General features: G+C 39.7%; 7 protein-coding genes across 17 annotated transcripts in view; 1 reads left to right on the top strand and 6 right to left on the bottom strand.

Annotated features, from left to right (window-relative positions):
- The window catches only part of atp8b2 (ATPase phospholipid transporting 8B2), an 85,236-nt gene extending 62,134 nt beyond the window's left edge, over positions 1–23,102 (bottom strand). For 3 of the 4 annotated variants that reach the window (XM_053680397.1, XM_053680385.1, XM_017468906.3), the window contains exons 1-6: positions 9,430–9,962; positions 3,296–3,354; positions 3,013–3,126; positions 1,649–1,747; positions 672–733; positions 493–565 (exon numbers count right to left, since the gene is read on the bottom strand). In XM_053680397.1, coding sequence (XP_053536372.1) covers positions 493–565; positions 672–733; positions 1,649–1,747; positions 3,013–3,126; positions 3,296–3,354; positions 9,430–9,514 — 492 coding nt within the window. In that variant the 5' untranslated portion in view covers positions 9,515–9,962. Of the gene's footprint in view, positions 1–492; positions 566–671; positions 734–1,648; positions 1,748–3,012; positions 3,127–3,295; positions 3,355–9,429; positions 9,963–15,041; positions 15,110–22,914 lie in introns of those variants that run through there. The other variant, XM_017468913.3, reaches the window with a different exon arrangement.
- Positions 23,103–24,690: 1,588 nt separating this feature from the next.
- On the bottom strand, positions 24,691–34,643 carry aqp10a (aquaporin 10a). Its single transcript, XM_017468894.3, has 6 exons — positions 34,428–34,643; positions 27,563–27,689; positions 27,250–27,387; positions 26,658–26,776; positions 25,874–26,091; positions 24,691–25,747 (listed from the first exon to the last, which is right to left on the bottom strand). The coding sequence occupies exons 1-6, from the start codon at positions 34,593–34,595 to the stop codon at positions 25,576–25,578; spliced, it is 942 nt and encodes a 313-aa protein (XP_017324383.1). The 5' UTR covers positions 34,596–34,643; the 3' UTR covers positions 24,691–25,575.
- Positions 34,644–37,317: 2,674 nt separating this feature from the next.
- si:dkey-92i15.4 (uncharacterized) lies at positions 37,318–56,612 on the bottom strand. 2 transcript variants are annotated; one of them, XM_017468873.3, is made up of 8 exons: positions 51,319–51,446; positions 49,646–50,076; positions 46,786–49,517; positions 46,097–46,271; positions 44,352–44,450; positions 43,892–44,126; positions 41,883–41,999; positions 37,318–41,261 (listed from the first exon to the last, which is right to left on the bottom strand). In XM_017468873.3, the coding sequence occupies exons 3-8, from the start codon at positions 49,512–49,514 to the stop codon at positions 41,104–41,106; spliced, it is 3,513 nt and encodes a 1,170-aa protein (XP_017324362.1). In that variant the 5' UTR covers positions 49,515–49,517; positions 49,646–50,076; positions 51,319–51,446; the 3' UTR covers positions 37,318–41,103. The 2 variants fall into 2 exon arrangements, with proteins under 2 accessions (XP_017324362.1, XP_017324339.1); XM_017468850.3 differs by lacking the exon at positions 51,319–51,446 and adding an exon at positions 56,367–56,612 and having other exon boundaries at positions 46,786–50,076.
- A 3,712-nt stretch (positions 56,613–60,324) lies between these two features.
- Positions 60,325–71,285, top strand: c1h1orf43 (chromosome 1 C1orf43 homolog). 2 transcript variants are annotated; one of them, NM_001201187.1, is given in 8 exon segments: positions 60,463–60,547; positions 60,821–60,922; positions 61,033–61,141; positions 61,312–61,575; positions 63,737–63,790; positions 66,268–66,434; positions 68,353–68,411; positions 70,287–70,911. In NM_001201187.1, coding segments are annotated over 8 exon segments (1,026 nt in total). In that variant the 5' UTR covers positions 60,463–60,484; the 3' UTR covers positions 70,495–70,911.
- Positions 71,286–73,283: 1,998 nt separating this feature from the next.
- Positions 73,284–88,516, bottom strand: tuft1a (tuftelin 1a). Of its 4 annotated transcripts, none has more exons than XM_017468829.3 (12): positions 88,351–88,516; positions 81,502–81,567; positions 80,069–80,167; positions 79,759–79,845; positions 79,563–79,631; positions 79,378–79,458; positions 76,974–77,084; positions 75,951–76,174; positions 75,377–75,482; positions 75,197–75,280; positions 75,004–75,098; positions 73,284–74,811 (listed from the first exon to the last, which is right to left on the bottom strand). In XM_017468829.3, the coding sequence occupies exons 1-12, from the start codon at positions 88,405–88,407 to the stop codon at positions 74,739–74,741; spliced, it is 1,152 nt and encodes a 383-aa protein (XP_017324318.1). In that variant the 5' UTR covers positions 88,408–88,516; the 3' UTR covers positions 73,284–74,738. The 4 variants fall into 4 exon arrangements, with proteins under 4 accessions (XP_017324318.1, XP_017324309.1, XP_047010865.1 ...); XM_017468820.3 differs by lacking the exon at positions 88,351–88,516 and adding an exon at positions 82,920–83,169; XM_047154909.2 differs by lacking the exon at positions 88,351–88,516 and adding an exon at positions 81,889–82,051.
- Positions 88,517–96,560: 8,044 nt separating this feature from the next.
- LOC108265930 (cingulin) lies at positions 96,561–138,208 on the bottom strand. 3 transcript variants are annotated; one of them, XM_017468807.3, is made up of 21 exons: positions 138,160–138,208; positions 120,233–120,493; positions 118,865–119,471; positions 114,996–115,099; positions 114,647–114,716; positions 109,685–109,800; positions 109,425–109,557; positions 108,428–108,640; positions 106,815–106,963; positions 106,439–106,559; positions 105,936–106,148; positions 105,628–105,849; positions 105,189–105,437; positions 103,341–103,511; positions 102,218–102,379; positions 101,351–101,440; positions 101,178–101,261; positions 100,848–100,966; positions 100,177–100,285; positions 99,847–100,010; positions 96,561–99,020 (listed from the first exon to the last, which is right to left on the bottom strand). In XM_017468807.3, exons 2-21 carry the CDS (start codon positions 120,490–120,492, stop codon positions 98,882–98,884), a joined length of 3,495 nt encoding a protein of 1,164 aa, XP_017324296.1. In that variant the 5' UTR covers position 120,493; positions 138,160–138,208; the 3' UTR covers positions 96,561–98,881. The 3 variants fall into 3 exon arrangements, with proteins under 3 accessions (XP_017324296.1, XP_017324277.1, XP_017324287.1); XM_017468788.3 differs by lacking the exon at positions 138,160–138,208 and adding an exon at positions 134,609–134,767; XM_017468798.3 differs by lacking the exon at positions 138,160–138,208 and adding an exon at positions 134,617–134,765.
- Positions 138,209–139,990: 1,782 nt separating this feature from the next.
- Positions 139,991–141,362, bottom strand: LOC128632944 (P-selectin glycoprotein ligand 1-like). Its single transcript, XM_053681180.1, has 2 exons — positions 141,359–141,362; positions 139,991–141,020 (listed from the first exon to the last, which is right to left on the bottom strand). Exons 1-2 carry the CDS (start codon positions 141,360–141,362, stop codon positions 140,215–140,217), a joined length of 810 nt encoding a protein of 269 aa, XP_053537155.1. The 3' UTR covers positions 139,991–140,214.
- Positions 141,363–144,179: the final 2,817 nt, after the last annotated feature.

The raw sequence follows: 144,179 nt of genomic DNA, 5'->3' as shown, positions 1-144,179 counted from the left end.
GATCCAAAGCATAGGAGTAAGTCCTAGAAGTAAGTGAACGACTGATCTCCAGTTATCGGAAGTGTTTGGTTGCAGTTATTGCTGCTAAAAGGTGGCACAGCCAGATTTTAAGTTTAAGGGGGCAATTACTTTTCCACATTGGTGATAGTTGTTGGACAACATTTTTTGATTCAATAAATTGTTGTTTTTTTTAAAATAACGGTATTGTGTGTTTACTCAGGTTGCCTTTGTTTTAGATTGTATTTTGTTTAAAGATCTAAAACTATTATACTATATTTAGTATGAGATGTACACAAAAACAGAAGAAACTTTTCACAGCACTGTATCACATCTGTTCTTTCTCAAGACCTATCCAGTATTCCACTCTATCAAATGTCAATTGCTGATACTACCCATTACTGTGTGCACATTACCGTATAAATAAAGGTTATGGTTTAAATCAAATTGAGAACAAGGTCATAGCATTAGACAGAGGCATGGAGGATGTCTTACTGCAACAAACTGGTTGTTCTCTAGTTTGATGATGTCCCCCACTGTCACATTCATCCACTTCTCCTTCTGAAGACTACAACATGAAACCATACGACATGTTACCATCTAATAATACATATTTACATGAAAATATGAATATGTTATTAAATGCTCATTTATCTCAGGGAGTTCAGACTCACATGCCATTGATGAGCACCTGAGACTGGCGGTTATTCACCTGGTTATCGCTCTTGTGACGAAACTACAGTAGAGGAGAAGCAGGTCTAAGTGTTTCATCTTGGTCAGTGTTACAGGATTTTTATGGGACTTACACAAATTGTCATTGTGCATTATTTCATATGTAGTGCAAGAGTGCAGGAGGCTGCCAGAGGATCCAAAATAACACACTTATAAAAGGGAGAAAAGGGACTGAAGGCTGATTCATAATTCTGTGAAGAGGTACGTTAATATACTCTTGCTATGATACACAGAGAAGGTCACTTTCAGTGCTGTACAAAGTGAAAGCACAAATATTTGAAGCAGCTTAAGAAGTATATTCAGTATCACTCGAGTTGGGATTAGACCCATAGTGTAACTAGCAAAATAGAGCAGGTCGACGACCAGCAGGAAGAAAAAACTTGTGACATTATCATCAAGTCATCTTCAAAACAATGGTGTGTGTATATATATATATATATATATATATATATATATATATATATATATATAGTAGAATATAATATATACAGGTGCAAAATTTTAATATCGTGGAAAAGATCATTGTTTCCGTAATTGAATTCAAAAAGTGGAACTTTCATATATTCTAGATTCATTACACATATTTCTGTCGACATTTCTGTATTATAAATTCTTTATCCTAATATTTTAAGATACTGGATTTTTGATTTCCATGAGCTGTAAGCCGTAATCATCAAGATTAAAACAAACAAAAAAAAGGCTGGTAATATTTCACTTTATGTGTAATGAATCGAGAATATATGAAAGTTCCACTTCTTAAATTAAATTACCAAAAAAAAAAATTATTTTCCACGATACTGTAATTTTTTTTTTTAGATGCACCTGTATATGGTGCATATATATACACACAGTATATATAGTATAGTGTCTGTCAGAGAGAGAGAGAGAGAGAGAGAGAGAGAGAGAGAGAGAGACTCACATAATCATCGGTGGCATCTTTAACTGCAGTGATGCTCAGCACCAGTACTAAAGGCACTATTGTGGTGAACCAGGACAAAGAGGAGATCTGAGGAATCAACTGAAAGAGAAAGAGAGAGAAAGAGAGCAAGAGAGTGAGAGAGAGGGCCTTCTCTTTCATTATGGACATGAAATGACACAGTGTCTTTTTCTGTGTAAGATGACACCATCATTAACACTGACTATGTTTACATCAATATTCCGTTTAAGGCCTATATACGGGTTGCAACTATATTCCAAACACAATGTTTATCCGCATACAGGCATCAGAATATTCCTGTATACATGGTTGTTGTAAGTATGCCCGAGTTGTCTACAGCTAAGCACCTGTTAGCACCCACAATTCCTTGCAGACTGAGCATTCGCATATACATCTCCTTTCAGTGGATTTTCTGAATAAGGTGTATACATGCAACAAAATTCAAACCAGGGGTGGGAATCAGATTTTGGGGAATCAGAATATTGCCTTAATCTAAATCAGGCAATCGGATTGTGGTGTTTACATGACTCGATACTAATTAAAATATTGCCAAATTTTGATTCATATCAGAATATCGATGTGCATGTAAACGTAGGTTTTACTCACATACCTAACCCCATATGTTGAGTAATGTCTATCTCTAGGCATAAAGTCTGAGCCCAACCCATCCAGTTCAATTCAATAACATTGACCTTGTGCAGATGATAAACTTAATCTTAGAAAATATTGCGTCAAATATGTTATACCACAGAGCAGTTGAATTCTCAAATCTTGGTCAGAAGATGTGGATTATTTGTATATACAAATAATGGTATTGGTGTGGTGAAGTTTTTTGTTAGAAGACATTTATGCAATATTTGTGAAAGGAGTCTTGAGTGTCTGTGCTTTGAAATAGTCATAGTGCCTTGCAAAGTTTCCCAGCATGGAAGAGACGCTTTGCTTACGCTTTGCAGTTTCTCGGTAAAAAAAAAAATCACAAGCTGCGTTCATTTGTCTCATCGACTACAAGAGACAGAACAGGACCAAAGGCAAGAGAGGGAACGACTGATTATCACTATTTTAATGAAACAAAACCAGGAACTAACTTGTCTCATGGATGTTCTACAAATTCAAAATATAACCATTAAAAAGGGTGACAGGTTTTCGTATTGTATATTTACAAGGTTTAAATATTGTAATCGTCTACAAATTGTTGTGGAATAAGCAGAATAACAACCTGTTCATGCTGTTGTATGAAAATAATACACTTCTGGGTGGAAATACTTCCTGACGGACCATATCGCATCTTACTTAATAATAATAATAATAATAATAATAATAATAATAATAAATCATCCTTATGGTACCTGGAGAATGAGAAGAAACAGGAAGTAGGTGTTGGCAACTTCCTGGAACTGCTCAAAGAGGTTGACTGCCAGGAAGGTAATGATGTTGTATTTTGAGGTCATGATGCAGTTTTTCTGGGCAGACCATGAGGGGGGGGGAAGACATAATGGGTGGCATTATCAAATGAACCATTATTAAATACTGTGGCAGAGTACACAGACAGAACGTTATAATTAGAAAATTTGATGATGAAGCTGATAAATGTCGGTGCAAAGCTTGTGTATATGGTGTGGTCTTTCTTACTGCGTACTGAAACTTCTCGTTGTACTCCCTGTCGTTGGCTCGGACCCTCCTTTCCTCTTCTACAAGAGAAAGCATATGTACTTGAAAATAAGAACAGAAAAGAAGTAGTTTTTTAATTATTATTTATTTTAAAAGCAATGAAAACATTGACCATGAAATGGAGAACAAAAGATTTCTTTCTATATTGACTGAATGATTAAATATTGCATGTTCTAGTTTTAATAAGTGATCTTTGAAATATGATGATTATAGGTCTAGAAGCACTTAAAGTGCACAACCTGCACCTTTAAAGCCCCTGCAACCGCAGTTGAATTATAATTAGCTTCTTACTTTTATCTATAGTTTCTGTGGTAAACGTTGTTGTTTGTTCCAGTTAAGAGTACTTTATTATTTTTTGATTGCTGTTTTTGATGAGTAGTAAATGCAGATAATCCTGATCAACACTTAGTACTATAAAAAGCTAGACAAGCTGTATTTTTATCTCCTTAATACATTTTACAAGTGTCATTACTTACACATGTGCACACTGCATAGCCAATGTTACAGTTTCTGACAATGTTTTTGGTTTGTGGTTGTATAATAAAATCTAATGAACGAACAATGAAAACGACTAATCTGATCTTGCCAAGCTTCGCCAGCAAAACTTACGACCCCAAAGTGTTAATGTTAAGCCACCTACCATGCAATGATAGTAATCAGGTAGATGAAAGAACAGTAACGTTCATTTTAATCTGTAAATCAGATGCAATATGTACACTGCATTTGCACATTGCAGTACAATGCTGTGCCAGTCGCTTTAGCTTTTTTAACTAAGCAGCAATGAATTGCATACGCATAAACCACAGTATTACCTCAGGTTTAGCCACTATGTGTGAGTGCGAGAAGTATGTCCGTGATTTGAATATTTCTCGCAAGTACTGTGGAAACTCCACTCGAACTTCGATGCAGTTTCTAGCTCTAGCGCAACACGAGTTGTTTACGTTGCGTTACGGGGTATCGTCATGCCGTTGTCGATCACTTGTGATCTAACGCACCCACACAGTTCTGATTAGGCAGAAGGAGGTGCTTTTTGTAGCTTTTAATTATACTTAAACTGTATTTAGTGATGTACATGTCTTGAATCTCACACTGGCAAATGCTTATTTAATGACAAATCATTTGAAATCCGGTTGCCAGGGAATTTAAATGATTTCAAGACAATAAAACATTAAACATCAATGGACTGTCTTATTTCACCAATAACGCTGTCTGGCAGTGCCATAATCAATGGGCTGGTTTGGAATTAGTCGGTCACATTAGTTTTCCAGCAAGCCCAACACGGGCGACTGTATGAATCTGTGGCTGTTCGTCTCTGGGCCTGAATCACTGATACACACTGGCACACAGTCCAGTGCCCAGTTAATTCACTTTGATATGAAGAATATACCCATGTAAGAAACTGTTATAAATTATGTGCAGTGGGGGATAGTGTAATGTGTCAGCCAGAACATATGACTCATGGCTGTACAGATGTAGGACACATTTACAGTTACAAGTACAGATTCTGCTGAAATAGAAACTCAAAACTTTCCTCAATGAACCAGCTGCATCGTGTGGTCAGTTTTACATGTGGACGGTTATAACTGCTACACGCACCTGTGAATGGGAAATAGCTCAGTGTGGTTGGTAAAGGATGATATTACTTAATACTAGCGTGTTGAAGTGACTGCTATTTGGAGAACAGAACACGACACCTGTGAATTTCACTTCTGTTACTGTGAGAACTTTTAGATTCCCTTTTCCTGTTTTTTTTTTTCTATCGTTTTCACTGCTTCAAACAAACTCACCACACTCATACAAACTGACTCATATCTACTCTAGTACACATCTATTTTAGGTTTTAGAGTTAACGCTTCAGTATACCAGTATCAAAAGTTAGGAACATTTTAGTACTGAATATCAATTTAAACATAAAAGCTCCGAATGGATAAGAAAGAAAAGAAAAAAAAAAAAAAAGAGCAAACAGATCAGACTGGTCTTAAACTTCAGCTTAAAGCCAACAAGTTCACCTGCACAAGTAAACATCTTACTGTGCAGAAGTGAAGTCAAACAACTGACCAAAGGCAAAACGTGCACCAAATGAGTGCATCTAAAAAAAAAAGGCCAAACACATGCATGCACGACCTTTAGCTACCTCCGCTTTCCTCACACCTCGTCTGGTCCCTCTCTCTCTAAATTACTCACACCCTCTGTGGTTTCCTGTTAAAAGGCCACTCTGATCTCCTTTACACTGACAAAACACTCACGCAGATTACAGTGCTTATTTGTCTTGCACTAAATGCTACAGTACTAAGTAATTCCAGTACAAATCTTCTGCACCTTTCTCCGTGGCCACAAAACAGAAACACAACAGAAGAATGTGGTGCCTATTGGCTGGAGATGACACAGGGCCACGTTCCAAGTGAAGCACACTCAGTGAGGATTTAATACCCAAAATTACATTTGCACATCAGTATTCAGACTTGAGATGCAACTATGGATTTAACACCCTGCTTGGATATTGCGTGGAGGTTGCTGAAAACCTCGACCTTGAACTCGGTGAAAAGCAGCATCAGATCCGGTGCCACTGTCGAACAGCTTGATCTAATCACAATATGGCAGGCTGAAGTGTATGTTTCGGGTTGTACATACACTCGTAAAACCTATGCCATTCAAGACTAATATTGAATGCACAAATGCGACACTATTAATTAATGAACTGAAATTCATTAAAAAACAAACAAACAAACAAACAAAAAACTTTTTTCCCCCCATACAATAGACATCTGAGGACCAAATGTGTTATGGATAAAATTATTACCTACAACAATCAGCTGATGAGTGCTTGGATAGCTTATTAAAATAACCAAAACATTGATTTTAATAAACAGCCAATTAAATTAGGTTACGATAAGAGTTGTCGGAATTTAGACCGACACAGCGCTGCTGTAAGCGCTCGTCATACGGTCCATCTCGCTCTTCTGATTATCAGTACGTTTACATGGACAACAATAATCCGATATTAATCCGATTAAGACGATACTCTGATTAAGAAACTAGCATGTAAACAGCGATTATTGATGACCTTAATCCGACTAAACTCATACTCTGAGTAAACACAAATCGAATTAAGACATGTGGAGTTTTCCTGTTTTAGTCGCATTACATACATGTACACATCTTAATCGCATTATTAACATCGTGTGGGAGTTTTCACCGCATTTTGCGACAGGACACATATACACACACGGCAGTGCTCAAGAGAGCACGGCTGCGTCCCAAACCGCGTACTTACCTACTATATAGTAGGCGAAATACATGTGTTTCGGCTACTATATAGTAGGCGAGTACGCGGTTTCAAGCAGTCGTCTATTAGCATGTATAGCACGACAAATAATTAACTGCATTTGAAGCTTTTGTAAAATTAAAAATAAAAGCATCCAAAACTGTATACGGTTCCATAACAAAGACTAACTGTATGTCGATACGTGAAATCCTGGAGGGAACGTCGGACGGCGTGGCGCGGTGACGTAATGACGTGTGCCGTTAATCAACCTATGTTCTATAACATGTAAAACAGGATTTCTAAAAGCAACTCATGTAAACACCTTAATCACAATATTATCTTATTCGGTTAAGGTTTAGGTCAATAATTAGATTATTGCTGTCCATGTAAATGTAGTCTGTGTGTCTATGTGTCACTGCCCTGACTCATCCACTTCCAGACGATCCTCTCCTCTCTGCATCCTTCTCTCCACAGTCACTGTGTCTCATCTCAGCTGGAATGACTTGTACAAATCATAAAAGCTGACTTAGCTCAGAACTGCATCGCTGGAGTTACTCAATACAGTCTTGTAATGACAGAAACAGATAAGAGAAGCAACGATGCCATTCATTGTGAAAGTAACGGCATTAGTAAGCTCACTCTGGGGGTTTTTTTTTTTCTACGTTACTGTTGTACTGTAAAGAGACAAACTTGAGAAGAGCAGTGGATTTGACATGTATGTATGTATGTATGTATGTATGTATGTATGTATGTATGTATACTAAGAAAGAAAGTAATGCTTAAGCCACAAAAAAAGGCAACTGATTATAAGAGAAGGACCAAGAACTACCCTGCCTTACTCTGTAAACGAAACAAAAAGGTATGTACTGGTAAAAAAAAGAATAAAACCATCAGATGTCACAACTGCAGTATGTTGAACACGTAGTGGTGTAGTAGATTTATAAATTGTGGCAGCAACTTGATTAAGGATTAAAATGGTCAGGAATGTGTTTCACGGATACCATGTGATAATCTAAACTGTGTGTAATTACAATATTACTCAGGGCGTGTTTGGTATCATTTTTATCCATATTTCATGGTGACCGATGTGGTGATGTAAATATCATACAGATTTAAGAAACAACATTTACAATACATACATAAACACACACACACACACGCTGGCACCCCCTGGTTTGCATGGGAGACATTTTGCCTTTTCTTCCCACCGACTCATTCCCAGTAATTTAATTAGCATACAGTTCCTTAGGGTGAGCTAATTAGCTGGGGGTCCACCATGCCATAATACACATTGTTTCATTCTCATTTGGTATCCTGGCCACTATAATAATATTTCAAAGAGGCTCAAGGGTATAAGAGTGTATGCTTGGTAGAACTCATGGATGGCTGCCAACATTAATGGCTGCCTTTTGGCCATCAATCCTTTTTCCATCACGCACATGTACGTGATCGACATTTTCGAAGATACATTTGTTTCTATTTCAAGTAAAACTTCATTTGTGATTCTGTGTAATAAATTCAGTTGTTATTCCTATCGCTAAATACTCAGTGGCTCTTCGGAAAATGTATGACGCACTAAGCGTGCGTGATCTACAGTATATGTTTTGTACACTTACTAGAAATAGTTTCTTAAGCTAAAATTGTAGTACGTTAGACATGTTTAAAGTCAACCTGTGACAAGCTAAAAGAAAAGGCTAATACGTGCAAGTTTAAACAGAACCTCTGACAAGTAAAATAGTTAAGGCCTTGCTTTGCACGTTGATAGAAACCTCGGAGCTAACAACATGAGGGTTTAATAAAGAGGCTATATAAAAGTCTCTGACGTAGAAACGTCGTTTTAATGAAAGCTTTGCTTGAAGCTGCTTTAGAGTAAATTATTTTAGAACATTCAGATTTTACAGCTACTTCAAGCATTAATGGGTTCAGATAAATAAGTTAACAGATCATTAATTAAATGGAGTCAGATATTTAAAGAGTTAACTAAAACATGCATTTAACCTTTATGTTTTTGTTAACAGGAGAGCAGTGGGCTAAGTAATAAACCCTTTATATTTAAGCCCTACAGTGGACAATCTATTATAATACATCTGGAAATTTAAACCTCCTTTATATTAATATTACAATTAGACTAATGCTGAAACTATAACATACAGTATGCGTAGCCCTGCTGTCCAAGCTGCATCACCTGCTAGAAGCCAAAGGAATATGTGCCTTTGACAATTCGCTCATCTTGAACGGTCACGCAATGACGTGATCACTTTTACTAACCAAGTATCAGTCTATATGCATCAGATATACTGTACTTGTATCCTACTGAGTCAGCGATGTTTACGTTTCTGCGACTCATCCAGACAGAGGTACGTTCTCAGCAAATGCATGCGTGATATGTAGGAAAAGCTCAGTCATCAACGTGAAGTAGTCAGAGGTGAAGTGACATCATGACTACACAGTTCAAGAGACTGGATAATACTGACAAAAATGAATTGATGATGTAATGCTGGAAGAAGCAGGTCACATAATATTGTGTCATCACATACAAGGTCAGGAGAGGAAAAAGCAAAAGTGTGTGTGTGTGTGAGAGAGAGAGAGAGAGAGAGAGAGAGAGAGAGAGAGAGAGAGAGAGAGAGAGAGAGAGAGAGAGAGAGAGAGAGAGGAAGAGAGTGATTTTGGTGTAACGACGACAACAATGCAGTATAAAATGATGGAAAGAATAACATTATAACGAACAAAATCTCATTTTGTGACCATTTTACATACAATATATGGAGACAGGAAACACTCTTTTAAACAATATGAAAAGCAGAAAAGAATACAAAAAGCAACTTTTTACCTGTCTGTCTTATCTTTGCTGATGTCCATTTCAGTGGAGGAACGGTAAGAAACAATTTCCCTGGTAAGTCTTTAAGAACAGTCATTTTGAGCTGAGAATGCTCCTTCGAGGTTTTGTTACATTTTTCTTACTGACATAAATCAGCCACCTGACACCTGATACATACAGGATAAACCGAGTAAGCCCTCAGTAGCAGAGCACGACAGTAGGTAAACTGCAGCACGGTTTGAATGACAGCATCAAGGTCTTCACTGCTGTTTGTTTTGCCGCATCAGTGAAGGTCATTCAGCTTGACGATACAGTCTGGGTTAACAGCATATCCTAAATAAGGTTAATGCAGTCAACTGAACATAACATCTAAAAATTTCCTAAATCAAATGATGTGTCTTAAGTATCATTTGATCTTGCATGTATTCTCTTATTGTAAAGAAGGTCTTAACTCTCCCTTTACACAGCACATATTGATTTGTACAGGGAAAAAAAACCCGATTTTAAGTCCACTGGCGGCTCAAATGACACTCACACTCATCTCTCTCGAGTCACAGAATGGCGCTCTCAGACTGTTTTTAATGCACCATGCTGTTTTTATATGACATAATCAACTCGCATTCTGATTCGTTGTGGGGCAAACCAATAAGAATTAGCTGATGACGTTGCCAGGGCAACTAACACTGTACACATGTGAGGGCTTTACTTGATCCAGAGGCAATGCAGTATGCACATACAGTAAGGCTTCAGGATTCAGAGCTACGACACAGATGTAGGATATTTTGCCTGTTTTGTGTGTGTGTGTGTGTGTGTGTGTGTGTGTGTGTGTGTGTGTGTGTGTGTGTGTATGCTAAATATCATTAACTGTTTCAGCTTCCTCACACAGATGAAAATGCAGGCCTGCTAGGCTTACCTTTCATCCTTCGCTTGCACTTGCACAGTGCAAGCAAACACTCATTCACACACACACACACACACACACACACGGAGCAGGGCCAAATGGCCTTTGAACACAGTTTTAGACACTTAAGGACTGCTGAACTAAGCTGTTTTGCATCCATTTTTAGGCGTAGGCAGGATGCATTTGAGGTAGGATTGTGCAAAAGGTAGAAGAATAAAGAACAAGGGTGATTCCATGTCAAATCAAACAGTAGCAAAAGACTTTCCTACCACTCCATCTCTGATTTTGCTAATTTTTTCAACATTTGTTAGTACATGCATGAGAACGATTTTGTTACAAAATGGACCAAAATTTCAATATTTGGCCCACATCACTTACTTCTAGGACTAAAATTTGCTCCAATGCTTTGGATCACTACATTCTGCATAATGCAGTTGCGCTTGAGTTTCAATTTACGGACTGAAGACCGGTCATTCTCCTGTAGGATTTTCTGGTAGAGAGCAGAATTCATGTTTCCCTCAGTTATTGCAAGTTACCCAGGCCCTGAAGCAGCAAAGCCTCCCCACACCATCACTGCCACCACCAGGCTTGACCGTAGGTATGATGTTCTTTTTGTGCAACTCTGTGTTTGGTTTACTCCAGATGTAACGGGACCCCTGTATTACAAACAGTTCAACTTTCGACTCATCAATCCACAGAACATTCTCCTAAAAAAGGTTTGAGGATCATCAAGGTGTGTTTTGGCCAAATTCAGACAAGCCTTAATGTTCTTCTGGGTTAGCAGTGGTTTTCACCTCACCACTCTTCCATGATGCTATTTTTGCCCAGTGTCTTTCTGATAGTGGAGTCATGAACAGTGACCTTTACTGATGCAAGAGAGTCCTGTAGGTTCTGTGATGTTCTCCTTGGCTCTTTTGTGACTTGCTGGATGAGTCGTTGCTGTGCTCTTGGAGGAATTTTGGAAGGTCGGTCACTTCTGGGAAGGTTCACTACTGTGCCGAGTTTTTCCATTTGGTGATAATGGCTATCACTGTGGTTCTTTGGAGTCCCAGAACCTTTGAAATAACTTTGTAACCCTTCCCAGACTGATATATTTCGATCACCTTCGCCCTCATGATTTCTGGAATTTCTTTCAACTTTGGCATAGTGTGTTACTGGGTTAAAGACCTTTTAAACAACTTCATGCTGTTGAAGTTCTATTTAAGTGTTGATTTGATTGAACAGGGTTTGCAGTAATCAGGTCTGGTTGTGTCTAGTCCAGCTGAACCCCATTATGAATGCAGTTTCATAGATTTGGGGAATTAGTAACTATGGGGGCAAATACATTTTCACACAGGCCAGTCGGTATTGGATAACTTTTTTTCCTTCAATAAATAACATTATCATTTAAAAATTATATTTTTTGTTTTAAAACTGTATTTTGTGTTCGCCAGGTAGCCTTTATCTTTATCTTAGTTTTTGCTTATAGATATACACAAAAACAGAAGAAATGAGGATGGGCGATTAGCGACCGACGCTTAGTAGTACCTACTCAGCGTGGCTCAAGGTCCCTTTCAAGAACATTCAAACTTCCAACCTTAATCCGGACCACAGAATCTCTCACCATCTTCAAAAAACAGCTAAAGACCCACCTCTTCCGTGAACACCTAACCAACATATAAAAAACAAACAAACAAACAAAAAAAAAAAACATAAATTTGCACTTACACCTCTACTCTGCACACTTTGCTTCTTCTGGAACTCAATTAATGGATCTTGTATGGTAGCACTACTGTTTAGTTCTCTTCTTGATACATCGCTTTGCTTGTATTTTCTCATTTGTAAGTCGCTTTGGATAAAAGCGTCTGCTAAATGAATAAATGTAAACATAAATGTAGAACACCATACCCCTGGTGAAGCATGATGGTGGCAGCATCGTGCTATGGGGTTGCTTCTCTTTAGCTGTGACTGGAGCTCTAGTCAAGAGGGAGTGAATCATGGATGGCTCCAAATATCTATCTATTTTTGCACAAAACCTGCAGGCTCTGTTAGACAGCTGAAGATGATGGGGGGGGAAGAAAAAAAAAAAAAAAAAAAAAAAAAAGAAATTCACCTTTCAGCACAATAAGGACCCAAAGCACAAATCCAAGACAACAAAGGAATGGCTTCAAAAGAAGATGATCAGCATTTTGGAATGGGCCAGTCTGAGCCCACACCTAAATCTTATCGAGATTGTAGAATGGTTGAAAGGGTGCTGTGAACAGTAGATCCACTTGCAATTTTATAGATCTTGAGCATTTTTGCATTGAAGAGTGGAATAAACTGTATAAAAAAAATTAAATAAATAAAGTTTGTAAAAATAAAGCCAAAAGTTGGACTGATTGGGTAATGGCTACCAGCCCTAGGGGTTTAAGGGGTTAAATGCTGCCTCCTGAAATTGAATTATATCTTATAGTGTTATTAGAAATATGACAATATGTATTTTATCATCAGACAGCTGTGCCACAATCAAAGATGCAGCATAATGAACGAACACACGGGTCATCAGTTGATCAGAGAAACAGTTGATCAATTTGTCCATGAATGACTTCTAAAACGTGATCCACTCCACTTTTGAGACAATTCATAATGAAATGATTTAGAGCTGCTTTAATGTGATATGATGTGGTGCAATAAGATCCAACAAGAAGGTCAGTTACTACAGTTTATAGAAAAAAAGAGGCATCGCGGCCTTGCCTCATCACCTGAACTGTATTACAGAGGACTCTTTCACCAAGATTGGGGGTCACAAAGGCCATGCTTCCTTTACTAAGACTAACAGATACAGAGACCACACTTCCTTTAGTGGGTCTGGGTGATAAAGAGACCACTCCTCCTTTAATTCAACTCAATTCAATTCAGTTTCATTTGTATAATGCTTTTCACGATGGACATTGTCACAAAGCAGTTTTAAGGGAATATAGTCTGGCAGATACAGAGACCACTCCTCCTTTAGTGGGTCTGGCAGATACAGAGACCTCTCCAGCTTTAGTGGGTCTGGGTAATAAAGAGACCACACCTCCTTTAGTGGGTCTGGGTAATAAAGAGACCACTCCTCCTTTAGTGGGTCTGGATAATAAAAAGAGACCACACCTCCTTTAGTGGGTCTGGGTAACAAAGAGACCACTCCTCCTTCAGTGCGTCTGGCAGATACAGAGACCACACTTCCTTTAGGTCGTCTGGGCAATAAAGAGACCATACCTCCTTTAGTGGGTCTGGGTAATAAAAGAGACCTCTCCTCCTTTAGTGGGTCTGGCAGATGCAGAGACCACACTTCCTTTAGTGGGTCTGGGCAATAAAGAGACCACACTTCCTTTAGTGGGTCTGGGCAATAAAGAGACCACACCTCCTTTAGTGGGTCTGGGTAACAAAGAGACCACACCTCCTTTAGTGGGTCTGGGTAACAAAGAGACCACTCCTCCTTTAGTGGGTTTGGGTAACAAAGAGACCACTCCTCCTTCAGTGGGTCTGGCAGATACAGAGGCTATTTCTTTTGCTAGAAACATGTTTTAAAAAACAACAATACACTACACACTGTACACTGAAAAGTGAAGCAGTTGAGAAGCAGTGTTGCTTCTGGTATAAAATAGACTTAATATGACTTGTGCTCACTGTGCAAATCTGTGGTCCTGTGTGTCAATCATAAGGTGATTGGCTGAACAGCGAAGTGTATTTACTAGTGTTCGGGCTCGGTCAAGAACCAAACAATACTCAACCCAAAACAGAATTAGTGCAAAAGCAAAACAGAGCAGTTTGAGAATTGGTTGGCAGAAGAAGTGTGACGTTATTAGCACTTATACTACCTGTCTGAAACATTACAAACCAGATGAACTCGATGCCAACTGCATCAATGGGGATTCCTCCGCCACCAAGAAGTCTAATCCTTCTTGTTAATAATTTGTATGCCAGAACTAACCTTAAAATACAGATGCATCTCAAAAAATTTGAATATCGTGGAAAAGAACAAAGAATCCAGATACTGGATTTTGGATTTCCATGAGCTGTAATCAAGCTGTAATTTATTTTTTAATAAAAGGCTTGAAATATTTCACTTTATGTGTAATGAATCTAGAATGTATGAAAGTTCCACTTTTTGAATTAAATTACGGAACAAAATGAACTTTTCCACGATCTAAATTTTTTTTTTTTTGAGATGCGCCTGTATACTTCAACCGTGAAGGAAACTATTAAAGAAAAACAATTTCAGACATTTGACCATGACTCTGTTTGAATCAATTACAAAAGCTGATCAGTTGGTTACAACGATACGTCCATATAAAATCCTACAAACTTTCCACCACTCGTTCTTGAGACGCCGTGCTAACGAGAATCTCAGACAGACGCCCAGACACACTGATGGATGGACAGACAGATGGAATGATGAAAAAAAAAAAAGGCATAAAAAGTAAAGTCAATTCAAAAGTCAAAAGTTGATATGCCAAAAACCCTTGGGGATGATATGGAGGTTTTTATTGAATAAATAAATAGAACAATAAAATTTAGCACTGTATTTGCCTTCGATGATTCTCAAGCATATAATGATATTATCATATCCAATATTTAACTTCTTTTATTATTTCTGTGTACCAAAGTGAAACACAAATTCTTTCTTTTTCATTTTTTTTGTACATTCTGCTTTGGTACTTGTAACATACTGTAAATAAACACAAATAAATCTCATTAAAACAAGTTTACATATAATTACCTGGGGGAGGCCTCTTTCTGAACACTGCCATGCCTCTGATGTTCTGCCGCTCCGTCCCATGGGAAAATCTTAACACACACACACACACACGAGAGAGAGAGAGAGAGAGAGAGAGAGAGAGAGAGAGAGAGAGAGAGAGAGAGAAAACAAAAAACACCGTCAACAGGATCTCAAGGATAAAACAGCGGACGAATGACTGCTCACTAAGGGAATATAGTGATATCTAATCCCCAGAGCTACAGCACAGTTTGGTCTGCTTAATGGGCTGACTGCCATTTCTTCAGACCATGACTTTATTTCAGAAAATGTATGGCTTTAAATGCAATAAAAAGAGAGACATTCATTTTAAAAAGGTGTTGCTTGACTCATTTATCTATGATGGCGCTTCATTATCGTTACAGTGTAGATCCATTAAAGCTTTTCTTGTGCTTATAAAAAAAAAATACCTCAAAAATACCATGCCATCAGATTAATGGAAACCGTGCGGATTCAAAAAATTGTGTCATGTTTACAATTGACACGTTTACAGTGTACAAGCATTTAACACAATAGCAAAAGGTAAATATTTTATAGCATCTGTCGTTTGTCATTTGATCTTAGTGCTTCTAGGTGTCTGTAGGCTGTCCTCTGAAGATGACCCTGAGAAACGCAATGCTTTCAACCGATCTCCCTTTTTATCAAAAGAGCTTGTAAGAGGTGCTGAACTGCGTTCTGCCCACACATACAGCGAGCAAGACACCAAAATAAATAACAAATGAATGTCTTACCTGTTCAGCAAAAAAAACAAAAACAACAACAACAACAACAACAACAACAACAACAAAAAACAGCATAAGCCCAAAATCCTTTTCCCTTGTATCCTTCTACTTTCCACTCGCTCACTTTTGTATGCTTTGTTTACACTCTTACACTCTTTATGATTGGCTACTGCTCCTGCCAATCACTTGGTAGCTGGACCTCTTTTGTGTCTGAAATTGCAGAGTGTGATCGCATCTAACTCTCTGAGCGTGCATATGATGAATGCAGATGACAATTCTATGGTCACAAGGACTTTCCATGGCCAGATATCCGTAGAGAGACCACCACATTCATTACAAGGCAAAATAGCTACCAAAAACAAAGTGTTGGGCAGGACAGTTGTCTTTCTGGGCTGCCTGGAGGAAAACATTTGTTCTTTGACCAATCCACTTCCCACAATCCATCAAGGGAGGGTAAGCGTTTGACTAGGTCAATAAGAAAGCCAGTAGAACCCCTCGTGGCATTCCCAACCCAGAAGTCTCTTCTCTCATGACTGAAAGCCTCAACCAGTTTGGCTCTATGGTATGAAGTGTGCATGGATGCACTGCTCAAGCATCCAGGAGAGCTGATGAGAGCTTGATGGCTCATCCTGACAAGCATTTCCAACAAAGAATAGATAGGCCTGTTTTATCCAGGAATGGCAACCATGCAAAAGCGGTGTAAAGAAAAGGGATATCTCAGGGATATCTCCCCAGTAAGCAAACTTCACCTTCCAAGACACCAAAACAGATGTGGTCGGTACTTCATGATTTTTAGGCCGGTGAATGGCTCTAGCCATTCACCGGCCTAAAAATCATGAAGTACCGACCACAGTCCCAAGACACCACCCAGGGCCAAAGCAAACCTCCCGAGTCCTAAGGGAGGCTAAGAATCTTGCACTCCCAATGTGCCACAAGGAATCTAGCCTTGCCACCACACACCAAGGTGGAAATGAAGAGGAGATGCATAGACTAGCATACTGCACCTGGTGGGAGAGGGGAAGCTTGCAAGTCCCACCAGACACGAGCCATACAATGGCCACACACCAGCTAGACATCAGCCTCACCCTGTTCCAAAAAGGCTCCATTCCTGAGCAAGTTCCAAAAGCCATGTTTACAGGCTTAAAAATGGATTGTAGTGGTACTGCCAAAGATGCACCTTTTATTTATGGTTATTTTTCTACTTCCAGATATTCAGTGACTATAAAATATCTACATACCCCTGTTAAAACTTTTTGTGATGTATAAATAAATAAATAAATAAATAAAAATAATAATAAGAATAATTAAACCATGAAAAATCATAACAGATCTTTTTCCACTTTTAATGTGATATAGCAGCCAACAACATTCAAGTTAAAAACAAAAAGAAACATATTAGAAAAAACTAAAATTTTATACACACACACACACACACACACACACACACACACACACACACACAATTCCAAAAGTTGTAAATAAATGTAAAAAAAAAAAAAAAAAAATCTTTTGATGATATTATGTACAGTTGCTGATGAGATCAGCATAGTCATCATTCATAGTCTTCGCAATTTTACGTTGAGGAACATTATTCTGAAATTGTTCCATGAATTGTAGATGCAGTTTTCGCAGATTGGTGAACCTCTGTCCAAGTTTACTTCTGAAAGACTCTGCCTCTCTAAGATACTGTTTTATACCCAATCATGTTACTGACCTGTGGCTAATTAACTTCCAGCTGTTTCTTTTTAGTAACACTTACTTTCCAGCCTTTTGTTGCCCCCGTCCCAACTTTTTTGAGATGTGTTGCGGCCATCACATTCAAAACGACCTTATTTATTTCTTAAAATGGTACATTTACTCAGTTTAAACATTTGACATGTTTTCTATGTTCTACTGTGAATAACACATGGGTTTATGAGATTTGCAAATCACTGCATTCTGTTTTTATTTACATTTTACTGTGTCCCAACTTTTTTGGAATTGGGGTTGTAGATCTGGAGCATTTCTATAAGGATGAGTGGAACAAAATTGATGAGTCATGATTGGTAGTTGGTAGACTTTGGTACACTAAAGCCGGGTTCACACTGTACGAGTTTGGCCACGATTTGGTTGTCTGAGACAAGTTTTGAGAATCCTAAAAGATTCCTATAATCCTAGGCCAAAGTCTGTAGTCTCTGATGTCTAATTTGACGTGTTCCCCGACAGCCGATTAACAGCCGTTCTGATCAAATTTTTCCTCCGATTAAATTCTGGCAGTGTCAGAAGATTTGAGCCACAGTCCTGTAGCGTGGTTTCTCCTACACCGTACGAGTCTTCCTGCGTGCATCTGTATTTCACGTCTTGACCATCATACACTCAGACATTAATCACAACTGAAATCCTACAGTGTGACATGGATTACAGCGGGGATCGGGTTCGTACAGTCTGACAAGCAACAGTCACAAAGGACTATTTAAAAAAAAAGTCATCTCAAACTGGTTTCGTGAACATGACAATGAGTTCACGGTTCTCCAGTGGCCTTCCCAGTCACTTCATCTGAATCCAATAGAACACCTTTGGGATGTGGCAGAACAGGAGATTCGCAGCATGAAAGTGCGCCTGAAGATCTGCAGGAATTGTGTAATGTCAACATGGACCAGAATCTCAAATAAATCAGCCAGAAGATAAACCACCTGCCTAATATTGTGTTACCAAAACAGCTCCGACGCATCAAGGCATGGACTTAACAAAACCTCTGACATTAGCATAAGACGTTAGCAGCAGATTCTTTAAGTCCTGTCAGTTGCGAGGTGGGGCCTCCATGGATTGGACCTGTTTGTCCAGCAAATCCCACAGATGCGTGATCGGATTGAGATCTGGGGAATCTGTAGGCCAAATCAACACCTTGAACTCTTTGCCATATTCCTAAAACCATTCTTGAACAATCTTTGCAGTGTAGCAGGACGCATTATCCTGCTGAAAGAGGCACTGCCATTATGTAATACTGTTGCCATGAAGGGGTGTATTTGGTCTGCAACAATGTTTAGGTAGGTGGTACATGTCAAAATAACATCCACATGAATTCCAGTACCCAAGATTTATCACACTGCCTCTGCCTTCATCCCCTAGTGCATCCTGGTGCCATCTGCATCTTCTTTCCCTAGTGCATCCTGGTGCCATTCCCCAGGTAAGTGATTCACACGCGCCCAGCTGCCCACATGATGTAAAAGAAAATATGACCATCAGACCAGGCCACCTGCTTCCATTGCTCCATGGTCCAGTTCTGATGTTCGTGTGCCCATTGTAGGTGCTTTTGACAGTGGACAGGGGTCAGCATGGGCACTCTGACCAGAAAGCTGCGATGCACTGTCTTCTGATACCTTTCTATATTGCTATATATGTAACAATTTGTGCTACAGTAGCTCTTCTGTGGGATCCCACGTGCATCAATGAGCCTTGGGAGCCCATGACCCTTTTGCCGGTTTACTGGTTGTCCTTCCTTGGGCCACTTTTAGTAGGTACTAAACACTGTGTACAGGGAACACCACACAAGACCTGCTGTTTTGGAGATGCTCAGACCCAGTCGTCTAACCATCACAATTTGGCCCTTGTCAAAGTCGCTCAGATCCTTATGTTTTACCCATTTTTCCTGCTTCCAACACATCAACTTCGAGAGCTGACTGTTCACATGCAGCCTAATATATCCCTCTCCTTGACATGTGCCCGGTGATGAGATAATCAACATTATTCATGTCAAATGTCAGTGATTTTAATGTTATAGTTGATCTTTGTATATTACTTAACAAAAACAAAAGTGTCTGAATACATATTTCCTCTCATTGTATGTGCACATTAATCAAACACTTAAGAAAGTACCAGAAAGTTCCGGATTTCTATGGATGTACTCTAGCTAGCTTTGTGCATCAATGTGCTTGGTTCATGCTGATCAATTTGAACAATGCATACTATCTATCCCCCTCAAAGAAAATTTCTTTGTTTGCATTTCAAGGCCATTACATATGCCAGATAACACTCGAAGGTTCTACTGAGGCCAAGTGTTAATGTATTCAGCTTTCAGTAGTGTTATTTCAACTGCTTGCATCGGTAGAAACTTGCAAGGAAAATGGAAATGTGATCACCACATCACAGACAAGGACAAACTCGTGATTTTTAATACAATGCTCAAATTGCTATGCGAGCAGGATTCCAAGAAGATCTAACAGACATTTTAGAAACAGGCTTTTTTTTTTTTTTTTTTTAACTTGGAATAACTCCAAATCAATACAATGGTCAGGAAGTGACCGACTTTGTCATACGACAAAGAGAAATTAAATGAGGCCTAACAACAGATAAACATCAGACATCCAACCAGTAGTTTCACATGTATATCAGTGTTTAAGTCTAGGCTTAAAACGTATTTGTTTACTCAAGCCTACCATGACTAGACTTTCTATTACGCTAAGCACAGTCGAGCCACACACGATTTTATGGAGATACTAAAGATCCTGATCCTTTCTGCTTTCTGGACCTGCCTGATCCGTTTCGGATGTCCTACCTCTGGATGGAGCTCTCATCTACTCCAATTCCAGATTGCTGGGACTACGGTGGCTTCTAAGGCCAAACAGACTTCATTTGACACTATCTGTTGTTACCCAGATGAGGATGGGTTCCCTTCTGAGTCTGGTTCCTCTTAACATCTTAGGGAGTTTTTCCTTGCCACCATCACCACCAGCTTGCTGAATTGGGATAAATTCGCACACTTAAAATTTGTATACCATGATTACATGTTTCTGTAAAGCTGCTTTGAGACAATGTCCATTGCAAAAAGCGCTGTACAAATAAAATTGACAATTGAATTGAATTGAATAAAGCTATATACAGATGTGTGTTCAACTGGAGTCATTTAAACCCAAGCTACTTGTAATGTTTTATTTTAGAAAACAACAGTGGCTTGGTGGTGAACAGAGCTGAAAATGACTGACTATTTATGTGTGTACTGAATGTTTCTCTTTCGCAGTGACAGACACCGGTACCAGTGTCATTATTATCAACATCATAAATATTAGGGAAAGAAGTAAATTATCATCTAACTTGATTCTCTTTGTTTAAACTGTGTTTTATTTACTTGCATCACTTGCTACTTATCCATCTGATCATTCTAGCTGGTTAATAGCTCTCATTCTCTTCAAAAAGGTCAAAACGGGATGCAAAGCATCAGAATTATAAGGACAGGAATTTAAACAAAGCTCTTCTGTCTCCATTTCTTTTACTTTTTATTAATACTCCCATCATTTCACTCAGCCAATTGTTTCCTGATTTATACACGTGCTTGTTCTCTAAGCAACGGTGAACAAAGCACATGTTTTGGCTGAAAGTCAAAATTCTTTCCTTCTTGAAGGAATGTCAAAGTCCAGCTTAAGTCAAAAGTAAAATTATCACGGCCAATGACTTAAATACTCAAAAGTGTTGTAGTTTAAATGACACATACAGTACACTGACTGAAGACTTTAATAGGAACACATGTACGTCGGCTCATTCATGCAAGTCAGTGATTTTAACTGTGGCACGCTTGTTGGTGCCGGATAGGCTGATTTGAGTATTTCAGAAACTGATGATCTCCTGGGATTTTCCACACACAACAGTATGTACACAGAAAGCGAAAAGAAAAAAAAGAAAGAAAAAAAAGAAAGAAAAAAAACACCTTCCAGCGAGTGGTAGTTCTGTGCGCAGAAACGCCTTGTTGATTGCAAGGGCGTAACCATGGTATGGACATTGGGGGGTCCAAGTATGAATGCAACGTTAATGGTCAAAAACTGGAACTGACATTAGTCTAGCCTACTTCCCGGGTGTGCAAATATCAAAAGTTAATTGACGTTCTTAAGAACAAACCAAGCCATGGTATGACATCTTCTATACTAAGCTGAGGTCACCAACTATTTAGGTATCTAGTTACTTACTGTCTGAAAAAAGCTTGCATGTTCTGCTGCACTTTTCTACGCTTGTCTGCGGTCTCCATTTCTTACAGACTGAGCTGCTAAAATAGATCAACGAACTTGCATTGAGTATGGGCGCAACCAAGTGTACAATTGGAGGTACACCTATTTTCCTTAACAAACGGAAATATATTAAAAAGGAATAGACATAAATAAATAGAATAGATGAAGAAAAGACAGATCCGTTGGCAGGGCTCATTAAAGGGGGTCATATAGAAAACAGTTTGTACTGTATACTGGGGGGAACAGATTGGTATTTCCTCAACACTGGGGGGACACGACCCCCCCCCCCCCCCAAAGAATGCATAGTTACGCCCATGGTTGATTGGAACGATCAGTGGAGAATGACCAGTCTGCATGGCTCGAGCTGACAGGAAGGCAACGATAGCTCACAAATTAGACCATTTGCCATAGTCAAAGTCACCGAGACTCACTTTTTTCCCCTCCATATTCTGATATTTAATGTCAACGTGTTCGTAACTTGTATCTTCAGGATGTTATTATGCATTGAGCTGCTGCCATATGACTGGCTGTTTGGATGAATGAGCAGGGGTACAGGTGTTCCTATTAGTAAACACAGATAATAAAAGGTCCCTAGTAATATCAGGGGTGTTCCACTATAGTCCTGGAGGGTCACAGCAGGGAAGATTTGAGCAGTTTCACTCATATGAGTTAAATAACAAAGCCTTCACGGGAATGAATGAGGTGTTTTGGGGAAATAAATAAACAAATAAATAAATATACTGTTGGTGCCTGAATGGGCCACATTTCTCCTGCTGTTCAGTCGTCTTGGGTACGCATTAGAAAAATCCTGCCAAGTTGGATAAGCATTAGAGCCGCTTAGTAATAAGATTAGTAAAAGTACACGACGGAGTAAACAAACTAACTATATTAAATCAGCTACATTAAATGTGTTCCTTCTAACCAAATAAACACTATAGGCCTATCTAACATCTACCAGCTGTACTTGTAGGCTATATATATATATATATATATATATATATATATATATATATATATATATATATATATATATATATATATAAATAACAGAAGCGTGCTGCACAACACTACCGGAAGTTTTGACAGCTTCTCTAATGTTTAACGGTGTTTGTGTGAAAAGGTATGGGACGGATAGTTTACCTTGACAGGTCTTCTTTCTCTCTCTTTCTTTCTTTTCGTTTTCTAGGCACTCATGTGTCGGGACATCTTCATTTCCTCTTGTTATTTTAACGCCTTCCCTTTGAGTAGAAAACCCGAATATATTAGCAGTGACATGCTATTTCCCCTGCAGTCACTAAAGCACCGCGAGCCGCAGGTGAGAGACGCAGTGACGTTTAACTCGTTTAAAAGCAGACACTCGTACAGTGAGTGGAGGCTGAGGGAGAGGGCGTGGCTTCGGAGTCTAACGCCCCGCCCCCCACCTAACACTTGCGCCACTTATTTCCAGATCAAAATCAAAAGGCAAGAAATAAATCGTGTTTATTTATAACAGTACACATGAAACTGGTTTTAAATGACCAATGAATCAGTAATATAACGGTTTGTATCCTGACTATTAATGTCTAATTTTCCTGAAGCGCCTTTTTGTATTGCCTTTTATGTAGGATATATGCCTATTTTTTAACATCACCAATAAATTATTATTATTATTATTATTATTATTATTATTATTATTATTATTATTATCATGATGATGATGATGATGATGATGATGATGGTGATGATGATGATCATTATTAATGTTGTTGTTATTGTTGAATATATTGGCTAGGGGATATGGCTAGGGGATATAGTAATAATTAATAGTTTTACCTTATCTATGAAGATTTGATATATAGTAAAAACTATTTTACTGAACTAGATAATAATACTTAGAATGCGTCCTTTCAAGTCTTTAATTATTCCGTGACTAGTTTCTGTTCGCCCTCTATTGGCCAAAAATGTACACACGAACTAATAGCCTACTCAGTGCTTTTCTCTTTCTCAGAACACGCTCAACTAACTAACTAACTAACTCTCTCTCTCTCTCTCTCTCTCTCTCTCTCTCTCTCTCTCTCTCTCTCTCTCTCTCTCTCTCTCTCTCTCTCACGCAAGTGTAAGGATCTGAGAGACTTTGACAAGGGCCAAACTGTGATGGCTAGACGACCAGGTGAGAACTCTTTTGGGGTCCTACACAATATTAGGCAGATGGTTTAATGTTAGGGCTGGTTGGTGTGTACCACTATACTAAATGACCAATAACTAAATGATGGTGCTGTTACATCAAAGTGATTTTTTTAAATGATAATGAGTCTTTATTGGTCATGTATACATTACAGCACAGTGAAATTCTTTTCTTTGCATACCCCAGCATGCCAGGAGTTTGGGGTCAGAGTGCAGGGTCAGCCATAATACAGCACCCCTGGAGCAGAGAGGGTTAAGGGCCTTGCTCAAGGGCCCAAAAGTGGCTTGAACCCCTGACCATCCAATCAGTAACCCAGAGTCTGGCAGTGCTGGGGCTTGAACCTCTGACCTTCTGATTAGTAACCCAGAGCCTTAACTAAACTTCGCTGCCTAAGCATTGTGACTAGTTTGTGTAGTACTACTCTAGCACTTACTCCAACGCTCATGCTTTAAAGTTTAAACATAAGTTTTTCAGTATGTGTTTAACTGTAGATGTCTCTGTTCCTCCGACAGCTATCTTAAACTTTTTTCTTGTCAGTTGGTGGTAACCTCTAGGGCTTGTATCTTAATCAGCTACATTAACTACCAGATGAATACATATAAATGTATTTATAGCATTATATGGAATTTAAAATGTAATTACATAAATTATATCAAATGTAATTATAGCACTATACTGGCACAAATACAAAATATATCTCAATGTAATAAGCAGAAAGAGAGTGACAGAAAGAAGCAAACAAATATATTCTGATTTTGTGCTTTATTTTGTATAGTTCAACAACAGGTACCAAGTAAGCTGGTGGTACAGTACAGTGGCACAGCAGTTTGCATTGCTGCCTCACAGCTCCTTGATTTCCGATAGCTTTGATCTGGAACTTGGATTTCTGTCTATGAGTTTTCTCTAGATTCTCCAGCTTCCTCCCACCTCCCAAAAGACATACTGGTAGGTGAATTCTCCAGACTAAATTGCCCCTAGGTTTATGTGAATGTTGTGTGCATGGTCTCCTGCAATATACTGGTATTGTTGAACCTCAGCCCAAGTGTTCCCAGGATAGTCTCTGGATCCATCCTGACCAGGAGAAAGCTGTTACTGAAAATGTATATCAATGAATGGGACATCTTTAGTACTTGGAATGCAAAGTGAGTTTGTTATTCTGTTTCTGTAAAGTGGTGCATTTATTACCTTGTTAGTAAGGTATGACAAAAAATTCTTTACCAAGATAAATAAAGGTATAATTTAGCTCATGTAGAACAGTCTCAAAATTGAGACTAAAGAGGGATAAAGGAGGCTTCGATAAAACTGTGGAACTTCAGTAACTTCAGTAGCTTTCCAGTCTACTAACCAGAACTAACCAGATACATTATGATTCATTTAGCAGAAATAGCTCTCCTTGTTACATTTCCTGTCTTATGTTATTAACAAATCAGATAACATTATTTATTTATTTATTTAAATATCAAAAGAAGTTAAATATAACTCTAAATTGGCCATAGTTGTGAATACATGTGTGCATGTGTGTTTGTGCATGTGAGATGCCTTGCAATGGACTACTCCATAAACATCTGCTTCATAATGATGAAAGATAACAGGAAACTGGGACGTAAATGATAGATGTTTGCTCATTATGTTTTTCATTACAGGGCAACCACTTTTAAATTAATTTCAGTGTCCTGGGATTGGCTTTTGACTGTTTCTTGATCAGAGTCAGGAAGGTGCCACTGAATGAAGACTTGGTATAAAAAGCAGCCCAGCAACGCCCCAAACAGAGGAGCCACCAGCGGCACCCAGAAGAAGTAATCATAGCACCTAAGTGAGTTCCAGAGACAGAATAAATCTCAGTAAATCAAATACTATGTTCATGAAATGTTCGTCATTTATGGGTACTACCAAATAGAAAACAGAACGTGAGTGTTAAAACGATCTCAGACTTACGTAAAGACTTCAGTGCCCCAGCCTGCTGTGAGAGTGAAGAGCCGAGGCCCGAGATCCCTTGCTGGATTAATGGCTCCACCACAGTTAGATGACATGGCAATGGCTATTCCCAAAACAACAGCTGCTACAATTGGTGGGAGCAAGGCATCAGGAGCAGGTCTGTTCCTCTTATCACTTAGGGGCAGGATGCACAACAACAGTGTAGCAGTGCCGACCACCTGGCCATAGCATCATGAAGAGAGAAAATATTATAGCTCAGATCATGTCCAGGGTTCTATCGAGTCCTGTAGCCATAATACTACAGTGTTGAGTGTTTATGCAACTGATTCAACTCATCAGCTAATGTTAAGTGTATTAGAACAAGCATAATGTGTACTTTTCACTGACTAACAAGATGGTCATGTAGAAATGAAAAACAGTTGATGAGAAGTGAAGTGTATAGATTAGACAGGGCAGATTAGGCAGGTAAGAGTGTTTTTAAAAAGCAACAACAACAACAACAACAACAACAACAACAACTGATCAGCTAATTATCAAGCAGTTCGGTATAATACACGCTGTTCCTTGAGGTATAAAACATAATGGCATTAGCAAAGCAAAATATATAATATTTAAGAAAATTCTGCCCTGTTTTGTGCTTTTTTTTTCACAACACCCAGAATGAATATCCATTATGCTCTGCAATTATTGAAATATTTGATTTGTTAAATACTGATTGAGAACGTGTGACTATGTGGTCTATTGGTCTGTTTCCCTATACATAATTCAGCATTTTTGCATTGACCTGGTCAAAGATGTTGGTCTGTAGGGAAGTCCCCGGTGTGGGGTACGTGGCAAAGATGGATGCAGTTTCATTAGGACCATAAGCAGTCAGAATCCCACCACTGTAATTCATTATAGCATCTAGAGCAAAGGAAACACAAAAATAAATTATACTGCCCTTCCTAACGCTGCCTAATCATAGCAAATTTTAAAAAGAAACCAAGTGTGTAATCTGTGTAGTATTTTCAAAAATACAGTGCCCACCAGTAATATTGGCACCCTTGGTAAATATGAGCAAAGAAGGCTGTAAAATGATATTTTTTGACAAACCTGTGTTTTGTTTGCAATTGTTTGATATCCATGGGAGCAGAGTATTTTTGTGAATTCTTTTTAACAAAAGATCAAAAGGATAAACGATAATGACAATTTTTTTTTACAGCCTTCTTTGCTCAAATTTATCAAGGGTGCCAATATTAGTGGAGGTCACTATAAGTGTTAACCTAAGTATTATCTGTGTAGTACTGGCAAATCAGTCATGTGGGGGGTAATCTTCTAATGACACTTAATCTAATTTAAAAACTCAGGGTTGCTTTGAGTTGTGCCTGTGGCCTCACCGTAGTACATGGTGTAGACAACTGCAGAGGCAAGGTAGGCCCCTAGCAGCTGAGACAGAGAGTAAGGCAGAAGGCAGCGCCAGGGAAGATCACCCAGCACACAGAAGCTCAGAGACACCGCAGGGTTCAGATGAGCACCTGAAGGGTGAGGAAAGAGTAAAGGATATAAAGTTGAGGTGGTAACCAGCAATACAGAACAGTTCACAAAACCAGGAAATAATAATAATATTAATAATAATAAAACTATTGTGCTTAACTACTTAGTACTCAGTGTAACATCTTAGTGTAATTCTTCCAGTCTCTTTATTCTCACCTGACACCCCCATGCAGAGGTACATGGCGGACATGACCCCCACAGCAAAGCTCAGGTTGGCTGACAGATACTGCCCCTTCAACTGATCACCAGTCTTCACCTGAGCTGCTGCGGAACAGCCGAACAGCTTGAGCAGAAACCAAGAGGTGAAAGATTAACAAAAAAATCGAAGAGGAAAGAGAAGCCATCTCATTTAAACCACTGTGGGCAAGACTAGTGAGATGATTAAACGGCAACACGAGTGTAGTTGGATGTCTCATAATAAATGTATTTAAAAAAAAAAAAAAGAAGAAGAAGAAGAAAAAGAACAAAACCTTATCTTTTAAACTGATCATTCAGACCCAAAGCATATTTGATTGGGAAGCTGTACAAACACTCTATTTTACTTATCTGTGTGACACAGGCATCAACAAGTGACCTAGTGAGAGATGAACAAAACAACAACAACAACAAAAAATAATTTTGCAAATGTAATAAATGTTTTTTTGTTGTTGTTTTGTTTACAGGAAAAACAGGAATCCGGTAGAAATTGATTAACTCCAAGGGCCATTGATTGTCTATGTCTTAAAGCATAACTAGTTTGATTGACTGATTTGAGGTTGGTTTTTAATTCACTTATTTCATTTTCATCGTTTTCCACAGCAGGTTTTATACTAGAGTGCTGTAGAATTTTCAAATCTGATTGGTCAGAATCAGATTACTCATAACTATAACTTTCTGTTGTAATAATGCACTCTTTTTAATACGTTGGTGGATGCTACACGTGAACGGATTAAAAACCATGTATATTTATTGATATGATGAAGTTTTCTGTGAGGAGACGTTTATTTAGCGTTTGTGGAACGTGAACACTAGTGATGGATGAACTGCTTATACAGTAGCTATTATACAAGTAAGCGATAAGAAGAGCTTAATTGTTTCGAGGATGTTCCAAAACATTAAATGTAACGAGCAATGAGCTAAAGTTGTTTTTAGTAAAGAAAAAATTGTTTGTGTTGGCAAATGTCTGTGGAATAAGAGAAATAACTTCAGGCAGGTATTGACCCTGCTTTGTGTCACATCCCACCACTCTGTCGTTGATTATTTTCCTTCAGCGACATGCCCCCTCATGCTTTATTCTTTACTTAATGTGGGACGCAAAATTAACATGCCTTTGGCCTATAATGGCTGACATATAGTCCTCAAACACCTTTTATGTCCAGTATCAAACTACAAAATGTAAATGTTACGCAGTTTTTCAGTTCAGTTCACACTGCACACTACTTATTTTCCATCCTTTCTCACCGCAAATGCACAAATATAATATGCAGATTATTATTAACATGTGCTATCACTGTATACTGTCATATAAACTTTATTAGCCCAAAAAAACGAGCTTAGTTTAGACTAAGCTTTATGTCTTGTGTTAAAATGCTTCCTATGTTAATATTGATTAACACAGGAATGTAAGCAGTGCAATTACAGTTTCAATGGGACTTTAACTTTACTACCGAGTGCCATTACTTTCTATTTGAACACACTTTGACCTAACCAGACACCACAGCACAGAGTCAAAGACTGAATACCATTAAGCTTCATGACGACTGTGAACACAGTGGGGTGTATAAAGTCAGAATCAAGTCTTGGGAATTTTCTGTGTCAATACACATTTAGAAAAAAAATCATTCCAGTAGCCTTAAGAATAATTTGATTGTGTTTCGAATAGTGTAGGTAAGCTGTCAAAATGACATAAATGCAGATCTTTATCGTTCACCAGTATGCAATCACTGCCAAATAGCACACTGTTGACCTGCAATAGTCAAACTGCCTGAGATTACATTGTGGCTGGTGGTTGGTGATACAAGAGAGAGGAGGGTGGGGTGTGAGTGGTCGTGTGACAACAGGAATAAAGGTTGCTGGAGTTGTTCTTTAACACTGAACTTCTCAACAATGTGGATTCATATCACTTGCAGCCAGAGCTTGGATTACATAACTGTAATCGAATGACTTTTTCTGATAACGCAGTAATGTACCGTACTACATTTTAAATGTATATAATTTGATTACAGTTACTGATGTCAAAAAAAATACGTGACTTGCGTTACAAATTTACTGTGAAGAAAACAATATTAAGTCAAATGCATTTTTAAAATAAATCACGTTTTGCCCAGAAGATTTGTTCTTTAGCCCTGAATAATTCTCCACTTGGAGCGGTTTGTCACTACGTAAATGAACGTCAGTAAAAGAAGACGGCCTGTAATTTAATATCTTCAGTGAACGGAGGCGAGACCGATCAGAGAGGGTTTACAGGAAAATACGTGGAAACACTCGTGTGTTATTGGCTGACAGCCTTTCATTTCTGCCAAACACTAGTCAGTGTGAGGGAAAATGGATATACGCAGATTTGTTTTAAACCAGTAAATAGGTTGAAATTTAAACAGTAACATCCTCTGATGCTGAGCAGGAAAACAAGGAGTGTAAATGTCTATATGAGTTCCAGTTTACGTGAACATGATATGAGCAATGCATTAGGAAAGATCGTGTACTTTGCATGGCACTGTAGCAGCTAAACCCATACAGTGATAGCTTAGCTGTTCCTCGCCTTGGCTAGCAACACCAAACTAGCCTATTTAGAAAAGTTTTATATTTTATCCGTCTGGTAGTTCTACAAACAGTGACAACACCCGAGGCAAGTTTTATTATAAATCCAACTTTTTCTGATCATGTCATACATTGACACGTTAAAATTACCGAAAGAACTACGAGTTCCACTTTGTAGTGTGTTTTTGTAGGCTTGATAGGTTTTCAAAGTAACGTGAAAGTAAAGTAATTAGTAATCTGATTACTTTTTGCATGCAGTAATCAGTAATGTCATCAAATCACAATTTTAAAGTAGTAATTAGTAATCTGTAGTGGATTACATTTTTTGAGCAACTTACCCAAGATAAAAGTGTTAACCGTAAACTTATCAAAAGTGAAAGAAAAAAAAAAATCAGACCCAGTCTTGTAGACTGCATTTAAATTTAAAACAGAATATGTACAGTACAACATATACACTTACACCCTCACATTATATACATTCGCCGTCACTTTATTAGGAACACCCGTATACCTGCATATTCATGCAGTTATCTAATGAGCCAAATCATGTGACAGCAGCATAGTGCATAAAATCATGCAGGTACAGGTCAAGAGCTGCAGTTAATGTTTACATCAAACATCACAATGGGGGAAAAGTGTGATGTCTGTGGCTTTGATTGTTGCATGGTTGTTGGTGCCAGATGGGCTGGTTTGAGTATTTCAGAAATTGCTGATCTCCTGGGTTTTTCACACACAAAAAACTGAACAGGTTAGAAAAAAAAAAAACAGGTGATTTAAAAAACTTATATATTCGCCTGTCTAGTTTGGGCGAGTCTGTGCCCATCTGTAGTGGACTACTTTTAGTCTCAGATTCTTGGTTTTGGCTGACAGGAGTGGAACCCAATGTGGTCTTCTTCTGTTGTAGCTCATCCACCTCAGGGTTTGATGTTTTGTCCATGCTGAGATGCTTTTCTGCTCACCACGGTTGTAAAGAATATGCTTATATGAGTTACTGTATCCTTCCTGTCAGCTCGAACCAATCTGGCCAGTTTACTCTGACCTCTCTTATCAACAAAGCGTTTCCACCCACGGTGCTATTGCTCACTCACTGTTTTTTGTTTTTTCACACCATTCTGTGTACACTCTAGATCTAGAAACTGTTGTGTATGAACATCCCAGCAGATCAGTATTTTCTGAAATACTCAAACCAGCCCATCTGGTACCAATATCCATGGCAAGATCACATATGCCAAGTCACAGAGACAGCTCTTTTTCTTCATTCTGATGTGTGATGTGAACAGTAACTGAAGCGCTTGACCTGTATCTTCATGATTTTATACATTTACGCTGCTGCCACATGACTGGCTGATTAGATAACTGCATGAATGTGCAGGTGTACAGGTGTTCCTAATAAAGTGGATGGTGAATGTACATTTTCTTTTCTTAAAAATTGAAGTGATGCACAATTCTGTACTACAATAATATACTTAAAGGAGACCTATTTTAAGCCTTTTTACAAGACGTAATATAAGTCCCAGGTGTCCCCAGATACGTCTGTAAAGTTTCAGCTCAAAATACCCCACAGATCATTTATTATACCATGCTGAAAAGGCCCTTTTTTGGGTGGAAGCAAAAACACGCTGTTTTGGTGTGTGTCTCTTTAAATGCAATCGAGCTGCTGCTCCCCTATGGAAGTATAATAGTGCCAAATGTCCTTAAGGCAAAATGGCATGTTGAATTACATAAATTGAATAAAAACATATCGCAGTGACAGTACTTGAATTTTTCTGCCCAGCAATTTGACACAAATCGAAAAAAAAAAAAAAAAAAAGCACAGCAATAACAGTGCTTGAATTAGTTTCCTCTGCAATTCATTGGGATTTTATATTTTGATTGAAAACAAAATTCCAGCATTCAAAATTCAATGCACACATATTCACCTTCCTAAAATACGGTTCCAAAATATTCAGTTGTTAAAATACCATCTTCATTATTGGTCAGGTAGTACATTATTTTTCAACCTCACAAATTCAGGCTGCAAAAATTCAGGTCTTAAAATTCAAGGCTTCACATCCGGGTCTCACAGGACGAGCAATGGATTTCCAATACTATTGTAACATGTTACTCTGGGCCAGCCCCCTAGTGGTGGGATTGTGCAGTCAAGCCACAAGAGAAGATGAACCTAACGGACTGGTATAAAGTTGGCTTGACGTTGGACGTTCGGTATTCACAGATATGCGCAAATTAAGGGACCGTCTCTAAAGTTGCATATTGGTATACATGTTTCTAACTTCAACAGCATTTGAAGGGAATGACTTTTTCATAAAACCAACTATAAAGTGTTCATCTATCTGTCAGCCAAGTCACCTACATCACCACACGTTTGGAAAGGTTTCAAGAAAAAAGTATCTACTCTCATGCAAAAAAAAACAACCTCAAGTATCATCAGTTTGCCAGACTCTACTGGAACTTCAAATGGGATCGGTTTCTGTGGTCAGATGAAACCAAAATAGAGCTTTTTGGCAATAAACACCAGAGGTGGTTTTGGCACACACAGAGAGGTAATCTCATGCCCAAGGTTAAATATGGTGGTGGCTCTTTAATGTTTTGGGGCTGTTTTTCTGCCAGAGGACCTGGACATTTTGTTAGGATACATGGCATCATGGACTCTATCAAATATCAACAGATATTAAATGAAAACTTGACTGCCTCTGCCAGGAAGCTTAAAATGGGCTGTGGTTGGATCTTCCAGCAGGACAATGATCCAAAATATACTTCAAAACCAACACAAAAATGGTTTACTGACCACAAAATCAAGGTCTGCCATGACCATCCCAGTTCCTTGACTTGAAACCCATAGAAAACCTGTGAGGTGAACTGAAGAGGAGAGTCCACCAGCGTGGACCTCGAAATGTGAAGGATCTGGAGAGATTCTGTATGGAGGAACGGTCTCAGATCCCTTGCCATGTATTCTCCAACCTCATCAGGCATTATAGGAGAAGACTCAGAGCTGTTATCTTGGTAAAGCAAGGTAGCACAAAGTATTGACTAAAAGTGTTCAAATAATTGTTGCACACTTATATTCATCAAAGATATTTTTGATAAACCTGTGTTTTGTTTGCATTTGTTTGATCTCTATGAGAGCAGAGTATGTTTGTGATTTTTTTTTTAAAGATCAAAGGGTTGAACAATAAAGACATTTTTTCACAGCCTTCTTTTCTCATATTTACCAAGGGTGCCAATATTAGTAGAGAGCACTGTAGATAGATAGACTCTCACAGAGTGTAATAAACAGTAGATGACATCTCATTACCAGGTATCACTCACAGGTACAGAAGTGTTACCAAATAGTAAAACTAAACAAAATGTACTTTTTAATTGAAAGTTGATTCTTCATAGAGGACTCCCCTGTCTTTTTCTTTGAGTCTCTGAGGAAATTTGGTTTGCATAAGAGGAGTCCTTGGCATGCTGGCCTCTTTATCTAGCTTCCAAGTTGTTGTGTTCTCTTAATGAGCCATAATATGAGGTTAATGATTAGAATATATGCCATATCTTAATACGTGGGTAAAAAATAACAAGATAAGATTACTGCTAAAATGTAGAGTTTCTAAAGTCAACTAACTGTAGAAACAAATGCTGCAGAAACATTTGATAGTCTGAGAAAATCCATTTTTCATGAATTTACCAAGTTACTATTGCAAGTAGGAAGTAGACCTGGAGGTTATGAAAATGTAATATTGCTATCAATAAATTATGGCTTTTTTTTTTTTTTTTTTTAATAAGTACAAATGTACTTGATGTTAAAAGACTTTACTTTTTGCAGATTCTTAGAAAAACTACAATATATATATATATATATATATATATATATATATATATATATATATATATATATATATATATATATATATATTTGTAGACATTAAATAAAATAGCCAACAGTTGTTTTTTGATTTTTTTAAATCAACAATATTGTTTTGCTGGGAAATTGTTTGCAAACTTATAACTTATATAATGTGACATATTGTGTACTGTAAATGTCTTAAAGAATTTTGTATTTTTGTCTTGTATTTGTCTTATATAAGTTATGAAAACAGTAATAAAACAATATGAGACATCTACCTGAGATGATAGCTGATTGTGCATAATTTCTTTTCATACTGAGAAATAAATTTAACAGGAAAGTATATAATGTTTTTCACATATTTGTTAGTTTGGCTGATTCGAGGTACAAGTGTAATTGTACCTATTACTCAAAATGGTTTCTACTTTTATCACAAATAAACACTGTTAAGCTAAAACTCACCAAAAGTACAAAAGTGCCAATGATCTCTCCCAGACACTGTCTGACTAAGATGTTGTTTATCCTCATCCTCATCATCATTTTCCTCACGTGGCACAATTGGTGGTTCTGCATGTCTTCGGCTGTTCCGGCTGCCTCTCTGCTGCTCTCAGGTGCTATGAGGCTGCTCATATGTTTTTACTTGCTGTCCTTCATGTGAGCCAGTACACTTTGGACGATATTGCTCTGATAAATGTAACATCATTAATAACTTGGCGTAATAATGCTGAGTGAGAGAGATTAGATAATATGTACTTCCCCTTAACCCCAGTGGTGTAAAGCTTTCTCGAACTGTCCCTGCTGCCTCTCTGCTGCTCTCAGGTGCTGTGTGTTCTGTAGAGAGGCTGAGTTGGATGCAGTTGCAGGTAATTTGGCTTTAATGAGGAACAGATCAACAAATCCAAAACATTAGGCAGAATCAAGGTCACGCAACATGCAGGGGCCGGGCAATCGGCAAACGGTTAAATGGGCAAAGGCAACAAGTGTAAATCAAGAGTCGTAGTTCGGACAAACCTCAACAGCAAATATGGGAAACAGACTTGGTATTGTCAGGTGCACAAAGACAAAACTGAGCGTATACGTCACCTAGAACAAGAGGGTTGAAATGTGCAAACTAATTAAAGGGTGAAGTGAAAACAGGTCTGAGAATCAAGACACAACAAAAGATACAACCAGTGACGGTACATGGGTGGAGAAAGGACATGAACCAAAACAAAACACAAGTGGCAACGTAAACAAACATATGACAACACAGAAGAGGGCACTGCTCTGCTTAGCAATTCGCAGTGACAGATCCCGTCACTCCAAGGGCGCTGTGAGGGCAACACTCCGACACTCCCCCCACATCCCTCCCCAGTGTCTAAGCAATACCAAAAAAAAAAAAAAAAAAAAACGTCTGGTGCTTGGCAGGGGACTTCGCTTCCTAAGCCTAGGTTTCCTGTGGTGGCCAAGAAAATTTCAGCCACTGCTACTCCTTGAGCTTGGGGTCCAACAGCCTGTCAAAATAAAATTGGTTCTGTAGTGGGAATCCTTTCAAAGGGCCATCAGTGCGTCGGCATGAGCTGGGGTGTCTAACTGGGGTGTCTAACAGGGTTAACTGGCAAAGACAACAACCTTGAATGAAGAGACCTAGTTATGCAGCACTCAGTGTGAGGAGAGAATACATGACACATGAAGCTGCTCACAATTTTTTGACTTGCTGTCCTTTATGTGATCCAGTACACTTTGCACTCCATTGCTTCGATAAATGTATCTTGGCAATTTATCATTAATAACTTGGCATACTGAGGCTTAAAGAGAGATAAGATAAAATGTGCTTTCACTTAATTCCAGTGGCATCAAGTAGAGAAGGAGCAATAGTTTTTTGGGGAATATTTCTACTTTACACAAATGAACATGTTTCTGTATACTTTAACTTTTACTTAACCACATTCTCAAAAGCAAACGGCTATATTTACTCAGATATATATATTTACATTTCACCAGACACATTATATATTAGAATAAGCTATCGATCATTTTCATCCGGCTCATCCTATTTTCGAGAATAAATTCCAATCGCCCGCCCAGTCACCAAAATGGCTCATCAAGAACGCGAGTCAGCTCCCAAAGAACACTTGAAAGAGTCGTCTTAAAGTCAAAAATTCAATAGTGCAGTTTGATTCAGGAAATGCTTACTGCGGTTAACCTTAGTGAAAACATAGGTCATATAGCCACATGAAAAAATGTAGGGGAGCAGCTTTCAGTGCTAGTAGTGCTACATGCTGTGAAGACTTAAGAGATTTTAAAACTGTAAATAAGAGAAACTAAACTAACAGATGTCGGTTTCTGATACACTATATGGGCGAAGGTTTGTGGACACCTGACCATCAGACCTGTATGTGCTTGTTGAACATCCCATTCCAGATTTAATCCCTCTTTTACTGTTATTATAACCTCCACTCTTCTGGAAAGGCTTTCCACTAAATTTTGGAGTGTGGCTATGGGGATTTTTGCCATTCAGCTACAAGAGTATTAGTGAGGTTGGGCAATGATGTTGGGCAAAAAAGCCACAGTCGGAATTCCAGTTCATACCAAATGTGTTGGGTGGGGTTCAGGTCAGGGCTCTGTACAGGCCACTCAAATTTGGCTTCGCTCTCCCTCCCCTGTGGTGCATCAGCTGAGCATCCTACTAGCATGCTGTGGAACAGAGTTTGAATCCTGACCTGGACCACTCGATTTCAACTCACCTTTCTCACACACGCTCACTCCTTCACATCCTTTAATAAACCCCATTTCACTCGGGGTCCATAACAATATGCATATCATTTCAGAGTGTCACACTATGCTCCCAGTAAAAATATACATAGGCCTAATAATCTTACTGCTGAATTTGATAGCTTTTGAGAGCCAAAATAATCAGATCCATCAAGTAAACTGAACGAGGGCTCAAGTGCATGTTTATTCCTCTATAAAATTATCAGTGGTAGTGTCATGTAATGGAGGTTAGGACGGATGTATTTGCAATTAAGAGCTTTAATGAAGATTGTAATATCCAGAGGGCAAGGCAAAATACATAAACAAATACTGGCAGTAGTCAGGTGATCAAGCAAACAGGCTGGAGCAGGTATGGCAGAAATCATTCTGGGAAATGGAGTCGTGAGTTTGCCATGACATAGACAGGTAGTCTAGCAGACCTGGACGACTCAGTTTAGAGTCTGACAAACTATGGATAAAATGATTATTTATTACTGTAATGTTTTTGAGTCATTGGGAACCAACTTCAACTGAACTATATGGCTCAGGTTTATACATCTATAAAATAGTCATTTTAAAATTTGTAGTCCACCAAACTGACACATGACGTTGACACAAATACAGCGCATGTATTTTATTCCCCAGTAAAGTTCAATTTTTGACAAAAATGCTTTATTCCATCTCAGCAAATTGACTTTTAGGGTTTAGGGGACCATTAGCATATGTTGGTAACCTGTCTATATAAAGATATTCCGCCTTCAATGTCAGTCTCAAAGCATTTCCTTACATTTACCTTTGTATGTACAAAGCCCTGCCTTACTGCCAAAGCTACCCTGAAGTGGTTCAAAACAAAGAACCTGAATTAGAATGCCCCAGACCAGAGTTGCCAAGTCCGCTTATAATATGTGACTTTCGGCTACTTTTTTTTTTTTGACGTTGCTTGAAAAAAAAAAAAAAAAAAAAAACACTGGTCGTGGGTTTCATTTTTTGGGCTTGTTTTAAAAAATATGGTTGCTTGTTCGCAGGTGATCAGTTACAGTTTGATGATTTTTTGTTAAATAAATTGTTCTTGCTTTTCAAACTCAAAAAAGTGGTTTCAGTTTAATATGTTGCTGAGGCCATAACAGGCTAGAATTATATTGGGCTTGTTTTTGAAGTTGTAGTTGCTTATTTATAAGTGTTGGCAACACTGCCCCAGACCTCAATCCATATCCATCTAAGAATCTGTAGCAAGACTTCAAAATTGCTGTTCATAACGATCTCCCACCAATCTGGGAGAGACATATGCCAGAAGACTTGCAACTGCAATTGTAAAAGTAGGCTCTACCAAGTAATGCCCCATAGTCGTCAATACTTATGAAATCAACAAATGTCTGCTTTTTTGTTTAAGTAACCTTTGTGTCACAATAAAAAATATTTTGCACCTTTGAATGTTAGGTTAAAAAACCCCCAAAAAAACAATTAAGTCCTTTTGAATTCCAGGTTATAACAGAACAAAATGTAGAAACTTTTAAGGCGGCTTAATGGAAGTGAGGAATGGACGTATGGAAGCACCAGCAGCTTTAGAGAGATCTGGGGATGAACTAGAATCAAAGTATCTTTAATTTTAATACAATTTTAAACTATTGTATATTTTATGCAGCACTGCTGATATCCACTGAGACATACAGTCCTCTGTAAAAGCCTGGAAAAGCAATACAAAATAAAAAAGCAACAGTCTGGTGATGTCAGTGGATCACCGGTTTGATGCAGTTATTGCAAGCAAGGGATATGTGACCAAATATTAAGTGTTATTTACTTTAACTTACATTAAGACTATCTGTTCCTATACTTTTCCTCACCTAAAAATTGGGTGGTCTGCTACCAAACGTGCCATGTTTTAAGCTGTTTAGTTGTAGATCTTGATGTAAATATGAGGAAATGACAGCCAAAATTCTGATCAAAGGGGATTGTGTAGTAATCTGTATTAGCAATTGTCTGCTGTAAAATGTTTCCAAGAACATTGCAGTGCAATATAGTTATTTATTAATTCTCATTATGAGATCAAAACAGCCTGTCATATAATAGATATGATAGTCATTATATAAAGGACAATTTAAGTTTAATATTTAATAAGAATGTTAAATATAAGCATTTTATAAGCATAATATAAGACATAAGACCTAGGCCACACTGTAAACTAGGACTTACAGTGGATATAAAAAGTGTACACAACCCTGTTAAAATGTCAGATTTTTGTGATGAAAAAAAAAAAAGGAAACCAAAATAAATCATGTCAGAACCTTTTATACCTTTTTGTGAAATTTGAACCTATTAATTAAAGTGAAAAACAATAAGGCGGAAAAAATAAAAAATGTACAATAACCTGTGTGCACACCCAAAAACTAATACTTAGTCGAAGTACCTTTAGATTTTATCACAGCATTCAATCTTTTGGGGTAAGAGTCAATCAGTTTGGAACATCTTGAGTCCTTCCTTGTAAAAGCATTCTAATTCTGTCAGATTGGCTGGGTATCTCCTGTGCACAGACCTCTTCAAGTCACCACACAGATTTACATTAGATTTAGATCTGGACTCTAGCCAGGCCATTCCAAAAACTTGAACTTGTTTTAGTGAAGCCATTCGTTTGTCGATCTGGAGATTTCCTTTGGTTCCTTGTCATGCCGAAAAGTGAAATTCTTCTTCATCTTAAGTGCTGTAGCAGAAGTCTTAAATTTGTATTTGGAGCTATTCATTATTCCCTCCACCCTGATTAAAGCCCCAGTTTCAGCTGAAGAAAAACAGCTCTAAAGTATGATGCTGCCACCACCATGCTTCCCCGTGGGGATGGTGTTCTATTTTTGTTGTTGTTGTTGTTTTTTGTGCCAAACATATATTTTGGTATTGTGGCAAAAAGTAAAACTTTGGTCTCATTAGACCATAACACATTATTCCACATGATTTGGGGAGATTTGATGTATTTTTTATTTATTTTTTGGTTAAAAAAGTCCAGAGATATGAAGAATTCGGGAGATTGTTGTCACATGTACGGAGCAACCAGTACTTTCCAGAAACTGCTGCAATTCTTTTAATGTCTCTGTAGGTCTCTTGGCAGCCTCCATGACCAGTTTTCTCCTGATCTTCTCATCAATTTTAGAGGGACAGCCTGTTCTTAATAGTGTCACTGTCATGTCATGTTTTCTCCACTTGCTGATTATTGTCTTTACAGTGTTCCATAGTGTATCTAATGCCTTGGAAATTGTTTTCTAACCCTCTCCTGATTGATATTTTCCAACAATGAGATCCAGTACCTGCTTTGATCTCTTTGTGGCCCATGGCTTTCCCAGTTGGAAGTCACCAAGAAGATGTCAGGAAAATCTTACAGGAACAGCTATACTTTATTTGGGATTAATCAGTCACTTTAACTGATGGCAGGTGTATACTAATTAGTATTTAACATGAGTTTGAATAGGATTGGTTCATTCAGAACACTGCCACTTTCCCAATTATAAAAGGGTGTACACACTTATGCAAGCTGGGCATTGGAAGTTTTTTTTATTTTTTATTGTTTTCCCCCTAAAATGATTCATATTGTTTTAGGTTAAAATTTAGAATAGGTTCTAAATTTTAGGTAGAATAGGTTCTGAGAATGTTTCTCGTTTTACATCACACAAACCTGCCATTTTAACAGGGGTGTGTCGACTTTTTATACCCACTGTAGTTATTTTAAACATGATGTACTGTATGCTATATATATTGTAATCCTCTGGACGCATGCCATCATGCCATTGTATGTGTATATAGAAATATGATTACATTTTTAATATTCCAAAATGACTTAATCCTTTTAGGAACAGTGCATTCGATACACATAGGACTGAAAGATTAGTCAGAAACCAATCGGTAATTGTATAACAAGCTTAATACAAACTTGTTATAGAGCTAATATATTTTCTTCTCGTAGGGCTGTGTGTAGCGACTTCAGAAACTCGAAAGTTATGTCAATATTTACACAGAACATTATACATATTCACACTTCTGCTATGCAGGTGCTTACTGTTGAAACTGCCTGCAGTTCAGCATCGTTTTGTGTGTATTTACATTAGCTCAAACATTACTGTCAAAAATATAGTGGTTACATCAGACAGCACGCTATGGTGTGGGTTATAATAGAACTCTTCACTGGATATCTTGCAACAAAAATTCACTTACATTTAAGGTCAGAATCGTGAACAACTTTGACATGCCTTTGTTTTTGGCAACCATGCTCACTCACTGTCCGAGTAGCACTTAAGTCTGAAGGTAATTCTGAGGTCTGAATACTAGTGTGTGCAATTCTGTTATTAACTCATAACTCTGCACACTTAACTCAACTCTGAATACAGCACTTAAGTCTATATTTGAAGTGGTGACAAAGGAGATGCTGTCAGTATAACTGGTGAGGACGTTGCAGTAAGACCTCCACAGGGCCAGGGGGCAACCTCTTGATCAGGTGCCAGACCTCGAGCCGTCTCAAACCCTCCAAACGCTGACCTTCAATCTCCAAGAGTTCATCTCCCGGGAAAACCTTTCCGACTGGTCCACCTGAGTAACACCATGAGATGCTTTACTAGTGAATACATTACTATAAATATTTTAGAACTGCATATCTTAACATCTTTTCCCTGGTGATTACAAGCCAGTGTATATATCTACAGGTGAATATCATGTTATTTATTAAAATTAATTCAGAATCAGTGTGTTTAAATGATAGAGATTTTTTTTTTAATAATTCATGAAACTGTTTGAGTGGGATACGAGACGAAATGTCTTTGCAGTTATCACACAAATGCAGCCACTAAACATAAGCCATGAAATATGGAAAGTGGCATGCATAATTAAAAACCTTTACACATGTTCATGTTATTCAGTCTTCCTGGTACATATGTCTTCAGTTATTTTTGGTCTATGACTACTTTATGACTGTTATCTTAATCTGATTATACTATGAACTTATGAATTGCTTTATATTCAGTGCTTTGTGTACTGATCGGAAGGTTGTGAGTTCAAAGCCCAGTACTGCCAAGATGCCACTTTTGGGCTCTTGAGCGAGGCCCTTAATCCTCAACTGCTCAGATGTATAAATGAGATAAATGTAAGTCGCTCTGGATAAGGGCGACTGATCTGGACTTTTATGTCATAAAAGTGATAAAAGTGGGTTCTTACCCTGAAAGAGCCTCTGAACAGTGAGGGGTTTGTCTCCTAAGATGGAGCCCACTCCTCCCTCCAGACTGAAGCCCAGGTCAGAGCTGGACTTATTTAAAGTCACTCGCACTCTGCTACCTGTTGAAGAAACACATGTTTGTCTTATCCTTGTGAGGACCTTCCATTGACTTTCCCTTCATGCGTACACCAAAAAAGACAGCTAAATATCCCCACAAGGTCAAAACTATCATATATTTTTATCCTCCTATACACACACACACACACACACACACACACACACACACACACACACACACACACAAATAATAATAATTGTATACTAATAGTAAAATAATAATGGTAATAATAATAGTCACATTTGAAGACACAAATTACATGTGGTTTTCTTCATACAGAAGTATAATGAAACTAAATAAACCAGAAATTACAAGTTTAAAGTACAGTTCTGTGAAAAAGTATTTTTTCTGTTTTTGTATATATCTCATACTAAATTGTTTCAGATACTACAACGAAATACAACATAAAATAAAGGCAACCTAAGTAAACACACAAAACAAATTTTTTTTAATCGAATAAAAAAAAAAAGCTATCCAACACCTCTCATCAATGTGAAAAACTAATTGCCCGCTTACATTTAACATCTGGTCGTGCCACCTTTAGCAGCAATAACTGCAACCAAATGCTTCAGATAACTGGAGATCAGTCTTTCACTTACTTCTAGGACTAGGATTTATTCCTATGCATTGGATCATTGTCTTGCTGCATAATGCAGTTGCGTTTGAGTTTCAATTTACAGACTGAAGACTGAACATTCTCCTTTAGGATTTTCTGGTAGAGAGCAGAATTCATGTTTCCATCAATTATTGCAAGTCGCCCAGGCCCTGAAGCAGCAAAGCATCCCCACACCATCACACTTCCACCACCATGCTTGACTGTAGATATGATGTTCTTTTTGTGGGATTCAGTGTTTGGTTTGCGCCAAATGTAACGGGACCCCTGTCTTCCAAACAGTTCCACTTTTGACTCAACAATTCACAGAACATTCTCCCAAAAGGTTTCAGGAACATCAAGGTGTGTTTTGGCAAAATTCAGACAAGAATTAATGTTCTTCTGGGTTAGCAGTGGTTTTCAAAAACCACTGGCTCAGTGGTTTTATTGCTGCAAGAGAAGCCTGTAGGTCCTTTGATGTTCTCCTTGGCTCTTTTGTGACTTGCTGGATGAGTCGTTTCTGTGCTCTTGGAGGAATTTTGGAAGGTCGGCCACTTCTGGGAAAATTCAGTACTGTGCTGAGTTTTTCTATTTGGAGATAATGGTTCTCACTGTGGTTCGTTGGCATGTGGCATGAGAGCTTCATCCCATCATCCCATGGCTTCCCATCATTTCTAGAATTTCTTTCAACTTTGACATAATGTGTTAGTGGGTAAGAGCTTTTAACCAACTGCTGAAAAAGTTCTATTTAAGTGTTGATTTGATCGAACAGGGTTTGCAGTAATCAGGTCTGGTTGTGTCTAGTCCAGCTGAACCCCATTATGAATGCAGTTTCATAGATTTGGTGAATTAGTAACTATGGGAGCAAATACATTTTCACACAGGCCCAGTTGGTATTGGATAACCTTTTTATTTCAGTAAATAATATTATCATTTAAAAACTGTATTTTGTGTTTACTCAGATTACTCACGTAGATTTTGTTTTCATTTCTGAAACCATTTAGTATGACATATACCCCAAAACAGAAGATATCGGATAAATACTTTTTCACAGCACTATATAACACTGATCTTTGATCCTGTATTATATGTATATAATCAGAACTGGATTGCATTTTTGCAGTAATCTATCCAAAACTGTTAATCACGCATGTCCCAAAAGTAAGAATTGTTAAGTAATATTATCTGATGTGAACTGTTTTCATACTTTCACACTGGCTTATCAGAAGCTTCCTTGTCTCAAAGTGCAGGAGAACAATCCTATTATTATTTAAATATATACTGTATGTATTGCAACACACCTGGGTTCGCAGCTGCTTTCTGTGGACTGTCTTTGGTGCTATAGCATGTTTCAGTGACATCACCTCGTCTGATGACAACCACTGCCATGGGGCGCCCCCTTGCTTTTCTCATAGTGTTCAGCGCCTCCTTGTGGGTGGAGTTATGTAGAGCAGTGCCATTAATAGACAACACCTGGTCACCTACACGGATGGAGCCCTCCTGGGCTGCTATACCACTGCGTAGCACCTTGTGAACCTGACAAAGGCGAGAGAGTGCTTGTTTACAGTCACAGTGCAAAAAATAAACACATTTCCTATGTTTAATTATGAGACTTCTGGCAGGGGTGTGAAAATAGCTCAAATTCTATACCTCAATTATTTTCAGGATCAAATGAACTTTTATCAAAGTACAAAAATCATCTTGTTATTTTCTGACGTGTGTCTCAGGTTAAGATGTTTCTCACATGTAATAAACACTCACAGTCATAGGTTTATTTTGATCCACTCCTCCAGCCACAGTGAAGCCAAGTCCAATTCCTGCCTCCTTATGTAGGACAACCACATGCATATCCTCATAGTCCTGCAATAAATAAAGAATATACACTCACATACACATCTACACCTATTCATCCATGCAATTATCTAATCAGCCAATCATGTAGCAGCAGTGCAATGCATAAAATCACACAGATACAGGCCAGTAGCTCCGGGTAATGTTCACAGCAACTATCAGAATGGGGAACAAATGTGATCTCAGTGATTTTGACCGTTGTATGGTTGTTGGTGCCAGACGGGCTGGTTTAAGTATTTCAATAAATGCTGATCTCCTGAGACTTTCACACACAACAGTCTCTAGAGTTTACTCAGAATGGTGCGATAAAGAAAAAAAACATCCAATGAGCAGCAGTTCTTTGGACGAAACGCCTTGTCGATGAGAGAGGTGAACAGAAAATGGCCAGACAGGTTCAAGTAACAGATACAGTACAGTAACTTGTATAACCACTCTGTACAATTGTGGTGAGCAGAAAAGCATCTCAGAATGCACAACACGTCGAACCTCGAGGCGCACGGGCTACAACGGCAGACGACCATGTCGGGTTCCACTTCTGTCAGCCAAGAACAGAAAGCTGAGGCTGCAGTGGACACAGGCTCACCAAAACTGGACAGCTGAAGATTGGAAAAACGTAGCCTGGTCTGATGAATCTTGATTTCCGCTGAGGCACACACAGGTGATAGGGTCACAATTTGGCACCAACAACATGAATCGATGGACCCAACCTGCCTTGTGTCAACAGAGGAGGTGGTGTAATGGTGGCGGGACTGTTTTCTTGGCATACCTTGTGTTCGTATCAATTAGTACCAATCAGTCATCACTTCGATGCCACAGCCTATTTGAGTATTGCTGCTGACCATATGCATCCCTTCATGGCCACAATTTACCCATCTTCTAATGGGTTGTTGGCTGTTTTGAGAACAAAGTAAGGCACTCCCCAGTATTAGTATCGTGTTCCCAATAAAGTGTTCGGTGAGTGTATGTATATCGAAGTATATGAGTATACCAAAGATTCATCCTATAGAACCTATTATTAGCAAACTTATGCATAGCAAATACAGTTGGGTGACAAATTAAAGGAAAATCCAGCTTCTCTGTTATGCTTTGACTGATTACTTTCATCCTATAATGAAACATTAGTCTCTATAGTGGTCTTTTCCAGGATATCCATGTCCCTATCCATGTCCCTATCCATGTCCCTATACATATATATGTTTGATGAATATGAAAATAATGTAAATCATATGATATGGCTTTCATGATGACTAGATCTCAACCCAATTAAAGAACTGTGGGAGATTTCAGAGCGATATATTTGACAGCTTAACTACCACCATCATTCAAACCCCAACCGATGGAATATCTTTTGGAAGAAATGGTGTTCATTCTTCTATTACAGTTCCAGGGACTTGTAGAATCCATGCCAAGGCACATTCAAGCTGTTCTGACAACTCATGGTGAGCCAACAAATTACTATTTTATGTTTTCACTTTATGCTGTTATTTAACTTGTCACCCAGTTATATATTGTGGGGGTGGGGTTTAGTGGGAGTCTACAGCATGAGTATGATGGTAATTGGCCATTCCCTTATACTCCTACTACAGACACCCGCTAAACCCCACCCCCACCTGCCACATATAATATCTTTTGGAGCTTAAAAAGATTTGTAGTACCTCTAAGGCATCATCATCATCCAAACCCCTGACATCATTCAATAAGCACTCCAGCTCATCCATGTCTAACAGTGTCACAGAGGACAGGGCAGAAACGTCTGAGCTCATGGACAATGTACGCTTGGACATCCAGTTCTCGTCCTCCAGCCCACCGAGACTGCGCAGCTCAACAAGGCTGTTAAAGAGAGGTGGAGAAGAAAAGTAGAAGAAATTAACCATGAGGAATGGAAAAAGCAAGAAGAGGATCGTATGTGATTTTCACACAAAAAACAAAAAAACAAAAACAGAATGGATTATTTACTGCAGAAATTTTCGACAGAGTGTAAGTTATTAATAAATGGTAAGCTGAAAAGTTGTTTAGTTTAAGCTAATGGCCACATTTATCCTGTATAGGAAGGCAAGATGCATTGGCTAGCATACTATCATAGCACTTGACATTTAGTGTTGGCAGATATCTTACAGAAACCACAATTATAATAATTATTTGGCAGATACATTGCCATTGCTGTTTACCACAGGTTTAGTTATTGACATTTTACATCTCAATTAGATTAGATTAGTGATAAGTTTCTATAAATAGGTTTTTATCAAGCATTTTCGCAACACAAAGACTCTATATGAAAACTGTAAAGCTCTGATGCAAGCAAAAACACTATCTTGGTTATTGTCCTCAAATTGTAACATCATACCTCATAGAAAAACTTCTATTGCTCATGTTGCTTGTGATGGTTACTGATGATTCCCCTGAGTCAGAGTCATATCCTCTCTCTGTTCCCTCGTCGTCTTCATCGTCGTCGTCATCGTCTTCGCCATTCTCATCATCAACCCCTTTATGCATAATCCACCTAATAACTTTTGCAGCTACTTTTTCATCTTTTATTGTGTTGCTGAGATCACCTGATGCTGAAGAGAAGACTTGGATAGGAGGGATTACTACTGAGTCACTCGGGAGATTGGATGGTGATTTAGAATAAGCACTGTTGCCTGTTAACAGTGTTGACTTTACTGCGGTAGATGAATCTGAATGTGGTAACACAGGGGTGCTTTCTGACATTAGAAATGCTTTGTCTTTGGTAGATGAAGATTTGCTCTCTGATTTTGGAGAGAAGTCCTTAAGATCAGAGTGGGATACATTAGTGATCCCATTCGGCTTCTGGAAGTTGTGGGACATTGCAGAACTGACATAATTCCTAACTTTTTCTTCAGTTAAATGAATGTTTTTAAGCTTTTGAAAAGATTTAGGATTACTGCCTTTGGAGAAATCTGGCTCATCCGTGTCTTTATTCATCATAGTAAACTTAGCCTCATTCTTCTGGTCAGATGGAGATTCATCTGGTAGTTTCAAAGTCTGCACAACTCCAGGCTCCTGACTTTTAGTTCCTCTACTTTGGGTTTTCACTGCTGACCCTTCTTTATCTTGTGTTGTGATCTGGACAGGCCCACTTAGATCATGCATATTCAGTGGCTCATTGCTGACTTCGCTCGTACTGAAAAGATTCTCTCTCAAGCATTCTCTATTCCAGTTATCCAACCTTATACCTAATGACCTTTGTGAATATGTCTTAGTCACACTGGCCACCACTGTTGGCTTTTCTGTAACTGAAAAAGCCCTTCTGGGATGCTGAATCCGTGATGAACTCTGGCTTTGCAGAGCAAGCGCCTCAAATTTGTGAATTGTGTTTCGCACTGAAACCAAGGATGGTTCTTGGACATTCTCTAACAAGTCCTCACTCTTCTTGCTTGGATTTCCAGAGGAGCCGCACTCCAAACCAACCCCATGTTCTTGATGATGTTTTTCACTGTCTGCTGTCATAGTTTGGGATGATTGAGGTTTGGTCTGCAGAATTACTCCTTCCTGTGAGCTATGTGGTTGTTTTCCTGGAATTGTCTCCATTCCTTTTGTCTGTTTTGAATTACTAGTCATTGTTTCTACTTGACTCTCTATTTCTTTCACAGTGCTTTTTTGGATATTATTGCTATTGCTCAGCCCATAGGCTGAATATGAAATTGGAGCTGTAAAATGTCTGGTTCTTGATCTGTCTAAAGAATGAGTTCCTAGTCCTGTAGAGTGCCCAGTCAGTCTTCTCTCATTGCACATACTATTGTTAGAGACCAAAGATATCGAATCTTGGCTAAGGGGTTTCTCTTTAGACCGTGTTGACATTGTAACCAAGTTATCTTTTCCACTGGGTAAAACAAATGAAGTGTCTGGCAAGGTAGTAAAGTTCATTTGTTCCTTTTTGAAGGATGTTTTTGGAAAGGTACCACACTTTTCTGGTTTATATGAAACTCTCTTCATTTTACTGAAAGAAGAAACGGATGGGGGTTCATCCAATGACCTGTTAGTGGGATTATTGCGATTTAAATTTGAATCAGTGTCATGGACACTGGAAAAAGTGGCAGAGGTGATAACTCTTGAACTTGCTTCACTATTATCCTCTAATACATTATGACCATCTCTGCCCATTACACTGTGGTTCCCAGTGATCTCATTGACCTTTGATGCAGTGACTGGAGATCTGAGATGGTGCTCTGCCTGATCTGGCTTGGTACCACTATGTCCAGTATGCCAGGGACCTTTTCTTCCCTCTGTGCTGTCCTGGCTTTGACTTGCTTTTAGTCTGGATGGGAACGACTGGGCAAGAGCCACCGTTCTTACAGGTGAAGTTCCAGATACTGCTGAGGCAATAAGTCCATTGCTGTCCTGCTTTCTTTGACCAGTTCCTTTGAATGGTTGCATTTGTAATGATACTCTCTTTAATGGGCGGGCCATTTCATTAGAGTTTGGTCTATTGGCTGCTTCATTTGCCACTAAACTCTCAGAGCGTTGTATGGATCTCCCCTCAAGGTCCTTAGTATTTCTGATAACTTCCATCTGATTCTTCTGTCCTCCTTCATTTGTTGATCCTCTCCAGTCTAAGCTCTTACTTCTGTTTGCCACATATGCTTGTCTCCACTCTGTTCTTCCCGTCACATTAGTGCTGGGACTCTCAACACAATCTGGCTTCTTTTGAGAGGTACTGCTCGTTTCAGAGCTGATGGACATTTCTGCTTTTTTTGTGAAGCTGAGCTGATTCAGAAGTTTTGGTCTTCTTTTGTCAGTCATATCAGTATCTGGAGATGGAGGTGAAAGAGTGTGGTCTCTGGGCATCTCTTCTCTACACTCTTTGACGCTTCTGTTTGCTTTTTGTGTCTCACATGTAGACGTAAAACTACTAGCTTTGGTGAGCGACTGCTGTCTCTCCTTAGCAGAGCGGATTTTGAACTTAACAGCAGACTGTGCTGGGACTGCGTGTGACTGACTTTGGTTTTGCTCTTCAGAACATTTTGAAGATTCTCGAATTCCATCTCTCGGGGCAGATTCTGATTGATAGGCAGAGTATTCAGGCACATGAGTAGATCCAACAGAGATATCCATTTTCTACAGTGAGTAACAGCACATGCATTACAGTGTGATTGTGAGGAAATATTTGAAGTTCTTTTTAGTACTTGGTTTCATGCTCAAGTTCCATATTTTTATCACATAAATAGTTTTGTAAATGTCCATACCGAATGTGGGTAGCTCGTCAGCTATGTAATTCAATCCGCACAGTGTGATCAAGGGTTTCCAAGTGTCGACGTGGCATTCTTTTTAAGTAATCCATAAACAAAACAAAGATTTGTTTGTCAGGGTGCAGGTGTGGCTTTTTAGCACTGGCGTAATGTTCAGGTAAAAGTGATAAAATGTCCAGCAAAGTACAAACCGTAAACAGCAAATACAGACCATTAAAAAAAGCCAGCTTCCTTAGTACTCCCTTATTTATATCTCCATATGTTGGAAGTTAGCTGTCCAGGAAAATCTTCAGCCTGAGTATGTTTCTTTGCTCCTTTTTCTTCCACGGAATGTCGTGTTGTGTTCTCCAGGTTTCATTAGCTGTTCTTGTGGCTCTTTGCCTCTTTCTGCAACTGACTTTTTTCAGATTGTCCTACCATCCAAAGTCCTACAAAATAGATAGATATAATTATTACAATATTTTCTTATAGCACAAACTATAAGGTAATAAGGATAAATGTAATTATGAGAAATCCAATTATGAGATATCGTAAAGCATGGCAGTTTTAAAGCAAATGTAATCTAGAGTCTGTAGTGAGAAATGAAGGTGAAGATACAGAGAAAGCCAAAATTTTATGAACGACAGGGAGCAAATTGTATAATTCATGGAAGTGTCATAACAATCCTCAGCGCTTCACCTCACAGACCTACTCCAAATACGTATATATACATGATGCCCTGAAGTTCTCTGAATGACAGTATCAGTTTATGTTTACACTACCAACATGCTTTTAGCTCTTCGTCACTCTCTTGAGCTTAAACCAAACCAGATCGGCAGGCAGATAACAGGTCAAACACACCAGACCACAATCCGGACAGTTTACTGTAGCAGATTATAAAATACACTACAGATTTGTTGTAGAAATCAAGTAAACAGCTGCACAGGCTGGTCACGCACCTGTAATCATTCAAAGCAGTTAAAACCTCTGAACGAGACAAAAATCAGACAGCCTTACAGACACAGACTCTAATTTACATACATACTGGCGGAATCCATCCGTTGAGTGAGGCTGATAAACCACGCATGATAAAGAACTCACTTGAACACAATGTACATCATACTTCTAATGCTCCTAATTTGATCCTTTCAGTAATACTATAATGTGGTCACAAAGGAAATACCTATATGCTCGGCTAAGAAAATACAGGTCCAGAGTTTCGTATCGTTGAAGCAGAAATACAGTAGGAGCAGACAGGAAGGGAGGCAAGAATATAAAATGAGGTGTGTTTTGGTGCAGGCATTCAAAGGAGCCAACACCCCAGCAGGTAAAGATGACATGAACACGATTGACTGAAAAATAAAGTTAGCTGTGAAAAAAGCAAATGATGATTTGGAATGGCGTAGATGTGTGATTGATTGGTAGGTGATCAGAGCGAAGAGAAAGAGCGGTGAGATTACCTGTATGACTTTACCCAGGTAGTGTAGTGAGAGAAAAGGTGAGCGTTGGATTACAGATTCACTTGCTCTCATGGAGCATGGAAACACACATGCACACACACACACAAACACACACACACACACACACACACACACAAACACATACACTGGACACTGGACACATGAATGACACAACAACCCATCAACCAAGCACTTTAGTTAGACCTCAAGATACGTTGAAAACAGACATACCTTGAAAGGAAATCACAGCAGGTGTTCAGTATACTTCCTCTCCCCCTGTCTTGCACTCATTCTTTTTTTTATTTTAGTATTATTCATCTGCAACGTAAACTCGCCTGACAGGTTTTTCCTTTTCACCCTCACCCACCCCCTCTCATTGTTACACCTTCCCTTCCTTCTCTCGGTCTCTCTCTCTCTCTCTCTGCCAGTTTCTCTCTGCCTAACTCTATCTCTCTCTTGCTGAGTCATTTTCATATATGAAAGGAAAAGGAACTACAAGCATGCACATGCATTTTTGTGAGCACTCAGATTCCCAGGATGGTGTAAAAAATTTTGGTGATGTCTTATAATTTTCAGTTGGCATGAAATTGATTGTGTATTCATACACTGCCCCGTTTCCTTTTTTGTAAACCACATATGATGACAGTATGCTTGTCTTGTTTTCTTAATGAGTCATAACTGTGGTCACATCTTGTGATACTCATGAACAGAAATCCCAAGCATGTAGACACCTTTAGTGCAGTCAAAATGCACAAGACAAATAAAAACAACACAAAGTGCCTTAGTAAGGTGTTAGGTCACCTTGGCACAGATTCTAAAAGATTCTCTGGAACTGTACTAGAGCAATTAAAACCGTTCTTCCTAAAGATATTCTTATCAAAGCATTCGCTGAGCCCTCGTGCCATGTGGACGTCATCCTGGAAAAGCCCACTCGCATCAGGATAGAAAGGTTCATCATACGAAACAGATGATCAGTCTGAAGAACAAAATAAAGTAATTCCCCTATACCATAACAGAGGCATTGTTGTTGTTGTTGTTGTTTTTCTTTTTAATTTGTAACCTGTCTGTATATTAATGAATTTCATTGCAAGAGCGTTGGGGAGGTTTCTATAATCACTGCTCAACTTGGTTATGGGAATCATGCACAGGCTTTTGGCATTCTGAAACTAACAGGACTATAGCTTAGACCTCCAGAGGCTAGATTGATGTACTGTACTAAGGCAGTAGTCACCAACCCTCATCCTTGAGTTCTACCTTCCTGCAGGTTTCATCTCCAACCAAATTCTAACACACCTGTTTTAGTTGACCAAGAACTTCTTAAGGCAGTGATTAGATGGTCAGGTGGGCACAATTATGGTTGGAGCTAAAGTATTGAGGAAGGTAGCTCTCCAGGAACAGGGTTGGTGACCACAATTGCTGTAATAAGGTAATAAAGACAACATTTGGAATAAGATTTAAGACTGTCTAACTAAGTGCTAGTGATAAGAAGCATTACACACACTAGTCACAAAGCAGTCAATCACTACAAAAGATACAGTAGCTGTATCTGTGTCTGTTTTGTGCTCGAAATATTCATATCTGGATTTATACCCGAGGTGGGCATGCTTCAGAAGGAACCTGAAATGTTATTATTATTATTATTATTGTTATTATTATTATTATTATTATTATTATTATTATTATTATTATTAGCCATACTCTGTAATCCATATTTGGAAAAAAAAAAAGAAAGAAAAAACCTCAAAAAAAAAAAATTAGTAAATATAATGTATATTCATATACATTATAGTTTGTGGACACCTGACCGTCACACCCATATGTGCTTGTTGAACATCCCATTCCAGATTTAGTCCCCTTTTGTATCTGTAGGGATTTGCCCATTCAGCCACAAGAACATTTGTGAGGTCAGGTACTGATGTCAGGTGCAGAGGCTTGGGGTGTCGTCAGTGTGCCAGTTCATCCCAAAGGTACTCAGTAGGGTTGAGGGCAGGGCTCCGTGTACACCAATAAAATTCTTCCTCAGCAGCTTTGGCAAACCATGTCTACATGAAGAATACTTTGTGCATAGGGGCATAAACGTGCTGGGACAGGTTCGGGCCCCTTAATTCCAGTCAAGGGAAATTGTAATACTTGTTATCTGGTAAAATCCCTAGTAAGGACTGTTTAAAAAGCTGCTCTGCTTGATACACTTGTACCAGTGCCACACACACACTATCCTGTCAGTGTCACTGCTGTGTTGAGAATAGTTCACCACCTCCAGGTCAGTGGTGGCCCCATGGAGATCCCTTTCCATTCAGGGATGGGGTAGAGGGCAGTTGGAAAAACTATGCATATGGACATATGACCTACAGTCAGTAATTGTAGCCCTACAAAGTACACTGATATGGAAGGTATAATTGAAAAGTAAATATGACTAGAAGGTAGGAGTCTCTACTAAACTCGTAGCTCAGTGTAACTGCAACAAATCACTTGATCAGCACAAAAGGTAACAACATTAGAGCACACCCAAACCTAGACAAATGGACATCTCTGGATACTCAGGTTTCCACTCATAACTCTACAACATGCTGGTGGACGGATTGCCCCTAGGAGTGAATGAGTGTGCAAATGTGTGTGCATGGTGCCCTGCAATGTACCGGTGCCCCATCCAGTGTGTATCCCTGGCTTGCGCCCAATGATCCCGGGATAAGCTCCGGGTCCAGTGCTAACCTAACCCTGACCAGTATACAGTACTGAATGAATGAATGAATGAATGAATGTATGAATGAATTAAGTAAATATAAAATTGTGCTGTAAATTCAAGTATTAGATGTTGTTTTGATTTATGGAGACCATCATGTCCACATGAAGGCTCGTTGGCACATTTAATTACATATTTCTGCACAAACAGGGAATTGAACTCCCAACTTTGGAGGTGCGAGGCAAAGGGGGCTTAACCACTAAGCCACAGTGCCCCCCCCCACCTCTACTTAACATCATATCTAAGCCAAAACATAACAGACCAAGGAAATATATATAAAAAGAATTAAAATAGTTGTTGCGAATATTAATAATAAGAATTAATAATGTTTTATTTACATTCATGTGAAAAAAATAAGTATACTCTATGGAAATGATCGGCTTTTTTGACACATTTGGATAAGCAAATATTTAATCCTCTTTGAAACTGTGCCTATTAATAAAGTTGATACACTCTATCAAATGACACATAAAACTGACATTTTGTAGTAATTTTCACAATTTAAATTTAAATTTATCAGTCTCATGGGAAAAGTAAGTACACCCCTATATGAATCACACCTTCAAACCCATAAAATTAGAATCAGGTGTTCAAGATTAGGTGCCAGTGATTAGAACCTGCTTAGTGACAGTAGGTGGAACTTGTCTTATTTAAACCTCTCTCATATCTAGTGTCTGGTGTTCCCTTTGCTATTGAGGTGTGTGGTGTCATCATGCCAAGATCTAAGGAGTTCTGTAAGGCCTTCAGAAAAAAGGTTGTGGATGCCTATGAGTCTGGCAAGGCATTTAAAAAGATCTCCAAAGTATTTGAAATACATCATTCCACTGTAAGGAACATAATCTACAAGTGGCACAGATTTCAAACAACTGCCAATTTATCCGGGACTAGCCGTCCCAGCAAATTCAGCCCAAGATCATACCGTCTGATGCAAAAAGAAGTCTCCAAGAACCCCAAAATTTAATCACAGGATCTGTAAGTTAGTCTTGCAACTGTTGGTGTCAAAGTGCATGCTTCTATAATCAGAAAGAGATTGCACAAATGTGACCTGCATGTGCCAGAAAAAAGCCTTTGCAAGACTATAGTTTGCCGATAAGCATATAGGCAAAGACCAGACCTTTTAGAATAATGTGCTCTGGACAGACGAATCAAAGATAGAGATGTTTGGCCACAGATGTTTGGCCACATGTGTGGTGCAGACCAAAGACAGGTTGTCAGGAGAAGCACCTCATACCAAGTGTGAAGCACGGTGGTGGAAATCTTATGGTTTGGGGTTGCTTCACTGCCTCAGGGACTGGATAGCTTACATTAATTAATTCAACTATGAATTCTGCAACATATCAATGAGTGCTTGAAGATGTGCGGCCATCTGCCTGAGAGTTGAAGTTGAAAGTGGACCTTTCAGCAGGATAATGATCCTAAGCACACTAACAAATCCACCAAGCAATGACTCAAAAAGAAGAAACAGAGGGTTATGAAATGAATGGTCTAGTCAAAGCCCGGATTTGAATCCCATTTAAATGTTTCGGGGGATGTGAAACTAGCAGAACATGCAAGAAAACCCTCAAACATCTTACAACTGAAAGAAAATTGCATGGAAGAGTGCTCAAAAAATTCCAGCAGGCCTGGTGGACAATTCTGCAAAACGCCTACAAGAAGTTACTTCTGCTAAAGGGGCCAATACTAGCATCTGAGGCCAAGGGTGTACTTACTTTACCAGCAGAAGAATATCACATCTATTGACATTTCTGTTGAATAAATGATTCGAAATGCTAATTTTCCTTGTGGATTTGTTCATGTATTTCAATTTCATTAATAGGCACTGTTTCAAAGAGGATCAAATGTTTGCTTGTCCAAATATGCTTACTTACTTTTTCACATGAATGTACAGTGTAGCTCCTTTCTCAAACTCAAAGTCAATCATACCCTTGGCTAAAAGTCATTCATTCTACTATTATCTCTTTTAGGTTATTTGGTTATTATTATTTTATTATTATTATTATTTTGCTTTGGCTTTCCCTGCTTTATTCTGAAATTCTTCCTTCCTAAGAAAGATGACACCTTAAATATCTGCTGGTTAACTGGAATCTGATAAGTATTCTGACCCTTGACCACTTGTGACCCTTGTGCACTCACACTTTTCCAAACCACGATATTTCACGCAAAAATTCGTAACAAGCGGTCATATACACCCGAAGACCAAACTAGTCAGAACAATTTATGTTTGCTAACTCACCGACACTTTAGCTAAATAGTTAACTAACTTAAATAGCTACCTAACATGAACAGACACCTCACTTTTTTGTTACCAGTTAACTATCTTTACACAAAACATGACATGAGTACATTTACAAACTGCATGCTCTGTTAACCAAAGTGACAAATCACAAGCACAGCCTGCCATAAAATACTCTCAAAAATATTAATCACAGAATTATCCTCTATACAATGTTTCTCAATAGTAAAAAGTGAGCGTGAAAATCAATAAGAGAGAATAAAAGTGAGCATGTTAAATCGTTGTGTAATTATTAAGGAGAATTACCTCGGTTGTTTTCTCCATCTCGATGAGCAAAATGCAGATCTGAACTTCCTGCAGTTGCAAAGCATGCTACCACAAACCCAAGACAGTAGGCAGAGAAAGGAAGAGAGAGAAACAGAAACAGAAAACAATGAAGAAGAGAGTTATTACATATACCACTGTACATGCTAATCCATGGTGATCATTTATAGCATTGAATTATACACTTGTTCAGCTATGGTTGTTAGTTTAGTCCATGGAAGGCCAGCAAAGTTGCCTGAACATACAGTAGTATGGGCACGTGGGGCTTTGTGCTTGCATCACACACCATATTGTTTAATACAACTGCCATCTGGAGCAGCGGAAGCCACGTTACGGTTTTAGAGAAAAACGAAAGCTCTCTAAAAACACTCTGAGCAGCTTATGAGTGAAATTAAACTAACTGATTTTCAGTCGATGTAAGCTATATTCAATCGAATAAATTGTGAGGATTTATAGACATGACAGTGTCAAGAAGATAACTTACAATATATTTAGCTTTTTATAACCCAATTATCTTACTACTCAGCTCAAGTCAAGCAAGCAGCTAATAATCTCAGCACAATATTGGTTTTTGGGGGCAACTACCACTGTGGTTCTGCAGGCCAGAGATGATCATAATTTGCTTACTCTGCTTTAACGCACACAGTTAACCTTGTCAGCTCATTTCCAGTTTAGGTGTGCCTTGCACCCAATGCAGATGACCCACTTTCTTTAAATAATATAGTTTAGGGGTAACAGATAAGATTAGTTACTGCAGAATGAGATAGAAACCAGAACTTTGATCAGCCAAGAGTGTTCAGGCATTTCTCACACGAGTAGAAACAATGCATTGTCACTCGTTATTCTTTTGGAGCCGACCTTATGTACTATATAGTGGGAACCTGAGATTTGCTGATTCACCTCAAGGAGCACTTTTCTGAGCAAAGAAGCGAAGAGGTGAGAAGAACAAAGGGACAAATAGCTGTTGACAGTGGTATTTTATACCATCATTCAGCATGACTTTGCGGTAAAGGTCTTGATACAATATCTCACAAAAGTGAGTACACCCCTCACATTTTTGTAAATATTTGATTATATTTTTTCATGCAACAACACTGAAGAAATGACACTTTGCTACAGTGTAAAGTAGTGAGTGTACAGCTTGTGTAACAGTGTAAATTTGCTGTCCCCTCAAAATAACCCAACACACAGCCATTAATGTCTAAACCGCTGGCAACAAAAGTGAGTACACCCCTAAGTGAAAATGTACAAATTGTTCCCAATTAGCCATTTTCCCTCCCCGGTGTCATGTGACTTGTTAGTGTTACAAGGTCTCAGGTGTGAATGGTGAGCAGGTGTGTTAAATTTGGTGTCATCGCTCTCACACTCCCTCATACTGGTCACTGGAAGTTCAACATGGCACCTCATGGCAAAGAACTCTCTGAGGATCTCGAAAAAAGAATTGTTGCTCTATGTAAAGATGGCCTAGGGTATAAGAAGATTGCCATGTCAAAAGTTTACATACATATACATACATTTTTTTTTATAACTCCACACATTTCATGTTGCAATAAAACTCCTGTGGTATGTCAATTAGGGTATCTGCTTTATTTCCATAAGAGGTCATTAAAAAAACGCTAATAGCTTTTGCTGTATTTAATATATCAGATTTTCAGTGGGTCAGATGTTTACATACTGTTATAGTAGTATTTGGTGGCATAGCCTTTTAATTGGTTAACTTAAATCAAATGTTTGGGGTAGTCTTCCACAAGTTTCTCATAATACTTAACTGGAATTTTTGCCCATTCCTCCTGACAGAACTGGTGTAACTCAGGCAGGTTTGTGGGCCTCCTTTCTTTTTCAAAACATGATTTTTCAGTTCAGTCCACAAATGGTTTGTGGGATTCCGGTCATAGCTGTGTGACAGCTACTTCAATACTTTCACTTTTTTGTATTTAAGCTGTTTTGTTAGAATTTTGGAGACATGCTTAGGATCACTGTCCTCCACAAAGACCCGGTTTTGACCAAGTTTTAACTTACTGGTTGATGTTTTGAAGTGTTGTTTCAGTATTTCCAGATAATCCTCCTTCATCATTATGCGATCAGTCCCTTTTCCAGCAAGACATGCCCACAACATGATGCTGCCAATCCCATTCTTCACAGTTGGGATGGTGATAGTTTTTTCAGATTAAAAACCTCACCATTCTTCCTCCATACATAGCACTGATCATTATGGCCAAACAGTTTTTTTTTTTTATCTGACCAGAGAACACTCCTCAGTAAGGTTGGTGATCACCTGCAAATGTATATCTGGCTTTTTTAGTAGGGACTTCTTTGCTCAACAGCCTTTCAGGCCATTTCCATGTAGGACTGTCTTAATGGTGCCTATGGTTATGCATCTCAAATTTGTGAACTAGGCGATTCAATTCACACTGGTCTACAAATGTCAACCGTCAGAAAGTCCCATAACGGTACTATCTGAGCAACACTACATCTATTTAGCCATAAAAGCTGTGATTCATCTGTTACAATGCCAAAACACTAGGGTGCTAATCCGTATAAGCAGGGTTTGGCTCACTGTATGATAGATCATCATGGGCTAGAAGCCTAACCTAACCAAGTCATGCCATTCCACTCCACAAGGAATGTTGTGTCCTCATAGGCACTACTGAGAGGTCTGTCTGGACATCGCTGTGTATCTCTCCAAATCGTGCAGCAAGCTATCATTTCTTTGCTTTAGCCAATCTAAAACTTAATTAAGGTTCTTCCCATTTAATGAGTATGAAGAGGTATGTCAAGATGCAGCAAGATGTTTGCATGCACCTTTGTTAAACAAAAATCATCCATCTATCCATCTTCTATACCACTTATCCTACAAGGGAACCTGGAGCTTATCCCAGGGAGCATCGGGCACAAGGTGGGGTGCACTCTGGACAGGGTGCCAATCCATCGCAGGGCACAATCACATACACATTCACACACCCATTCATACACTACGAACACTTTAGACACGCCAATCAGCCTACCATGCATGTCTTTGGACTGGGGGAGGAAACCAGAGTTCCCCGAGGAATCCACCACAGTACGGCGAGGACATGCAAACTCTGCACACACAGGGCAGTGGCGGGAATCAAACCCCCAAACCTGGCAGTGTGAGGCGAACGTGCTAACCACTAAACTACTGCGTGCCCATTAAACAAAATTCAAGATTAGTACAAACAGTGTTCTTGGATATTAATTAGTATAACATCCCTACCTCTGGATGGAGCTCTCATCAACTGGAGGCTGCATTCTGCCACTGAGGACGACCCCAAGCAGTGCAGCCTGGAGACTGCTTAGGATGGTAACGCTTGAAGTACCATGAAAATGGTTTTGGACCTTGATTCCACATGGACATTGTCGCTGTGGTTGCTGGTACTATGGTTTCTGCTTATCATCCTCATATCATCTTAGGGAGTTTTCCCCCACCGCCGTCGCTACCGGCTTGCCCAATAGGGATAAATTCACACACATACAATCTGTATCCTGTATATGTTTCTATAAAGCTGCTTTGAGACACTGTCCATTGTTAAAAGCGCAATACAAATAAAAACTGAATTGAATTGAATAACACGCATAGCTGAATTCTTGCACTGTTTGCTGGAGTACTACATAAAGCCTTTTCGGCTTTTAATAGTTAGACCAGTGGCTGATGCATAATATGATTAATATGGTTAATAATATTATGGCTTTGGTTATAATTAATATGGTTAGTATGGTTTTGTGATTGACTTTCACTATGTGTTATGTGATGGCCTAACCATAACCCTATCGATAAAAGCTGTAACCCTACTTTTGACAAGATTTGCCTACTTGTCACGCCCCTGGCTGTAGTTTTAGCTCTCCAGCCCAATAGGTGGTGCTGTGAATAACTTTAATCGGTCGCGAAGAAGAAGAAGAAGAGGAAGAAGCGGACAAAGCACATCACGTGACCGGATCTTCGGCTGTTTGTCAACAATGTAGGAGCGTCCGCTCCGGAAAGCGGGCGCAGTTGTTGCGACGTTTCAAATCAGAAATAGATTATTTGGAAATTTGAACGCCGTAGTTTGTTTTGAATGAGGGTTGGGTAACTATTTGCGAAAATGAACGAAAACTCGCCGCTCTCGGGAGTAAATGTAGTGCTGGTTATGGCCTACGGGAGCTTGGTAAGGAACTAGCTAGCTAGGTGGCTAACAGGCCATGGGCTAATGTGTGTGTGTGTGTGTGTGTGTGTGTGTGTGTGTGTGCGCGTGTGTGCGTGCGCGCGCTATTTTAAGAGCAAACATTAAAAATGAAAAGCAAATACATAGGCATTTCTATTCTACTAAAGGGTAGTGTCCATAGAGAAATGGGATGAGTGTTGAGTTCTGAGCGGGTCAGTGAAGAGCAGCACGGCTAAGCTAGCATTTGAATGATGTCCTCTCTCGTGTGTGTTTCAGGTGTTTGTGTTGTTGTTTATCTTTGTGAAGAGGCAGATTATGCGGTTTGCTGTGAAGTCCCGCAGAGGACCGCACGTCCCGGTGGGACACAACGCCCCAAGGGTGAAGGAGCTGCCACACCTTACTGACTGCTCTGTTGGAGCATTAATGATAATAATAATATTAATAATAATAATAATAATAAATGAGCTGTTTTATTGCCCTGTTTCCAGGAACTCAAAGAGGAGATTGAGTCTCGGCTGTCTAAAGTGAATAACATCCGCTATGAGCCACGGCTGCTGTCACAGGATGATGACCGGCTGAAGCATCGTGGGCAGAATGGTGAGAAAGCATTTGCTCCGGCCTGAAACATATTACGTGTGTTTTGTTTGTTTTTTAATATTGAAACATTATTGTTATTTCTGTGAGAAGTCAGTGGCCGTTTGCCACGCTGAAGTCACATAGAAACATCCATCCATCCATCCATTTTTTGTACCGCTTATCCTACACAGGGTCGGGGGAAGTCTGGAGCCTGTCCCAGGGAACTCGGGGCACAAGGCGCAGGACACCCTGGACAGAGTGCCAACCCATCGCAGGGCACAATTGCACACACCCATTCACATTCACACACTATGGACTCCAATCAGCCTACAACACATGTCTTTGGACTGGGGGAGGAAACCGGAGTACCCGGAGGAAACCCCAGAAGCACGGGGGGGACATGCAGACTCCGCTCGCACAGGGCGGAGGCATGAATCGAACCCCCAACCACGGAGGTGTGAGGCAAATGTGATAACCACTAAGCCAGCGTAAACCCCCACATGGAAACATTATTAGTAGCGATGCACCGATACTAAATTTCTCTACCGATAACCGATTATTCCGAGTGATATCGGCCGATACTGATAGTTCTGTCTTTTATGCCTTCTTTTAAATTAATAATAATTAATTCCGCAATTCTGAAAGAAATAAAAATAAAAACTTTATTGAGTATAAAGTTGTTTCACTGTAACTGGTCTCAAAAACAGAAAACACATTACTCTAATTAACATTAACACATGAACTAAATTCTGAAGATTAAAGTAAGATTTCTTAACTTATTGAATGTTATTAATTCATATTAACATTGACTGAATTCTAAAAAACCTCCCGTTAGTCTCACATTCACTCCCCACAAACAACATTCTACTTCATCACTGACATCAAACTGGTAATATATCAACTGTTTTTTTTTTTATATATTAACATTAACTGAATATGAGATATACTACTGTACAAATATATTTTTCTGTGCAATATATTCTTTTTTTTTTTCCAACTCATCTTCATTTAAATCTTTCAACAGTGTACTGGCCCTTTAATTCAGGGCGAGCAGCTCGTCAAAATATAAATTTTAAATTAGACTCGACGTCGAAACTCCCGCTTCACTGCTGCAGCGTCCAGTGTAAAATTTTAGCAGTGCAGAGATTACAGACTGCAGTTTTGTCGTCATTCCACACAAAAGACATCATGTTTACACACAGCATGAAATCCATGTGTTTTCCCGCCCTCTTTTGATTGACAGGACATAATCGGCCCCGATCATCAGATACTTCTAAACTATCGGCCGATAGCAGGAAAAATAGCCCGATGTATCGGTCGATAAATCGGTGCATCTCTTATTATTAGTGCTATTACAGTAGTGCTTAACATGAGAGAAAAAAATTCAGTGATCTCAAACTTTATTTTTGACTTACTCGTCTAGTTGGACTGTTAATCATCCGGGGTTGAGCCCAGATTCTTCTCCATCTGAAAACGTTTAAAAATGTACATCTAAATACACTGTTTCCGTGCATTTTATTTTCTTGTATGTGAGGGCTAATTATGTAAAATAATAATAATAATATTTTTTTAATGAAAATTGGTGAAAGTTTGAAGCATGGTTTGAATTTGATTTAATTTTGATATAGTCCGCACGTGAATAATCCAGCCGCTCGAATGTCTCAAACCAGTGTCATATCAGACCTACTACCATTATTACTAGGCCTACGTGATGGAAAATTCTCTAAACCTGTTCTACACTGGCAGTTTCATGAATGAGAGTTGAAAACGGCTAACTATTCAAAGCGACTGAGTAAACTTTCTCAATCTGGTTGCAAAATCATTGCTGATGGACCTACCAGACCACTAAAATCAAAATTTTTTAGCTATCTAACATGAGACTGGGCTAGTTTGGTGTCGCTAGCCAAGGCGAGGCACAGCACGGCTAAGCTATCACTGTATGGGTTTAGCTGCTACAGTGCCATGCAGAGTACGTTATCTTTCCTTCTGCTCTGTTCATCTCATGTTCATGTAAACTGGAACTCATAGAGACATATACACTTCTTGTTTTCCTGCTCAGCATCAGAGGATGTTACTGTTTCAGTTTCAACCCCTTTACTGGTTTAAAACAAATATCTGCGTATATCCATTTTCCCTCACACTGACTGTGAGCTAGTGTTTGGCAGACTTGAGAGACTGTCAGCAAATCAGACACAAATAGTTCCACGCATTTTCCTGTAAAACCTGTCTGATTGGTCTCGCTCCCATTCAAAGAAAATATAAAATTACAACACTGCCGTCTTCTATTTACTATGACATTTAGTTACGTCGTGACAAACCGCTCCAAGTGGAGAATTATTCAGGGCTAAAGGAAAAAAATCTTAAGAGCTACAGCCCCTAATGCCCAGGCCAGATTACAACCCTGGTTCACACAGCTTGGAAAACAGTAAGATAATGGCTTCCAGCTGCAAATGATTATCCCTGCTTGATATTTATAACTCTCCTACTCTGAAACAGCTGAGCACCTGACTGAAACTGTGGAAAAACAAACATCGCAGTGATGGTGATCTATGAACGGATTTAGGCTATAAACCGCCTCTAATATGTTATACCCTGTGTGTGTGTGTGTGTTTGCAGGCTGTTATAACTACCTGTACAGAATGCAAGCACTGGATGCCATCAGAGACACTGGTAAGAGTCTATTTTATATCTCGGGCTTTGGTTTAAATTTTAAGTTCACCGAAATTGTTTGCTCCTGTGAGTGGTGTTTAGTCGGTCAGGAATTTGGCTGCATGTCCTTCATGTTAGCTCTCACTGCAGGTCCTTCAGGTGTATTTTTATTTAAGAAACGATATTAGTATTTCATAACTACGTTAAATAAGTTAATACTGTACCAATATGACAAATAGTTGTACTTGCACTCGTTTCTACATGCCTTTATTTAAAACCTAATTCTGTTGTTCAAGTTAGAACAGTGTTGAGTCAGTTTAAAGGAAAACAAGTGCATCTAGAAATAAATAACGTGTTCTGGGGGGGAGGGGGTCTTAACGTCTGTACGGCATGTTTGTTGGATAATTTTGTGTTCTTATGATCAAGACAAACATTTTGGATCCGAATTCATGGACAACTGGGTTCCTTGCCAGAGGGTTCACAAACTTTCATGAGCACTCCGGGGAAGTGCAAACTTCCAGTTTGAACCGAAAGAGCTTTTGCTTATTGTTCTGCTTTATTAGGTTACTCTTCATTAAATAGAGACATTAGATGCAGTTGAAAAAGCCTGCTAGGTTTAACGGGGACCCCGATGCATTGTGACAACATTTTAGTAACGCTAACTCGGAGCATTAGAAACATCCAGTGGTTCCCGAGCACATCGTTAAAACCAGGATGTGTTAGGGCTGCACGATTATGGCCAAAATGATAATCCCAATTATTTCGATCAATATTGAGATCACGATTATTTCATTGATTTTAGGGACAGCATATTTTTTATTGTACTTTCACATTTAGATAAACAGACCGCTGCTTTCACCTCTGTGTTGTGCTACATTCCTGCTAATGTACAAATCTTTGCATCAAATTACACTGGTCCTTAAAGTGCATCATCACGTAGAAGCAAAATATAAATAGAATTGTACCCAAAATATAGGATGAGTAAAAATAAAAATGCCGTCAACCAAATGAAAATATGTGATCAAATATAACAATACGCAACCAAATGAAAACGATTCAGGCGAATGCAGAAAAGGCAGTAACAGTGTTTACAGGAGGAGAGACGCAAGGCAGTTTCTTTGAGGAGCGCTTGTGAACCTAATTACAAAAATTTAGGAGCACAGTTGAAGTTTTTTTATTTTATTATTATTATTATTATTTTTAGAGATGGTTAACATTAATGTGCCACAATATAACACACAAGTAGGCATGAGAACATGAGCTGGTCAATTATGACAGAATTTAGGAACATAGTGTGAGCCATGACACATTAATTTACCTTCTGATAAACTAAATGTAATATTTTCAGTTCATTTTACAGACCGTATGCAAAAAAACAACCGTTAACCTGTTCCACCTTAGAAACAAATACAATAAACATCAATGTTGAGTGTTTGAAGTCTGCTCCTCTTAAATATATTTAAAGCTACACTATTAGACATTTTCCACTGTCATGGTTCTGGGCTGGAGTCAGTTCTCGAACCGCCCTGCGTATATTGTCTATATATCTGAATAATCTCATATAGGATGTGATTGGGTGAATTCATTTACCCGTCAGATGGGAAGTGCTTTAGTTTAATGTTCATTACAGATGCTCCGATCAGTATTTTTATACCAATAGATACCAGTCTCTTTTTTTTTTTTTTGTTTAAGCTTTAATCAGGAGGTCTGTCATAAACAGTTAAATGTAAGCTCTCTGCTCATGGTCACTGTTAATGGAGTTAAAATAATAGCAATGAGAAATACTGTTGGTTACTTGATAAATAAACAAGCATAAAATATTTCTTTTTAAATATCTTAAACAATAGAGCGTCCTAATTAAAAGTAGACTAACACAAAAATGATCCATATTAGGAAAAAGACTAATAGCTTTCTAAGGAAATAGCGAACTAAGCTTAATGTCAAATTGATATTAAATGCAACCCGTAGTAATTGAACATTATTTCATTTCTCATTTTATTTATATTTTTTGAAGTTATTGTCTTAAAGTTATTGAAGTTAGTTATTGAAGTTATGGTCGCACTGTAGGGCCCTCAGTTTATCTGCAAAGTTTTTTCCTGTTCGTTGTGATGATGTTTAATGTCCCCGACAACCTCTGTAGTGCCATTTAGCATCGTGATTTCCTCTCAGCGAAACTGGCCGCTCGAGCGCTAAAATGCTAACCCCATTTCCGGGTTTGGCATTACAATATGACGTCATCCCTGCGTCGCACTATGTGATTGGCTGTAAGTGTAGGAAGCGCTTGATTTGATCTGCAGCGGAGATTTCTATGAGCGGAGGACGAACTTTAAACGTCAATATCGCAGTCGATCATGTTCATTTAATCGTGAGCAGTCAAAATCGTAATGGCGATCGATATTCGATTAATTGTGCAGCCCTAAGATGTGTGCAGTGATGTGTGCAACTTCACTTCCGTTGTGTCCGATTTGCTTTGTCATCGTCATCTCTCACCCGCGCAGGTGTCATTTCTCCTGATCTGGCCCGCAGCCCCAGTGCTCTGACCGGCCCCTGCTACAGGAAGTGGCTGCTGGACCTGCGCAACACTCACTCGCTGATCAAAGCCAGCCACAGCAGCCTCATCGACCGCCTGCTGGAGGGCTACGAGAATGCTCGTCACGGCACTGCGGTGTGTGTGTGTGTGTGTGTGTGTGTGTGTGTGTGTGTGTGTGTGTGTGTGTGTGTGTGTGTGTGTGTGTGAGAGAGAGAGAAGCCTCATTATTAAATAAACTAGAAGGAACCCTATGAGGGGAAGGGGTACATATAGCAGCACTGGCTAATATCTTATGTGAGTGAGTACGCGTAGATAGATTGAATATATTGGCACAAGCGCATTGTTTCCTGTTCATATTCCATTTCATAAAAGATAGTAATATTCCACCATAACTCTTTGGGTTACAGTTATCAGGGCACTATTTTGCATTCTTTTCTAATTTTATATAACGCTTTCCATTACAAATTATATTATAACTCGAGGGAGAAGTTGAATCTCTGAAATGTTGACATGAATTTCTTCGTATTAGTAAGAATTTCGTGGTATTTGGTACGTCCCCTTTTTGCTGTAATGACCGCATGAACTCGAGCCGGCACGGACTCCACAAGTTTGCTCAAAACCATTGATCCGTTTTAGATCAAATCTATTGGCGTGCCGTCCGAACACGTGCTTCAGTAGAAGAGATTAGACATGAGGAACATGCGACTTTTTGTACAAAGCAGTTAACATGGGCAATATCACTAATTTGCTTATATTTAAATAAGGACCTAGAAATAGTGCAGAATCTTGAATAGTAAATATTCAAGAAACCGAACATTTGTTTTCTTTGTTTAAAAATTTTCAAAATTTTAGAATTTTTGTGTTTATTTCCAATTATAAATTAGGGGGGGGGATCCCAGGTTTTCAGTGTGCTCTCAGATTTTTGGTCCTCTCTGTATGTGCTGTTCACATAGAAGATGAGTCTGTTTCGCTATTTCTGTGCATGTGAAACAAAAGTAATCTGAAACCACCTTTGAAGTGATAATCTGGGAGAGGCTGTGTGGCACATGGTGATGATTTGACACCCGCATTAATACATCAACTTTGTTTTGGTCCTAGTATATTTAGCTCTTTTTGTTTGTTTGTTTGTTTCTCTGTGCTGTTGGAGTTCATCCATTTATTGATTAAAATTACTGCTCAGTTTTGGGCTTTTTTCATTTTAATGGTCACATTGAACAATTTCTTTGACGTATTGTTTGGAATACTGCTTGTAGTTGTGATATGCAAGAACTACAGGCTTTCCTGAGCTTAAAATATGTTTGTATTTGTATGCATCTCCAAACAAGTGTCTTTCACTAGCTAGCAGTGTTTCAGCACGCGTACATGACCGCACATCTGTCACGTGATTGTTCACATGCTCTCTTGCGGCTCTTCTGTATATCTGGAGATGAGCGCTGTGTCTCTCTTTAAAACCTGTAGTGGACGTGATTGTTGTCACTGAGCTGCTTCTCAAAACCAAATCTATGACCTTGCTTTTAAAAGTATTTGCTAATGTGGGAAATTCATACAGCTGGTAAACAAAACAGACCTTTGGGGAGGTTTATGAAGTTTCTAAAATCGTAACGCTTTCTGTAATAGAACAACCGTTAGTTTGTACTCAGTAATGGACTAGAATAGTACGTGAGTATGCAGTGTGAGACACGATGTTAGTTTGTGTTCAGTTGGGAACACGCACAAACGATGCACAAAATGACGGCAAGCTAGCCAAGGCAAGGCAGCTATACCACTTTAGTGAAATATATTGATGGTGTCTTAAAGTCATCGTATGTTACTGGCAAATAATCAACATTGGCCAAAACCTGATATTTTTTCATTGGCTGTTTGTCAGATTCAGCCTCAGTGAGATATGATGGGTTTCCAAGCTCGACATCTATATATGAATTAATTAGGGTTTTAATTATTACTAACCATCATTAATTATAGGCAGCTATTTACCTTCTGTCAGACTGTGTTATACTGTTTCTTATACTTAAGTAAGAAATCAGTGGGGTTTTTTTTTTTTTTTTCTCGGCAGGTCTTCGGCGAAGCTGAATTCCTCAAATACAAAGAAGACTTGGCCGAGCTGGCTGCCATGTAAGTGCGCTTCTCTTTGTCTGTTTCTCAGCTGCACACAGTATCGAGCTGCAATTGCATTGGCGAGTGCAGTAATAGAACGGCTGTAAGGCCGAACCGAATACTATTTCCAAAAAGGTCGGCCTGTAGTTATTTTCATTCCATCACCAAATGGTTGCGTGGTAGCGTGTGCAGGATCATCCTGAAAAAAAATGTAAGTCATTATGTGAACATTAGAGCTGCTGAGAGCTGCGCAGGGCTGTGAAGGTGACGAACATGGTGTACCAGTCGGAGAGAATGTCTTTTCAATATGCGTAACTGCTGAAACACATACGTGTAACACATTTTTGTAATACTTATAGGAGGTAAAGATCACTTATAGGACAGAAGAGACTTCTTTTTATATACAAGGCAGATTTTTTTTTTTTTTTTTACCGATACTGGGACTAAACGCTGCATTCAAGTAGGAAGTTGGAACTTGGATTTACATCATTTTCAACCTCCTTGCATCAAAAGGGAACTGTATAGTCAGCGTTATAGCTAACATGTTTGCATGATGATAGATCTAAGGCAAGTATTTGTGTATATACTAGAGGTCGGCCGAGAGTGGATTTTAAGTCAGGCAGCCTGCCGATAACCGATTAATCAACCGATAGTTTTTCAAATTGATATTGAATGAAACCGTAACACACAAAGTAAAATGTTGCTGAACTTTATTACAAAATTCAACAGCACTGACTGTACCGTGAAAGTGTATGGTTCTTTTTAAAAATATAAATATTAAGTAAATCAAATATATGTACATCCAAACTGAACCAAAAAGTTTTAACACTACAAATAACAATTAAAAATAGACATCCAAAAGAAATCAAAAAACACTTCAAATAACACAACAAATATTTTTTTTATTTTGCCTCTAGAGGCCGCTCTGGTACTGTATAATGACAGCGGACCCTTCTCAGCCAGGAAAAACTATCACTATAGCAATCGCTAATCGGTGCCGATTAATCGGCAGAACCGATCAATTGGTCGATCTCTATTATATAAAGCAACTTTTTTTAAAAAGAAAAATTTAAGAACCGTTCATGTTCTTGGTAGCCATGTTGATTTGATGTCACTTGCTGAACTCGTAATTTTGTAGAACCCCTTGAGTTTCCGAGAAGGAATTCTGAGTTGAGTGGGCATTTTCTGTAGTTTTTTCCAGTCAGCGGTCTTTAAATAGTCGAATGCAGCAAAAGACAGAATTTCAATTCAGCTCTCTTTAGTTTTATTTGTAGATAGATTTGAAAGATCTGGAGAGATTCTGTATGGAGGAACGGCCTCAGATCCCTTGCCATGTATTCTCCAACCTCATCAGGCATTATAGGAGAAGACTCAGAGCTGTTATCTTGGCAACGGGAGGTAGCAGAAAGTATTGACTGAAAGGGTGCCAATAATTGTTGCACACCTGTATTATTTATATATTAGTTTGCATTTGGTTGATATCCATGACAGCAGAGTATTTTTGTGAATTTTTTGAAGAAAAGATCAAAAGGTTAAACAATAACGACAAATTTTCACAGCCTTCTTTGCTCATATTTACCAAGGGTGCCAATATTAGTGGAGAGCACTGTATGTCTCTACTGAGCAAGCCAGAGGCAACAGTGGCCAGGAAAACTCCCTCAACATAAGGAAGAAAGCTTATAAAGAGCAAACTTGGGGGGAACCCGTCCTGTTCAGGGTGATATCGGATAGCAGCAGTACTTGGGTACGCATCTGCAGTATCCAGTTGAGATTAAGACTGAAGACAGGGTGTCCATGTGAGATCTTCCAAAACAGCAGAGTTCTTCCGTCTCTAATACACCCGCGCGCGCACACACGCACTGACCCATGATTGTCTTCTATTTGCTTTCACAGTGTAAAGGTGCACGGCAGCTCCAACAGCCTGAACCAGCAGCACCAGTCGGCAGCTAAAGACCTGACGAGCTCGCCTGGCCCGTCCTCCGCCTCCACCATCCAGGTGACGTACCTGCCCTCCTCAGGTCAGCGCAGCAAGAGACCCAAACACTTCCTAGAGCTCAAGAACTTCAAAGACAACTATAATACACTGGAGAGCACGTTATAGGAACCCGTGCACTTGTCCGGTCAGAGACACGCTAGGCCTGACATTGACGATGGACTGGCCTCGGTGTAGTGGAGAGGACTCGGCTGACTGCGGCATGGAGTGGAGGATGAGTGTCAAAGACTGAACCTGGGGCTCCTTCAAACCTCAGTGACTTACAGAATAGAGAGGAACAAACACAGACAGGCCAAAAGGAGACCGGTCTGTGCGACGGTGACGAGCCGAAAACCCGTCTTTGGGAGACAATTTTAGAAGATAGTGGGAGATAATAGTGTTAAGGTACGACTGAATTTATCGGTTAAAATGCTGTCAGTGTTACGTACTGTACTGAGGGAAAAGTCACTGCCGCTGTTTCTCAGCATTCCTTCATTCAGAGCTGCCTGTATAAACTAGAGAATAAACAAAGAGATTACAACACCTGAACAGAAAAATGCCTGACGTACTGTATACGATTTGATAAGTGATCAGGAGCTTTCAGATCCAAGCAACGGGATGAGAAAGAGCCGGATTAATGCCCTTTTAATGCTTAAGTTCATGCAATTCTTCCACAGTCAGTACGTTAATGTAGCATCTGGTAACAACTCGGAATAATACGATAGAAAGGGCAACCTAGGAGATGTGACATGCTTGTACATATGTGAAGTCCTTTTAAGTGCACTTTATTAGCAGCGTGTGTGTGTACAGGAGGAATGTAAGCATTCTGTGCTACTATGCATTTAGGCTTAGGGTCTGTGCGTATGTGACTTCACTCATGAATCGTCTCAATCAAAATTAAACCTTGTGTGTCTTTTGTACATCTCTGCTTAAAGCAATTGTTCTTCCATTTTGTTGTTGAAGACAACAAAAAGTGATCAGATATTATTTAAGATTAGACCTTAAGCAACCTGGACTCTGGTGAGAATTCAGACTGTTCATTTGGATTTAGTGCTACTAACTAGATCAACTCACACTCATCGTATTCCGGATGAGACGTTAAACCGAGGTCCTGACTCTGTGTGGTCATTAAAAATCCCAGGACACTTCTCGTAAAAGAGTAGGGGTATAACCCCGGTGTAATGGCGAAATTCCCCCATTGGCCCATCTCTGAATTAGCTACATCACGCTCTCCTCTCCACTAATAGCTGGGGTGTGGTGAGTGTTCTGGAGCACGATGGCTGCTGTCACATCATCCAGGTGGATGCTGCACACTAGTGGTGATTGAGGAGATCCCCCCATACTATGTAAAGTGGAATTATTATTATTATTATTATTATTATTATTATTATCATCATCCACTTTATTAGGAACATCTGTACACCTGCAAATTCATGCAATTGTCCAAACAGCCGTCATGTGGCATCAGCGTAATGTATAAAATCATGCAGATACAGGTCAAAAAGCTTCAGTTAATGCTCTAATCAAAAATTTGAATGAGGACAAAATGCGGTATGAGCTCGTTAGAATATTTCAGAAACTGTTGAATTACTGGGAATTTCACACACGACAGTCTCTGAGTGTACACAGAATGGTACGGGGGGAAACAAAAAAACATTCACTGACAGCACTTCTATGGGCGTAAACATCTTGTTGAGGTGGATGGGCCACAACAGCGGAAAAACCCCAGCAGGTTCTACTCCCTGTCAGCCAAAAACAGGAGTCTGAGGGTACAGTGGGCACAGGCTCAGCGAAACTGGATGGGCGACGACTGGAAAAACGTTTTTGTTAAAGGCACGAATTCATGGACCCAACCTGCCTTGTGTCAGCAGTTCAGGCTGCTGGTGATGATGGTGTGGGATATGGACAAAATGCATTATTAATATGATGTTCTTAAGAAACTGGCTTGTGTGTGTTGTATCCAATGTCATGTTTAATAGTGCAACACATCCCTGACAAACCAAGCAAGGAATTGTTCTTACCCACTAGATGGCAGTGTTTGTGTAAGTTCAGGCAGTGACTGAATACATCAGTATCTGTACCGAACGTTTTTGAAACGCTGTCAAACAATTTCTAATAAGAAGTTCAGGTCCACTATTACAGGGGTTCCCAAACTTTTCCAGGGCAAGGCCCCCCAAATGGCATTAACATTTGACCGAGGCCCCCTTTTGCAAGATGTCTTTAAAACACATTAAAAATACAGACTTGTGAATATATCCCCCTTTTTTTTAAATTAAAAATTACATCTTTACATTACATTAGGAATTGATTGTACGTGTGTGTGTGGTTGTCAGAGTGAGAAAGAGAAAACATTTATTTATTTTTCACACCAAATTGTTGAGGCGCCCCCTGGTGGCCCCCGCTTTGAAAACCACTGCACTATTATACTGACGTGGAAGCAGCTATAAGCTGTGAGTAAGAGGCTTCTTTGGGTTCTGAATCACACAAAACACAAGCAGATATGCCGAGACACTGAAAGAGTTTTATTATGGTTATTTTATTATGATTATGGTGTTTCTGAACAGGTCCATGAGCTGCTCCATTGTAATGCTTGTTTAAACACTTCTCAAAGAGTGCAAAGTCACACTTCCTTGTCTAAGAGTGATTCAAATGAGGAACTGTACAGGCTAGCCATATTTATTAATACTGTAAATTCTAGATAAGTTAACCCCCCCCCCCCCCCCCCCAAATGCTATTGGGACACCCAAATTTATTTATTTTTTATAAATACATATATAGTTAGCCTGTCAAGATAACTGCATAGACCTCTGCAATTCATAACCCATTTACAGAACCATGACGGCACCATAAATCTGAACTATCCCGAAGGTTCAAAGCTCACATCCGCAGTACCGTAAAACATGAAGCATCAAAACATATATTTTCGATCACTTTATTAAAACTTCATCTTGCATAAATATACATGGTATTTAATACAGTAACTATAAAACCACTCGCATTTAACTACAAAAATACTTTTTATATTAAATAAAGAGCAGATGCTAAGTGCAAAGTTGAAGTTGCCATTTATGGACAGTTACAGAAACTACACAAGAAGTAGGAACGGTCAAGTTTCTCGAGTACGAAAATATTTACAAAACCTGGTGACGAATAAAACATCCGTGAAATGCATTTTTTCAACAACGAGTCAGACACATTTTGTTTTTATGTACATGAAATTACCATGATTCTTCTTTTAACTCATCCAAGTAAAGCGGATTGGTACTTCATAATTATTTTACTGTCCCGGACAGCAGGCCATACAGAGTCTCTCAAATTTGCTCCATCTAAAAAAATATTTTAGTGTTTAATTGAAACAGTTAATTCATTTCAGGCGAGTGGAGATCATGACAAAGTTAGAAATATGTTAACGTTTTAGTAGATTTCTAATTAACCCTCGCTAAAGGTGTTCGGATTTTGTGCTCGGAAAAGCTCTCGAACTAAAGGCTGAAACTCAACACGAGCGCCTCTCGCTTCCTCTCAGCAGAACAAAACAACTGGTGTGGTTTGGGTTTCCATAGCAAATTAAACAGGTTTCCTCCACCTAGCTCATCTTGCATGCCTCTATTGAGTAGCGTAATTGTGGACTTGGTGGAATATTTTTAGCACCTTGTCTTTGCACTCAAGCTGCATGTGGGAATCAAACCCATACAGATACTCTACAATTCCTTCGTTAGGACCAAGCAACTGGTAAAGCTAAGCACCCTGTTCCCTCTCCATATCTTTACACAAGATTTGTTAGCTGTAAGAGCTTTTTTATTATAATTTTTTTTTATCTTTTTGGATGATCATAAGATGTTTAGCAATTAAAACAGTCCGCTCTTAAGTAATTCAACTCCAAGCCAAATAGAGAGAGTGAGAGAAAGTGAAAGGGCCACAGTGTTCAGAAAGGAATAACCTGAAACGAATACCACACCATTCAATCCCTCTCTTTACTCGGTTCTGCTTTTTATTCTCCATTCTGGTTAAAAGCTACTCTACAGATATTGAACGCCTCTAAACTCCTGCTTCAGCTAAATTCAAGTCGATACATGCGTGCTCACAGACACTTTGTGGGACATGTTGAAACCTACACCTGGCCTATTTATACATCAATATAGGACTGAAATTCGTTACGTGCAAATTTGACGATGCGTACCGTGCCGAGCTGCATCCGTGGATTTGTGTAGTCGGTATGTTTGATAGCACGAGCATCATGTCGCTGTGGTTCTTAGCATGAGTCGTTGTGTAGCATTGCAGGCTGTTGTGCTGGAGTATGTACGGAGGAGTCGCCTGATGACCTGCTGCATTCGGATACGGGTTATGAGAACGTTTCAGCGTTGTCATAACCGACTTCATGACTTGATCTCTATGACTTTAATGAACGGCAGATTCTTGTTACTTTGTGTGGACGGCTTCAGAGGCTTACTGTGGAAGGGGATAAAAAAGACAATATAGTTAGTATGCATTTTATTTGTATGGTGTGAGTAAATGAGAGTGAGTCTGAGTATGTGTGTGTGTGAATGAGGGTGTGTATGTGTGAGTGAGAGTGTGAGAATGTGTGAGTGAGAGTGTGTGTGAGAGTGTATGTGTGAGTGAGAGAGTGTGTGAGAGTGTTACCTGTAGACAATTTGAGCATTGGAATCTGAAAACAGGCCGGAGTTTGACCTTTGGCCATTCAGGAAATAGTCCATCTGATCATGCAGCTCTCTGTTCTGTATAAACAAGTGATTTAACAAAGTGATGAATACACAAGAGAAATGATCCATGTGTGTGTATATGTGTGAGAGCGTGTGTGTGTGCGCGCGCTGACCTCTGCTTCAAGGAAAGCAACTTTCTCCTCCAGTTCTTTGATGACACGGTCCCTCTCCTGAATCACCATTCGTGAGTTCTGCAGCTGTGTGAGGAGAAAGCGTGAGTGTGGCTGTGTTTATATATTAAAAAGTGTCAAATAAGATGCCATTGATCCAGGTATGATTTTTTTTTTTTTTACCTGTTCAATCATCTGTCTGAGTTTCCTCTGCTGGCTCTTGAGCATATCATCAAGGTGGTGTATCTTCTCTTTAAGGATGGCGTTCTCCTTCTCCAAGTCCTCCAATCTACACAAAGTACAGTGACCTTTAATTCATCGTAAACTTTATAAACATCAGACCTTAACTGGTGCTCTTCTACAATGTCCATTGAGAACACGTTTATAAAATTTATATGTATATAGTTATATCGTTCTCAGAGGGGTTTTCTAGACATGTAGCTTTTTGCTCCACATTCACTAGGGGTTGTCATTAGTGGTCTTTTAGTTTTATCATTATTAATAATTTATTTTAATTTTTATTTACACATTTATTGGAAATCCAGTCAAATCCAATCCAAGACAAAATCCAATCAAAGAATATTTAATAATTGATGATGCCCAAGGGATGAGTTGATTGCAACCTTTTAGTCACTACATATGTCCCTTAACCAACACTGACGCTGGACTGGACCAACCGATGGACATTCGCTTCCTCTCACCACCTGCTGAACCAAACCTCGTGACCTTCAATGATAAGTACTTGTGGTTTACTCACCTCTCCCGGTCAGCTTGCCCCTCCTCTTTCAGCTCCCGCAGCCGCAGCAGCTCCGCCTCCCTGGTCATTAAGTCGTCCCTGAGGGACGAGTTCTCCTGTTCCATGCCGCCCATTAGCCGCTGGAGCTCTCGGATGCGTTGGTCCTGCTGTTGTACGTTAACATGTGCTTCCTTCAGCTGATCGCTCTGCTCAGACAGCTGCCTTTTATACTGACCTGCCTCGGCCTGAAGGAGGACAGAGAAATGATAAGCTTCGAGGACTTACAAGACTGAAGAGACAGAAAGAAAGTGAGGCTTCTATAAAGCAGGGTTAAGTTTACACAACTGGCATTGAGTGGATAATTTAAAAAAAAAAAAGTCATACAAAGAGGATAAAGAGAATGTTGATAGAAACATATGATAAAACAAACAAACACACACACATACATACATACATACATACATATATATAAATGTGCATTACACAGTATGTACCTCAGCAGACATTACATAAATAAATATTTGCTTTGTGTTTGGTGGTGCTCGTGATTCTGCTCTTGATATCACCACACCTCCTTGAAAATAACTGCCATAAACACTTGTTTATGGATACACAACTCAATTTTCCTAAATACACTTAAAATGGAAATACTCTAGAGTAAGCAAGAGGAGATGTACAACTGAAGAAACCAGACGTAAAAGATATCTTTCACGTGAAATATTTCTGTAGGCTTTGTATAGGATCACTCTGACGTGACTTGTATGACGCACAGTATCAGTTTGGCAAGCTAACGTTAGCGCAGCAGAAAATATTACCTCAGTGGAAAAAAATGAGGCATCGTTCAATTATTGTGATGCCCTCTTTCGTAGAGCTGGAGTAATCCCAGCAACACACCCCGACTAACCCCACCTTCTGTGTGGCGGGTTAAAGGAATGTAGTACAACCCTTTTCAGATCATACAGGTTCCTCAGGAATGCCTCCTTGTACGGATGAATAACAAAAAATAACAAAAACCACGGCATGTAGAGAAAAGAAGATGTGAACCTGTAATTTCTCCTTCTCCTCTTGGTGTTTCTTCTCTGCCTCCTGAAGCTGACTGTACAGCCGCTTGCTGACTTCCCTCATCCTCTCTCGCTCCTGCTCCTCCACAAACTCCTGAAACACAGAGACAGAAAGCAAAGAGAGTAAGCAATTGACATGCTCCTGACCTGAGTTATGGAGGAGCTTGTGTTGCGTTTTATTTTTTAACGTGTTTATCAGTTCTGTAACACTTCTCTGTTTATAAATGTTTGAACTAGAGCTGCAACAACTAATCGATAATAATCGCTTATGGAAATCGTTGTCAACGAATCTCATTGTCGATTAGTTGGTCTGAGCGCGGTACATTTACTCATTACATTACTTCTGCTCCAAAAATACACTTCGGAGAGTAAATACTAACGTTGTGTCCCAAATGAAGTACTGTAAACTTACACTATGCACTACCGTCTAGTGCAGTGTTTCCGTGGACCCCCTAGTGGTCAGTGGTGTAACTGCAGGCGGTCCGTAGGAAAGTTTTAAAAATGTTATATATATATATATATATATATATATATATATATATATATATATATATATATATATATATATATATATATATATATATATATATATGAGTTTGCTTGTTTTGTTTTTTTTGTTAAATGTATCAAAGTATATTCAAACGAAATGTTTCAAAATTAATTCGGTTATTCGCGTGCATTCACAAATATGTTAGCTGAGGTGATGATCGTTCGTTGATGGATTTATTTTAAATTTATTTACAAATGAAATGATTATTTGCAAAAACCCATGAGTGGTAGACAAGTTCAAGTGTCGCATTCATGGATAAAACAAACAAAAGATAATTCAGAGAGTCAAATTAAATGTCACACCAACGATAAAATGTAATTGCACCTGGTATTTGTACCAAACCCTGGGGAATAACAGGTTCTACCAATCTACCAGGGATTGCTAGGACTGTAGAAGTCAGTGCTGTTTGTGCATCCATAAAAATGCAATGCATAAATACTAATACATATTTTTTTTATATAATATATATATATATACACACACACACACACACACACACACACACACACACACACACACACACACACACACACTTCTAGATGCCAAAAAAAAAAAAAAAAGCACAGAATTAAACTACAGTCCTATATTAATAATACATATTTTGATGTGTTTATTGGGTTCTTTTCAGCCTTATATAATTGGACAAACAGTTGTGTAAAGTTTTAGTCTTAAGTTTATATTTGTAACACTCAGTTTGTGGATTTTATTTTAAATAAATGAAAAAATGGTAGTGAAACCCCCCCCCCCCCCCCCATCCGATTAATTGAAAAAATAATGGTTAGTTGCAGCCCTGGTTTGAACTGGTAGACTAGTCTATACAGCACACTACATCGAACAATATCATATTCATACTTCTCCTGGAGACCAACAAACTTTCCTTGGGAATATTTATAGAATCAAAACGAGAAGAGGAAGGGACAATGTGCATGCGCGCACACATGTTTTGTGTGTCATCAGGGTGTGGGCTCAGACTGGGAACTCTGGAGTAGTGAAGGCAGCACTTAACTTCTTCCACTCAATTTTCCAGCCAGAGCTGAACCACACACACACACAGAGTGCTCTGTTGGGGAACTTAATCCAGCCTATTCACAAACTTCTCTGGACTTAAAAGAGGCTTTGTAAAGCAGAGTGTGTATGTGCTCGCACCGCGGATTGTTTTTAGACTATAAAGGGACACTGAGAAATGTGGAATGCACTGGGAACTGTTCATCTAAAAAGCACCAGCATTAAACAAAGAGCTGCAGGATGTGATGAATGTGGTGTTTTGTTTGTTTTTTTTCTTTTCCCATAGCACGGTGTTTTCATTAGAACCAAAGTGTGTGTGTATTCAGGTGCCAGGTCGTGTACGTCAGTGTGTGTATATACACGAGGATTACAGTAAAGATTCTTCCTGGTTTGGCGTTTGGAATGACTGATTTCAGTGTGTTAAAGAGGGCGGTGCTGAACAAATACGAAAAAAAATACAAAATGTAAAAAAAATAAGTGTAAATATATTTTTATATAGCAAATCCATGTGTTCTAGGTTCACTTATATGTTGTAAAGACGATCAGACAAAACAGAGGCTAAGGAATAAACAGAGCCATGTCTGAACCTTTACTGTTGCTTCAATACTTTTTTTGGTAGGCGTCGTTATTTTCTGAACTAACAAACAATAAAACTATCGACCCATGACATGACGACTACTACTGCACTTACAACGAAAAACTGGAACTTATGTTTTAGCATGGAACTCACTGTTTTGCTCTGTGCTTGTGTCCGCTTCATGCATCCCCATGGACAAGAGTGTGTGTGTGTGTGTGTGTGTGTGATATCAAAGTCCATGTGAAAACACCTTACCCGTTTGTCTTCTCTGTCCTGTGTTGGTAGCGACATCGGAGCACAATTCACTCTGCTCCCACTAATTTGAGCTAACTGCACCTGAAAAAGCGAGAGACCGATACTGGTTCATGTCTTGTCCTGGTGTCCATACTCATCGCACTATTATTTGTACACATACACACACACACACACACTTCTCTTGCCTTGTGCTCTGTTCTGTGGGTGTTTTTTGCTGCCATCTGCTCCCTCAGGCTCTTTAAACAGTATCGCACCTGGAAGAGACACCGTACTTGTGATTCACAGATGTATACAAAATACACACACACACACACACACGCACGCACGAAGCATGAACATGCACTAGCGAGCATGCGATTGGACAAGGCAGTCTGACCGGACCTCTTGTATTTGCGAAACCTCATCCGAGAGCATCTTCAGACTCTGCTGATTCCTGTCCTGTTCCTTTTTTTGCGCTTGCAGATACACCTGAAACACAAACACACATTTACTATAACCACACCTTGGGTCTGTCACACACACACACACACACACACACACACACACACACACACACACACACACTTGAGCAGTGCATTTCTGTACACCAGTTTGTTGTGAAAGCAGTACAGGATTAGAGAGCTCACTGGAATTTAAACTGACACACCCTCTGTTACAAAGCAATCAGGACACCCTGGTCCTCACGGCTCACCTTTATGACTTCGACCTTCTCTTCGGCTTTGACGGGCTCGTTCTTTAGCGGCTGTCTCTCGCTGGTGGGCTGCACCAAAGCAAACGCTCTCCCAATTGGCTAGAATGGTAAAGAGGACAGGTTGATCGATTAGGCTGATACAGAGTACGCATATTCTATTTAAAAAAAAAAAAAAAAAAAAAAAACCCTAACCAAAAATCTGTTCCAGCTTGCCTCGGAAGTCATTTGTAAATTCCCCAAAAGCAATCTTATAACATTCAGATATCTACATCAGACATCTGTGTGTCATGTTCAGAGCTTTAAGGTTTCACAGGCCTCAGGGTGCACGCTTTTTCCCTGCTGGTTTTATGCGTCATCACATTTTGACTTGTGAAAGCTTGTGAAAACTACCTTGTGAATAATACCATGACACGCAAACGGTACAAGGTATAAACTCCAGACATTTGCATGTATTTAGATCAAGAAAAGAGAAGCATCTGTCCCTGAACCATGAACATACAAATCTCTGACGGTCTCTATAAAACACATACACAATGAAGAGGAGGACGAAAAGCCAGACAGATGGAGAGACAGCCAGGGAGGGGAGGTTATGTAATTTCGGGTTATTTGAAACAATGAGACTGTGGTCCTTGGGGAGAATCTTGCATAAAAAGACCCTCTGTCCTGACTACAGCCACACAGACATGAGCGTGCTTTCATTTTCACTGCAGTTCGAGCTTTTTCCTGGAAAGACGGCGAATTCACGAGAACCGATTTACATAGAGACATGATGAGGTGAGGAGAAGGGTGGGAAGAGGACTGGCCGACTTTCACAAGAAGTTACACAGAACTATTTCTCTTTCACCCGAAGTAGTTACAACACTGCGCACATAAATAAGGCAGTATAAAACTCTAGAAGCTTGGAGACTGGAATATCATCATAAATACAGCATTCATACAGAACTCATGCTACAAAAAGCACACATACACCCAGCTGTTCACTCATTCCATAAATATATATAAATATATATATATATAAATATAAATATATATATATATATATATATATATATATATAAATATATATATATATAAATATAAATATATATATATATATATATATATATATATATATATATATATATATATATATATATATAAAAATATTTAAAGATATTTCTCTTTTTAAGTTTGAAAATGTCACACTTATGGAGCGCATGTGCTAGACACTAAAGTTGACTCATATTTTATTTTGTCTTTGTAATTGTTGTAATGTTTCCAGTACCTATGTACATTTAAATAATCTTTTGATAATAGCTTTTTGTTTTTCCTAAATGAAGGAATTCTAAAGTCTAATGTGGTTTCAAGCTCATTCTTGCCTCCTACTCCATTACATATAAAGTCCTAAAGTTTGGGCTTTGTAGGTGTGCGTTCTATAGTTATCAGTGTCTTACCTTTCCTACGGCGCGCTGCTGCTGGATTTGGTCGTGCAGGGTCAGTCGGAGTCTCCGGCACCCATCCTGAACGACAAGGAGAAACAAAGTGTGAGGGGAAAGCCTGACAAAAGGACCGTTAGAAATGAGGCAAGAGACTGAAGAAATAGAGAGGAAAATGTGGGGAGGAGAAACTGAGTAATAGTGCCATGTGTGTGTGCGCGTGCGTGTGTGTGTGTGAGAGAGAGAGAGAAAATGAGAGAGAGAGAGAGAGGCCAATGGTCTATAAAAGTCTACCAAGAATGCCAGTGCTTAGTTATTGGCAAGGGAAAGAAAGACATGAAATACATCTTCCTGCCAGATACAGAACATTCTGTTCGACTTCTGGACTCAGCTACTGGAAAATACCAGAACTCCCCCTCCTGGCATGCCGTCGCTCTCGTTTTGAATCTGCGTTTGAATTGCAGCGCAGACTCCAAACAGGGCAATGCACTCGAGAGGGATGTGGAATATCCCCATGACGACAGGGTCACAGCGAAATAACAAACACAGGAAGACGGAACACAGAGGCCACGCGAATACGTGCAGTACAACCCCCTGCGTTAAACTATTATAAACTGTGACTCATCGAACCACACACACACACACACACACACACACACACACACACACTGGACTCTAACATGAACCGACAGTGATATCCCAACACTAAAACATTACAACAATGCAATCTAACGTGCATTAAGGACGTTAATGTCCATCGACTGGACACAGCTGCAAATACTATGGTTATGGAATCATATCTATACATATAAACATATATACACACACACACTGTAGGCTATTAAGAGAGGAACGGTCTACAGAAACCAAAATAGTGTGCTGACGAATGCGCGTGTCCGTGTCACACTCAAACAACGTCTTATCAGTGATTGATGTGTAACTAGACTCGATGGGACACAGGTTTGGTAAACACAGATTTGAGAAAGGACAATTCTCTGCAACGAGGTACGTAACATGCATGCGCACCGCTAACGTTTACTGTCCCGACACGAATTCGACGCAGGAACAGGTGCTATGGGAACGTTAAACCACACTTTACATACGAGTCTTATGTCTCGGATTAAAACGTCGCTGCGTTAGATGGCTAGAACATGGTGCTGCAATAAACATCAGCATATCCTCTTACCGGACACAAAAAAAAATCTGTGAAAGACAACACGGAACCACACCTTCAACCACACAGTCACAACAAAGAGATTATTCCCGTCCAACGAGGAAGTCAAAACAAGGATCGAGGCAACCGCACAATCCTGGGCGACACCTTTAGAAATATGTACTTAATAGAAGAAGAAGAAGAAGAAGAAACAGTAGACGAAACAGCCATTAGATATGTAACAGGTCTCCAAATATTCTAACTCCATAACTATTAGATTTACCTGAGCAACTTTACTGCGTCCACACAGCTCTCCGTCCTGTTTAAAGTGGGACGCTGGACTGCGCATGTGTGCCTTCCATACAAGGCAAAGCAGCATTTACATGAGGGCTCTGCCAAGATCAATACCACACCTTAACCACGCGCGTGTTATCTTGCAGGGATTAAGATGACCATTCAGGGGTTATCGGTGAGAATTCTGATATACGACAACAACCGTTTCCAGGACTGCTGTGCAACGGATAACCACCCAAGAGCCTTATTCACACCCTCATGTTTTCACGCTGCTGTTCCCATTGACCTTTATTTAGGACAGTGTATGAACGTTGCTGTGGTCTTAATCGCTACGCCACACGCCGTTCTAGAAATATTTCTTGGCTTACGTGAATATACGTATTAATATTGTAACGACGGCAAAATGACTCAGTCAGGATTTTACGATCGTAAGGAATTACAGAAAATGAAGAAATAAGGAACAAATGTTTGGGGCTCCACTCAAGCTGCAACAAGTAAAATGAAGGGCATCACATGTGCTAGAAGATCAAAAGGACAAAATACAAACAAACAATGCTCGTCAAAGCTTTCCACTTCAAATGAAGCCGGTCGACAAATAGTGAGGGTGAAGCCATGAAAGCAGGAAGATTGAACAAGACTGGGATCACATGATCACATGAGGCAGTGATCACATGTGTCATGTCTACTTTCCATAATCGGATAAATAATCAAATCAAGTACAAATAAAAGCCTTCTCTTCCGTCCTTCGTGGGGTTTTTTTTTTCCCCTCATTATATGCTCCTCCTCCTCCTTTTCTCGTGCACCCCTGTTCTTCCATCTCCTCGCGTTATAGAACAGTAGCTGTGAACACGGGCTGATTTACAGGAAAAGGCCAGCGGAAAGGAGAGTGGGCAGGAACGAGAGACAAGGAACACAAAATAGGCGACAATAATGAGAGGCGAGGGAGAGACTGAATAAGTCCTGAGAGCGGAATGTGTAACCTCATACTGGCTCGGACTAAATGCTCGGTACAAACACACACACACACACACACACAAAAACACACACGGTCAGAAGAGAAGCCTAGACGTAACTGGAGATTTGGTTGTGCATAAAGCATTCAGTGTGTGTTCCGGATCAGCAGCGCGCACACACACACACAAAATCAGGAGAAGATGTCAGGAACAAATTGTCCTAATAGCATTAACCTTAAAGAAAACTAATAACTAATAAATAAATAATAGGGTCATCTACAACCCTGTAACAACAGTAATAACAAAGCAGTTCAAGAAAAAAAAGGAGGATAGGATAGAGAAAACAATGAAGAAGAAGATAAATGTACAGAGAGTTAAAAACACTACAAAGTAGACGGCGTAATAACCAAAGATATTCGTTTCTTGAGCGCTGAAGGATTCTTCGAATTCCTAAGTTCCTCACTGATCTGCGTCTGATCTTCACCACCTGGGGCAAGAAAAACTGCTCAACATTCCTCACAGTCCCTGTTTAATGATTATATTAATATGCACCACATGCTGCAGGCCACATGACAAAGAGGGAAGGTGGTGTTTCTTTCTATATTCCATCAATACAAGCAACAATCATGCGTTTTATATAAAAGTATGCCCGTCATATAATTCTATCAAACGACCTCAAGTCACGGTAAGCAAACAGGAAGCTGCCTGACAGACAAACAAGCGAGATGGAGTGAGAGTGATATGGGATGAATAGACAGATGAAAGAGGAGGGCAAACAGTACTGACGCAGTGATTGAACAGACGTGTTTTCAGTAGCCGTCCGTTTTTACATAACCAAACAAGTCCGTGTTCTTCACGACTGAGCGTATGTGACGACGTGCATGTAGTTTTCTTCGATTTTACTTCGCAAACGGACACGGTAGCTGATCCAGAGACATTCTCTTACCTCCTCCCTCTTGGCCTTGAAACTATAGTGCAAAGCTGGAGTGAGACGGGAATCTGTGCGTGCGTGTGCGTGTGTGTGTGTGTGTGTGTGTGTGTGTGGCCTGAAGAATTCCTAAAGCATGACCTCAGGAAGAGGTAGTTATTTACCTCGCTCGCTCATGATCTAATCTTCTAACCTGTATTTCGCAGACCCCATTACACTGCTTCCAGATGCTGACTAAGAAGCTGTCTGCAAATGAGAGAAAGCCATCGGCCTGGTCTCATTCTGCTGATAATGACTAACGGTCATGATCCTAAACCAAGTCTGCTTAGTTAAAATCACTGGAACTGATCAAAACCCTTACACTTCTGATGTCTGAAGCGTTGATCATTTGTGTGGTCAGCATCTGCTTTTATTATAGTGCACACATGTGTGTGTATCTCACACCGTCCATTAGATGGTGCACCATAATGATGTTTTGGAAAAGATATGGAGTTAAAATGATCTGTAACATCAGCAATTGTAGGCTTATCTGGGATAAGTCATGACTAAGCCGGTGTTTTGACTTCATTCCAGATGGCGTCGGCTGAACATATATGGGCACGTCAAGCTCTTCCACGACATCTAAACAGAACCTCTCAGGGCACCAATACACAACACACAAGTCCTGTTATTACAGTTCAGACCTTAGCAACTAGTAAACATCTTAAGTGGCAAACTTTGACTAAACAAAGTGTTCAAAAATCATACTGGAGTTAAGATCTAAATATTCTTCCTTACTTTTGATTCTCTGTTTGTTTGTTTTTTATTTAAATGCATGTCCTACTGTAAAAAAAATATATCAACTGGGTAGTCTGAAATCAAATCATTAAAAAAACAAAACAATAAAAAAAAAAAAAACCACATCTGTATCATTACAACGCAATAAACATGCAATAAATGTCTCACACAGCACCTTTAGCCTAGTTTGCGTGCAAGTCACGTACGCTGTTCAAACATTCCCTTTGTGCAACTGTTTGTAAATGTCCACTCACATTAATCTCGCTTCTCTTTATAAGGTATCTGGTGAAGGCACAATGTTGCTTAGTGATTGAGGAATGTGGGAATAAACCAAATGTACAGGTTACTTATTATCCAGGAAACACTGTTTCCTGATCTGAGAGACAAGGTGAAAATGTCCCGGGTTAATGGTTACGCGTGCAAATGTTTGACTTGTAATCGAAAGTTTGCAACAAAAAAAAAGAAGTTTTTTTTTTATTTTAATATCCGTGACATGCAGATACTAGCTTTCTCTTAGTGCTGTGCAATGGCGTGTGGCTTCATCACCATCGATGAATTAAACACGACTGCCGGACATACTGGAGAGCTTAATAAGAATGAGATAAGTAGCTAACAAAATATAGTGTTCTGAGAAATAATTCCGAACGGGAAAATACAGTCATTCCATGCATTTTCTGTACCGCTTATCCTACACAGGGAGCCTATGCCAGGGGACTCGGGGGACAAGGCGGGAGACACCCTGGACAGGGTGCCAACTAGAGCTGCAACAATTAATCGATAATTAAAATAATCGACAACGAATTTCATTATGGATCAGCTGGGTCTGTGACGTCACTGTGGATAAAACCCCCCTCGTCAGTGACGTCACTTCACAATGGTGAAAAGCACATTTCTATGAATAAAGCCCATCTGAGAAACAGCGGAGGTCGTCCAAAACATGAAAATGTTTTATATTAAGCGCTTCAAACAAACTCGTTAGTGTATTAACGTGGCTTGTCGTGTCGGATGCCGTGACAGAGACACGTGCTGTTCAATGTGTTCCAGACATGTTTTCTTCAGTGCAGAAATGACACGTTTACCTTTACATCCTCATCTGTAAATGTTAGAAATTCACTCCAGTATTTCTATTTTACGTAAAGACTCCTGTCCTGACGGCGAGCGAGTCTCCGTTAAACTTCACTCAATGAGCGCGAGTCCAAGCATACGCGTCAATCAAACAGCACGCAATGGACAGGAAGCGCAATAACTCTGACTAAAATATTCATTTTGATCAAATATGTTGTTTGGAGCTATAATTAGAAACAAAAGTAACTGTTTTTTTATGAGAGCGGTAACTGTATTGGGGTTAGAACATGAAATGTATAGAAATGTACAGAATAAAGTAACGTTACTGTGCTCAGACGAGTGAATGCGTGTGTTAAAGCAGAACATTCAACCTCTCACCACTTAACGCTTAGTTCGTGTTTTTCTTTTTTTTAGCGTTTTAATACAGTGGTTTGTCTGCTTTAAAGCTTATGGACAATCTGATGTTTTTTGGTTTTGTACATTTAATACCTTTAAATGGGGGGGGGGGGGGGGGGGGGTGTTACAGAAATTAAAAATTGTCTTTTTAAATCCAACGAATCGATTGATTGAAGGAATAATCGATTATCAAAATAATCGTTAGTTGCAGCCCTAGTGCCAACCCATCGCAGGAAACAATCACACACCCGTTCACACACTACGGACAATTTAGCAATGCCAATCAACCTACAACGCATGTCTTTGGACGCGTGGAGGAAACAGGCGGACCCGGAGGAAACCCCTGAAGAACATTCAAACCCCGAGCACACAGGGCGGAGGCGGGAATCGAGTCCCCGACCCCGGAGGTGCGAGCCAAGACTGCTAACCACTAATCCAGCGTAAACCCCATGGTGGTCATATATGATGAACTAAACTAAATTCTAAACTCTAAACCTGAAAGAAAACCTGTCTTAGGATCAACGTATTCGTTGAATTATTCTTGAATACTTAAGGAAAGAAGAAAGAATTCATTGCGATCATTAAACTGTTTCGAAATATAAAAGCAGAACAGCATTTTCTTCTTGCACAGCTGATGTGTGTCCGGTCTCCTACAGAATTCACCCCTCTGCATTTTCCCTGTAAAGCCGATGCACATCCTGTGTTTCTGATCTTACTGTAATGAGCTGCACGAAACTTTACACCCTCTCTATACACACTTTGAGGAAGGGTGTGTGTGTGTGTGTGTGTGTGTGTGTGTGGGGGGGGGGGGGGGGGGATACTGGACACAATGTACATGAATCCTCATAGAGACATAAGAAGGTTAATCCACCAGTGACCCTCATTCACATAACAATGCTCCCTTTTTCATGAGAGTGTATTGTAAGAAAATGTGTGATATACAGTAGCAAGTCTACAACAATGTATCAACCACATGATAATGTTAAGTATGTTTTGTTTGAAAGAATGAGATGACGGTGTTCCCATTATACAAATATTCATATAACTTTCAAAGTTGTTATATTTCTGTTTGTATATATGTATATATGTATATGTATATATGTATATATATATATATATATATATATATATATATATATATATATATATATATATATATATATAAAACACACACACACCCTACACAGTTAACACTCATTATGTGGAAACCGTTTAGTCCAGTAAACTCTGACCAGTGCACATAACAGAGATTGTTTCCACTTCCGCTGACGGAAGTAGTGAACTTTATTACAGCTACTCACCGCTCTGTCTCCTGCTCTGATATCCGAGAACATACACACGCTCCGAGTGCTGCTCATTTTCACTGTTTTATTTTATTTTTAACGAAATAAATAAACAAATAAATAGATAATTTTGACACGAAGCCTCCACAATGTCTCTCGACACAGACGCTGTTTAAAATATCATGAGCTCGTGCAGCGGCGGACGGATAAACGCTTTAGCCCGGCCCCTTTCCACGCCCCTTTCCACGCCTCTCCACCAACACGGTTTCGGAGCGTCATTGAAGCTCAAGCGAAACGCACGTGCTATCAATTGATTATCATCCACACCTGTGCAGAGGCAGAGACTCCGCCCCATTTCCGACTCAGTACTCAGATCCCTATAGGCTGAATTTAAAAAAAAACCGCACAGTTCTCTGGTCATCTGTAGAGTACTACCACAGTACTCCAAAAGTATTGGCACCATGTTTGGAAATTAGTCAATGACTACGTTTACATGGACAGCATTAATTTAATTATTGACCTTACTCTGAGTAAGATAATAATGTGATTAAGGTGTTTACATGAGTCACTTATAGAATATTCCTTTCATGTTCCTGTTTTACATGTTTTAGAACATACTTAGATTAACAGCCCGTGTCATTACGTCACCGCGCCATGCCGTCTGACGTCCCTCCAGAATTTCACGTATCAACATACAATTCGTCTTCGTTATGGTACCGTATACAGTTTTGGGTGTTTTTCTTAATTTTTTTTTACGGACGCTTAAAGTGCAGTTAATTATTTGTCATGCTATACGTGCTAATAAACAACTGCTTGAAGCCCTGGATCTGTCCCAAATCGCGTACTTACCGTCTATATAGTAGCCGAAATACATGTATTTTTCCCCACTACAGGCCTATAGTGAGCAAATATGCGATTTGGGACGCGGCCGAACTCTCTTGTTCGCCGTAAAACGTAAAACTGCCGTGTGTGATTGTGTCCTGTCGCAAAATGCGGTGAAAACTCTCACACGAGGTTCATAATGTGATTAAGGTGTGTACATGTCACTACTACACGTCCATAATGCGACTAAAACAGGGAGTACTCTACTTGTCTTAATTAGATTACTGCTTACTTCGATTATGACCTTAATTAGATTAAGGTAAGTTAAAATTGCCGTTGACATGGTAGTTTCTTAATTAGAGTATGGTCTTAATCGGATTAAGAGTGGATTATTGTTGTCCATGTAAACGCAGCTAGTGATTAACATGTTTGCTAGCACCCTTGTGCATACACATTTTGTACCTTCATGTAGTGTAGCTTTAAAGTTTTAACCTGGATACTACACATGACCTGTTTATGTACATTAAACTTACATTACTGTATATACACATTTCCGGTTGAAAGATACATTTTAAAAAGGCACAAAACTTAACAGTACCACTACAGCAACAAGGAGTTTACTTACTGCTCTTTTGGCTGAGCGTATCCTGACACTAAAATAAAGAGTCGGTGTATTATGAAACTATGCAACCATCCATCCATCTTCTACCGCTTTATCCTTTTCAGGGTCATGGGGGAACCTGGAGCCTATCCCAGGGAGCATGGGGCACAAGGCGGGGTACACCCTGGACAGGGTGTCAATCCATCGCAGGGCACAATCACACACCCATTCATACACTACGGACACTTTGGACATGCCAATCAGCCTACCGTGCATGTCTTTGGACTGGAGGAGGAAACCGGAGTACCAGGAGGAAACCCCCGCAGCACGGGGATGAAACTATACAGTATTTTGTCAAACAGAACACTTGGTGTCTTTCTCCTGCAAGTCACTTCTTTCAAGAAATTTTTGCAGCCCTGCAATTATTATTTGGTGAAACCTTATAAAGAGAACAACAACACGGGGCCTGACATAAAGACAATAACAATTTGCTATAAACTATTGCTATAATGTCTACACTTTAGGGCTTCTCAGTCTTATCCAGAAAGGGCCGGTGTGGCTGCAGGCTTTCATTCCAGCCAAGCAGAAGCGACGCTCGACTTCACGTGTTTAATCAATTCATCTTCATCTCCAATCAGCTATCACGTGTGCCTCCAATTTGGTAGGAATGAAAACCTGCAGCCACACCGGCCCTTTGCAGATTAGATTGAAGACCCCTGCTTTAGAGGGATCTAATATTTATATCTATATTATATAGATATAATAGCTCATTTATATTCTATATTATAGGACTGTGCATGTGGAATACCCTCTTCAGTTCAGACCACAGGTTTTGAACAGCATGTTATTTTGGTATACTATTTAGTACAGTACTATTACGGTACCGACTGACTAGAGTCTCTACCCTCTACATAATATAACACTTCATAGTACAGCCTTCTCTTCTGCTGTACACACAATGGATGGTAAGGCAAAACTAGGAGTGCTTGCATGAACTCTCACACACACACACACACACACAAATATTAATACAGCTAGTTAATGTCTACACCTAAACCTAACTATAACCTTAACCTCAGTAACATAAATCTTTTGGCAAATCTTTTGTATTCTGACTGATACGATCAAAATTAGCCCGACAGTAGCACTAGTAAATGTTACCAAAACCAACAGCAGACACACAATACCTTTTTTTGGCATTCACTGCCACTCCTTCACACACCTCCTCACATCATTACACATGATACTCTCTCAGCTAACTTTCCAAATAACTTTCATTCCAAGGAGTGGAATGAAAGTTATTGGCATTTTCACATCTGCTCAAACTTTTTAACTATTGATGAGATCTCGGACCACTTGTTAACAACACTTCTTAAGAACTCGACCAAGAAACAGTTGCTTTACTTTGATGCTATCATTTGGAAATTAGAGCAAAAACTGAACTGAAGTGGAATACCAGGAGTGTCTGGGGGGGAAAAAAGAGAGAAACCAGGAGAGAGAACGGTGTTGCAGAAGACTCAAAACTAACTTATGCTTAAAGCCATAGACCTACTTGTGAAGTTCATGTAAGTGGTTGGTTTATAGCCAGAGTAAATGCATACACTACATATGTTTATTACTGTAATAATTTGCAGCATAATTACCACTACATACTTATCTTACTGCTATGTAACTACTCAATAAGATAATTGCTGGTGCTGAAATGCCTATATTAGCCAGTCACTACATTAACATGGACCCAATAGTGGTAGCTCAGCGTTTAAGACGTTGGACTTCTGATCGGAAAGTTGTGAGTTCAAATCCCAGCCTGCTAGGCGCTTGAGCAAGGCCCGTAACCCTCAACTGCTCAGTTGTATAAATGAGATAATTTTAAGTCACTCTGGATAAGGGCGTCTGCCAAATGCTGTAGTGTAGTGTAATTTGAAATCTCTATTAATTCAAATTTTTGTTATTACATGTGCAGGACAACCACTTGAACGGTTTCAGCTGAAAGCCACACCTGAACTAAACAGCCTACAGACTGTCTGGAAATATGGGTGTGGAAATATCAGCTGAAATTTCGAAACTCCAAGTTGCACAGGCATTATTTGGGAATGTGATCCTGCTTTAAATATTGATGTCCTTGCATAATACTCCTAGTAATTCCCAGGTATTAACTCTTGTTGACGCTGAGAGTTCAGAATACTTGAAAGATTAGTGTCTGCTTGGGGTTTCGCGAGTATTTCAGACATATAGGCAATGCATCGAGTAAGATGTTCGGCGGTTGATGTTCTGTATGCAGGACGTTGCGAGTTCAAACCCAGAATAAATTCTTGAACCGCCGAACCTTTCACTGCTCAGGGTTGAGTTATCTTATTAGAACAGGCTTTAATAGTGAACACGCTCTTACCTGTAAAATACGTTGGGAAAACTCAGAATATTTGTATTCTGCCTTAATTGTCATCCAAGTGCATTAATGACACTAAACAATGTATTCTGACTAATACAATCAAAATTAGCATGAAAACAGCACTAGTAAATGTTACCAAAACAAAGCGCAGGCACACAACCTTTTTTTTTGGTATGTTTTGCCACTCCTTCACACACCTGCTCACATCATTACATTTAACACTCTCCCAGATTTAATCAAAGGGACTGGAATGAAAGTTATCCGCTCAAAGCGTTCTTTAACGTCACTCCTGCTTTTCAACATATTCTATTTTACACATGAAGTCAGGACACACACTTGCCCATTCTCTAGAAAATCCAAACTTATGACTGTGCACAACAATTATCCTGGAGTGTCTAATAATACATCTTAAAAAGACTAATATATATATATATATATATATATATATATATATATATATATATATATATATATATATATATATATATATCTGTTTAAGTTTGAAAATGTCACACTGCCTATTGCATTTATGGAGCACACATGAGCTAGACACTAAAATTGACTCATATTTTATTTTGTCTTTGTAATTGTTGTAATGTTTAGTTAACTTAAGTACCTAAAAAAGTATCAGGCAGGCTACGGCTTGTTCAAAACTACAGCCGGATTTTTAACAAATACCAGTAAGACCGAGAACACCTGTTTAAGCATTACTGTCTTAACTTTATACGTTAAGACCTTAAACCTTAGCAACATGAGAAGATTTTAAATGTCTGACAGGTTGCGTGCCAAAGACGATGTTTAAGATCAGATTCAAAGCTGAAGAAAACTGCAAAAATCTGTAATCCACTCCCACTACATGAACCAGATTTTGAAGCACAGCTCAACACACTCGTTGTATAACAATATCTAATCATTTCATATACCTTCCTTATGAAAAAATATATACAGTGGTGCTGGGAAGTTTGTGAACCCTTTAGAAGTTTCAATATATGTCTGAATAATTACGACTTAAAATATCGACAGATTTTCACACAAGTCATAAAATTAGAAATGAGACAAATATATTCAACTTGGTCATTTATTTATTGCAGAAAACGATCCAATATGACATATCTGTGAGTGGTAGAAGTATGTGAACCTTTGCTTTCAGTATCTGGTGTGACCCCCTTGTGCAGCAATAACTGCAGCTAAACATTTCCCTATCATGTGCAGAGGCTCTTTAGGAAGTTGAGAACCCTAAACTATCCAAAGACCACTGAAGAATCCTTTTTCTAAGCGTGTACACAATTATAAATCGATTTCACAAAGCACAAGAATGCAGCCTTCCTTGAGTACATCACTTAAAGTACAAGCATTTGTCCTGCAGTGGTTGCTTTAATCTTTTTCCTTCTTGTTTTTCCCCCATACATATATATATATATACACACACACACATATGTTGTATAATATACACGTGTGTGTATATATGTGTATTTATTTTTTCCCTACCCAGTTCAGGTATTTCATGTGCTCAAACACACCTGGTGCAACTAATGAAGCCCTTGATTAGTTGCATCAGGTGTGCTTGAGACAACACCTGCTTTGCATATTTGTGTTGTTGTGAGGGATTCTATTCTATAGGGTTGAATAATTTTGAGATGGAGGAATCATTATAAGCTGCATTTTCAGTTGAATTTGGGGAAACCACTTGAAGCGTTCGTCGCGTCAAACTATTTCAATTGCTTTTGTCCGATTTGTTCATTGCAAGCATCTGTAAATTTAAACAATAAATCTGATTTGCAATGGGGGATGAAATATATAGAGAGAACCAAAGTTGGTGGTAAAGGAAAGATTTATTAGACTTCATGAAAACTCGGATAAAATCATTACCATATATACAGAATATTTACTTTTAAAGAAAATAAAACCTAAATAATTACATCGCTGACAGCAATGGAAAAAAACAAAAACAACAACTCACTGTTTTTATTTTATTTTTTTTATCGCACTGTACTGTACACCGACAGCAGGCTTTTCCGCTGATCTTGTCAGTTTTGTTTGTTATTTCAGATCCCCAGAGCTGTTGTGGCTTCAGGTCCCAATAATACCCACACCTCAACTCACTCTGTAGATGCACACAAATGATAGCAAACCAGGCAGGTATGAACACGCACACAGTATAACCCTCTGTGCAGCAGCACATCTGGCGGATATCATGATTCTCACACCTTTATTACCTGTATCTGCTTCAGGTTTTGGAGATACAAGTCATATAATCCAGGAAAAGCTTTAAAGAGCAGCGAGTGTGTGAGCTCATTTACACACTGATGAAACTACATGTTTCATATGTAAATGATGCAACACAAAATGGAACGTTAGTAGAAATGTCACGGTGAACGAGCATGAAGTAATCTGGGTTTACACACACGCATGACGTTACAGGATAAAACGCACACACCTGTACGCGACGAGCAGCTGAAATTTTCTCAAGAGTGAACACCGTGCTAGTTTATGAAACAAGATTTTTGGCAAGGATGTATACTGTAGCTCAGTTTTCACACCATGTAGCTTTGAACACAGGCATGATCAGTTCCAAGCAACCAATATCTAATAGATATGATCTTAACTTTTCTTTTCCCCCCAAAATGCAGTCTTCAGTTCGTCCCTCTGGGGAAACTTTGAAAGATCTATATAGAAAATGACAGCAGATGGTGCAGTGTAGAACCACTTTGGGAAGCTTTTAAGAAACCAAAAGAACGTTTTCATAGACACTATATGGTTAAACGTATTTGGACACCTGACCATCACACCCCTATGTGCTTTTTGAACATCCCATTCCAGATGTAGTCCCCGTTTGCCGTTTTAATAACCTCCGTTCTTCTGAGAAGGCTTTCCTCTAGATTTTGGAGTGTGGCGGGGGGATTTGTGACGTTCAGACACAAGAGCGTTAGTGAGGTCTGGGACCGATGTCGGCCGCGGAGGCCTGGGGTGCAGTTGGCGTTCCAGTTCATCCGAGTGTGGTTCAGTTTAGAGCTCTGTGCGGGACACTCGAGTTCTTCCACTCATGGCAAACCATGTCCTCATGGAGCTCACTTTGTTCACAGGGGAATTGTCATGCTGGAACATGTTTGAGCCTCTTAGCTCCAACGAAGAGAGAGAATTTGTAACATCACAGCATACAAAGACTTTCTAGACAACTGTGGGCTTCCAACTTTGTGGCAACAGTTTGGGGAAGACCCACATGTGGGTGTGATGGGCAGGTGTCCACATACTTTCGGCCTTATAGTGGCTACATGGCCATAGCCATATCTCCCTGCAGTTCTCGCCTGGTTTCAAACTGAAGCTAAGCAGGGTTGCCTGACTCTCTGTGGTCATTAAAAATCCCAGGAAACTTATAGTAAAAGAGTAGGGGTATAACCCCAGTGTCCCTTCTCAATCACGGCCCCCTAATAATCCCCATCTCTGAATTAGCCACATCACACTCTCCTCTCCACTAATAGCTGGTGTGTGGTGAGTGTTCTGGTGCATCATCCAGATGGACGCTACACACTAGTGGTACTTGAGGAGATCCCCCCCCCCATACTATGTAAAGCACTTTGAGTGTCTAGAAAAGCACTACATAAATGTAACTGTACGACATATAAAAATAACAGATTATGGATAATAGATTTGAGGCTTGACCCATGAGCCAGAGTGCAAACCAAAACCACCGTCATTCCACACTGTGGGTATTCTTCTCTCTATTAAATTATTCACATGGAGGTTAAATTCCTCTTTCTAAAGCGGTGTACTTCAGTGTACTGTTACACCGAGGGACTACTATTCTACACTCTTCTTTTGCATTTGAACATAATTGGTTAGCCAACATCAACTCCCCTTATCTTGTCTGACACACAGTACGGGCTGTTACATTAAGCCTGATTCAGGAGAACTTGTTTTAAAAAAGCCTACCCCCCCCCCTCAGACAGTCTGGCTGATGACACACACATTCCTGATGAGATAAGCCTTTTACAAACTCGCCTTCAGACTGAACGTTATCCCTGGTTTCTGTATTAATCATATGCAATAATCACTCAAATAACAAATCAGGACCAAATTTCACATCGCCCACAACGGCTGAGCTCATTTATAAGCTTAGAACCGTGACGAAACCACTGCGTTGCCCTTCACTTCTGCTCTTTAGTGCCTGGAATTCTCTCAGCGTCCACTCCCCCAAGTGCTGGCGCGTTAGTGCGGACAATAAATAGAACATTTTATATCTATATAAATAAAATCAGCACTTTTTAAATTGTTTTCCTTCTTTAACTGCCAAAAGAAGTCAAAATGTAATAACATTTTTATTATTATTATTTTATTTTTTTTAAAGAGTAAAATGAGGCATTTGAATTTGCGATAACTTTCCACATAGGTCCATAACTCCAAGTAAAAACGTGCACACATGCTTATGGTTTATTTATTTCTCATAAAAATATATGTAAAAATACAAAGTCATAGATTTAACATACAATTAAAAGCATCAGGCTGTACCATTATGTTTCAACAACAAGACTGTACATACAGAGATCGAGCGTCTCGTTCAAATTACATCATAAAATGCTTTTACTTGATTTGATCACTGATTGGTCAAGCGGAATAAGACACTCGAACATACAAAAGAAATACATCATTACACAAATAATGGTTTTTGTTCTTTGATGCAATGGTCTAAACAGATCTGATGAAACAATATAATGAAATTGTATGCAAGTGATTCAGTTTCACAAAGAAACGTCGGCTGGAATGCTTAGGTCAAGTTTTGGATAATGATACAGTACGAGAGATATACTCGTACCACTGCGCATATTAGAGACGATCACGAACACTCAAACTAAAGAGCGTGGATTTTAAACCACTCGTGACAAGACGCTGATCGCATGCATTAAAAATAGCTTTGCTGCACGTGCTTAGTTTCATGAGCAAGTCAGATAAGATGCGACTGTATGTGTATAGTGCTCTAGTTATTGTTTTTTTTTTCTCTCCGTTTAGACATTATTATTCCAGTACTGTGTACTTTAATACCCTTGATATATACATGCTATTCTTCTCTTTGAGTAAATGTGAGTGAACGGAGCATTACTAGATTAAACAGGATCACATTTTGATTGATCTATTTATTTTTTTACTATTCTAGCTCATCAATATAAAAGTATATCAATCCATCGTGCCCTGGATTGACTGTGGTGCCGTTTAAAAATATACCCTTCATCTAAAAAAATAATCGGTGTATTAGCTATAGTAAAAAGTGCAACACGCTCAGGCCCAGTGTGTATTATTCTTACATTCAGGTTTCGTGAGATCTGTTAAGTCTTACAGAGCTCAGAAGCTCTCACAGCAACCGATAGCTTATATGTGTAATTTGGTACGGTGGGATTATCTATAGCCTTCAGCTTTGCGTTTTCTCACTCTGCTCTACTCGACTGACGTATACAGTCTTTGTGCGATCTATAAACACAAACAATTTATTAGATTCTCGCTCTTTGCGAGAGTTTTCCCCTCATATACGCTGAACCAAGACGCAAGCAGATATTTTGCCTCAGTTGTAGTTGATGAAGGCACAGAATGGCTCTGCAGATTTGTAAAGTAGAGCTACAGCTAGGCTTGGGTGATCGTAACAATCTATTCATCCCTACGTGATTTTACACTGCTGTGATATTCAGCCGCTGATTATAAACTAGAAGAGCCACAAGTCTCATTTAAAAAAAACAAAAAACAAAGATGTGCGTTTAACCTATTAAATCTGAAACGGTGAAAAGTTTGACTGTACCCTTTTTTTAGTGTAGACATGGTCTCTAGGTCCAAGAGCAGAAGTGACGTTCCGTTGCAAATCTGCACACTCAGCATCACTGAATATTGTAGCACGATAAAAATGGTGTAGAGATGACTGCATTCTAATAACTCACAAGACTGGCGTACAGAATCGGCTATGTTACCAAAATTACACTCATCAGCTGCGGGCGTCGCTGAATATCGTTACATGATAAATCAGTTGGTTTATTTATTTTTTAAAAAATTAATCTGTAAATAATGTGCTGAAAACTGACGTCTTGGTTGAAAATCATGCGCGTACAATAGTCCGATATCGATTTTAACCAACAAACTAATCGATCGTAATGAATCCGGAATTGCTGACGTTCCCAAGTGAGTTTAAAATTGTAATACGATTAAAATATATACATATATTTTGAAATCCCAGAAATTAATTTAAGAGTCAAAGAATATTTGAGGATTCATGCAAATTTGCATCAAACATGAGTGCGCCCAAGCACTGATATTAAAGTTAAAGGAGGCATCTTTAAAGATAGATACATTTTCCTTAACATTTAACTCGATGATTTTCAGAGTCGCAGCTAAATTACAATTATGCGCAACACAGCTAGTCACATCTCATCGCTAGTACTATAGTATATGGGAATACCGGTAAGTGCAAACTACACAACACTTCGAGCTAAGTAAAATTGATATTCAGCTCTTAGTCTTTGTACAGTATGTATGTATGTTTGTACAGCGCATGCCCGCGTCTTCATGAGGCTCGTATAAATTGTACTATGACATCCAGTATCTACAACGGAGCCACTACATACCCAAAGACATGCCGCAAAATCAAATCAATCTTGCCCTAATCCCGCCTGTGTAAAGAGTCGCTCATTTTACTGCTGTCACTCAAACGCTCATTTCACCCACATCATCTCAGAGTGCACTTCACCTCAGATCACCCTCTATTAGCAGGAGCTGGTCTGCAGATTGCTCTCTGTGAGGATGGAGGCGATGGTGGACGAGTCAAACAGGCCTTCGTCGTCATCATCCGAGCTGAGACCTGGAGAAGCCACGGATAACTGTCGGGCTTGCTGGATCTTCCTCCTGAGGATTTAGGGAGAACACATCAGCTCAGAGACTACATTTTTGCATTTATACTGTATACGGTTAAATATATATGGCGAGCATTATGCCAACGTTATGATCAACATGGAGAACATGATAAGACTTCAGTTGAACTTAACTCCATGCAAAGAAGGTGAGCAAACCACTGAATGCTGATGTCAATGAATATAAGTCTCTCTACAGCAGTGGTCACCAACCCTGTTCCTGCAGATCTACCTTCCTGAAGACTTCAGCTCCAACCATAACCATGCCCTCCTGACCATCTAATCATTGAATTAAAAAGTTCTTGAACAACTAAAATAGGTGTTACATTTTGATTGGAGGTGAAACCTGCAGGAAGGTAGATGGTGACTACTGCTCCACATCATGCAAGTCATCCATCCTCAAGGCAACCACTGCCCTCTCCAGGACTGAATATGTACTACATGCAAGAGCAGTACCATTATTGCCCATAATATTGAAGTGGGGTAAAATCAATATAGTAGGGACTGCACAAGTATTTACCCCAAATGGTATGAAAATACTACGAGACCTGATAAAAACAGATCAATTTTAGCTTGCTAATGATGAATTACATCATTTTGGCATTTTTATAGTATCCAAGTTTATTGCTCTATTTTGCCCCCTAGTGGCATTACAGAGACTAGTAAAGACTGATCGATTCCTTCTCAGTGGCTTTAAAATGGTTTAAATGCCAATAGCATCTGGATTCTAACGGACTGCTAAACGCGAGTTTTTTCCCTGTCAGGACATAATTAAATAAAAGAAATCCCAGCGTTTCAAGTTACTTCGTGATGAAACTTACTTGAGTTCATTCTCCAGTGCTGTGACTCGAGTCTGTAGCGCCTCTTTTTGTTCCATTTGCTCCTCCATTTCTCTCACTGCTTTCCTCCGCAGTCCGTCCAACCTCTCCACCTCTTCCTCTCCCTCATCCACCTGCCTCTTCAATGCCTTCACACGCAGTGTCAGCTACACAGAAAACGCTCATAAGCACGGCTAGAGGAAATGATCTTGTACAAAAAGTGTGTACTACTTAGAATAAGGGTCCTCTCATTTGTGTGTGTGAGAGAGAGAGAGAGAGAGAGAGAGAGAGAGAGAGAGAGAGAGAGAGAGAGAGAGAGAGAGAGAAAGAAACCTGATCTCTCTGCTCAGTTATCTGCTGTCTATCCTCGTCCAGAGTCATGGACATCTCTTTCAGCTTCCTCTCCAGGCGACGTTGTGAGGACAGTGCTGCATTTTTATCTCTGCAAGATACACCAAAAGACATAATTAATTCTTAAAAAAAAAAATGTGTAAGTTCTCCTTTGAATATGAAAAATCGTGTATAAAATCACATTTTTATTACTGAGATGACATTCCTTCTGTGTAGTAAAACTGTATTAAAAGCTAGCTTAGGCCCAATCATATCTATTCTTTTGTTCCTTATATTCTAATAAAGCATATGGATATGAATACCCCCTATACAGTCCCACAGCCCTATCCTGCCACCCCCCTTCCTGATCTGCTGCTTATGTGGTCACTCTCTGAGGAAAGCACTATCTGCCCTCTTCCACATACATGCACTCAGAGACACCCACATGTGGTTACTGTGATTGACAGGGGAGAGATAGTAATGAACTCTCTCCCACCCAGACAGCATGGCCAATTTTACTCCCCAGACTCCCAGCCATGGAGTCCATAAAGCAAACGCCTTTCTGTTGCACCACATTTATAGTGTCAACAACACAGGACGATGCTTCCCCGAGGCTCATCCTCCTACAGATCTGGCTGTGCATCTAGCGGTTATATCGCAGGTTATTTATGTACCTTTCCTCATTACGCAGTCGCTCCTCCAAATCCTGTAGTTTGCTCTCGAGCTGAGAAACATTAGTGGAACTACGGGACTGGCCCTCCATCTCTTTTATACGGGATTTATAGTCCTTTAGCTACGGGGAAACGGAGGAAATGAAGGAAGTAAGGAAGATGGGGGAAGGAAAAAAAAAAAAAAAAAAAAAAAAAAAGAAGGTAAGAGAATCTTTAGGCTTGATCTAACAGTTAATAACACAACCAACAAAAATCCAGAAGCATTATAATTTAATTACACGAAATGGAAAAACTTGACTGCTCAGTGCATGGAAAATCCCTGATTTAGTGTACCTGTCTCTCCAGGGAATTTTTGTCCAGCTCTAGGTCTTGTTTGGATGATCTTTCCTGCATTAGCTCGGAACGCAGCTGCTCAATCTACACACACACACACACACACAGTTGTATTATGGAGAGCAACACACTCGCTCTCTGGGGCAGGCAGGTCTCAAAGGACGGGCGCTCACCTGGTCTCGGCTCCTGGAGACTCTGTCCGTCAGAAGCTCCACACTGTTCTTTTCCTCATCCAGCTCCAGTTCCAAGCGCTTCACTTTATCCTATAAACACAAACAAACAAAGAAATGACAAGTGAACAAAAAAAATATATCAAAAGCATACTTTATTTAAATGTCTTTTGTCAGGGCTTGAAATTATATATATATATATATATATATATATATATATATATATATATATATGAATCCTGTTTGTTTTTTTCGCTTTTACATAGCATAAAGGGCACAAACCTTACTCTTGACAAATATAAACAAATATAAGGAACACCATGTATATTTAGTAGATTCTTACATTACTATACCAGACTGTGGTAGCTACATTTTCCTAGCAGATGTCTATAAATGACTTTGTTTACATTTTCTGTACTGCAGACTAAATCCTGAGCCAAAAAAAAAAAAAATTTGGTATAAAACATAAAATATTAACTTCTAGTTAGAGATAGTCATTGTTTCTGTTCTTCTACCACCAAGAGCAACTCGAATCCTCGAAAATCCTGATCAACACAACCCATGCGTAATATCTCACTAGTGAGTTTTGAACGACACCATACGAGCAGCTATTACTCGCTTGCGCCATTTAATAATTTCAAGCATTTAGTCATCATCGTTTGGAATTTATAAATTAGGAATTTAATATTGAGCACACAGCATTGTACAATTGTTTAGGACAAGTTGCTCCTTCTCACTAGGAGCATGCATGAGGTCGTGTGGTAAAATGTCTACAGTCACTGGTCACAGCAAGTAAGGAGGGATAGCTGTGAGCTGGCTCTTCTTTGAATCCGATTACACCAAGAAACAAACGGAGATTTGGACACTCGCCTCCATGCTGCGGATGTCACGGGTGCGATCGTTGAATGTGCTGCGCTGACTCTCCAGCTCTCCCTCCAGGTGTTTGATGCGGTTGATTAACATCTCTCTGTCCAGAACAGCGTCATCCTTTTCCTCACAGTACGACTGCAGCTCTTTCTTCACACGGGACACCTGGAGATACATCACAAAGATTACAATGAAGATGCATGTTTTGGGATCTAAAATCAGCGGTTCTTAACCAAGGGGGTGGGGGGTGGCGTTACTCCCCCCTCCCGCGGGGTGCTACAAAGCTCTAGCGGTGGGGGTTGCAGGGATACTTATTTTAAACGACTGTACACAGAAGTACACGAGTTACTGGGGTTGGGTCACAAAACGATTTCATTCTTAAAAGTGGGTCGCACTCGCGCAAGAAAAGAACTGCTGTACTAAGTCATTCTTGGGCCAAATAAGCTGAAAGACAAGATGACGTAATATGTTAAATAAAGGGGAAAATGGCTGTATACCGACAATATAGCGGCAAATGCTGTGAAAATATCAGTAGTTCAAATCATTTGACCAGTTGTAAACATCTTAACCAGCTTGTTCTGGTTCAGTACTTAGCAGTGGATATCTCTTGAGTTTACGTTCTAAAACAATGTAACTGGAAAATCTATTTATTTACTAAAAAAAAAAAAAACCTCAATATTTCCTTAGCTCCATTATTAGCAGTGGACACAAACGTACACTGATGGAAACTCTCTGGACATGAGACGTGTTGGAAACACAGACATGTTGGAAAGAATGTGGCAGCACCTAAAATTATTTTAAAGACCAGCCTTCCTTAATGCTTTTTTTGTTTCACTGTGTTACTCGGGTGTACAAATGACCTGATTACAATTTCTGCAATATAAATACATCTTAAAAATTATTTTCCCCACATAAAAAAACAGACACCCAATGTGACACAGTACAGCTTTACAAAATGGAGAGCTAATAATAATAACAACAACAACAACAACATGCAACTCTGGGAGCAATGTGTACTATGTATACATTGTACATGTGGGTACCTGGAGTGAATGAAGTCATGCTGATTCCATGAAAAGAAAAAAAAAGAAAAAAGAACAAATAATCCTTGCTCGCCCTTGCTCACCTCCTCCTGGAGAGAACGCAGGGTGATCTGGTTTTTTTCCAGCTCACTGATTTTCTCCTTGTTGATCTTCTGCAGGTCCTGCTGCTCCTTCTTCCATTTTTCTTTCTGCTCGTCGAACTGAGACTGTACCAGCCGTACAGACGCACTCGAATCAGCAGTTAACCGCTCGATCTGACGGACGGAAAAAAGACAGACCCGGGTCTTACCATCTCTTACATGAGCCACAAACACACTCACACACACATCTGGGGTATGACAATAATACTGCATAATGACTATAATGTCCTTGTACTATTAACATTATGCTATATACAGTGTACAGTGGTGCTTGAAAGATTGTGGATTTTCTATATTTCTGCATAAATGTGACTTAAAATCATATTTTCACACAAGTCCTAAAAGTAAACATACAGAACCCAATTTAAAAAAAAAAAAAAAAAGAATTATACAAAATAAAATGCATGGTCCTTTGTTTATTTAGGAAAATGATCCAATAGTACATATCTGTGAGTGGCAAAAGTATGTGATCCTCTAGGAGAAGCAGATAATTTGAAGTTGAAACTAAGAGAGTCAGGTGATTTCAATCAGTGGGATGACAATCAGGTGTGAGTGAGTGTCCTGGTTTATTTAAAGAACCTTCACGACATGTTTGTGGAAGGGTCACAAAGCAATGGCACGAGCAAATGAGATTTCTGAGGACCTCAGAGAGAGAGAGTTGTTGATGCTCATCAGGCTGGAAAAGATTACAAAACCATCTGTAAAGTGTTTGGACTCCACCGATCCATAGTCAGACAGATTTTGTACAAATGGAGGAAATTCAAGACCATTGTCACCCTCCCCAGGAGACATCGACCAACAAAGATCACTCCAAGAGCATGATGTGTAATAGAACACGAGTTCATAAAGGAACCCAGGGTAATTTCTAAGCAACTGAAGGCCTCATTCACGTTGTCTAATGTTAACGCTCATGAGTCCATCATCAGTAGAACACTGAACAACAGTGGTGTGCATGGCAGGGTTGCAAGGAGAAAGTCAACGCTCTCCAAAAAGAACATTGCTGCCCTTCTGCAGTTTGCTAAAAATCATTTAAAGAAGAAAATAAATAAATAAATAAATAAAATTGTGGATTGATGAGACCAAAATAGAACTTTTTGGTTTAAATGAGAAGCGTTATGTTTGGAGAAAGAAAAACACTGCATTCCAGCATAACAACCTTATCCCATAAGTGAAACATGGTGGTGGTAGTATTATGGTTCAGGCCTGTTTTGCTGCATCTGGGCCAGAATGGAATGCAATCATTGATAGAACAATGAACTCCCAATTATACCAGCGAAGAGAAAGTGGGTCATGCAGCAAGACAATAACCCTAAGCACACAAGTCGTTCTACCAAAGAACGGTTAAAGAAGAATAAAGTTAATGTTTTGGAATGGCCAAGTCACAGTCCTGATGTTAATCCGATAGAAATGTTGTGGAAAGACCTGAAGCGAGCAGTTCATGTGAGGAAACCCAACAACATCCCAGAGTTGAAGCTGTAATGTACTGAGGAACGGGCTAAAATTCCTCCAAGTCCATGTGCAGGACTGATCAACAGTTACCACAAACGTAGTTGCAGTTATTGCTGCACAAGCGGGTCACACCAGATACTGAAAGCAAAGGTTCACATATTTTTGCCACTCACAGATATGTAATATTGGATCATTTTTCTCAAAGATCAAATGTTACAATTTCCATGGGGTATACTTCCCCCCCTCCCCCCCATGATCTTATATAGGTGCAACATGGTCCTAGGAAAATACGACAATTTTTCCATTACTTAGAAAGAACAAATCGATCTTCCTCATACATACCTCTTTGTTGAGTTTGTCCACAATCTTCTCATGCTGCTTCTTTTGCTCGTCCAGCTGTGTGTTGTCCTTGCGAAGAGCATCCCTCTCCCTGTCTCGCTCCTCTAACGCTCGGGACAGTTCGTGTCTTTCCTGACTCACTTTGCTGCTGCTGCGTTTGGTCTCTTCCAACTGCTGCCTCAACTTCCTGTTCTCCAACTGCAGCTCTTGCTCTGCCTCCAGGTTCTGCGAAACTTGTTCCTGCAGTGTGGACTGGACATGGAGAGATGAAGCTGTTGCTCATATATGCGGTGTGTGCACGTGTGTGTAAAACCACATGCAGACTTTACAAAGAACTGCCTTCATCTCAAACCACTTCCTTAACTGTTCTGGAAATTATTATTATTATTATTATTATTAGTATTATTAGTATTATTATTAGTACTACTATTGCAACACTCACCTCCAGACGTGCAAGCTTGTCTTTGAGGCGCGAGTTAGCCTCCTCCAGTGCCTCTCGTTCATTCGAGACAGTGTTCATTTCTGTTTTGGATGAAGCGATTCTCTCCCTTTCTTTCTGCAGCTCCTCCTCAGCCAAAAGCAGCTGACTGCGCAGCCGCTCCGCCTCGCCGCTCACCGCACGCATTTCCCCACGCAGAGATTCCACCAACGCAGGATCGGCGAGCTGCCAGAGGGGTGGGGCGAGAGTGAGGGCATCATAGAGGCATAATGAACATAGCATAGGGGTGATTTATGATTCAATCGTATTACCTGCTTGGTTTTCTCATGAACTTTAGCCAGCTCGTCCTTATCTTTCCGTGACTGGTCCTTTAGCCTGTCGATTTCATATTTTTGCTCGGCATCCAGTTCCTGAATCGTCCTCTTCAATGAGATAATCTCCATAGTCTTCTTGTCAAGGTCCCGCTTTAGTTTCTCTATCTCGGCTTCTGCTTGCTTCAGTGATACACGGCTACGCTCGAGGTCCTGTGATAAGTTTGACCGTTATGGCAATTTCAATGTGCGTAGAAAAAAAGAAGAGAAAAAAAAAACCCATCCAGTGAGTGGCGGTTCACTGAAGGTTCGATTGTGTAAGGACAATTAAACCGTTACACTACACTAGCCTTGTGTGTGAGATAATGGTAAACACAATTTCCATACATATAGTGTGTGTACATGCCTTAGACTTGCCATACTGCAAGCCTCTATAAATATTAGAATTTCAAAACGCCATTGCTTTGTCTCGCAATCCAAATAAAAGCATTAAATGTCAGCACCTGGTTGAGAGTTTCACTTTGCTTGCTATCGGGGATCTGATGTTTCATCGTGTTCAGAATCTCCTGCAGCTCCTTTAGCTCCTCTTCAAACTCTTCTTTTTCTAAACGAGCCTGAAGAAGCCTGACACATACACACACAAAATATTAACGAGCATCAGAAAATACACAGCGCTTTAATTCCTGATTAGATCTCAAAAGTTTGAAAACAGGAGGGGTAGAGATAAAAAGGTTTAATAAGTTTATGATAACATAACAGGAAATACTACATAAATAGGACTAGATATTTTCACTTGGCATGGGTTGTTTTTTTTTTAAAATAAATAAATAAATAAATAAATAAATTATATATATATATATATATATATATATCCCTCACTCTTGTTTGGTGTTGCGGAGCTCATCTCTGGTGCTCTGGAACTGCTCTTTCCAGTGGACGCATTCCTCTTTGTTCTCCTCCAGCTGTTGCTGTAAGGAGCGCACTGTAGAGTTCACACGCTGCCGTTCTGCTTCTATGTTTACCTGAGACTGGCAAAAAAATGTGATCGTGAATATAAAAGAAAACGATCAATTTAGTAAACAATTCTAACCGTCTTTAAAGCAGCTCTAATGTACTATACAGCACATCCCTTGCAACCAACTGACTGAATTAAACACTTCAATTTGTATTGGCCCACGTGAGGCTTAGTGCCCTCCACTAATATTGGCCCCCTTAGTAAATATGAGCAAAGGCAGCTGTGAAAATTGTCTTTATTTTTGAATCTTTTTATCTGTTGTTCAAATAATTCACAAATATACTCTGGATGGATATCAAACAACTGCAAACAAAACCCTTGAGTGACTGCAAAAGACCTGCAGCAAGACTTGGTGGCAACAGGCACTGAGGTTTCAGTGAGCACAGTAAATTTAGTGAGCACACTAAATGCAGAAGGTTTCCATGCCAGAACTCCAAGACGTATACACCACTACTGACCCAAAAGCACAAGAAAAGTCAGCTCAGAATCATAAATAAGCCAGAGAAGTTTTGTGATTCTGCTCTGTGGAGCGATGGAACTTTTCAGCACGATGGATCAGCGGTATGTCTGGAGGAAGAAGAATGAAGAAAGAACACTGCGTCCACAGTCAAGCATGGTGGTGGCTCGTGATGCTCTGGGGCTGCTTTACATACAGGCACTGGAAACCTACAGCGTGTGGAAGGCGAGATGGATTCATTGAAGTATCAGGAAATCCTAGGAGAAAACCTCATGCCGTCTGTGATGAAGCTGAAGCGTCATTGGACCTTCCAACAGGACAATGATCCCAAGGCTTGGTTGCAGAAGTCGTCCTGAAAGATTCTACAGGGCTATCACAGTCACCTGACTTCAACCCCATAGAACATCTCTGGCGGGATCTGAAGGCGGCGGCTGCAGCACGCAAACCCAACAATATTCCTGAACTGGAGGCCATTGCTCATGAGGAATGGGCTAAGATTCCTCAGGAACACGGACAGATGCTATGCATCTCGTTTGCAGCAGGTCATAACAGCAAAAGGGTGCTATACTAAGTATTTAAAAAGGTGCTTGCCACGAAGGGGTTGAATCATTCTGAAACTGGAGAAATCATTATAAAGTTACATTTTCAGTTGAATTTGGGGAAATCACTTGAAGCGTTCATTGTGTTGAACTATTTCAATTGCTTTTGTTCGATTTGTTCACTGCCAACAGCTGAAAGTCTGTAAATTGTTGAATAATTTTGATTGCAACTGTACTTAACAAAATGTATCCCTCCCCCCAGATAAACCTGTGCGTTTGCAATTGTTTGATATCCATGAGAGCAGAGTAGTTTTGTAATTAGTGGAGGGTACTGCAGCTGCCTTAATTACTCCTTATACTATATTTATTGGACAAGCAAGTCTGCAAATAGAGGTAGAACATGATTCTGAATTATTGCCCAAGTTACAGAAGATTCAGACTTCAGTGTGTGTGTGTGCGTGCGCGCGTGTGTACCGTATACCTGTGAAACCTGTGCCATGCTGGTTCTTAGTTTCTCCATGTCTTGGCTGTATTGCTGTCGAAGAGTTTCCATCTCTCGGTCATGGGTGGACACCTCATCCTTCAGGGCGCCCTTCAGTGCGGTCAGCTCCCGCTCTCTCTGTCTCAGAGTGTCCTCCTGTCTCTGATGCCGAGCTGCCATTTCAGCCAGTTCGTTGCGCAGGGCCAGCAACTCCTACACTCCATTTTTAAAAGAAGCTAAGTTACCTTCCCTCATATTTTATCTGTACAGTGTTGTGTGTGTGTGTGTGTGTGTGTGTGTGTGTGTGTGTGTGTGTGTGTGTGTGTGTGTGTATAGTTCAAGTATGCGATTTACATATATAAACACTTACATAACATCTCAGGACACTACATGTCTATAAATCTACCTAAATATGCACGTGTCTATTGCCACCATTGTGCTTATACAACCATTTGTGTGCGTGTTTTAAAATTTGCAGTCAATATAGTAGCCTAGAAGGTGGAACATAGTTTTGTTATTAATAATAAATCTTCTAAGAAAAAAAAAAGTTTCCTGTTAGAGTCCGTAAACGTTGCCTTCACGTATTTCTTTTCCTATCAGCCAACACTAAGTAATATCCATTGGGCTACTAGAACTCACTTCATTTCATGCACCCAAACATTTTATTATTATTTTTATTATTTTTATTATTATTATTATTATTATTATTATTATTATTCACCACATTCCTACATGAAGTTAACAGTAGGTAAAACACCATGTGGCAAATTCTAATAAGTTTAATCGAAATAAATTGGCTGTGCATTACTAGTTTGGGCACATTTCATTATTTTTGCTGCAATGTTTTATTTATGTCAATTTAAAGAAGGTTTAAATTCTTGTTTAAGTCGTCGCTGCGATTTTAGTCGTTTCGTCATCCTCATTCTTTTGTAGCTGATCATGTTGAATGTTTTCTCTGTACAATTATTCCAGGCAAAAATAAAAAGAACCCGCGTACCGCCTGCATCGCGTCGATCTCCGCTCTGCTGCCCGTCTCTCTCCTCAGCTCCTCTTGCAGCCCTGTCAGTTGGTCCTCAAGGTGTCGGACACGAGACTCTGCATTCTCCCGGTCCATACGTAACTGAATCATCCTGAGATGCAGACAGACGCAACAACACCCGGTGTTATTCATGTGTTACGCAGACACTATAATAATAGACACGAGACCCAAAAATGCTGCGGAACAGACTGTGAAAGAATGTGCGAGGTTGGTCTTACTCAGAATGTGTCTGATCTAACTCGGTCTTCTTCCTGCTCAGCTGCTCCTGCAGATTGATGTTTTCATCCAGACTTTGTTCCAGCTCTGCCTTAAGTACAGGGTCGGATTTGTTCACCTACAAAGAGGGTCACAGTTTCACGTCGGAAAACCCACCATAGTCCTAGAAGTAATAATATTCTACACAGACATTAATATGCTCTTACATACAATGTAGCGTATTGGAAAACCCTGCAAAGAGCATGTTGGGTAAGGTGCCAGTTTAACGCATTTCAATTTTAAATCACAATCAGTTTGCCTACAGATCTGTAAAACCTTTCAAGCTCAGTTTGCTTTCATCATGAGTTTTTGGGAACCAGGGCATTGTTGCCTTTTTTTTTTTTTTTTTTTTAAAGAAATGTACCAAATAGTTGATTTGGCCACACCAAAGGGGTTTCCTCGCTCACCTGTTTTGATTTCTCAGCCTAATGATTACTTGCTTCACTGGTAGTGACATCTCTTTAGACTTCATATTGAGAGTTAACCATACTTGAGATCTGCTTACTAAATGTAATAATGAGCGAGTAACACACCTGGCCATAGAACAGCTAAGCAGCCAATTATCCAGGTACTTTTGGCCTCCTCTTATAAGGAGTGGGGAGTTGGAGGGGTGGCTGTAAGAGTGCTGCAATTTCCTACACTGTTCCCATGATTTGGATGCAAATACCCTCAAATTTGATACATTTTATATTCAATCAATTTGAGCATGTGAGCACATATTCCACCTAAGGGACTTGAATTCATTTCAGGCAGGTGCTGTAACAGAATAGAACAGGGAAACAGTGGATTAGCAAGCCTAGTAATTGAATACACTCAACTCCCATGTGCGCTACAATCAGTGCACCATGAACATGGTGTGAAAACTCAGTCATGGCCTAATCACCTCAGGGAAACCTAACAGAGAGTGTTTATCCTACTATGTCAGTCATAAAAATAACCACACGAAATTTTATCCAACTGTTGCTGGACGCAGTATACAAGCTGACCCATCCGGGATGTAGCGCCTCTCTCAATCACTGTGTAATTACAATGTACTAAGAGGGCCATTGATTTACTGTGGCAGAGCAAACAGCCAATTACTTCACTGCACAGCTGATTTACTTTAAGCTCAGCTATTAAAATGCCACAGTAGACACACTGTGTGCGCAAATGTCAGTGAGGATAAACTGTCTGCGTTGAGAGACCAAGAAGGAAAAAAAAAGAAAAAAAAAGCCCTCTGTGAAATTCCAACTCAGTGGACACCGATACGAGTTATCGAGGGAAGTATGTGTTTTGAAGTGGCCATGTTCCAAGCTGCACTCGGTCTAAACAGGGCTCAGCTGTCTGATCTGCAGCCAATTCATTCAAGCACTGGGAGGGATGCCAACCCTCAGACAGCCATTACCGTAATGCCCATTTCAACACTGATAGTTTTGGAGTAGTGCTCCGTGCCAACTTGGCCACAAAGACGCTTGAGAGGAAATGGTCCAAGTCATAAATCAGCTCTGCCCTTCGTGTCACTCAGGGTGTGCACTGGTATTCAAATACCCGGTTAACTACTTAAGGTGCCAGCGTTCAATTCATTCTCAGGATCAACAGTTTCACTCTCCGTTGTACTTTTATTTTTTGCACTGCATGCTGCTTTTGCCTGAATGAGTTGCTTCATTCACTTGTTTAGTGAAGTTACTATGCAAATATCTGTACAATCAGACACCACTTTCACACACACGACAGACAATTTGGAAATGCCAATCAGCCTACAGCCCTGTTCACACCGGGACGATCTTCACAGCGCGAAAAACGGTCTGTTTAATGGCCCAATGGCTGTCAATGGAAGTGTTCACACCCAGGCGTAAAACGCGTGGCATCAAAGTGTCAAATTTATTTTATTATTTTTTTTGGACGTGCCACGTCAAAAGCTGGCCGACCAATGAGATTTGTTCATATGCCCGGAGCTGCTGTACAACTTGATGGCACGCAAGTACAAGACTGTCTTGCCGACGAAGAAGCCGAAAAATAAGACCAAGAAGATGCCAGCACCCACCGTTGTAGTGAGAGCGTGCATAAGTGACATACCTGCAGTAAAATGCTCACTGTGTGTAGGCAGAAGGATTTGTTAGCAAACAGGGTGTCCCTTAAAAGAACCAGATTCAAATTTACACAATACTATAAAAAAAAAAGTGTATTTATTACTTAAGTGATCCATTAAATAATTTCAGCGATGCTTCATACACTAAATAGACTTGTTTTTCTTTGTCTCTTCCATGCAAATGAAAATCCACTGATTGATAGTCCATTGTATTTATTTGGCACCTGGCACATGTCATTGTATTATCATATTGACTACGGGGGGGAATAAATAAAAAAAATTTTAAAAAAATAAATTAGTATTCATATTCATTCAATTTGCAGGAACATTTTTGGGCACAACAATAGCTGGTTTATACCCACCTACCATAATCTGGGTCTTCCCATAAATATATGAATGCTATTGCTGCGAATCTGATATAATTTAAATCATTACTTATTTAAAAAGAGTACATTATTTAAAATGAGATCTTTAATAATTTAGCTTTAAAAGTATTTGCTGCAGTGAGAATCACCAAATACCTTACATTTCATGAAAGTGCGTGCATGTTTTAATGAGTTCGCAAAAAAGTGCGTGGAAGGCTTTTTGCAAAGAGGTAAATACTGGCTCTCTTCTTCTCAGTGATGAGCAGGTGTCAGAAACAAAAGGTTGTGCAGCGCCACCTTGTGTACCGGCGTATTTCTGCTTTTCAATAAGCGCCATCTACTGTCAGGGAGTGAACTTGCACTTTCATTAAGCACGCCTGGGAGTGAACACAAATAAAAAAATTTGAGAGCTGCACCTATGCATTGGCCGATAAAGGCCATTTCTCTCGTGAAAACACATCGAATTCATGCTGTGTGTAAAGATGATGTCTCGTGTGGAATGATGACAAAACTGCAGTCTGTAATCTCTGCACTGCTAAAATTTTACACCGGATGCTGCAGCAATGAATCTAATTACCACCCATGATGCTCTGCTGAATTAAAGTGCCAGTACACTGTTGAAAGATTTAAATGAAGATGAGTGACAAAATAGTAGTGTTTATAAATAAATAAATATATAAAATTATATACATATACATATATATACATATACATATATATATATATATATATATACATATACATATACATATACATATATATATATATATATATATATATATATATATATATATATATATATATATATATATATATATATATATATATATATACACACACACACACACACACACACACACACACACACACACACAGAGAGAGAGAGAGAGAGAGAGAGAGAGAGAGAGAGAGGGAGAGAGCACAGAAAAATATTGTAATATGTATTTTTTTTTTTATATTAGGCCTATATATTACCAGTTTGATGTTCAGTGATGAAGTAGAAATGCTTGTGTTTGTGGGGAGTGAATGCGAGACTAACGGGAGGTTTTTTAGAATTCAGTCAATGTTAATATGAATTAATAACATTCAATAAGTTAAGAAATCTTACTTTAATCTTCAGAATTTAGTTCATGTGTTAATGTTAGAGTCATGTGTTTTGTGTTTATGAGACCAGTTACTGTGAAACAACTTGTGGAAATCGAGAGAATAAATTTTTCATTTGCATTTCTTCCAGAATTGTTGAATTAAATATCAATTTAAAAGAAGGTATAAAAGACAGAACTATCGGTATCGCCCGATATCACTCTGAATAACCGGTTATGGGTATCGGCTGAGAAATTTAGTTTCGTTGCTTGTCTTAATAGATTTAAAAATAAATAAATAAATAACGCTGCGAAAAACCTCCTGGTGTGAACAGGCCCTGAAGTGCATGTCTTCGGACTGGAGGAGGAAACCGGAGTACCTGGAGGAAACCCCTGAGGAACAGGGAGAACATGCAAAACTCACATGCACACAGGGTAGAGGCAGGACTCGAACCCACAACCCCAGAGATGCGAGGAAAACGTGCTAACCACTAAGCCACGTTGATTCATTAGGGATACCACCAAAATATTTCGCCTAAAAATAGTCAAAGTGAGCACGTTTTTTTATTAATAAAAAAAAAAAAAAAAAAAGTGTAAAATTTAATAAATAATTGTGATGATTAGAACGGTTTAAATAAATAAATAAAAATAGGTTACTGTATAACCCTCTATACATGCACTTCAGATTGTACTTTATGTAAGTGACTTGAATAAGTTTTTACACCCCTACATTTTTTTGTGGAATTTATCACTGTGACTTCAACGTTTCAGTAAAAACGAACAAAAGAAAAAAAGTTACACATTAAGGGAGAAATAATGATCAAATGTGCAAAACCGTATTCACAATAAATCCACTCAAAATATTCCTAGTATCAAATGTTAGAGAAGTATTATATTGTATTTCCATTGTTATATTCATTTACCCATTGCTTTTGCTGTTTGTAAAAAAATAAAAATCTATTTATTATTGCCCTTTTCATTTTTCGACCCATGGGAGACGTTTTCGGTGTGAAATCTTGTCACAATATTAAAATGCAAGAGAGGACTTACAAAACAACCATTATGTATTCACAACTCAAATCATAAACACTAATAGATCTTAGTGTGACATTACTGTAAACGAGTCTGTAAATGAGGGTAATGAAAAAGATAAAGGAGGAGAAGAAAAAAAGAAAGAAGAAGAAAAGAAGAAAAAAAAAAAATCAGGCGTTGTCTTATCATGGTCCAAGTGTGCTGATAACATTTTAAAAGGTGTAATTACGCAATGAGGCATGAATAAAAGCAGAAGCCGCCATTTTGTGCTTCCACACATGGAGATTAGGTGCAGAAGCCAGACCCATTCTACCTTCAGTTACTTGTTGTGGGGATTTGGTTAAAGTTACAGAGTGTAAAGTGAAGCCTGTGCCATACCTTGAGCCCCTGGATCTTATCGCAGATGACTCGGACTCTGCGTTTAATTGCAGCGTCGCTATCGCTGCTCCTGAAGGCAACAGAATGGAGAGTTCAGGTTTAAGTTTCGTTCATAAATCCTAAAGGCAAACGTCTAACTGTTCCTTCAATATAACGACTAAACCGTAAAACAATCAAGACTCGCTGATGGATAAACAGCAAACAAACATTGGAAAAATGGTACGCATTTGTTTTCTAGATAGACACGGGTTGCTTTTTTGTTTTGTTTTTTTATATCATGTACTATGCATTTTTCAATTTAAAGCTTTATGCAATTTAAAAAAAAAAAAAAAAAAAGATGCATGTTTACCCCTGTCTCAAAACACCATAGACTATCTGCTGGATCTGATCCTCCCCGCTGCTGAACTCTGACCCCGAGCTCTGACTTTGATCCATCAAAAGATCAGGAGTGACCTGAAGACAGAAATCAGAGACCACAAATGTTACATGAGATTCAACAGCGCGCGCGCACACACATTAACAATACAACCCCGATTCCAAAAAGTTGGGACACTGTCAAATGTCAATTAAAAACAGAATGCAATGATTTGCAAATCTCAAACTCGTGTTATTCACAGTAGAACACAGAAAACATCAAATGTTTAAACTGAGCAAAATGTACCATTTTTAGGAAAAATGAAGGTAATTTTGAATTTGATGGCTGCAATACGTCTCAAAAGTTGGGACGGAGCAACAAACGGCTGGAAAAGTAAGTGTTACTAAAAAGAAACAGCTGGAGGTTAGTTAGCAACAGGTCAGTAAGATGATTGGGTATAAAAACAGTATCTTAAAGAGGCAGAGTCTTTCAGAAGAAAAGATGGGCAGAGGTTCACCAATCTGCAAGAAACAGAGTGTACAATTTGTGGAACAATTTCAGAATAATGTTCCTCAACGTAAAATTGTGAAGACTATGAACATATCTACAGTACGTAATATCAGATTCCAAGAATCTGGAGAAATCTCCGTGCGCAAGGGATGAGGGTGAAAATCAATATTGCATGCCAGTGATCCTCGGGCCCTCAGGCAGCACTGCATTAAAAACAGGCCTGATTCTGTAACGGAAATCACTGCATGTGTTAAGAAACACCTCCAGAACTCATTGTCTGTGAACACAGTTCGCCATGCCATCCACAAATGCTGGTTAAAGCTCTATTATGCAAAGAAGAAGCCATATGTGAACATGATACAGAAACAATGCCGTCTTCTCTGGGCAAAGCTCATTTAAAATGGACTGAGGGAAAGTGGAAAACTGTTCTGTGGTCAGACGAATCGACATGTGAAATTCTTTTTGGAAATGAAGGCCGCCGCATGCTCTAAACTAAAAGAGGACTAAAGAGGAGAGGGACCATCTGGCTTTTCATCAGCGCTCAGTTTGAAAGCCTGCATCTCTGATGGTATCGGGGTGATTTAGTGCCTATGAATGGGCAGCCTGCACATCTGGAAAGGCAACATCAATGCTGAAAGGTATATACACAGGTTTTAGAGCAACATATGCTTCCACGCAGTTTCCATCCCATCTTGACTTCTGAGAGACTCTGCCTCTCTAATATTCTCTTTTAATAACCAATCATGTTACTGACCTGTTGCTAATTAACCCAATTGGTTTGCCAATTAACCTAATTGCCTCGGATGCCACTGTTTTCAATGACTGACGAAACGCACATCTCCACACGTGCGGGAGATTTTGATTAAAATGTTAATAGCTCGATTGTGGGAAAATGTTAATATAAATGATTAGAGATGATAAAGGCCATTTTTCCCGCTATTGGCCGATAGTTTAAAAACATCTGATCAGGGCCGATTATATCCAGTCAATCAAAAGAGGGCGGGAAAACACATCGATTTCGAGCTGTGCGTAAAGATGACGTCTCTTGCAGAACTGCAGTTTGTAATCTCTGCACCGTTAAAATTTACAAGATCTGCAAATCATTGCATTCCGTTTTTGTTTACAGCTTACACAAACGTCCCAACTTTAAATCTAAATTCATTTCTATCGTCACTTCGGTTTGAATTACTGCTTAGTCTTTTAATACAATTCATCTAATATGCACCAAAAAAAAAACCATTACAACCCATTACTCTCACCATGCAACTGGAATACAGGGTCTGTCAGCAGACACCACTGCAGTAAGCCAAGTCACATTTACTCCAGAGCACAGGGCCAGTCTGCTGGATCAGCTTTCTGTAACCTGCTACAGTTACGTTCCAGCTACTCACGAATGCGAGCAAAACGCAACGGGCGGTTTCTTTTAAACGCGAGAGATTGCAATAAGAACGCAGCGTAATTAAGCCATGCATTGTGGACAGAGCATGACCGATACCAATTTTACATCCTGATACGAGTACCAAGTATTTAGATTTAAAAGCATCGTACGTTACAGAGTACAGATACGGGTTCTTCTTTGGGTAACTTTAAAACCTTGTAAAATCATTATCATAATGTTTGCAGTTTAATAGAGGAAAAAAAAAAAAGGTTCAGGTATAGGCCTACATGAAATAAACTAGGATAGGAATATGGAAATGTGTAAACTGCAATCCTGGGCTATTTTACACACACATACATAAACATGAGGCTCATTGCTTAATTTGCTTAATCAAAATTGCATAACGGTAATAATTCTGCAATAACAATTTTAGTAGCAGGCCTATAGAGGGTATGCATTGATGTCACTTTCCCGTCAGAACGCGTCAACTCGGCCGGACTGAGGGGCAAAACACCCAGCTAAACGGCTGGTTTCAATAGGGGAAGCTGCGAAAACGCTAGAATAACTAATAATTATCAGCTTAAATTAAAGGCAGTTGAACTCGACAGTGACTCTTACAACTTGCCCAAGAACCCGTGCTCCACGGACGTTGGCATGCGGCTAGAAATCGGTTTTGTCCACATTTATATGTACCTAATTTCGACGCCGAGGAAATACACTAAGCAAAGCCTGAAGGCATACAAAAGCCTCGACACTTAGTCCTACTTCAAGGAGGGAGTTTTGGGGAAATTAAAGTGACGAACACAAATAAACCTTCTGGTTGCACGTGGACAAATATTTGTATTTTATTCTATAATTTTATCTGGCAACCCGTAAGCTAGCTAGTTGTAGTTTATTTGTCGCTAGCGCTGCTTCCACTTACTAACGCTATATATTTGAGAAGGTCAGACCCGGTCGGAGAATGAACGCGCCCCCGGTTATTCATCGATGGAAACGGGCAGCGTTTAAAAAGAAGTATGTGGCAAATTATTCATCGTTGTATGACATGAATACCACACGCCAAAAGAACTCGCACTTACACTGCTCCACTTAGTAAAAAAACTAATAAATAAATATAAAAACTGGAGTGAATGGATTTTAAGACAGCTCTGAATTCTTGTTGAATCTGTTAGCACAGTTGATCTCACAAACCCCCCCCCCCCCATTTCAGATGCGTTTTTTTTTCTGTGTTTTTGCGGAATTCACGCTGTACACTAATGCTGCAAGCTCAGTCTTTTTGCCCCTCAGTGGGCATGACCGCGACGACTTCCGGCTACCGTGACGTCACGTGCGTACCCTATATTGCTTAATGGCTAATTAGTGAATCTAATTTATGTACTTTGACTGGGTGACTAAAGAGAAAGAAGTGTCTCTCTCTTTCACATGCGAGTCTGTTTCTTTTCCTGGTAAGAACAGTCTGATAAACAGCTGTTCACTGTCAGCACTGCTACCTGGCACTGAGACACACTTCTGAACTACAGCGGCCAGATAAGGGAGCTGGACTGTGGTCTGTCGTATTCGCATCTCAAGCCTGAAGTGTCTACGTGAAAGACTGTAGTTATTCTTTCTCCGTGCTTCGCCTGGTGTACCATTTATAAGCTGCATTGTTACGTTCATTACATTAGCCTACTTGACGCCGGCGTTATAATTCGATGCCAAAATACGAGTATTAAGTATTAACATACGTGACTACGACTTATAAGGATCTCTAGATGTGGTGTAGATATTAGAGATCAAGATGTACAATGAACGAGCACGAAAATATCTACAAACATGAAGCAGTGTTTTGCAGACTCCGTCCTAGTTAGCACGATCGAACGGTCGCACAGTTCCCCCAGCTCAAATCAAATCAATGCTCTGTAAAGGGTAAAGCAGTGTAAACCAAATTATACCCTGATTGATAATCGATCTTGTTAGAGAGAGAGATATCACTCACATGTGCATCTACTGCTGACCAATCGTTACTTAAACCTGAGGAAGGCGCGACTGCAATCTTGGCCATAGATCCGGAGGTTCGGCTCGGTCTGTTGTAACCTGAAGCCGGTGAGGACGATGGTGGAGGAGCGTATTCATTTGATGGCACCAACTGAGCAGAGGAAAGGACGGCGGTTGAAGAATTAGGCCCGTTTCCTGCCTTGACACCAGGAGCGCGCCCCCTGGAGGAGCCTCCGACAACGGCGGCTTGCCCAACGGAATTGCTTCCTCCGGGTCTGGCGCGTCGGTCAGGCGGAGGCTTAACAGCGTCGGAAGATGATTCGTAGTAGCTGTTTACTGCCCTCCGATTTTCATTCTCTAAAGTGCCGTTCAGCCCTGCTTGGTGGGAGCCACCCCACCGGTTCCTTTCCGTCCCGACGCCGATCCCGCTGTCCAAGTTGCCGTAGCTGCCAGAGCGTCCGTCTCCGTTAGGGCGCCTAAGCTCGTTTACGGGGTTGTCGTAGTCGCTCTCTCGGTCCAGCAGAGAGCCGTGAGACTGAGCGCGCCGCAACACGCTGCCGTCTGGGGTAGAAAGATACTGACCATCCTCTGTACCATCCTCCCGCCTCCTAAGGGGTCAGATAAACATTACAGCACGATAAGCTACACACAACTATAAGAACATTAATATGCGTCTATATTACCAGCTAAATGTTTTCTACAGCTTATGTTGTTGTGGAAGAAATCCTATTATCTCAGTCATTATAGCAGCGGTAAACATTTGTTCATTAATCAGTCCACCCCCCTTCTCTCGGGAAGTAAACGCAGGACACCAGAGTCCTGAAGACTCTCCTGTGGGGTGGGGGGGGTGGACTTACTGACCACTACAGCGCAGACATCAGACACTCCAATAAACTTATGGCTTATTTTAATCCATTTATTATTACACTTAAATTATGGTGTAGCCATACAAGTTCCTGTGAATGAGCAGTTACTATAGAGACAATAATATTTTTTAAACAAGCGCAATAATCCACACACACACGTCTGATTTGCAGCTGCGCTCCAGTCAGAACAGTGCTAGACAATTAATCAACGCCTTCTGACCAATCAGATTTCAAAAGCATTGTAGTATAATTTTTTTTGTAGTCATGCTTATTAAAGATTGCAAATGCACAAGTGGCTTATAAAGTGAACAGAACGTTCAGCTTCTCGGGTCAGCACTGCGTTCTTCATTAGCCTGGCTCACTTGATTCCTAGGATAGCCTATCTGAACCCAGCTCGCTTGTTTAAGTGCAAAGTTAAGTGTTAAAATGCAGACGTGGGGATTTTTTTTACTTCTGTGTGTACGTTTTGATGGAGAAAGTGTACACCGTTTTGAGTGTCTTACCTGGGTAAGCTGTTGTAACTTGGGGTTCGGAGCTGCACTCCATAAGAGTCTCCCTTCTTTCCATCCTTGAGCACTACATATGGCTGGCCCGCGATGCCCTGCACCCGGACAGCCACGCCGTAGCGGGACGAGGATTTCCCCGAGCCGTCTCGACGCCCCCCACCTCCGCCTCCACCTCCTGTATCATGCAGGTCATTTATGAAGCGGATCTGAACCCCGTAATCCACTGGGGTTTTTCTACCCGAGGCTGATGCAGACATGCTGGAACAGACAAGGAGGGGAAAAAGTTCAATCAATTCATTAATTCATTCATCAACTGCCAGATGTTTCCAGAGGTGAAAGGAATGAGGAGAACTTTCTGGAGAACCCACAAGGATGCAAGACGAACGTGTGAAACTCGACACAGACCGCAACCTGAGCTCAGGATTGACCGGAGGACTTCGGAGCTGTGACCCTGCAATGTTACCCATGAGTCAATTTTTTTTTTTAAACCATTATTAGATATTTTGATACAATCCCCTCGTATAGGCCAATTCACTTGTTTGCGCTATACACCAAAAGACATTTGGGTTTGAGATCAAAAGATGGATCCGAGACGAGAGTTTAGGATCACAGCTTTTATTTCCTGTTATTTACATATAGATGTCTTAAACAGCTTAAAACATGGAACCGTTTGTATCGGACCACCCGACGTTTAGGCGAGCACAAGTATAGGAACAGATAAGCATTGAAGTAAAGAACATTTAATACTTGCTAGTAATAACCGCATCAAGCCTGCGACTCGTCACCAAATCGTTGGTTTCATCCTTTTGATGTTTTTCAAAGCTTTCACCACATCCTCATATCTGTTGGTTGGTTTTTTTTTTTTTTTTTGGGGGGGGGGGGGGGGGTTCTCCCTTTAGTCTCCTCTTCAGGAGGTGAAATGCAAAAGCCTGGTTCCACTAGGCATAAAGTCGTTTGCTGGGTCGGCAGTGTGTTTTCTGTAGCACGTTTCCTTACTACTACTGCATGTACAAATGCACTCACTCACTAGTAGAAATCTGCAGAGATCACACTGGATCTTTGTAGCGAACTAGTCATTTATACCCGGTTACGATTTTTACAAAAAGGTTACAGCTAAATATTCTAATCTAGCGCTTATTGTTTCATTTAGCAGCTTATGCCCTGTCGTATAAAAAGAATTTATAAAAAAAAAAATTAATTTTTTTAAAAACCTATAGTTTGTGTAACTGGAGCTTTGAAGTGTTCTCAGTGGATTAACGTGGTTTGGCACATTGACTCTCGGTGTTACTAGAGTACACACATGAAGGTTAGCCACAGAACAGTCAACACAGGGTATAGCAACCTGCATACGGGCTACAGGATGGACAAAACAAATGTACAAGACGCAGTGGCTACTAAGAGAGCTACAGCCTTACAGCATAGGCAAGGGTAACCCGAGTTCACCGTAAGCATGGCTTAAAACACAACCTACACTTTACACGTGAACTAAACATTACGACGGCTCGAAATGAGTACGTATAAAGAGCCCATAGTTAGACTTGGGGAGAGAGTTGATCACAGCAACAGACAATATAATAGTTGTGTGTGCAGCAACTGGATACAAGTGTTTAAGACACACTTCTCAAATTATACATTAGGCTACACAGACAAACCCAGTGTTGAAAAGCAGCTCCACCCTGAAACATAGTCCCTTCCAAAACTATTGGAACAGCAAGGCCAGTTCATTTGTTTCTGCTGAAGAGTAAAGACGTTTGGGTTTGAGCTCAAAAGGCGAATACGAGACGATCGTTTCGAATTGAAGCGTTTATTTCCTGGTATTCATATGTAGAAACGACATATAGCACACGCTGCTTCGGACCACCCGATTTGTAGAAAATATCGGAACGCGTGGCTGACAGGTGTTTCTTGTTACCCAGGCGTGTCCTGTTCGCTTGACTGCTTAAAACAAAATAAATGGCTCTGAACATGTACTTTTGGGTTTAGCCTTCGGTTTCACCCGTGAAGACTGCATTTGCTGTTAAAAAGGATAAACCGACGTGAAGATCCGAGAGCTGTCTATGGGAGAAACGCAAGCCATTTTGAAGCTGAGAAAAGGGGGGGGGGGGGGGATATAAATCAAAGGCATCGCGCAAACAGTTTAGAATGTCCTGGAAAAGACAGGAACCACTGGTGTACTGTACAACAGGCGAATCAAAAGTCTGGAAAAGAGTCACAAAAGGACAAACCAACAATCTGGTGATGTCAGTGAGTCTCAGGCTTCATGCAGTTATTGCAAGCAAGACATATGCAACCAAATATTAACTGTTAATTACTTTCATTTCATTTAATAGACTTGTTTCTATACGCTTTCTCGTCTAAAACTTGGGTTGTCTGATACAAAAGGTTCTGTGTTTTACGCCCTTTAACACATCTAGATGTAAATACCAGGAAATTAACGCTGAAATCCTAAACCCTCACCCAAAACCCATCTTTTAAACTCAAACCCAAATGTCTTGGATGTATAAAACAAACAAACGCATGCATTTCCCTCGCCGTTCCAATAGTTCTGGAAGGGACTGTAAATAAATCGCAGCAGATTACAAATACAGCCCTTCCTTCGACGTCACTCGCGCCTCCTTGCTGTGAGGTTGGCGAGATTAAAGTGCAAAGGGTGTGTCTGTCTGACATTATAATCCGTCAGCACGTCGACTTTGTTGAGACTGCGGGGCGGGTGCGTGTCTTTATTCCGACTGGATTCGGCGGTTTTGACGTGCCATGGCATCTGACTGCTTTTGATTGTGTTATTATAACGTGACTAGTCGCATTCCAGCGGAACAGAAGTGATGTTTCGGAAAGGAAGTGATTTTGCAGTGTGCCATGGAAACGTAGATGACTTGAAACAGATTGCGACATCTGTACTGCACCCTATTACTCAAATGATTATCATTATGAACACATTAGCAAATAAATAAATAAATAAATAAATAAATAAATAAATAAAGTGAACAAACCCCAAAGAAAATGAAAAACACATAAGAGAACTAGCTCTCTAGTCTTATCAAAGTTCACTGTGGTGATAAAAACAGCAACCACCTGTTTAGTCCAGACACACCTCCCCTTGTTCCTCTCTTTATTCCCCACACACACACACACTCAAAATGACTTCCTCTTTAATATGCATACAGCAACAAATCAGTGTCTTCTAACGTCCTGTATACACCATATCTCCTTTACCATATCTATTCTCTACTGATTTCAGAGAGAGCCAGAATACATCTCTGTGTGTGTGTGTGTGTGCGCGCGCATTAAGTTGACTATAGTAAAAGAAAGTGGAGCAGTGGAGTTGGCAGCCAGTGCAGTTAAAAGGTCTCACTCTCATGTGACCATTCAGCAGGAGAGTTACAGCTAAGCAGTACAGTATAATTAAAAAATAAATAAATAATTTTTTTTTAAAAGGCTCGGTCTTTATTCTGGATCAGCAAAATGGCTAAAGCGACAACCTCGGACTATAAATATATCAAATATGTTTATTTTTGTGAACTAGCCATGTCTCACTGCTACGGTAGAGAAACCCAAAGCAGAAATCCGATACTCATTGGCTACAAGTGAAGTATTTAGTCACAGAGAAATAAATTCCTGGGGAAGCGCACACAAACCACTTCAACTCCTGCCCACAGGAACGGAAAGAATAGAAAAAAAAAAAAAAAAAGAAAACAAGAGACAAATGAATTAGCTAGAGCACTGGGTAAATAAAAGCTCCAGTGTGCAGCCCAGTCCCAGGTTTTGCTTACTGAAAAGTACAATAATACAGAATAAGGAAAACAATACAACTTCTGTGGTGTTCTGTCCTCTCGTCACGTGTAAATTAGATTATTTATTTGATTTTGGCTAGTGTCTTCGTTTTCTCTCCTTATGTTTGACCGCGAGGTGACTATTACTGTATGTATAGCAGGCGCTGCATAATAATGATCGTATCTGGGAAAATGTGGTCCCTGTGAACTCCAGCTTAACGTCACATACCTCGGACGCAAAGGGGAAAAAAAAAAAGAACAAAAACCAGGTGACGGGGGAACAGTAGACGTATACAGTGATGCGTGTAATTTCACAAGAATTCCTGGTTGGATTTTACATGCTGAGTGTCGCTGACGGCTACGCTATCCTACTGTGACTGCCTTTTATATGTTAATGTTTGGCGGGGATGGTGGAGAGGTACACGACACAATTTGCACTGAACTTGGAAATATTTTGCTCGCTTGCTCAGAAGGAAGTGTTCTTCATGCCGAAACATCCGGGCACACTAAAGCCTAACATGGGTGCAACCTTGTTTTGAGAGGTGTTACAGCCGATATCAAGATTGGGTTGTTGAATCAGAATATCAGAATTCCACAGCAACCCCCACCACCACCACCACACTAAGTCACGCCTATGCCATGTAGTAAAAACCTTGTTGCCATCGACCATATCGCACCTCGGCCAATGTGTGTGGTGCAGCAGGTGGTGCGAACCGGAACAAGTAGCGCGCAATACAGTTACAGCATCGAGCTGCTTTCGCCGCTGCCATTGACAAACGTTTAAACGCAGCTACACACAAAAAGAAAAACATGTCCAAAGTGAATTCAAAATAAATAAATAAATAACATATAGTATTGGCATTTGTACAACTCTTGAGAGCGGAAAAACGGTATAATATACACACACACACACACACACACCGCACTCGCTCACGTCGAAGAGATGCGATTATTACACTTCAAGTTTACTAACCAACGTCAAAACCCATCCGAAATCCCTTCCGTGCACAGCACGACTGAATTCCTCTTAAAATGTACACAGTCAGATGGGTGAAACCGTGGGTGCATACGGTCATACGCGCAGTTACTTAAAATAGAATTAACTGGTAATAAAAATCCATTTTGTAAGGGAAAAAAAATCCTAGTGACATTGCTGAAGTGTTGCAATAGCTTATCAGAAGAGAACAACTCAGGAGATAAATAGGGGGAGGGGGGAGGGGAGTTGTGTTCAGCAAACACAGTAAATAAATGCTGCTACGCTGCAGAAATGACCGTGGCCTATTTTCGTATTTCCCTGAACACACTGAACTTTTAAACACCGTTCTAGCACACGCAGTGTGGTATCATAAACAACTGATAGACACTGCTGAACTGCCATCCGTACGATCACGGAGTGGATCGTTTTTTCTGTCACCCAACTGCACAAGAGTTGGACCTTCGGTCTCAAACATGGCCACAACGTGTACTCTAGGATCTGGGCTGTTGGTGAATCTGATATTTTTTTTTATTTTACACATCCAATTAATAATCGATTCAGCACAAAATCCACTCAGGCTGGAGCTTTAATACGATTTGGAAATACTAACGGTGTTCCTGGAAACCCTAACCCTTTTTTTAAACTTCTTAGGGAAGGTGTAAATCTGAAAAATACGTCACTGCATTCTAGATGATTCGGCTGCCAGTGAACTTTGCTACTGAAACGGTTTATTCCAGCACTTGCCTGCTGGCACCCAAATCTACAGCAGGAATGTTTTTATCCAATAGTCTTCAATTAGATTAGAAACTACTGACGCAGTCTTGCTGGGGAGCGTCATCTTAACTCCACGAGTACCTCGATAACATTCGATACCGGGGGATACCATGCGATATAAGCCCAGTGAACTTCGCCACACGGTGGGTCGACACTAATGAGCGGGATGTACAGCGGGGTCCAAAAGCCTGAGACCACAGCAGTCATCAAAGCAAAAAGGGGACGTAACGAATACTAAGAAGCTCTGACATTCAAGTAAACATTTATAGCGTTCTACTTTTCCACTCAAGTTGTTGCTGAGAAGATCATTTGTAATGAAAAACCGGTGTGTTACTTTGAAAAAGGATGACGGACAGAAGCATTTGCGCGCAGACTTTTGGACCCCACTGTATTTCACGGCAGCCTGCTGACTTTGAGCTGCGAAAATGTCGAGGTGCTACAATACAATACAATACAATACGAGTCACCTTAAATCTTATGGCATCTAAATCATTTCTATAATAGACGGTGCGAGGGCAGTCATCCTGAGTATATGCAGAGCAGTATCGGAGAGAGTGGTCATTAAAAATGAGAGCAAGGTGACATGAAACAGATGAAGGTATTCGCAAATGTGGAGCAGAGCGCGCGAGTGTCTACACATTTCTTGTGAGTCGAGGTGGCCCAATCCCCCCCCCCATCATCAGGCTGATACAGTCCTTGCACTCTCTTACAAAAGATGCCTTTGTTTGTCATATACACATTACAGTACGTGAAATTCTCTTTCTCTGCATATCCCAGCTTGTTAACACGGGCTCGGCCGCTCCTGGAGCATATACATTTAATTAGAGATGCACCGATGCATCGGCTGATGAGGGCTATTTTTCCACGCTATCGGTTTACGAACGTCAGGCCCTGTCAATCAAAAGAGGGCGGGAAAACGCATCGATTTAGTGTTGTGTGTAAAGATGACGTCTCTTGTGTGAAATGACTACAAAGCTGCAGTTTGTAAACTCTGCGCCGCTAAAAATTTTACACCAGACGCTGCAGCAGTGAAGCGGGAGTTTCGGCGTCGAGTCTAATTCACAATTAAAGCACCAGTACACCATTAAAAGATTTAAATGAAGACGAGTTGACAAAGGGGAAAAAAAAAAAAGGTGTAATATTACACAAAAATATTTGTAGAGTAGTATATTGCATCTCCAGTTAATGTTTTTTATATATATATATATATATATATATATATATATATATATATATATATATATATATATATATATATATATATATATATATATATATAAAGTTTATATATTAGCAGTTTGATGTTCAGTGATGAAGTAGAAATGCTTGTGTTTGTGGGGAGTGAATGTGAGACTAACAGGAGGTTTTTTAGACTTCAGTCAATGTTAATATGAATTAATAACATTCAATAAATTAAGAAATCTTACTTTAATCTTCAGAATTTAGTTCATGTGTTAATGTTAATTAGAGTCATGTGTTTTCTGTTTATGAGACCAGTTACTGTCAAACAACTTGTTGAAATGGAGAGAATAAAGTTTTTATTTGCATTTCTTTCAGAATTCTTTTAAATCAGTTATTATTAGTTTAAAAGAAGGCATAAAAGGCAGAACTATCAGTATCGGCCGATATCACTGAATAATCGGTTATTGGTATCGGCTGAGAAATCTGCATCTCAACATTTAATATATACTTTTATTTTTTAAGATACTTATAAAACGGCATAGCATCTTAAACAAAATTCGGAGCACATGTCTGCGACTAACAAACAAAGCTAAAGAACATGCTACATGATGCCCCCGAGTGCTTAATATGGTAAATGGTCAATGGTCTGCACTTAAATGGTGCTTTTTTTTTTTTTTTTTTTTTTTAACCTCAGCGGTTCCAAAACACTTTCCATTGGTTCTCATTCACCCATTCACACACCAATAGTAGAAGAGCTGCCATGCAAGGCGCTGGCTTGCCTTCGGGAGAAACTTGGGGTTCAACGTCTTGGCCAAGGACACTTCGGCATGTGGAGTCACGTGGGCCGGGAATCGAACCGCCAACCCTACGATTAGTGGACAACCCGCTCTATTATTTTTTCCACTCAGTCGGAAAAATGCTAGTATATGCAAAATAATAATACATTTAAAAAAACCTATGTATAAAAGTCTGAATGACTTTACATTGATACAGAATGTTACTACACTGGTTACTATGAACAAAAAAGGAGGTGTTGGTTAAGACGTTGGACTTCTGACCAGAAGGTCACGAGTTCAAATCCCAGCAGTACCAAGCTGCCACTGCTTGGCCCTTTACCATTAACGCTCAACTGCTCAGCTTCTTTTTTGTTTTTTAATGAGATAAATGTAAGTCGCTCTGGATTAGGGCACCTGCCAAATGCAATAAATATAAACGTATGAACATTACATATTGATTTCAAACACGTATATATTTATTTCAACGACGACAGATGTGAACAACCTAAACATGACAGGAAATTTCTCAGCGCAACAACGTGTCGATGCCAAACCAGAAACCAGGCCAAAGACCATTGCCAAAACTTATTCATGGTCTGTTCACTTCCTCGCTGTGTGTCAGTGCATGAGCAAACACTGACCGTATTCAGCACTTACAGCGAATAGACGATCCCAGTGGGGAAGAGTGTGGGGTAATGGGGGAGGCCAAGAGCACCATCTCATATCTTTATTACAGTGAAGTGGGGCAGAAAACCCAGTGGATAGCATAAGAACACTGACTGCTCTGTCTGCTCTGCTATTGAGCCCGGTCTCGTTCGCTAGCATTCGTCTAGTCTCGAATTCTCTAAAGCAAACTCGGACTAGTCTTTGAACTACATAATAGAAGTAAACCTCATGGGAAAAAGAAAGTTTCCTGGAATGGAAAGTAGGTGGGGAACTACCCTTTGTGAAATTAAATAATTGTTATGCAAGTATATAACACTACAATATAGCATAATATCATTATCGTCGTATCACGTGTGTCTACTTTAATCAAAGCACTTACTGACACGGTATAGACAGGCATATCAAGTTCTTCTATACGTAACGCGATGCAGCTTCTTTCCTTCATATGGGCTTCCGCACCTCCAGAAACGATATAAAGGCATGTTTTCAAACGGTACATCGTATCCGACTAAGAATACTCATCTTTTCAAACAAGTGCCGTAGACACCTGTACTAGATTGCCCTCATAAGAAGCGAGACAGTGTTTGCACTGTGATAAAATGCAAATGTATAATGGCTATTGCATGCAAACGTCAACCTTACTATGGAAATCAAAGTTGCGAATATGCCGGGCTGTATTATTCGTCAGTGCGTGTATGTTAATCACCATCGGCGTGTAAACACACACATCACATCACACTGCCTGCACGCAGCACTGGTGTAAACACCCTCATTAGAGTGGCGTCATTAGAGTAGGATCACAGCATGAACACACATTTAAACCACTGAAGAATTATTCACATTCATGTAATCATTTCACGTTTTGTTCCTGACTAGACCTTCAGGCTGTTGTCGATCATGAAATACATGGTAAGCCTGGATGTTAAATGCCATAAGAGTGGGCATTATAATAACAAGCGCGGAGACAAAGCTGAGATTTTCAAATTCCAAGAGCTTTGGAGCGTTTAACAATATCATTTTGAGAGAGGAAATTAAACCAAATAGCAACTGTTGCTAGGGTGCTTTGGGAAATTCCTCAATACTTACTCCTTATAGTAACTTCTAGAGAGGAAATCTTTTTATTTGGGCACACAGTGCCTTAAGTATTCAAGTCTCTTGCAGTCTAGAACTGGGGTTTTTTTTCCTATCATGGCCCTGTATTTGGTTCCATCCATCCTGTCCTCAAGCCTCTTCCCAGTCCCTGCATCTTCACAGCATAATGCTACCACAACCATGCTTCATTGATGGTGTTCTCAGTGTAATTAGCAGGGCTTTCACCAAATGGGTGTCAAAGCCAAAGCGTTTTGGGCTCATCACACCAGAGAAGTCTCATTTCTGCCAAGTTTTCAAAAGCTAAAAAAGCCGGTGTGATTATCTGTAATTATCTTAACAGTACAATGCATACGACAAGATTCTAATTATAAATGTTTCATACCAAACAGACTGCCAAAGCTTGACCCTCACATAAACTTTAAATACCAAAAGCAAAATTGGTCTGAACAACCGAAATTACATACATTTGAAGATTTGCAGCACTGATGTTACGTACAGGCTAGATTTTCTTAAAAACAAACAAACAAAAAAAAACATTATGGGTTACATTTATATTAAAGGATCTGTCGTCATCCCAGGTGTTCGGGACTACGAAACAGCACTGACTTTGCCCTTGGAAATTAGCTGAGGAGTTAAATCATGTCCAATGAGGAGAACTACTAAACATTTACATTTATGTATTTGTGTTATTTTACCCAAAGCGACTTGCAAATGAGGATACACAAGCAAAACTCTGCAGTGCTTCAATGGATTCAGACTACGGTCTTCGTAATCGTTACATTCTTAAATAAAAGTCTGCTTAGAACGCATATTTCACACTTGATTTAAATACTATAAACAAAAAGTCAATTCTTAACCAAATACTCCAAACATTATTAATGAACACAGTGTGGGTGGGACTACACTTGCTTAAACTGACTCATTTTTGCATTTTTAATGAGTTTTGGATATATTGTATTGTATTATATATTATATATTATATATATATATATATATATATATATATATATATATATATATATATATATATATATATATATATATATTTTTTTTTTTTTTTTAAAACTAGACTAGCTACATCTAAGGGACACCAGGTGACTGGTCCAAAAACGTGGTGACTTGGGAACTTTGCTTCCAGTTCCAACTCCCTCAATTTTTATCCATCAAGCTTGTCTTAAAACTGTAACGGGATGTGGATGGCCAAGGCATCATTATTAGCATCTCTCCTACCGAGCAGACTTATGGTGGCACAAGAGCAACAATTAGCTGGCAGACATTTACATTTGATGTCTTTGCCTTATTTCGTTGGCAGATGCCTTTATCCAAAGTGACGTTCGGCTTAGTCATACTACAAGAGCTGGTAAAGGAACCGAAAGAGTAAGAAAAACAAACAGGACTCCAACTACACAAGGACTTTTGAGTAAATGCTAATAATCACAAGCATCATAAACACTAGTCAAGGCACAGCATAATGAAACACATGCGGTGTCCCAATTCACAGACTAATTAGTGTGTCCCAAATCATAGCATGCTGAAATGAGTATCGCGGAGGTACCCGGATGGTTTTGTAAGTTTTGTGTCGGACGCTTCACCGAATTACACCGGCAAACATGGTGGACGAGTGCAACATCGGTGATGCGTCTTCAGTATTTAAGCACAAGAACTTAAAATGTTAAGCACTAGCCACAGTTCTTTTTTACATGACATGTCAGTATTTACATGTCAGTATGACCAGTACTTGCATACTCCTTTTTGCTACACACTCAAAAGTATGTATTTTTTTCTTCACAAGAAGAGTACATCATTTTAGTGCATAGCGCTAACTAATCAGAGTGGGGTTCAACTAAACACACTGACTATGTTTACATGGACAGCAGTAATCTAATTATTGAACTTATTCTCAATAAAGACAATATTTTGATTAAGGTGTTTACATGAGTTGCTTTTAGAATACTCCTTTCATGTTCCCGTTTTACACGTTATAGAACGTAGATTGATTAACGGCACACGTCATTACTTCCCCGCGCCACGCCGTCCGACGTTCCCTCCAGGATTTCACGTATCGACATACAGTTTGTCTTCGTTATGGAACCGTATACACATTTGGGTGTTTCGTGTTTAATTTTACAAAAGCTTCGAGTGCAGTTAGTTATTTGTCGTGCTGTACGTGCAAATAGACGACTGCTTGAAGCCATGGGCTGCGTCCCAAACCACACATTTACTTTATATAGTAGCCGTAAAATAATAGTTATAATAGTTTGCCGTAAAACGGTTGAGCGCTGTCGTGTGTGTACGTGTCCAGTCACAAAATGCGGTGAAAACTCCCACACGACGTTAATAGTGTGATTAAGGTGTGTACATGTCTGTAATACACGTCGATAACGCGACTAAAACAGGAATACTCCACATCTTAATTCGATTTGTGATTACTTCGTATGACTTTAGTCGGATTAAGGTCATCAATAATCGCTGTTTACATGGTAGTTACTTAATCAGAGTATCGTCTTAATATCGGAATATTGTCGTCCATGTAAACGTACTGAATGTCTATAAAGCTGTTCATCTTAAAAAAAACAAACACACAACACTAGTTTCATTTTTGGCTACAGTTTGGACGGTTAAGGAGTAGCAGGTGTGTGTTTATTGCTTCATCGCACGTCCCGTAGGCTAGGGCTTAACTCCCTCGGCATACTTTATTTCTTTCCAAAACGCTCTCAGTCACCTGAGCTTCTGTCCTCCTTTCAGTCTTGAACAAACCAGCATTTCTTCCTCTCGCTCCAGCTCTTACAACGTGTCTCATTGGCATGACAATGAAGGCTTTAGTGTTGCCAAACAGCATAACGTATAGCCTCGTACCAACAATGACAGTCATTCTTTCAGGAACCTGCATTCCTGTGTTGCTCACACAACACAGACCCACACATAAACCCAGACATACTGGGAAAAGTTGGCATCTCGGAGTTCTCCGACAACAATTCATACTCAGGTGAGGAAAGGTGCGCCTTACTGAAAAGATAGATTGACTGAGCGGATCTTAAAACGTAAAAATCGACGCCACCGCGCATTTACAGGTCGATAACCAAGACGGCACGAAATGGCAAGACTAAACGTTTCACAGGCGAAATTTCCCAAAATCAGATCAGAGTTTGTGTACGAGTGTGTATTCCACAGTCACCAATCCACGACTATCTACACCTATAAAACAGACCATCCTGTGGATTACAGCTTAACTTATCAGACCTGGAGTTCAGCCATAGCACAAACTCCCAAATACTTGTGAAATGAGTCACCGGTTTCACTCTTCAAGAGAAACCTCTATAGAAGAAAAAAATCAATAACCATAGTCTCTCACATGGCTCTCTCGATCATTTCACTGACTTATTAAAATTGTTTAACGTGTTTACAGTAAAACCCGAGTGTATATATTTGCATACTATGAAGTTAACAAAAAAAAAAAAACCCTTTCAGAACAGACATTAAATATGTTCCTAAGCAGTAAAGACGTGAATAAATTCGTGATATTTCTAAGAGTAATGGGATTTTACACCAAGACTCCTACTGTGTTGAATCTCTCTGGTGTCCCCCACAAACACACTTTATTCCTCCGCTCTTTAGCAGTCCTCCAGTGTTTCTTTTCCCCATTTTCATTATTATACGTCTGAATTTCAGTTTTCGCCCGATACTGAGAACGGTATCCCCAACCACCTCGATATCTTTTATCCCCCCTCATACGTTTACATTTATTCATTTAGCAGACGATTTTATCCAAAGCGACTTACAGATGAGGAAATACAAGCAAAGTGATACATCAAGCAGGGAACAATACAAGTAGTGCTACCATACAAGATCTTTTAATTGAGTTCTAGAAAAGCAAAGTACACAGAGTAGAGATGAAAGAGCCAGAATATATATATATATTTTTTTTTAAATAAATATTGTGGGGATGGCGTTTTAGGGGTTAGTTACGTGCTCATAGAAGAGCTGGGTCTTTAGACGTTTTTTTTTTTGTTTTTTGGGGGAAGATGGTGAGACTCTGCGGTCCAGATTGAGGTTGGAAGTTCATTCCACCACTAAGGGACGGTTAGTGTGAAGGTTCTAGAAAGGGACCTTGAGCCACACTGAGCAGGCACTACTAAGCCTTCAGGAGAGTCTTGAGGTCATCTCAATTCCTTAAATTTCAGCCATGATGATTTGCTGTTTTTAGAATCCCACTTGCTCATTACAAACTTACCAGCGTGAACCTGAACTAAACAGGATAAAACCCATGTGTTGACACTTTCAAGTCATTTGACACTAATGAGTAGTATTAAAATATTAACAACAACATATCAACATGGATATCTGAGCCTGATAATAAACTGAACTTCTACTTACAAATCAAGTTGTGTAGTGTTTAGGACATTTAACACCACCCTTCCGTTCAAAACAAACCAAAAGGGGGTACAAACTTATACACACACAACTGTATTAGGGTTGAAATTGCGCCTATAGAACAGCTGAATGAACGTTTAACACTTGAAATGAGTGATTGTTTCAATAGCGTGGCCTGTGCCCAAATCCTGAACGCCTGAGTATGTAGGTACACTAGAACGAATGGCGTGTCTACCGCACGTAGTGCACTATAGATCTATAGTCCAAAAAGATGATTTGGGATCGAGCCAATGCACAGAAACCGTTTCCCTGCGAGAGGCGCAGGTGGAGTTGGAGCTGTGTGACTGATTTGTGCACCTGTGACTACATAACTACCTCAACTCTCCAGACAGAGAGCTGTTTAAGAGGAAAAACACTCCTAAATAACAAAATCACTGCGCCAGAGAGACAGAAGTCCTTTAACTAGACGTTAATCCCGATTTCCTCCACAAATACCGCTGAACTATTTAGGGTTATTGAGTTACAATTAATAAAAGCACTAAAAAAAATAAAGTACCGTTTGTAAACAGTTGCTCTCTGAGTCACCCAGACAGCGAGGCGGATAAACTAGAAATTCCCGAAAAGCGTCAGATTTACTAAACTAACTAGTTGACAGTTTCTCCGGCGCTAAATAAACTAAGTTAGTACTTTACAGGCTACTAAAACAGCCGCACAGCTAACAAGCTAGCAGGTTAGCGAATAAATAACGCCAAACGCGTTCACCTACCCACTTACAGTCGGGGTGTGAGGTCTACAAGTCGCTCAGTGCTGCGTTTTCTGTCCACTTCTGGGGTTCTCCGTCATTAAATGCGATTCAAGGACGGCTTCCATAACACAAATCCAGCCCTGAGTGAGTAAACCGCTCGCCAGATACAACCTGTTACCTTTCACAGACCGACGCGGTTAGCCACGCCTACGGACGCCAAGGAGGATAATATGATTGGCTCGAACGTGCGTGGTGGGTGGAGCCACGAGAGAGCGCGTTTTCAATTAGTAATAGGAAATGGGTCCCTGTTGGATAGAGTGCTCTATGTAGAGTTTAAAGCTATTACTTCATTCTCAGAGTCCATATAGTCTAGTAGGATTCAGTCATTATCTACATCATTTGATTCACATGAGTGACACCTGTTTATAACAGTCCATCCATCTTCAAAACCGCTTATCCTTTTCAGGGTCACGGGGAACCTGGAGCCTATCCCAGGGAGCATCGGGTACACCCTGGACAGGGTGCCAATCCATTGCAGGGCACAATCATATACACACTCACACACCCATTCATACACTATGGACACTTTGGACATGCCAATCAGCCTACCATGCATGTGTTTGGACTGGGGGAGGAAATCGGAGTGCCCGGAGGAAACCCCCGTAGCACGGGGAGAACATGCAAAGTCCGCACACACAGGGCCACGGTGGGAATCGAACCCCCGACCCTGGAGGTGTGAGGCGAATGTGCTAACCACAAAAAAAAAGGATAAAATAGATATATTTTAAATTTATAAGATAAAACTTGTGTCCTACCTGGTGGTGTAGCAGTTAGCACAGGGACGGATTTAGTGATTTGGGGGCCCTGGGCAAAATGTTGGAATGGAGCATGTCAGTCTTTTAACATCAGTATTTTACATTTCAGCATGGACTGGGACCAAAAAGTGGCCATGGACTTTCTGGTTCAGAGCGGACCAACACACCCGGCCCCCAACATGCCACTCATGAAGTAAGCATTCTGATGGCATTTTTAGAAAAAAACATAATTAATTAGTGAAAAGTAAAAATAAAACTTTCTTCACCATAAGTTTATGCAGCGTTTTTGTGGGCGCTTGGTAGCTCTGGGCCCAAGGTAATTGCCGACCTTTGTCTAATGTCCGCCCATGGGTAACCATGTTTGCCTTGCACCTCCAGGTTTGGAGGTTCGATTCCTGCCCAGTCCAAAGACATGTGTTGTAGGCTGATTGGTATCTCTAAAAAATTGTGCCCTGCAATGGGTTGGCAACCTGTCCTGGGTGTCCCCCAGGCTTGTGCCCTGAGTCCCCTGTGAGTCTTGACTCTTTGTTGCGTAACTGGATGGATGGATGTGTCCTGCTCTAAAACAGACAAATAAATAAATAAATAAAAAGAACCTGTTTGACAATGAAAATAATAGACTACAGTTTTGTGAAATACTGGATTATTTCTCAATCACTTGTCAACAAGCTAAAGTGTTGTGTGAGGTGTATTACAGAACGCAGAACATTTGTGTATTTTAGACTTAACTGAAAATCACTTATGTAAAAACACACAAACAAACAAAAAACCTCAATGTAAACTTAACAAACAAGATTTTTTGTATGTTACTGTCATTAACCAATAGAGGGAGGCATTGTCTGTCAGTGATTGTGTAATGTCTTTCAGTTTTGTTGGACTCATTAATCTCGTCTTCAGGTTGTAAGATTAGAGATTATTTCCATCCATCCATTTCCTGTGCCACTTATCCTACACATTGTCACAGGAAGCATGGAGACAATCCCGGGGAACTTGGGGCACAGGACACTCGGGATGTGGTGTCAAGATCGCACAGACAATGGACAATTTGGGAATGCCAATCAGCCTACGGTACAACATGGGAGGAAACCCTCAAAGCATGGGGAGAACATGCAAGCTCCATGAGCACAGAGAGGAGGTGGGATTCAAACCCCCAACATGGAAGGTGCAAGGCAAACATGCTAATTACTAAGCCACTGTGCCCTTTATAGTTTATTTACCACTTGAAATTGATTGGAAAAAAGTGTAAACTCAGTTTTTTTGGTTTTCTGCTGATGTTGTTCAAAGAAGTATCTGTCCAGTGAAGTATTTAGCAGAGCTAAATCTCCATATCAGGTGTGTTATATATAGTATTACACTGAGCAGACTGAGGTATTCCATACCTCTGAACAGGATGAATATTAAATAATAAACACCAAACAGACTGCATAGCGACCTAATAGCCTAACTTTGATCAGATACTATATTATATACTAGCAGTATTTATTTAACTGAAAGTCAAACATTTGCTACTAAAACCATGCAGTAGAACTGCTCGATAGAAATAACATAATTCATGTGACATCCTATTAGGTATCAAATGCCATGTAAAAGTAAATATTAGGGGGTGTGGTCAACAGCAGGAAAAACAAAAGTTAGGAAAACCACTTATATACTTTTGGCTAGTTTCTTTTTTCTTTTTTTATACGGTTATAAAATTCCCAAGACTAATCCATCACACATATTTATCATGTATACATAAGGTGGACTACCATAACAAAATAAGCATAAATTTCAAGTCATGTACAGATGTTTATAATTGGATCATTTTCATATGTCACAAATGTCCAAATAGTCTTCAGTAATTCGAGACACATGGTTAAAGTAAAATAAAGTGAAGTGAAGGATATAATGAATGCCTGAAGGGATGCATGAAACATCTAAAAACTATGGTTACCCATTACATTGATGGGATTTATGTGCATTTAATTGTGTTTTTATGAAACATTTGTGCCCTGCGATGGATTGGCACCCTGTCCAGGGCGTACCCCGCCTTGCTCCCTGGGATAGGCTCCAGGTTTCCCCATGTCCCTGAAAAGGATAAAGCAGTATAGAAAATGGATGGATGAAACATTTTAAGAAATAGGGGAATAATATAGACTTGAAATTCCTCTTCATCGTAAGTGTTTTAGCAGAAGACTTGAGATTTCGCACCAAAATTGACTGGAGCTATTCATTATTCCCCTCCACCCTGATTAAAGCCCCAGGTCCAATTGAAGAAAAACAGCCCCAAAGCTCAATGCTACCCTGTGGTGATGGTGTTCTTTTGGTGATGCGCGGTTTTGTTTTTGGTTTTTTTTGCCAGACATATCTTTTGGTATTATGGCCAAAAAGTTCCAATTTTGGCTTTGGGAGATTGGATGTATTTTTTAAAATGTACTTTTGGGTTATAAAAGGCTTCCATCTTGCCACCCTACACCAAAGTCCAGCAATATGAAGAATTCTGGAGATTGTTGTCACATGTAGGGAGCAATCAGTACTTTCCAGAAACTGCTGCAATTCTTTTAATGTCTCTGTAGGTCTCTTGGCAGCCTCCATGACCAGTTTTCTCCTGATCTTCTCATCAATTTTAGAGGGACAGCCTGTTCTTGTCACTGTCGTGTTATATTTTCTCCACTTGCTGATTATTGTCTTTACAGTGTTCCCTAGTGTATCTAATGCCTTGGAAATTGTTTTCTAACCCTCTCCTGATTGATATTTTCCAACAATGAGATCCCATACCTGCTTTGATTTATTTGTAGTCCATAGTTTTTCCAGTTGGATATTACTAAGAAAAATCCTACCGGAACAGCTGTACTTTATTTGGGGGTAATCAGTCACTTTAACTGATGGCAGGTGTATATAATTAGGTGTATGCACTCAAACATGGGTTTGTCTATGAAAACACGCCTTATTGAACTCAGGTCTCAGATGAAGACATATATGACAGCAGTGCTGTGTGAAAGCGCACTCATGGAGCCACAGGTTGCACGTCACTATCCAAACACAGCTAAATATAATTTCGAGTCAGATTATCAATGCTTGCCAGCTCAAAGAGGCTGGTCCTACAAAGGATTCTACTGAGGCTGAACATGGAGGAAAAAGTTTCCCTACCTCTGCTGTAGACATTGATTCCTCCACCCATGATTCCTATAAGGAGCTTCCATGAAACGCTGAGCACTCTCAGTTTCAGAGTCAATAAAACAGTTTTTGGTTTAACTATGGTAATGACTATTGGACTAGTTGACTACTTTTTGAATTACTAGTCAACCAGTATAGTATAGTGTATAGTACCCACTGTGCCAACATGCCACCTGGGTATTTAATCAGCACTCTGAAATTCTGATCTTGCAAAATTAGTATCGATTAATATAAAGGAAAAAAATCAGTCATTTGTGTAAATTCAGGAGTTTGGGAAATTCAGAAACGCAAACAAGTCTGATGTGTTTGTCAGGTAGTCAACTCTGCCCACATTCATTCAAACATCAGAACAAACAAACTACGTTTCCCACAATTCCTGTCCAACAGGCTCATCGCATGAATAAAGATAAGACTTTCCATCAACTTACAGTATGCAAAGGTCAAGGTTGTGATTTGTCTGTGATACACCAAATTTGTGTTATGTTTGTGTGCTTTCTGTTCTGTTTGAGTTTTATTATTAAACTTTATGTTTATGTTCAGCCGGTTCCCACCTCCTCCTGGTCCTTCTTTAACGTTTGTTACACTGGAGCTTCCAGCCAACTGACACTCTCTCTCTCTCTCTCTCCCACTGATTAGCCAAATCACTGCCAGGTGTGCATCCTCACAACCTGGCTTCTCCCTCGTCCTGGTCCTCCTCCTCCTCCTCGTCACAGGGGGCAATTAGTTTTTCACACTGGTGATAGGTGTTGGATTACTTTTTTTGCTCCTACTCCGACACAGGGGGGAAATGCAGTTCCACATCAACAGTATCCTGAGCTCAGGATCGAATCAGGGATCTTGGAGCTGTGAGGTCTTCATGAACCATACACATGCACAATATAAGGTAAATCCACTTGGAGGAAGATGATTATGATTATGATTTGATGAAGCTGCTCTATGAAGACCTTTTAGTACGTGTTTTTTTTTCTCAGATATTTTTTGTAGTGAATAGTGATGGACATTCAGCACTGATTTGCTTTCTATAATAAAGCACCTCTAGTGTTTCACTGATAGTGCATTTTGTAATGACAGTAAGACAATATGTATGCCTATGAATCTTAAACATCTAACCAACTGACATCTTTGGGACCAGGATTTATTTAATTATTTCTGAAATTTTATTGCATGAAGCACAGTTATGGAAAACAGCTTAAAAATATTTTTGCTGATTCAAAAAATATTTCTTCTTAAAACATGACCTTGAGAGTTCAGAGTGATGTCCTAATATAAATAATGCACTACAGTGGTGTAATTTCCCGTTTAAAATGGTAAAATCTCCAAGAATTTTGGTCCTCAATAATGAGATTTTCCAACTATTATCTAAAGATTTCTTATACATATTTTCTATTTTTCTTGTTTTTTTATTTTTTTTTTACAGTTTTGCAATGGACACCTGTGTATGTGTATGTGCGGACACTTGTACACTTGTATAATGTATATGTGCAAATCTCCAAATCCTGATTTTTCTACAGTTTGGGGCCATCAACAAATTTTCCAAGGATATAAATATTTGAATTTTGTTATTTGTCATTTTTCACCATTTCAGAAATTCTTTAAAAAGGATTTGTATATGAGTGAGTGTCACGTTTCGAAATTGAGACGGATGCGAATGCAGAATTAAAAGAATTTAATAAAGAAATAAACAAAATACAAAGACACTATAACTCTAAGGCAAAACACTGTGGCAAAGAAGAAACACAAACCAAAGACAAAAACACGGCAGCAGAGACAAAGGTACCCCCCCAAGGGTGCTTCTCCCGGAGCGCCAACATACAATCCCTCCCTCTGGCGGTACTGGCCCTCTGGGCAAACCGTCATCAGCAGGGCAGGAGAGCGGAGCGACGTCCTCAGAGAGGCAGGAAAGCGGAGAGACGTCCTCAGCGGGGCAGGAAAGCGGAGAGACGTCCTCAGCGGGGCAGGAAATCGGAGCGACGTCCTCAGAGGAGCTGGAAAGCGGAGCGACGTCCTCAGCGGGGCAGGAAATCGGAATGACGTCCTCAGCGGGGCAGGAAATCGCAGCGACGTCCTCAGCGGGGCAGGAAAGCGGAGAGACGTCCTCAGCGGGGCAGGAAATCGGAGAGACGTCCTCAGCGGGGCAGGAAATCGGAGCGACGTCCTCAGCGGGGCAGGAAATCGGAGCGACGTCCTCAGCGGGGCAGGAAATCGGAGCGACGTCCTCAGCGGGGCAGGAAAGCGGAGCGACGTCCTCAGAGGAGCCGGAAAGCGGAGCGACGTCGTCAGCGGAGCCGGAAAGCGGAGCGACGTCGTCAGCGGAGCCGGAAAGCGGAGCGACGTCCTCAGCAGAGCCGGAAGTTGGAACGACGTCCTCAGCGGGGCAGAAAAGCAGAGCGACGTCCTCAGCGGAGCCGAACAGCCGCAGCACAGCGGAGTTCTTAGCGGGGCAGGAAAACAGTGTGTTGCTTCTTAAAGGATTATTACATACACAGATGATTTAAAATAATCACAATTAGGCTGCAATAGAAGCAAATGAAAACCTTTATTAACGTAAACTATATAAGCACTAAATAAAAAATACTTACAAACAATTCTATTTACAGCTGTAAAGGAAAAGAATAGAGTGATGGGGATCGGGATAAAGTACTGAGGGGTAGAGTATAAAGGGATGAGAATTGAGGGATGAGGGATTTTACACCGGTCCTTCAGTCCTGGGCTCTGTGCAACCTGTTAATGAAGAAAAAAAGTTTTTTTTTTTTTTTAAATACGAAGTTAATTGAAATTAACAAAATTAATTTATACTTACTCATGGAGAGCTTGAGCAATGTAGGGAAAAAGTGATGGAAAAGAACAAATATGAAATGCAACGAGTTTAATTTTGGGGGTCTAATTATAGCTAGAATAATTTTTTTTTGCCTTATTAATGTTAAAAAAGATAGCAGGAACTGACGATCGTCCCACAATGTCAATTGTAAATTAAACAAGATAAAAGCGTGAAGAGGAAGGGGGGTTGGGGGTGGCAGAGGGGTGGGTAGAAGGAATGGCATTGCTCAGAGCTTCTCCAAAGTGTCCATCATCAGCTGGACATGCTGCCGGAGGAGCCGAGAAACTGCACTCGATAAGGCCGCTGGGTCGCTGTAGAGCTCCAGGGGCTGTAAAAACGGTACTTCACAAAGCGCTGTAAGCCGATCCTATTGACAAATTACACACACACACACACATCCAACACTGAGTTAAAGATACAATGCTGAGAATTTGTGTATCGTGGCATCAGAAGATATTCGACACTTACAATAAGCGCTGTGAAGTACATCTCTGCCACAGGCTCCCACACGTCCACGTCCCACATGCTGATGAGAGCAAACAGGCGCTCCAAGAATCCTCCCTCAAACTTTAGGAATATCAGGGTTAAAAATATGGAAAAACAAAATGAGATAAAAAAAAAAAAATCGACCATGTTCTGAAACTACATTCAAGCAGCACTTTGAAATCTCCCGATACGACACTTACTGCCTCAGGTGTTGAGCCGTTCCCGAAGTAGCCGAAGAGAAGCAGCTCATAAAAGACGTCCGGGAAGTTGTAATGGTGGAGCTGCACAGAGGAGAAAAGGTACGAAAAGAAACACGCTTTACGTATTGGAGTCGTGTTTTCTATATAATCAAAAACTTTTAGATTAAAAAGCTTACCTGGGCCCCGAAGAGCTCGGTCATAATCGACTCCTGATAGGAAGGCTTTCTCAGGAATCGAACCAAAGACTCATAGGCCAGCTGCACACCAAATACATCCTGTTAAAACAAACAAACAAATCTCTATAACTCACTCTGGCTATGGTGTTCAACATGGCTGCTGATTTTAAACCCTAACAAGAAGCAGTATGTAAAAGCCTAAGTGTGTCCAGTACTCCACTAAAGTTACACACATGATGTACTAAATGGACCAAGTATTGCATTTCCCAGAGCCGTCTTCATCACGCATTTTTATTGAATAATTGTCCGTAATTATTAGCACGCTGTGATTATTACGAAACAGAAAAATTGCTGCTAATTCTAGTTATTCCAGTCGTTACTGCGTGTACATTGCACTCGTGTGTTAAAGTGTATGCTAATGCAGTTTTCTTCACTGCGTAATTGCCTGTTGTTGTTTCTAGATTTACCCACTAAAACATTGAACGTATTTTACACAACAGCGAAACAGTCTATCATCACTCTGAAGTCACCTGGTTGTTAGCTGCTGCCAGACAAATCACGATCTTCTTTCCAACCACAAACAAGAAGTTCTGGTTGTGTCTGTATGCTGGCAAGCAGAGTCTGAAAATAAGACAGCACACAATATACGTTAAAGCAGAGTGTAATGTACCTGAGTAACAACAGCAGATAAACAAAGGTTTTACTCACAGAGAATGTCTGACGGAGAGCACGCAGCTTCAGTCCGATGTCTGTAACCCCTCTGTCTGAAAGATGGTAGCTAAGAAGAACCGGTGTAAATGCTTAGTGTATGTTAAACATGCATTACACCATTAAACTGTGAAGAGGATCATACAGTACCTAATAAAGGGCACCTCCAACTCCTCTGGCGTGAGGCCCTGCTCAGTCTCCGGCGAGTCACAATAACAATGAATCATTAAATCTCCCACAGACGCACATTCAGGGGAAAAGCAGCATAGATACATATCGGGTCTGAAACATGGAATTACCTCCCAGTCTGGTTCACTTTCTGCATCACTGTCTGGAGGGTTACAATTCTCTTCCTGCACCCAAGTGGAGGTGTCCACCTGACCATCTGGAAAGTGCAGGTCACCTTTTCAAGAGTTGCTGTTAACTAAAAAAGACAAAAACAAAAACAAATATTGACAATGCAGACAAATATACAACATACATAAGTTATTATCTACGTATACACATCATGACAGTGTCATAAATTTACCACATAGTCCTCAAGTTCCACGGTGACAGTCTCCATGCGGTGACAGATGATGATTTCTGTAACCGTCCCAGATACACCCTTAAGAGAACAATTTAAAGTTGAGTAAAATTAGTCACTGCAATTAAAGGTTTTGTGAGGCTACAATGAACAATCTCTTACCTGTATGCCAGTGAAACAGTCCTCGCTTTCGGAATAATAAGGGAATCCCTGCAAATGACAATTAGCTGAAACTCAAGATGTATTTCACATAAATGCTCCTCTAATAATCAGTAATATCAATTCTCTTCATCAGAGTAATAAAGACTGGGATTACCTCGTGGTTCAACCAGCGTGTCTTGGTGGTTTTAAACCAGCAGAGCCGACTCTCTGGACCCCTCATCATTCCGAGGAAGTACCTCCTAATGTTCACTGACTAGAAATAGAAAAAACAAAAACAAACATTAGAGCTTGTGTGTGTGTGTGTGCATGTGCATGTGCGTGTGCGTGTGCATGTGCGTGTGTGTGTATGTGTGCGTGTGCGTGTATGTGTGCGTGTGTATGTGTGCATGCGTATGTGTGCGTGTGTGTGTATGTGTGCGTGTGCGTGTATGTGTGCGTATGTGTGCGTGTATGTGTGCGTGTGTATGTGTGTACACACACACACACACACTTAGACAATAACAGCCTACAGGTTACAAATGTAGTTAAATAATTTCTTTCTAACT

This window comes from Ictalurus punctatus, chromosome 1 (assembly GCF_001660625.3).
Source record: "Ictalurus punctatus breed USDA103 chromosome 1, Coco_2.0, whole genome shotgun sequence".
Lineage (NCBI taxonomy): Eukaryota > Metazoa > Chordata > Actinopteri > Siluriformes > Ictaluridae > Ictalurus > Ictalurus punctatus.
This window is presented reverse-complemented; position numbering and strand designations above follow the sequence as displayed.

What these genes read in the sequence shown, in the direction of transcription:
- aqp10a (XM_017468894.3), bottom strand. Translation starts at nt 34,595, where the DNA reads ATGAGCAGCCTCATAGCACCTGAGAGCAGCAGAGAGGCAGCCGGAACA. An exon ending in TGTCTACACCATGTACTACG is followed by an intron (nt 26,777 to 27,249) that starts GTGAGGCCACAG and finishes CCTTTGCTCTAG; the next exon opens with ATGCTATAATGAATTACAGT. An exon ending in AGACCAACATCTTTGACCAG is followed by an intron (nt 26,092 to 26,657) that starts GTCAATGCAAAA and finishes TGCTATGGCCAG; the next exon opens with GTGGTCGGCACTGCTACACT.
- si:dkey-92i15.4 (XM_017468850.3), bottom strand. Translation starts at nt 49,514, where the DNA reads ATGGATATCTCTGTTGGATCTACTCATGTGCCTGAATACTCTGCCTAT. An exon ending in ATGATGATGATGCCTTAGAG is followed by an intron (nt 44,451 to 46,096) that starts GTACTACAAATC and finishes TATTTATTGCAG; the next exon opens with GACTATGAGGATATGCATGT. An exon ending in GAAAGCAGCTGCGAACCCAG is followed by an intron (nt 42,000 to 43,891) that starts GTGTGTTGCAAT and finishes TTTCTTCAACAG; the next exon opens with GTAGCAGAGTGCGAGTGACT.
- c1h1orf43 (XM_017467441.3), top strand. Translation starts at nt 60,485, where the DNA reads ATGAACGAAAACTCGCCGCTCTCGGGAGTAAATGTAGTGCTGGTTATG. An exon ending in GGATGCCATCAGAGACACTG is followed by an intron (nt 63,791 to 66,267) that starts GTAAGAGTCTAT and finishes TCACCCGCGCAG; the next exon opens with GTGTCATTTCTCCTGATCTG. An exon ending in ATGCTCGTCACGGCACTGCG is followed by an intron (nt 66,435 to 68,352) that starts GTGTGTGTGTGT and finishes TTTTCTCGGCAG; the next exon opens with GTCTTCGGCGAAGCTGAATT.
- tuft1a (XM_047154909.2), bottom strand. Translation starts at nt 81,999, where the DNA reads ATGGGGATATTCCACATCCCTCTCGAGTGCATTGCCCTGTTTGGAGTC. An exon ending in TCAGACAGATGATTGAACAG is followed by an intron (nt 75,281 to 75,376) that starts GTAAAAAAAAAA and finishes CTCCTCACACAG; the next exon opens with CTGCAGAACTCACGAATGGT. An exon ending in AATGCTCAAATTGTCTACAG is followed by an intron (nt 74,812 to 75,003) that starts GTAACACTCTCA and finishes CCCCTTCCACAG; the next exon opens with TAAGCCTCTGAAGCCGTCCA.
- LOC108265930 (XM_017468807.3), bottom strand. Translation starts at nt 120,492, where the DNA reads ATGTCTGCATCAGCCTCGGGTAGAAAAACCCCAGTGGATTACGGGGTT. An exon ending in ATAAGATCCAGGGGCTCAAG is followed by an intron (nt 109,801 to 114,646) that starts GTATGGCACAGG and finishes CCCTCTTTGTAG; the next exon opens with GTGAACAAATCCGACCCTGT. An exon ending in TTAGATCAGACACATTCTGA is followed by an intron (nt 109,558 to 109,684) that starts GTAAGACCAACC and finishes TCTGCATCTCAG; the next exon opens with GATGATTCAGTTACGTATGG.